We start from the raw sequence: 143,650 nt of genomic DNA, 5'->3' as shown, positions 1-143,650 counted from the left end.
GAAAAACAGTATTCCATGCTAATGGAGCTTCGAAAGGAAGCAGGAGTAGTTATTTTTTTTATACCTACGAAGTTTGCAGATTTCAAGCGAAAATTAACCAGAAGAGACAAAGAAGGCCACTGCATACTGGTAAAGGAACAAGCCAATAGGAACATATAATGATAGTAATCACCTTTGCCCCTAATATCAGTTCACCTAATTACATAAGAAATAATTCTTGACATTAAATTTCAGATAGTGTCCAATACAATAATAATGTGTGATTCTCAATATACTCTTATCATCAATAGACAGGTAATACAAATATAAAAACAATCAAAATATTTATGACCTACATAATATTAAGTATTGAAATAATATTAAGTAATGAAATTGAAAGTGTCATTAAAAGCCTTGCAACAAAGACAAGCCCAGGACCAGATAGATTCTCAGCTGAGTTCTACCAGACTTTAAAGAACTAACGACAGTCTTGTTCAAATGATTCCATGAAATTGAAAGGGAAGGAACACTCCCAAATATATTCGATGAAGCCAGGATAATCGTGATACCAAAACCAAACAGAGGCATATCAAGGAACAAAAACTACAGACCAAAATCCCTGATTAATATATAAGCAAAACTTCTTAATGAAATATTAGCAAACTGCATTAAGAATACATCAAGGATTCAATGCACCACGACCAAGAGGATTTCATGCTAGGCATGCAAGGAGGCTTCAGCATATGCAAATCAATATATGTAATTCACCACTTAAATAGAATCAAGGACAAGAATCATATGATCAGCTCCATGAGATGCAGACAAGGCCTTTGGTAAAATCCAGTACCTATTCATGAAATAACACTGGAGAAACAGGAGGAGAAGGCACTTACCTCCACATTATAAAAGCTATATATAACAAACCGAAATTCAAAATCATAGTGAATGGAGTTAATTGGAAAGAATTGCTTCTTTAATAAGACACGTTAAGTTCAAGAAATAAAATCAACAATCAATAAGAAGGACATGGTCAAATTAAAAAGTTTATGCACAGCAAAGGAAATGATTCAGAGCAGGAAGAAAGAACAAACAGAATAGGAGAAAATCTTTCTCAGTTCCAACTCTGGCAAGGGACTAATATGCAGAATATATAAAGAACACAAAAAGCTTGACACCAAAAAACCAAAAAATCCAATCAATAAATGGGCAAAAACTAATTAGACACCTCTCAAAAGAAGAAATGCAAATGGGCAAAAATATATGGAAAAAGGTTCAATGTCTTTAACAAGCAGGAAATGCAAATCAAAACAGCACTAAGATTTCATCTCACTCCAGTCAGAATGGCAGTAATCAAGAACACAAAACATAATAAATGCTGGCAAGGATGTGGGGAAAAAGGTACACTCACTCATTGGTGAGACTGAAAATAGGTACAACTACCCTGGAAAGCAGTGTGGATATTCCTCAGACCCTAGGAATGAAACCGCACTGTATGACCCAGCTATTCCACTGCTTGGTATTTATCCAAAGACAAAATCAGCATGCTATCATAGAGCCACGTCACTGTTTGTAGCAGCATAAGTCACAATAACCAAGCTATAGAACCAGCCTAGGTGCCCTTCAACAGATGAATGGATTAAGAAAATGTGATTTATAAACTGGAGTTTTATAACCATAAAGAAGAATGAAATCATTGCATTTGTGGGTAAGTAGATAGAAATGATAATATCATTTCAAGTGAAATAAGATAGACTCAGAAAATCAAGGGTTGAATGTTTTATATGTGGAAGCCACAACAAAATAAGAGCAAAAAGGCAGGGGGACAGATATCATAAAAATATAGGGAAGATCAGAGAGAAAAGAGACTGGGAGAGAGGGAGGAAACGCAGAATGAATCAACCAAAATCATGCCACGTGTGTGTGTAAGGAGACTACAGGGAATTCCAGTTTTGTGTATATTTAGAAATCACGAATCAAAAATAAATAAACAGTAAAAGGAGGTTCAGAAGAGTATAGGAAGGAGAATGGGGGAGGGAAAAAGAACAAATTAAAATACATCTGATTATTGCAAAATAAACCCAATTATTATATGAAACTATAACACACTAATAAAACCACAAGAAGGAAGAAAAAGGAAAAGTCTTTGATATAATGAAAGCAATAGGTGTCCTGGACATGTTAACAGGAGGCCTGGAGGCCAGAGCTCGGCCTTGGAGTTTGAGAGAGTTAGACCATGAGGAATTAGACTGGCACTCAGGTCAGTATTCTCCAGAGACGGGAGGACACTCACTGACCCTTAGGCACTGATGGGAAAGCTCTGATCTGAAACGGTCAAGAGCCCTGATGAGCTAGAGGGCGCTTCTTTCTCCATATGACTTTTTGCCTTGTCTATTCTACATCCTAGGGGAGCAAATTCCTAGAGTCTGTGAAGAAGAGCTGCGTGCTTAGGTCAGTCGTCCAGGTAGTGCTGGAAGGACTCCGCAGGCCTGTGGGATCCGTTGGTGGAAGCGCTGAGGGAAGGTCACTGGGACAGCCTGGGTCTTTGAGAACCTGGGGCTTTGGAGGCTGGGTGACTGTCTGAGTCAGGTGACCCACTTGAGGGGAGTCACTGCAGGGCAGTGGCACATGCATGACTGCAGAGGAGACTGCCCGACCCCACAGCCTGAGCCCAGGTGAGGCCTCCCTCCTGCACAGGGGTAAGAGCTGCCCCCATTGCGAGTCAGGCCAGAGGACTCACTCTGTCCACCCTGGGGTCACTGCTGAGGTGCCAGGTGTGAAGGTGGCAGTAGGGGCCTTGGCCCTGTGGCCTCCCCAGAAGAGAAGGCCCTGGCCCTCAGGCTCAGTCAGATGGAGTGGACATGGGGGGAGCCCCTCTTTTCCCTCTCTGGGGTCTGGGCTCTGCTGTGGGTTACTAGTCTGTGACGTCTGGGGCAGCCTAACGTTTTAGTGACGACCCACCATGACTGGATTGGAAATGCTGTCCTTCTCTCTGCCATCTGTAGTCTCTCCGACTCTCTAGACCTTTCTAGAAATTCTCACAGTGACCAGAGCAGTGAGCATAACCTGCCCTATTCTTTTTCCAACATGTGCTGTGGCTCCTCAGGTGGTAGTGCAGATCCTGGAGTGGACAGGAGGTATCTGTGTGTGAGTGTGGAAGCCTCCGAAAGTGTTTGTGGCCACATCCTGATGGTCTTTTGAGACACATGCTGAAGAAGGGGCCCAGGATGCCTGGGTGACTGTGGGAGGAACAGAGGTTAGAGAGATGGAAGAGTCACAATCTGCCTCATCAAGATGTTAGACTGGCCCCTCAGAGAACCAAATTTAGGTGTCACCCTACAGGACCTCATGGAAGGCAGTCTGGCTGAGGACAGGTGCAAAGCCAGCATGGTGTGGATGGGGGTGGGCAGCATGGCACGGAGAGCAATGGGGGAGCTGTGGCTCCTGGGCCAGACAGGGAGGTCTACAGAAGACCATTGCTGTCTTCCTCGCCTCAGACCCTTCTCCTGCCTGCCCCCAATGGGCATGAAGTTGTGGGCCCCAGAGCCCAGCAGTCTGCAGCCTGGAGGGGCTATTTGTGGCCTGGACAAGAAATGACTGTGTATCTCCACTGTTGCTTGCAACCCCTCAGGGCCCTGTGTTACAGGCAGGGCTGGATCTCAGTAGACTGTATGCAACTAAGAGAGTGTGAGCTCAGAGTGCAGGTGAGGAGGTGTCCATGCGTGCTGGGGGTGAAGCCCACTGAGTCCGGTCAGAGCCCAGGTGTTTCTGGGCAGGCTTTCAGAGGTGGTAACGTGCATGTGATATCTGGGCTTCCTCTGCTTTCTGTTGTACTCCTGACCTCTTTGGAAGCAACCCTTCCCCTTTCATGTTGTTTTGCTGGAGCTGATGCAACCCACTGGCCTCAGGGACCACTGTTTACCTGGACCCACTCGATCAATCTCCAGGACACTGTTAGTGACATGGTGGCCTTCCTGACAGGTAAGCAGGCTGTGACCTAGGAACATCTGTGATGTGGGCAAGGGGTTTGCAGTGCCTCTGGTCGGAATGGAGGAGGAGCTGAGAGGCAGGGAGGAGGCCAGAGGGGTCAGCACCATGTGTCAATTCTCATGAGGTGGCATGTGATGCTGTGTTCCTGCCTGAAGCCCCAGTGCTGGGAGCCAGGCTTTGGTTTAGAAGAATTTCCTTCAGATTCTGGATCTTGAACAGCGGAGTTCAGCCTGAGACACGGGACAACCATGGAGAGGCACAGACACAGAGAAGACGCTCTGAGGAATTTATTTGAGATAAGACAGAAAGTCGAGGACATTGGATGGTGCTGACGGATCCCTGTAGGTCTCAAAGGCAACGGAGATCAAGTTTTTCTTGGCTCATTAGGCTGGGCAGCAGCACAATGCATAAACTTTAGAACCCCGTCTGCAGTTCCCAGATTTGCGTTCGGTAAAGTTACAGCCTGTGGTGGTTGAACAGCGACATTTCTCCACGGCCCGTGCCCCTGGGGATGAGAGAGAGCATCATGAATGGCATGCTGGGGTGAGACCCCCTTGAAGGTCCTGGAGGAGGCCCGTGCTGGGGTGAGGGTCCCCCCTGTGGGGGCCACTGTGCCAGCATGGGGAGCAGCCCTGTGCACAGCAACTGGAATGCACAGCAGTGTGGGTCCCTCGGGGCTTGGAGACCCATTGTCACCTGTCTTGGCTTCTGTGTGCTCTGACCCACCACAGGGACATCTGAACACACTCAGACCGGACTGCTGTTCCTAAATCTCCTCCAATAGAGCAAAGTATCTCTCCATAACCGTTTATCCCAAATGAACTAGTCCACAAGTTTAACCACGTTTTCAGCCTAGGCAATCACAGACATTATGCTGGAATGTGAAATCGTTGAAGGAAGCCTGGTCTTACAGTCGTTTTCCCCTCTGTCTTTGATTTAGGAGAGAGTGGAGTTTGAGAGAGGTTGGATGCAATCCTGGAGGTGACGTGGACACTGAGGATCCTTCCCCACCTGCCTGCAGTCCTCCCTCTGGGCCCTCCATCCCTGTGCCATGCTGGGGTCTCTCACCTGCTTCCTGAAGAGCAGAGGCTGCCGGGCCTGCAAAGGAGATTTCCACGTCCTGGTTCTCTTCCGCTGACTGCTCCTGGTCTGGGGCCTCCTCATTTCTTTCTGAGAGAGGCTGAGCCTGGGCCTGGAGGGCCAGCAGAAGAAGGGCAGCAAGGAGGGCGAGGGTCCTCATGGCTGGAGTCACCTGGAGAGGAGGCAGGAGGCTGAGTGTGTGGAGTGAGGAGTCGCTGCATTTATAGGAGTGTGAGGACAGGCTGGGAGCCTGAGGCTGCAGGTGACATTGGTGGGGTGGCAGGCGTGCCTCGTGGGTCCCTTTGAAGTCCTTCTGTCCTGGTGGCCTCCTGCGTACAGTGTTTGCATTCTGTGGTGTGTGAGCCTGGTAGAAGCAGATGGTGCAGAGGACAGTGCCCCCCTTCCTGTGGAGCCTCTGCTGTGGTGTTTACTCTCTAGGGTTCAGAAGAAAACCGCCTGGGAGCATCTCTTCCTCTTCTGGAGTGCCCATAGCAGGAACAGAATTGTTATCAATGATTAAATATTTTGTAGAATTCAGCAGTGCGGCCAGGAGGTCCTGGGCTCTCCTTTGATGGCAGAGTTTTAATTATGGGTTCTATTTTCTCTCTCTTTCACGGTCTCCTCTGAGTGTCTATTTCTTCATGACTCAGGCTTGGTAGGCAGTTTCCACCTTGGAATGTATCCATTTCTTGTAGTATTTCAAAGCTTTTGGCATATACTTTTACATAGCAATTTTTTTAAGGTTCGTTGCATTTCTGAAATATATGCTGCTGCATCTTGATCTCCGATTCATTTATTTTAATGTTTTCTTGTCACTTTGTATTGTCCTGGCTCAACTTATGTCCGTTTTCCTCTTGCTTTTTATACCCGGCTCTCTGTTCTCCTGCCTGTGTGTATTAAGGCGATAGCTCATTGCCTCCTGTTCTGAGCCTTGTTACCCTCCCTGCCCCAGCTGGGGTTCCCCTGGTGTTTGGTTTGAGATGAGGAGGGGCACTTCCAAGGCCTGCTTGATGCTCCCCGTTGCTGAAGCAGGGTCAGTGCTGTCTGCCTCCCTGGGAGGGTCCAGCGCTGGGGCCTCTGAGTGCTGTCATTTTCCTTTCCACTTCCGTTCCTCTCAGGAAGTTTCCCAGTTTCTCATTATCCTTCTCATCTTTCCACGGTTCATTCAAGAGCAGGTTGTTTAATTTCCATGCCTAGCTGTGGTTGAGGTTCCCTGAGTCTCTGGTTTTCTGCTGACCTGTAGTTCCGTTTCATTGAGTTCCGAGCAGACGCTCCCTCTGCTCACAGTTCTTCCAACTCATTGAGCCTTGTCTGGGGCCTGCAGAAGATGTAATGAGCAGTTCCAGGTGCGTTCAGGAGAATGTGCTCCCTTCCCTTGGCTGGGAGGTGCTCTGCATGTCAGTTCAGACCCTTTGGTCTTCAGAGCAGTTTAAATGTCAGGTTCCTGTGTTGGTTTTCTGCGCAGGGGTTGTGTCCCTTTCTGAAAGTGGGGTTTGACGCTCCCTGCTGCTGGTCCCCATGGCCTCTCTGTCTTTGGTCCCTGATGTGTGACTGTGTACCTGGATCTGTGGAGCAGGGTGCACTAGAGTGTGCATGTTGCTCCCTCTGCCTGGGTCATTTCTCAAGGCCATTCCTTCCTCCTCTCTGGGTGTTGGTTGAGAGTCCCTGTGTGTGCTGGATCTGAGTTGCTGCTTGTCTCCTTGGTTTCACTTTCCTGGCAGCTCCTGTACCCTCTGTGTGTCCTTGCATGTGAGGTGAGACTCTCCTGGGCGGTGTCTAGTCACGCCTAAGGGGAAAATGGTGCATTCATCCATCTGTGTCTTTCTTGAAGGGCTTGATTTGTTTGCCTTTGTGGTTTTCATTGATGGTGAAGAACCTACTCTGCCATTTTGTAGGAGTTTTCTGGGAGGTTTGCATCAAAGTTTTCTCTCTGTTCTTCCTTGTGCTTCCTTGATGGTTTTGTGGTCTTAGAAGAGATATGTGTTGATTTCTTCTTTCTAAAATCTTGTGTGTTGTCTGTTCTTTTTCCTTTTATGTACCATATTGTTTATGTACGAATGTTGACAAAACAGTGCTTTGGGCTGATAACAATTCATCTTTCATTGTACATAAATACTCTTTTTAGAGACTCCATGTCATATCATCCTGCTGGCAGGATATATTGAGAACACACAGATCTATGGAAACAAAGAGTAAGTCAGTTTACCCTTGGGTGAGGAGATGGGATCAGAGGGTGAAAGTCACGTGCTTCTTTTTAGTTGATGAATGTTCTGTTATTGGTGGAGGCTACTGTGTTCCTGACTGTGAACACAATATAACCAGAACATTTCACTCTTTAAGTGTGTGAATTGATGGTCGTGTATAGTTTGTTAAGTCAGTGAAGTAAATAGAATGAAACTAAGAAGCAAACACTTGCAATTTTTCTTAGTGTTTCTCTCGAACTTTAGGCATTTTTAACATCTCTTAATGAAAACTGGTTTCTTTTTGGTAAAAGCTAAAATTTACATGTTAATAATACAAGATATTTTAATTTCTGAATTTGATGTTACAGTTGAATATGATCGTTAATTTTAAGATGCTTTTTCATTTTCACATTTTGAAATAGTAGAAGACATATTATTACAGAATATTTCATAAGTTGAAAATATAAAATATTGTGTACTTGTCTGGAGCTGGGACATGTAAGTAAGGGTTCTGGAGCTTTATAGATAAGACAGAGGACTTTATGTTTAGCTGGGGTTTCCCTGTCTTTGGGATTTTTCTCAGCATGAATGTAGAACAGTTGAAGGTCGCTGTGGGCTTGGCCTTTGCTCTTGACCTGGTGTAGGAGAGAGGAGGCCTGAGGAACCCTGCTCACCCGAGGAGGAGATTGGCCATGGAGCCTCCGGCAGGCTCGGGTGGGAAGAATGAAAGCACAGACGTGGAGACTCTGCTGGGCCTAGTGGAGAGCAGAGAGGAGAGAGGCCATGATGGTGAGGGACAGGGAGCGTGGCTGGGGCTCCTGAGGGCAGGTGGGGGCAGAGGGGCCTGCTGGGTCCTAGGTCTGAGTCACCCAGAGGAGAGAAGAGGAGGTGTGACCATGGTGCTGAAGACAGGGACGGGGAGGCAGGAGGGTCCTGGGACTGAGGGGCTGAGGACAGAGTGCTGTCCCTGCTGGCTCCGAGTGGGCGTGTGGCAGTGTGCCACTTCTGGTCGCAGAGCAGGCTGGTCCTGGTGTCAGAAGCATCTGCAGCCCCAGGGAGCACACTGGAAATGCCAAGGGCTGGGTTCCCTCCCAGGCGCTCAGCAGACATTCTGTGGAGGGATCCCAGGTACTGTGTCCTGATGACTCTGCTCTGGGCTGGAGGCCACCTGAGACCTGGGCCAGAAGGACCGAGGACAGGGCTCCGTCTCCAGTTCTTCAGAGCCATGGACTAAAAGCTGGCCCTCAAGCACCACTGCCTGAGTCCATATAGAGTGAAGGGATTCTCAAAATCTATGGCTTTCTGCAGAGAAATTCCTTCACACTGTAGGGCTGTCAATGTACAAAGGCACTTGTTTCACGAGTTTCTCAGTTTGACCCTGAACCATGGGTATGAAGTGTTCTTGAGCCCCTTCTGGGTCTGTAATTAAACTTTCTGCTTCTATGCCAAATTTGAATGTTCCTTAAGAATATCAGCTGACCACGCTTCTTTGCAGTGACGCAGGGGAAGAGGACAAGCACAACACAACCAGGACTCAGGTACCCTGACTCAGGTTACCTGACCAATCCTAGAGAGTCACAGGCTTCCAATACTATACCAGTGTTCTCCGAAAGGAAAAGGTGGAATTACGTGGTCTACCATGGACATTAAGTGGCTCCTAGTGTCTTCCATATGGAATAGATTACATCACAGAGCAATGCATAAGGTCATTGGTAAGTGTCTACACAAATGGAAACCAGAAAGCTGATCAGATTAATATCTTAGCTCATGAAGCCTCACAGGCACCAAGCAAATAGAGGACAACGTGGTTCAGGATGGTGTTAGTGCAGGAGAGCATCAAAGAGCTTGGAGACAACACAGGACCTTGATGTGGGTTCCTCCTGGCCTCTTCCCATCTCTCATGCCAGGAGCTATCTATATGCAGACACTGATGTCCTACCCAGAGTTCAAAGGGCCCAGTTCTTGAGATCGAGCTTTCACTGGTCAATTACCACCATGGAACAAGCAGTGTTTCCCCTTTCATGTTTCACGAGGCTGCTGTAGGACCTTTAGATGTGAGCACCACTAGCAAGACCTTCAGGCATGAAGACCTTGTCTCTGTCCCCTCTCTTCCTAAGTTTGACAACCCCAGTGCCCCTTCTGAGCTCAGCAATGACTCAATCCCTGTGCGATAGCACTGGAATGCCATCCGCAGGGACCTAGGCCTGTCTCCTGTTCTTCTCCTGCCTAGCGTCAGTGTGTCCACAGGCAACATCCAGAGCCCTCAGAATGAGCCAAGCCCACACTGAATGCCAAGGCAGTTGGGAGCTGCCCCTCCAGGAAATGGGCAGATGGCCCTGCAGTAGCACCTCATGGGCAGCAGGTGGCACTGGTGACCTAAAGACTCCAGCCTGTTTTCCCCAGGTCTGCAGAGGGGAGGGGCCAGTGCCCAGTGCTGCTGGCATCAATTCTGGTTGCTCAAGGCCAAGTGCCCACATTGCACCCCTAATTCCCAGGCAGCTGACCAAGGAAAGAAAGTTGATTCCATGGAGGAGGCTTGAACTCAAGAGGTCCTGGAGGTGTATGAGCTCCATGGGTCTCTGAGCTCCCCAACAGAAGTTCCCACCCTCCAATCCCTTCAGGATGACAGGGTCACAGCCTGGGGTTGATCAGATGTGACACTTTGGGTAGAGGCATGCCCTCCCTAAGCATGTGGGTTCCTGCAGCTTGAAAGAGGGCAGCAAAACGTGCATGCTGTTGTTTGACTCCTGGGCATGTTGATCCCTGAAGGCATAGGTGTAGCCTGAGTCATGAACAGCTCTGGACTCCTTGCCTCTGACCTCCACCCACCAGTGAGGGACTGACTTTGGGCAGTGCAGTCATCCAGTGCAGAACCATGCAAGAATATTTTCTAGAAGGTTCTAGATTTATTGGTTGTGGCACATCCTTGTTCAAAAGCATATGTCAGGAGAAGGCCTAAGGAGCACAGGAAATATTATGGCAAGAGAGAAAGGCTGAGCTTGTCCTTCAAGATTGAGAAAATGGGGCCAGGTCAAGGGGGCAGCAGCCTGGGTGCTGTTTGGCCAGAGGCAGGGTGGGTGTCTGTGCCTCTGTGAGCCAAGGGAATGGAAGGCCTGAACCAAACTCATTTCCTGGTGGGAATTTTTTTCTGTTTCCCCATCATGATACTTGTAGGTCTACGAGCATTCTCTGTGAGTTGATTTTGAAACTGTGGTGGGTGGACGGCACCAAGCCAGGTCTCAGGGTTTCCTGGTTGAAGATCAGTATCATTGTAAGGAAGGAGGAACACAGATATCTTCAGGAACTGAGCTGACCTGAGCACAGAACTGGCAGAGAGTTTCCAGAGGCAGGAGATCCCAGGTATGATGTCTCCTCACATTGCTATTTTTCTTGCTTTTCTTAGGAGGTCAGAAGGGAACATGATTGTGGGAGGGGAGACTGTGTTTGTACTTCAGTTGATCCAATAGCCCTAGTTAGGTCGGTAGCCACTGGGCTAGAGTCGTGACTGTGTGGTAGAAGGCGAGACTAGCATGTGTTTGATTCTCACAAGAACACATAACTTAGTAAAATAAAGGTCATGGTGAAGGAAAAAATATTAAAGGAGAAAGAAGTAGTAGGCCTGTAGATGGCATTGATGGCGATATAGAAAGTGCAGATGTATCTGGCAGGTCCACAAATGTCATTGGAATCTGGAACCGTGAGATCTGACCTGATCAAATGACTCAGGAGACCAGTTTGAGAGTGTCACTGGCACTTACCGGATTCCATAGTGGTCCAGAGCCTTGTGGGGCTCATTCCGGAAGCCTCAACAGTGATTGTGGCCACCACCATAAGGCAATGTGGGGGACTTGCTGAAGAAGGGTCCAAGACACTGTGGGTTTGTGGGGAAAGAAATATTTCAGCAGTCAGAGAGTCTTGTCCCACACAATAAGAGATGGGTCCTTGGAAAAACTAACGTTGGGCAGACATAATGTGACCACTAGAAGGCAGTGAATCTCAGGAGTGCTGCAAAGCCAGCCTGGTGTGATGCTGGTGGGCAGCCCTGCCCATGGAGCATCAGGGGAGCGGTGGCTGCCAGGGCAGACACTGCTGGTCACACAGTGGGCCACTGCTGTCTTCTCCTCTGGCCTGTTTCCCTGCTCCCCTTGACATGCACGATGCTGGGTCTAGAGCCTAGCAGCCTACAACTCCCTGGGGGGTCCTGGATTCCTGGAGAAGGCCTTAGGTCTGCTCACGTTTCCTTGGTGCTGCTTAGAACTGTGCTTTGCAGGCAATGTAGGGTTTCAGCAGTTTTGGGGCAGCGAGATGTGAGCTGCACAGTGCTCAGGAGGACTCTTCCCTGTCTTTGGTTTCATGAGCACCCACTGTGTCTTCAGCAAATCCACCTTTGCTGCAGGTTGGTTGCATACAGTGACCAGGCATCCATCATAATGATGGGCAGCTCTTCTTTCTGTGCTAGTCAATGTCCTTTTAACAATCCATTCCTTCTTCATGTTGTTGGTGCAACCCCAGTGCTTAAGAGAGAAGTTTTACCTGGTGAGGTGGCATTGGCCTGCCACGCACCTACCCAGGGGGCCTAGACAAGGGGAGGCCAATTTTGAGAATAACCTCTGCACTCAGTGGGAATCTTTCTCAACATCAAAGGTGAGAAGGGCTGAGGATGCAGCTCTGTGGAGGAGCACTGTTGGGTTCCAACCTAGTAGCCTGCACACACCCATAGGTCCCATGTTTCCTCTGGATGTGCTCAGTACAGCTCCAGCACCTGGGGAAGAGGATGGTGCCTTTCTGGAAAGGACATAAGTGTTGAGTGAGCAAGTGAACCAACTTGGGAAGGTCTTGGAGGGTGCATGCAGTGTAACTGAAGGCAGAGCTCAGAGCCAGGAGGGCAGGTGGAGGCCTGAGCAGCGTCATCTGAGCTTTCTCACTTTCTGTTGAAATTTCCAGAACTCAGAGGCAGGATTTTGTCCCTATTGTTTCATTTCAGACTCTGGTCCCTGAGTTCTGAAGAGTGCTGACTGAGATCCGTGACAGTCACCACAGACACAGGGAAAGTGCTGCAAAGAACTTATTTTCCATAGACACAGAAATCTGAGGACAGTTCCAGGGGATGCTATTCCCTTGCAAGGCTCGGAGTCAGTGGTGGTCTTCATTTTCTTCGTTCACTTTCTTCTTTGGCAGCATAATGTGTGGGGTCTACTGTTCGGTAAACAGGATCCAAAGGCATTCTCAAAAGGAGAGCAGCCCCCTCTTCTGCATCGGCAGGAAGGGGTCCTTGGTAGACCTGGGGACCCAGAGAGCGGATCATGCATTGGGTACTGGGGTCAGACACCTAGGTGAAGGTCCTGCAGGAGGTCCATGCTGGGGTGAGGGTCTGCCCTGTGGGGACACTCACCAGCAATGGGAGCAAGCCCTGTGCCAGTGTTGTGAATGCACAGCAACCTGTGTCACTAGGGGATTGGAGGATGCTCTCATGGGGGAAATACCATGTAAGCATAAAGTCCTCTAAGTTACCTATCAAGTTCTAAAACACTTACTTTGCTGTCCCACCTTCAGAAAGAGAATAAAATATCCTATATTCTAAATTTAGAGAAACTCCAAAATAATGTATCTTTTAGTTATTCAAAAATGGGAAATGGGAAAGTTTTTGTTTTTTAATTAATGATCATATTTAACTATAAAAATAGATTCAGTGATTATAATAGTATCATGCCAAACAAATATTTAAAAATTTTGGTTTCATAAATATAAAAATGTTTTGAATTACAGATGTGAAAAATGCCTGAAATTAACAAAAAACAGTAAGCATAATTCCACATTTGCTTCTCAGTTTCTTCATATTTAGCTTATGACTTAACTTACTATATGTGACCATTCAATTCACACACATAAAGAGTGAAATTTTCTGCTATTATTGTGTTCACAGACAGGCACAGCAGTAACCCCTGCCAATAACAGGTATTCATCAACTAAAAATGAGACAGTGCCTTTCACATCTGGCCCTCTGACCCATCTGCACACCCAAGTGCACACTGACCTCCTTTTCTCCATAGATCTGTGTCTTTTCAATATATCCAGCCTGCAGGATGACATGAATGGAGTCTCTAAAAAGAGTATTTATAGATGATGAAAGATAAATACTTACCACCCCAAAGAGTCATTGTTTTATCAAAGCTTCTACATAAACAATATGGTACATAAAAGGAAAAAGAACAGACAACACACAAGATTTTAGAAAGAAGAAATCAACACATATCTCTTCTAAGACCACAAAACCATCAAGGAAGCACAAGGAAGAACAGAGAGAAAACTTTGATGCAAACCTCCCAGAAAACTCCTACACAATGGCAGAGTAGGTTCTTCACCATCAATGAAAACCACAAAGGCAAACAAATCAAGCCCTTCAAGAAAGACACAGATGGATGAATGCACCATTTTCCCCTTAGGCGTGACTAGACACCGCCCAGGAGAGTCTCACCTCACATGCAAGGACACACAGAGGGTACAGGAGCTGCCAGGAAAGTGAAACCAAGGAGACAAGGAGCAACTCAAATCCAGCACACACAGGGACTCTCAACCAACACCCAGAGAGGAGGAAGGAATGGCCTTGAGAAATGACCCAGGCAGAGGGAGCAACATGCACACTCTGGTGCACCCTGCTCCACAGATCCAGGTACACAGTCACACATCAGGGACCAAAGACAGAGAGGCCATGGGGACCAGCAGCAGGGAGCGTCAAACCCCACTTTCAGAAAGGGACACAACCCCTGCGCAGAAAACCAACACAGGAACCTGACATTTAAACTGCTCTGAAGACCAAGGGTTCTGAACTGACATGCAGAGCACCTCCCAGCCAAGGGAAGGGAGCACATTCTCCTGAACGCACCTGGAACTGCTCATTACATCTTCTTTTTTTTTTTTAACTCTTTATTTTATTTTATTTTATTTTATTTTTTATTGTAAAGAAATGGGATACATGTTGTTTCTATGTTTGTACATGGCATAAAGGCATAACATTTGTGTAATCATAAATTTACATAGAGTAATGTAGTTTGATTCATTCTGTTATTTTTTCCCTTCCCCCCACCCCTCCCACCCCTCTTTACCCTCTATACAGTACTTCCTTCCTCCATACTTGCCCCCCCTCCCTAACCCTAACTCTAAACCTAACACTAACCCTTCCCTCCTCCCCATTATGCGTCATCCTCCACTTATTAGTGATATCATTCGTCCTTTGGCTTTTTGAGATTGGCTTATCTCACTTAGCATGATATTCTCCAATTTCATCCATTTGCCTGCAAATGCCATAATTTTATCATTCTTTATGGCTGAGTAATATTCCATTGTATATATATATCACAGTTTCTTTATCCACTCATCAATTGAAGGGCATCTAGGTTGGTTCCACAGTCTGGCTATTGTGAATTGAGCAGCTATGAACATTGATGTGGCTGTATCTCTGTAGTATGCTGATTTTAAGTCCTTTGGGTATAGGCCAAGGAGTGGGATAGCTGGGTTCAAATGGAGGGTCCATTCCAAGTTTTCTAAGAATCTCCACACTGCTTTCCATAGTGGCTGCACTAATTTGCAGCCCCACCAGCAGTGTATGAGTGTACCTTTCTCCCCACATCCTCGCCAACCACCTGTTGTTGCTCGTATTCTTGATAATCGCCATTCTAATTGGGGTGAGATGGAATCTTAGGGTGGTTTTGATTTGCATTTCTCTCATTACTAGAGATGTTGAACATTTTTCCATATGTTTGTTGATTGCTTGTAGATCTTCTTCTGTGAAGTGTCTATTCATTTCCTTAGCCCATTTGTCGACTGGATTATTTGAATTCTTGAAGTAGAGTTTTTTGAGTTCTTTATAGATTCTGGAGATTAGTGCTCTATCTGAAGTATGATTGGCAAAGATATTTTCCCACTCTGTAGGCTCTTTCTTCGCATTGCTGATAGTTTCCTTTTCTGAGAGAAAGCTTTTTAGTTTGAATCTATCCCAGTGGTTGATTCTAGCTTTTATTTCTTGTGCTATGGGAGTCCTGTTAAGGAAGTCTGATCCTAAGCCAACAAGTTGATTTGGACCTACTTTTTCTTCTATAAGATGTAGGGTCTCTGGTCTGATTCCGAGGTCCTTAATCCATTTTGAGTTTAGTTTCATGCATGGTGAGAGATATGGGTTTAGTTTCATTCTGTTGCATATGGATTTCCAATTCTCCCAGCACCATTTGTTGAAGAGGCTATCTTTTCTCCATTGCATATTTTTGGCCCCCTTGTCTAGTATGAGAAAATTGTATTTATTTGGGTTTGTGTCCGTGTCCTCTATTCTGTACCATTGATCTACCTTTCTATTTTGGTACCAATACCATGCCGTTTTTTGTTACTATTGCTTTGTAGTAGAGTTGAAGATCTGGTATTGCAATACCCCCTGTTTCACTCTTCCTATTAAGGATTGCTTTAGCTATTCTGGGTTTTATTCTTCCAGATGAATTTCATAATTGCTTGCTCTATTTCTGTAAGGTACGTCATTGGGATTTTAATTGGAATTGCATTGAATTTGTATAGCACTTTAGGTAGTATGGCCATTTTGACAATATTAATTCTTCCTATCCAAGAACATGGAAGATCTTTCCATCTTCTAAGGTGTTCTTTAATTTCTTTCTTTAGTGTTGTATAGTTCTCATTGTAGAGGTCTTTCACCTCTTTTGTGAGATTGATTCCCAAGTATTTATTTTTTTCGAGGCTATTGTGAATGGGATCGTTTTCCTAATTTCTCTTTCTGAAGATTCATCACTTATGTATAAAAATGCGTTGGATTTATGGGCATTGATCTTGTAACCTGCTACTTTACTGAATTCATTTATGAGTTCTAAGAGTTTTCTGGTGGAATTTCCAGGTTCCACTAAATATATAATCATGTCATCAGCGAACAGGGATAGTTTGAGTTCTTCTTTTCCAATTTGTATCCCTTTAATTTCTTTGGTTTGTCTAATTGCTCTGGCCAGAGTCTCAAGAACGATGTTGAATAGAAGTGGTGAAAGAGGGCATCCCTGCCTTGTTCCAGTTTTTAGGGGGAATGCTTTCAGTTTTTCACCATTTAGAATGATATTAGCCATGGGTTTAGCATAAATGGCCTTTACAATGTTAAGGAATGTTCCCACTATCCCTATTTTTTCTAGTGTTTTGAGCATGAAGGGGTGCTGTATTTTATCAAATGCTTTTTCTGCATCTATTGAAATAATCATGTGATTCTTGACTTTATAATATGGTGAATTACGTTTATTGATTTCCTGATGTTGAACCAACCTTGCATCCCTGGGATGACACCCACTTGATCATGGTGTACTATCTTTTTAATATGTTTTTGTATGCGATTTGCTAAAATTTTGTTGAGAATTTTTGCGTCGATGTTCATTAAGGATATTGGTCTGAAATTTTCTTTCCTTGATGAGTCTCTGTCTGGTTTAGGTATCAGTGTGATATTGGCTTCATAGAATGAGTTTGGGAGGGTTCCCTCCTCTTCAATTTTATGGAATACTTTGAGAAGTATTGGAATGAGCTCTTCTTTAAAGGTTTTGTAGAACTCGGCTGAGAACCCATCTGGTCCCGGACTTTTCTTTTTGGTAGGCTTTTGATGACTTCTTCTATTTCAGTACTTGAAATTGGTCTATTTAAATTGTTTATGTCCTCCTCATTCAGTTTAGGCAATTCATATGTCTCTAGAAACCTGTTGATGTCTTCGAAATTTTCTATTTTGTTGGAGTATAGATTTTCAAAATAGCTTCTAATTATGTTTTGTATTTCAATCCTGTCCGTTGTGATATTTCCTTGTTCATTCCGAATTTTAGTGATTTGGGTTTTCTCTCGTCTTCTCTTTGTTAGTGTGGCTAAAGGTTTATCAATTTTGTTTATTTTTTCGAAGAACCAACTATTTATTTTGTCAATTTTTTGTATTGTTTCTTTTGTTTCAATTTCATTGATTTCAGCTCTGAGTTTAACTATTTCCTGTCTTCTACTACTTTTGGTGCTGTTCTGTTCTTCTTTTTCTAGGGCTTTGAGCTGTAGTGTTAGGTTGTTTATTTGTTGAGTTTTACTTCTTTTATTAAATGCGCTCCATGAAATAAATTTCCCTCTAAGTACTGCTTTCATAGTGTCCCAGAGATTTTGATATGATGTTTCTTTGTTCTCATTTACCTCTAAGAATTTTTTAATTTCCTTCCTAATATCTTCTGTTATCCATTCATCATATAATAGCATATTGTTTAATCTCCAGATGTTGGAATAGTTTCTGTGTTTTACTCTTTCATTTATTTCTAACTTCAATCCATTATGATCTGATAGAATACATGGTAGTGTCTCTATCTTCTTGTATTTGCTAACATGGTCTATTTTAGAGAAGGATCCATGTGCTGCTGAGAAGAAAGTGTATTCACTCTTGGTTGGATGGTATATTCTATAAATGTCCGTTAAGTCTAAATTATTGATTGTGTTATTGAGATCTATGGTTTCTTTGTTCAATTTTTGTCTGGAAGATCTGTCCAGTGGTGAGAGAGGCGTGTTAAAATCACCTAGTATTATTGTGTTATGGTCTATTTGGTTTCTGAAATTGAGAAGGATTTATTTGACATACATGGAGGAGCCACTGTTTGGGGCATAGATGTTTATGATTGTTATATCTTGCTGATTTATGCTTCCCTTAAGCAGTATGAAATGACCTTCTTTATCCCTTCTGACTAACTTTGGCTTGAAGTCCACATTATCGGAAATGAGGATGGATACTCCAGCTTTTGTGCTGAGTCCATGTGCATGGTATGTTTTTCCCCATCCTTTCACCTTTAGTCTATGGGTATCTTTTTCTATGAGGTGAGTCTCTTGCAGGCAACATATTGTTGGATCTTTCTTTTTAATCCAATCTGCCAGTCTATGTCTTTTGATTGATGAATTCAGGCCAGTAACATTCAGGGTTATTATAGAGATATGATTTGGTTTCCCGGTCATTTGGTTCATTTTTTAAATTTTATTTATTTATTTGTTTGACACAACTTGTTTCCTCCTTTATTTGACAATTCCTTTAGGATAATTCCTCCCTTTGCTGATTTGCTTCTTTTTTTTTCATCTCTTCCTCATGGAATATTTTGCTGAGAATGTTCTGTAATGCTGGCTTTCTTTTTGTAAATTCTTTTAGCTTTTGTTTATCATGGAAGGATTTTATTTCATCGTCAAATTTGAAGGTAAGTTTTGCTGGGTATAAGATTCTTGGTTGGCATCCATTTCCTTTCAGGGCTTGAAAAATGTTGCTCCAGGCCCTTCTAGCTTTTAGGGTCTGGATTGAAAAATCTGCTGATATCCGTATTGGTTTCCCCCTGAATGTAATTTGGTTCTTTTCTCTCACAGCCTTTAAAATTCTGTCTTTATTTTGTATGTTCGGTATTTTCATTATAATGTGCCTTGGTGTGGGTCTGTTGTAATTTTGTGTGTTTGGAGTCCTATAAGCCTCTTGAACTTGATTTTCCATTTCATTCTTCAGATTTGGGAAATTTTCTGATATTATTTCATTGAATAAATTGTTCATTCCTTTGGCTTGTTTCTCTAGGCCTTCCTCAATCCCAATAATTCTTAAATTTGGCCTTTTCATGATATCCCATAGTTGTTGTAGATTCTGTTCATGATTTCTTACCATCTTCTCTGTTTGTTCAACTTTGTTTTCAAGGATAAATATTTTGTCTTCAATGTCTGAGGTTCTGTCTTCCAGGTATTCTATCCTATTGGATATGCTTTCTATGGAGTTCTTAATTTGGTTTATTGTTTCCTTCATGTCAAGAATTTCTGTTTGGTTTTTTTTTCAATATCTCTAACTCTTTATTGAAATGATCTTTTGCTTCCTGTATTTGCCCTTTTAATTGTCGATTGGTGCGATCATTCAATGCTTGCATTTGCTCTTTCATCTCATCATTCAGTGCATGCATTTGCTCTTTCATCTCATCGTTTGCTTCTCTGATCATTTTAATTATGTACATTCTGAACTCCTTTTCTGTCATTTCTTCTGCCATGCTGTCATTGGGTTTTATTGATGTAACATCTAGATTTGTTTGCAGCATTTTCTTTCCTTGTTTTCTGATATTGTTCAGGTATCAGTGGACCGCTGAGATATTGCAGATTTCCTCTATTGACTTACAATGTCCCTGAAGATTTCTATATATATCCCCCCTTAGCCTTCAGTAGGCTGAAGTCTTGGAGGAAGTTGAAATGCGGTGCTCCACAAGGAAGCTGCCTCTCTAGGAGTGGTGGCCTTCAGGTGGGGTATAATCCATGGTAGTGGGCAGAGGTGCCTCTACTTGTTGACCAATGGTCATCCAAAGGGGACCTAGGCTGCGGGCTGAGGCAAGGCCTGTTTGGGCCTGAGTCTCTGGTTTTATCGTCCTTGTGGGGAGACCTCACCTGGCAGGGAAGACTCACCAGGTGGGGAGGTCTCGCTGGTCAGTTCCCTCCTAGAGGTTCCCCTCAATTTACAGCTACCGCCTGGGCTGGGCTGCCTTCCTCTGCAAAGTTCCCAGGGGCCCGGTCCTACCTCCTGGGCCTGGGAGCCTCACCCTTCGCAGATGAATCTCCTTAGGCTGCCCCTCCTCAGAGAATCTGCCCACAGGCCTGGAACCTTCGCTCCGCCCTAAGCCTGTCTCTGTGCGGCTCTTCCACCAAGAAGTCTCCTAGATCCTGGGACCCTGCTCTGCACCTAATCGCCTGGCTATGTGGCCCCTCCTCTGAGCAGCCACCTGGGGCCCCGTACAATCGCTCTGAGTCCCAGAGACCCGCCACACGCCTTTTCCTCCAGACAGCCGCTCAGTATTCCGGTGCGGTCACTAGGAGTCCAAGAAACTCACTGCGTGCCTCCACCTCCCACCAACCACCTGTAGCCCTGGGCAATCAATCACTCCGAGTCGAAGTGACCCTCCCCGTTACTCCTCCTTCTCCAGATAACCCCCCGAGTGTTCAGGAGTGGTCACTCTCAGTGGCTCTGAATCAACGTGACCCACTGCACAGGTCCTCTGGGCAACCGCCCGGAGCTCTGGTGCGGCCACTCAAGACCAAGCGACACACCACGCTTCTCCTCCAGGCAGCCCCCCTGTCTTCAGGCGCTGTCACTTTAAGTCCAAACAACTCACCACTCGCCTTCTCCTCTGAGCAGCCGCCTGGAGCGCTAATGCAGTCACTGCGAGTCCAAACGACCCGCCACACTCCTCCTCCTCCTCCTACTCCTCCGGGCAGGCCCCGGTGTTCAGAAGTGGTCTGAGTCCAAACAGCTCGCCACGCAGCCCCTCCTCTGGCAACCGCCTGTAGCTCTGGTGTAGTCACTCCGAATCCAAGTGGCCGCGCTCCTCTTCCTCCTCCTCGTCCTCAGGGCAGGCCCGTGTGTTCAGAATTGGTCTGAGTCCAAACAGCTCGCCACCCAGCTCCTCCTCAGGCAACCTCCTGTAGCTCTGGTGTAGTCACTCCGAATCCAAGCGGCCACGCTCCTCCTCCTCCTCCTCAGGGCAGGCCCCGATGTTCTGAGTCCACACAGCCCTCCTTGCTGCTCCTCCCCTGGGCAGCCGCCGGAGCCCCAGTGGTTGCTCCAAGTCCCAGCGCTGTGCTGAGCGGCCTCCTTTACGGTGCTCCCAGTTGTCCGAGTTCACTGCTCCAGCAGGGGGAGGGGCGTCTCGCCGGCAGCTCTACTTCGCAAAGTTCCCTGTGTTCCGGGAGCACCATCCCATCCGGGACGCCTTCTCAACGGGTGAGAGTCACCTGGCTGCTTTGAGTTGGTCCCAAGTGTCTCAATATCTCCTCTTTTGAATCCTGAGTCCTGGAGCAACATGAAATGCCGCCACCCTCTAGGCCGCCATCTTGAACCCTCCACAACTGCAGTTTTTTTTTTTTTTTTTTTTTTTTCTCATTACATCTTCTGCAGGCCCCAGACAAGGCTCAATGAGTTGGAAGAACTGTGAGCAGAGGGAGCGTCTGCTCGGAACTCAATGAAACAGAGCTACAGGTCAGCAGAAAACCAGAGACTCAGGGAACCTCAACCACAGCTAAGCATGGAAATTAAACAACCTGCTCTTGAATGAACCGTGGAAAGATGAGAAGGATAATGAGAAACTGGGAAACTACCTGAGAGGACCAGAAGTGGAAAGGAAAATGACAGCACTCAGAGGCCCCAGCGCTGGACCCTCCCAGGGAGGCAGACAGCACTGACCCTGCTTCAGCAACGGGGAGCATCAAGCAGGCCTTGGAAGTGCCCCTCCTCATCTCAAACCAAACACCAGGGGAACCCCAGCTGGGGCAGGGAGGGTAACAAGGCTCAGAACAGGAGGCAATGAGCTATCGCCTTAATACACACAGGCAGGAGAACAGAGAGCCGGGTATAAAAAGCAAGAGGAAAACTGACATAAGTTGAGCCAGGACAATACAAAGTGACAAGAAAACATTAAAATAAATGAATCGGAGATCAAGATGCAGCAGCATATATTTCAGAAATGCAACGAACCTTAAAAAAATTGCTATGTAAAAGTATATGCCAAAAGCTTTGAAATACTACAAGAAATGGATACATTCCAAGGTGGAAACTGCCTACCAAGCCTGAGTCATGAAGAAATAGACACTCAGAGGAGACCGTGAAAGAGAGAGAAAATAGAACCCATAATTAAAACTCTGCCATCAAAGGAGAGCCCAGGACCTCCTGGCCGCACTGCTGAATTCTACAAAATATTTAATCATTGATAACAATTCTGTTCCTGCTATGGGCACTCCAGAAGAGGAAGAGATGCTCCCAGGCGGTTTTCTTCTGAACCCTAGAGAGTAAACACCACAGCAGAGGCTCCACAGGAAGGGGGGCACTGTCCTCTGCACCATCTGCTTCTACCAGGCTCACACACCACAGAATGCAAACACTGTACGCAGGAGGCCACCAGAACAGAAGGACTTCAAAGGGACCCACGAGGCACGCCTGCCTCCCCACCAATGTCACCTGCAGCCTCAGGCTCCCAGCCTGTCCTCACACTCCTATAAATGCAGCGACTCCTCACTCCACACACTCAGCCTCCTGCCTCCTCTCCAGGTGACTCCAGCCATGAGGACCCTCGCCCTCCTTGCTGCCCTTCTCCTGCTGGCCCTCCAGGCCCAGGCTCAGCCTCTCTCAGAAAGAAATGAGGAGGCCCCAGACCAGGAGCAGTCAGCGGAAGAGAACCAGGACGTGGAAATCTCCTTTGCAGGCCCGGCAGCCTCTGCTCTTCAGGAAGCAGGTGAGAGACCCCAGCATGGCACAGGATGGAGGGCCCAGAGGGAGGACTGCAGGCAGGTGGGGAAGGATCCTCAGTGTCCACGTCAACTCCAGGATTGCATCCAACCTCTCTCAAACTCCACTCTCTCCTAAATCAAAGACAGAGGGGAAAACGACAGTAAGACCAGGCTTCCTTCAACGATTTCACATTCCAGCATAATGTCTGTGATTGCCGAGGCTGAAAACGTGGTTAAACTTGTGGACTAGTTCATTTGGGATAAACGGTTATGGAGAGATACTTTGCTCTATTGGAGGAGATTTAGGAACAGCAGTCCGGTCTGAGTGTGTTCAGATGTCCCTGTGGTGGGTCAGAGCACACAGAAGCCAAGACAGGTGACAATGGGTCTCCAAGCCCCGAGGGACCCACACTGCTGTGCATTCCAGTTGCTGTGCACAGGGCTGCTCCCCATACTGGCACAGTGGCCCCCACAGGGGGGACCCTCACCCCAGCACGGGCCTCCTCCAGGACCTTCAAGGGGGTCTCACCCCAGCACGCCATTCATGATGCTCTCTCTCATCCCCAGGGGCACGGGCCGTGGAGAAATGTCGCTGTTCAACCACCACAGGCTGTAACTTTACCGAACGCAAATCTGGGAACTGCAGACGGGGTTCTAAAGTTTATGCATTGTGCTGCTGCCCAGCCTAATGAGCCAAGAAAAACTTGATCTCCGTTGCCTTTGAGACCTACAGGGATCCGTCAGCACCATCCAATGTCCTCGACTTTCTGTCTTATCTCAAATAAATTCCTCAGAGCGTCTTCTCTGTGTCTGTGCCTCTCCATGGTTGTCGCGTGTCTCAGGCTGAACTCCGCCATTCAAGAACCAGAATCTGAAGGAAATTCTTCTAAACCAAAGCCTGGCTCCCAGCACTGGGGCTTCAGGCAGGAACACAGCACCACATGCCACCTCATGAGAAGTGACACATGGTGCTGACCCCTCTGGCCTCCTCCCTGCCTCTCAGCTCCTCCTCCATTCCGACCAGAGGCACTGCAAACCCTTTGCCCACATCACAGATGTTCCTAGGTCACAGCCTGCTTACCTGTCAGGAAGGCCACCATGTCACTAACAGTGTCCTGGAGATTGATCGAGTGGGTCCAGGTGAACAGTGGTCCCTGAGGCCAGTGGGTTGCATCGGCTCCAGCAAAACAACATGAAAGGGGAAGGGTTGCTTCCAAAGAGGTCAGGAGTACAACAGAAAGCAGAGGAAGCCCAGATATCACATGCACGTTACCACCTCTGAAAGCCTGCCCAGAAACACCTGGGCTCTGGCCGTACTCAGTGGGCTTCACCCCCAGCACGCATGGACACCTCCTCACCTGCACTCTGAGCTCACACTCTCTTAGTTGCATACAGTCTACTGAGATCCAGCCCTGCCTGTAACACAGGGCCCTGAGGGGTTGCAAGCAACAGTGGAGACACACAGCCATTTGTTGTCCAGGCCACAAATAGCCCCTCCAGGCTGCAGACTGCTGGGCTCTGGGGCCCACAACTTCATGCCCATTGGGGGCAGGCAGGAAAAGGGTCTGAGGCGAGGAAGACAGCAGTGGTCTTCTGTAGACCTCCCTGTCTGGCCCAGGAGCCACAGCTCCCCCATTGCTCTCCGTGCCATGCTGCCCACGCCCATCCACACCATGCTGGCTTTGCACCTGTCCTCAGCCACACTGCCTTCCATGAGGTCCTGTAGGGTGACACCTAAATTTGGTTCTCTGAGGGGCCAGTCTAACATCTTGATGAGGCAGAATATGACTCTTCTACCTCACTAACCTTTGTTCCTCCCCCAGTCACCCAGGCATCCTGGGCCCCTTCTTCAGCATGTGTCTCAAAAGACCATCAGGATGTGGCCACAAACACTTTCGGAGGCTTCCACACTCACACACAGATACCTCCTGTCCACTCCGGGATCTGCACTACCACCTGAGGAGCCACAGCACATGTTGGAAAAAGAATAGGGCAGGTTATGCTCACTGCTCTGGTCACTGTTGGAATTTCTAGAAAGGTCTAGAGAGTCAGAGCGACTACAGATGGCAGAGAGAAGGACAGCATTTCCAATCCAGTCATGGTGGATCTTCACTAAAACAGTAGGCTGGACCCAGACGTCACAGACTAGTAACCCACAGCAGAGCCCAGACCCCAGAGAGGGAAAAGAGGGGTTTCTCCCATGTCCACTCCATCTGACTGAGCCTGAGGGCCAGGGCCTGCTCTTCTGGGGAGGCCACAGGGCCCAGGCCCCTACTGCCACCTTCACACCTGGCACCTCAGCAGTGACCCCAGCGTGGACAGAGTGAGTCCTCTGGCCTGACTCGCAATGGGGGCAGCTCTTACCCCTGTGCAGGACGGAGGCCTCACCTGGGCTCAGGCTGTGGGGTCGGGCAGCCTCCTCTGGAGTCCTGCATGTGCCACTGCCCTGCAGTGACTCCCCTCACGTGGGTCACCTGACTCAGACAGTCACCCAGCCTCCAAAGCCCCAGGTTCTCAAAGACCCAGGCTGTCCCAGTGACCTTCCCTCAGCGCTTCCACCAACGGATCCCACAGGCCTGCTGAGTCCTTCCAGCACTACCTGGACGACTGACCTAAGCACGCAGCTCTTCTTCATAGACTCTAGGAATGTGCTCCCCTAGGATGTAGAATAGACAAGGCAAAAAGTCATATGGAGAAAGAAGCGCCCTCTAGCTCATCAGGGCTCTTGACCGTTTCAGATCAGAGCTTTCCCATCAGTGCCTAAGGGTCAGTGAGTGTCCTCCCGTCTCTGGAGAATACTGACATGAGAGCCAGTCTAATTCCTCATGGTCTAACTCTCTCAACCTCCAAGGCCGAGCTCTGGCCTCCAGGCCTCCTGTTAACATGTCCAGGACACCTATTGCTTTCATTATATCAAAGACTTTTCCTTTTTCTTCCTTCTTGTGGTTTTATTAGTGTGTTATAGTTTCATATAATAATTGGGTTTATTTTGCAATAATCAGATGTATTTTAATTTGTTCTTTTTCCCTCCCCCATTCTCCTTCCTATACTCTTCTGAACCTCCTTTTACTGTTTATTTATTTTTGATTCGTGATTTCTAAATATACACAAAACTGGAATTCCCTGTAGTCTCCTTACACACACACGTGGCATGATTTTGGTTGATTCATTCTGCGTTTCCTCCCTCTCTCCCAGTCTCTTTTCTCTCTGATCTTCCCTATATTTTTATGATATCTCACCCCCTGCCTTTTTGCTCTTATTTTGTTGTGGCTTCCACATATAAAACATTCAACCCTTGATTTTCTGAGTCTATCTTATTTCACTTGAAATGGTATTCTCATTTCAATCTACTTACCCACAAATGCAATGATTTCATTCTTCTTTATGGTTATAAAACTCCAGTTTATAAATCACATTTTCTTAATCCATTCATCTGTTGAAGGGCACCTAGGCTGGTTCTATAGCTTGGTTATTGTGACTTATGCTGCTATAAACACTGACTTGGCTCCATGATAGCATGCTGATTTTGTCTTTGGATAAATACCAAGCAGTGGAGTAGCTGGATCATACAGTGTGGTTTCATTCCTAGGTTCTGAGGAATATCCACACTGCTTTCCAGGGTAGTTGTACCTATTTTCAGTCTCACCAATGAGTGAGTGTACCTTTTTCCCCACATCCTTGCCAGCATTTATTATGTTTTGTGTTCATGATTACTGCATTCTGACTGGAGGGAGATGAAATCTTAGTGCTCTTTTCATTTGCATTTCCTGCTTGTTAAAGACATTGAACCTTTTTCCATATATTTTTGCCCATTTGCATTTCTTCTTTTGAGAGGGGTCTAATTAGTTCTTTTGCCCATTTATTGATTGGATTTTTTGGTTTTTTGGTGTCAAGCTGTTTGTGTTCTTTATATATTCTGCATATTAGTCCCTTGCCAGAGTTGGAACTGAGAAAGATTTTCTCCTATTCTGTTTGTTCTTTCTTCCTGCTCTGAATCATTTCCTTTGCTGTGCATAAACTTTTTAATTTGACCATGTCCTTCTTACTGATTCTTGGTTTTATTTCTTGAACTTAACGTGTCTTATTAAAGAAGCAATTCTTTCCAATTGTCTCCATTCACTATGATTTTGAATTTCGGTTTGTTATATATAGCTTTTATAATGTGGAGGTAAGTGCCTTCTCCTCCTGTTTCTCCGGTGTTATTTCATGAATAGGTACTGGATTTTACCAAAGGCCTTGTCTGCATCTCATTGAGCTGATCATATGATTCTTGTCCTTGATTCTATTTAAGTGCTGAATTACATATATTGATTTGCATATGCTGAAGCCTCCTTGCATACCTAGCATGAAGTCCTCTTGGTCGTGGTGCATTGAATCCTTGATGTATTCTTAATGCAGTTTGCTAATATTTCATTAAGAAGTTTTGCTTATATATTAATCAGGGATTTTGGTCTGTAGTTTTTGTTCCTTGATATGCCTCTGTTTGGTTTTGGTATCACGATTATCCTGGCTTCATCGAATATATTTGGGAGTGTTCCTTCCCTTTCAATTTCATGGAATCATTTGAACAAGACTGTCGTTAGTTCTTTAAAGTCTGGTAGAACTCAGCTGAGAATCCATCTGGTCCTGGGCTTGTCTTTGTTGCAAGGCTTTTAATGACACTTTCAATTTCATTACTTAATATTATTTCGATAGTTAATATTATGTAGGTCATAAATATTTTGATTGTTTTTATATTTGTATTACCTGTCTATTGATGATAAGAGTATATTGAGAATCACACATTATTATTGTATTGGATACTATCTGAAATTTAATGTCAAGAATTATTTCTTATGTAATTAGGTGAACTGATATTAGGGGCATAGGTGATTACTATCATCATATGTTCCTATTGGCTTGTTCCCTTTACCAGTATGCAGTGGCCTTCTTTGTCTCTTCTGGTTAATTTTCGCTTGAAATCTGCAAACTTCGTAGGTATAAAAAAAATAACTACTCCTGCTTCCTTTCGAAGCTCCATTAGCATGGAATACTGTTTTTCGTTTTGTTACTTCCAGCCTATGTGTGTCTTTGCCTATGAGATGAGTCTCTTGCAAACAGGATGCAGTTGAATCTTGTTTTCTAATACATTCTGTTAATCTATGTCTTTTATGGTGGAGGTGAGACTATTGATATTCAGCAGAATAATGGATAGGAGTTTGTGGATTCCTGTCATTGTGGTTTGTTTGCTATATTTAATTCTGTCTTGATATTCACTTATTTGGATCCTCTACTTTAGTCATCTTCATCTATTTTAGAGATTTGATGTTTGTTTTGGGGTCCCTTTGTTGATACTATATCTTCAAGTATTCCTTTTGGTACCAACTGAGTGTACAAGAATTATTTTAGTTTCTCCTTCTCATGGAAAGTTTCTGTTCCTCCTCTGATTTTGTAAGATATCTTTGCTGAAGACAGCAATCATGACTTGCAATTATCGTTAGAGCTTGGCATATCTCATTTCAGGTCGACCTAGATTTGGGGGTCTGCATTGAGAAGTCAGAGGTGAACCTTATTGGTTTACCTCTAAATATGAACTGACGCTTTCCTCCTGCAGCTTCTAATATTCTTTCATTATTTTCTATGTTTGACTGTTGTGTCTTGGACAGGTTCTGTTTTCATCTTTTTACATGGGGTACTATATGCTTCCTGGATGTGAATGGTTCTCCATTCATAATATGGGAAACGTTCCCCTTACTCTGTCATTGAAAATGTCCTTGATGCCTTTAGTGGGTATCTCCAGATTTTATTCTACCCAATGACCTTGAGGTTTCTTCTTAATGCTGTCCCAGAGTTCTCGTGCACTCTGATCACAGCCTTCCCCCCAACACCTCTTTATTGCATACTAGTGTTCAAGGTCATATGCCCTGTCTTTAAGGACTGAACTTCTACTTTCTACTCAAGCTAATCTGTTGCTGATGTTTTCAAGTGAATTTTTCATTTCATCCCTATCTACTTCATTTCCAGGACTTCTGTTTTCTTTTCAACATCTCTATTTCTTTATTAAAATGCTCCTTCATCTCCTGTATTGTTCTCCTGACTTGTTCTATGATCTTATTTTAGTTCACTGAGGATTTTAGTACTCAATATTCTATAATATTTCTCTGGAATTTCATGCACTTCCATATTTGTGATTTCCTTTGTTGGGGGATTTTAGAGACAGATTTGTTCTCTTGTTTCTTCATGTTTTATGTCTTAGACTTGCACATCCACCAAGATAAATTCCCCTTCATCTTTTAAAATTTTTTTTATTTTTCATTTGTTCTAATTAGTAATACTTGACAATAGAATGCACTTTGATACATCATATATATATAGAGTATACTTTCTCATTCTTCTGTTGGTAGATGAGCTAAACTTCAACCAGTCGTGCAGTTATATATGTACCTAGGGTAATAAGGTCCGTTTCACTCTACTGTCCTTCCCATCCCTATACCCCTTCCACCCCCTTCACTCCCCTCGCCTAAGGGATCTTTAGTCTTTCCTGCCCTCATCCCACTGTAGTGAATTAGCATCTGCATATCAGAGAAAACATTCTGCCTCTGGTTTGGGGGTATTGGCTTATTGCATTTAGCATGATATTCTCCAGCTCCATCCATTACCTGCAAATTCCATAATCTCATTCTTCTTTCAGCCAGAGTAATTGATCATCATATATATGTACATACATACCATATTGTCTTTACTCATTCATCTCCGGAGGGGCACCTAGGGTTGGTTCTATAGTTAGTTATTGTGAGTTGAGCTGCTATAAACATGGCTGGGCTGTGTCAATGTAGTATGCTGATTTTAAATCCTTTGGGTATAAACAGAGGAGTGGGATAGCTGCGTCAAATGGTGGTTCCTTGCTAAGATTTCACAGGAATCTCCATACTGCTTTCCATAATGGTTGCACCAATTTGGATTCCCACTACCAGTGTGTGAGTGTGCCTTTCCCCCACATCCTTCTCGACTTCTATTGTTGTTTCTATTCTTGGTATTTGCCATTCTGACTGGGATGACATGTAACCTTTTGATCTGCATTTCTCTAATTGTTAAAGACGTGGAATATTTTTCATGTATTTGTTGATCGATTGTATTTTTTGCATGAAACTCAACTCAAAAGGAATCAAAGACTTGGGCACTAGAAGAAAAAGGAGGCCCAAACTGCACCATGTCAGCCTGGGCTCTGACTTCCTGAACAAGACTCCTAAAGCACAAGAAGAAATAACAAGAAGCAATAAATGGGATGGATTCAAACTTAAACGCTTCTTCTCAGCAAAGGAAACAATCAATAATGTGAAGAGAGCCTACAGATTGGGAGGAAATCTTTACCCCTTCCTCCTTTATATGTGTGTCCTTTTGTGTGTGGTTACCGTCTTTGTTTTAGGACTTTGTTTTATATGATTGTGTAGATGCCCAGGAGTGACCTGAGGTCCCCCAGTGGGTGTTCCTACTTAGGGTCTGATTGCTGCTTTGGGGTTGTTGTCTCGTTGGTTCTCTGTGTTGAAGTATCATCGAGTCTCAAATGGGACTAGTTGTGGTTAGAATGAGGTTTGAGGTAAATGGCCAAGTTGGGAGTTTTGCTAGGCAGCAAGATCTCTTCTCTGTGAACTTGAAGTGTCACCATCTTTTCAGTCCTTCTTAGAGTAAGAAGGGAGCCGGGAATAGCACTAATGTTAGCAACAGATGTACAGCCTATGTAAATGTCCAGTGTTACTCTGACATCCATAACACCAGTGACCACCTGTACAGGAATGATGGGGTCAGCATTTAACATCAGCACCAGCAGTGCACAAGTGTGCACTAGATCAGGCACTAAACAGCAGGTGTCCACCATGCTGTCCGTTGTATTAATAATCACAGCAAGATTGGTATAGGGCTTTCCAGCCTCGGCCTCGGACCCTAAAGCTTCCGCAATGCTAATGCCAGAAAAGAATTGGATTGTCATTTATGACCTCCTTTTTAAGGAGGGAGTAATGGTAGCCAAGAAGGATGTCCACATGCCCAAGCCCCCCGAGCTGGCAGATAAGAATATACCCAACCTTCATTTCATGAAGGCCATGCAGTCTCTCAGGTCTCGAGGCTATGTGAAGGGACAGTTTGCATGGAGACATTTCTACTGGTACCTGACCAACGAGGGCATCCAGTATGTCCGTGATTACCTCCACCTGCCACCTGACATGGTGCCTGCCACTCTACACCGTAGCCGACCAGAAATGGGCAGGCCTCGGCCCAAAGGTCTGGAGGGAGAGCGACCTGCAAGGCTCACAAGAGGGGAAGCTGACAGAGATACCTACCCACGGAGTGCTGTGCCCCCTGGTGCTGACAAGAAAGCCAAGGCTGGGGATGGGTCAGCAACCGAATTCCAGTTTAGAGGAGGATTTGGTCATGGATGTGGTCAGCCACCTAGTGAGGTTGGACAGGATTATTTTGTTGTGAATAAACTTATAGCCAGGAAAAAAAAAAAAAAGATAGGTATAGGAAATACATAAACTCTATGATTCTAACAGCGAAAATATAGTAGGATAGGAAGGCAAAAGAAAGCTTGAAATATTCACAAACTAAACAGAGGAGGCCAGGTGCACACGCATAATCCCAGCAGCTCAGGAGGATGAGGCAGGAGGATTGCAAGTTCAAAGCCAGGCTCAGCAAATTAGTGAGGGACTAGAGCAACTCAGTGAAACCTTGTCCCTAATAAATATAAAATGGGCTGGGACCGGGGCTCACTGCTTAAGCACCACTGTATTCAATCCTGGATACCAAGAAAATAAAAGTGAACAGAGGAGAGGCAGGAGATATGCGGCATATGATAACTCTACAAAAATATGAGTAAAAATTTTTTTAAATAATCAAATAATGAGAAAGAGGAAGCAGGAAGAGTAACTTACAGCTGTTAGTGGAGGAATAGACCCGAGAAGGGGAAATAAAAGGAAAAAAAAAAAAAACAGGAAATGACCACAAACAAAGGCAAGATCAAAACAACTCAAACACTCTCATGGTATTAACTCACCTCAGTCAAACCAAGGCTAAATAATAAACAGTGGAGAAGAAGCATATGCAGCAGCATATGAATATATTTTTGAACCTATCCCCAGGACAAGAAACACACACACCAGCACACACACACACACATACACCAATACACACAACACACACACCACACATACACATACACCAATAAGCACACCCAAACACAAACATACACACACACACACAACACACACACATACACCAATAAACACAGCAAAACACACACACACATGCACACAGACACCAACACAATACACATACGCACACACACACCAACACAAAAAACGTAAAATGGGAAAAAAACAAAAGAGAAGGATGAAATGAAATTTGAAAAATATTTTAAAAATCAAATCTTTTAAAAGTAAAAAATTAGGGGAGAAATACTGAACACAGAAATAAAAGGTTTGTTTCCACTCAGTGGTTGAACTCTTGGCAGGGATGTTTTCCATCCTTGGTGCTCTCGGCCCTGAGTGGAGAGCCGGGTTTGTGAAGCCCATGTCTTCTGCTCCCACCTAGCTGCCCGTCACAGTGGCTGGGACTCAAGACCGTAGCTCTCAGCTTCCCTCCCCAGCCTGGGGGATGCACAGGTGACCGCAGGCAAGCCTCCCACTTGGGGCAGCAGAGTCTCCATTGTAGGTGCAGTAGTTGGGGTTTCATCCCTGGGCTTTGGAACTCTGATGAGAGTGTTAGAGATCGGATCCAGGCCCCTGGCTGCTGGAGACCTGCTCACCATCCGGGTCCTAGGGCCTACTCTAAATCCCACTGTAACCGTGCAGTCTCCATTTCCACAGTGACGCTGTCACTGCTTCGGGTAGGAACTACCCAGGTGAACCCTGGAGTGAAGGTGCTTCTGTCTGCCATGATAGGCACCCGCTCAGCAGCTGCTGTGGGGTGCCGGCAGCTAATGGACCTCATCTCCTCGAGAGCTGACCTGGGTGACCAGGCACAATCCCCTCTGCACCTGTCCCAGGCACATGGGCTAGGCACCCTCTGGGGTCACAGCAGGCAACTTGTGGGTTAGCTGGCAACTTTCTTTATGTGTTCCCAAACTCTGACACCAAATCTCCCTGACGGCACTCCCACGGGTCAAGCGAGACTCCCGAATTCCACTCAGCAGCTTCCCAGGCACTCCAGGCCCATCAGAACAGCCTCCTTCTCTGCTCCACAGCTGCTGCACACAGGGCACATTTCCAGGGCGCTCTCCTCTCTGCCTGTGCTCGCCTCCCCTCAGCAGAGAAGCAGGCACATCTCTAACACATTATTTCCTAAACAACGTTCAAACTTTCTATCTTTGAGCCTCTGTTTTCTTGTAGTGTGCACTATTGAATATCTAGGTAATCTGTGAAAACAGTGCTCTCTGCTCAGTTCTTAGAAGGACATCAGTGTCCTCTGGGAGGAAGCTAATTTTCAAAAAAGGAAATCTGAAACATGGCTGTTACTGCAAATCCAGGGACCTAGGCCTGTCTCCTGTTCTTCTCCTGCCTAGCTTCAGTGTGTCCACAGGCCACATCCAGAGCCCTCAGATTGAGCCAAGCCCACACTGAATGCCAAGGCAGGTGGGAGCTGCCCCTCCAGGAAATGGGCAGATGGCCCTGCAGTAGCACCTCATGGGCAGCAGGGGGCACTGGTGACCTAAAAACTCCAGGCTGTTTTTTCCAGGTCTGTAGAGGGGAGAGGACAGTGCCCAGTGCTGCTGGCATCAATTCTGGTTGCTCAAGGCCAAGTGCCCACATTGCACCCCTAATTCCCAGGCAGCTGACACAAGGAAAGAAAGTTGACTCCATGGAGGAGGCTTGAACTCAAGAGGTCCTGAAGGTGTATGAGCTCCACGGGTCTCTGAGCTCCCCAACAGAAGTTCCCACCCTCCAATCCCTTCAGGATGACAGGGTCACAGGCTGTGGTTGATCAGATGTGACACTTTGGGTAGCGGCATGCCCTCCCTAAGCATGTGGGTTCCTGCAGCTTGAAAGAGGTCAGCAAAACATGCATGCTCTTGTTTGACTCCTGGGCATGTTGATCCCTGAAGGTGTAGGTGTAGCCTGAGTCATGAACAGCTCTGGACTCCTTGCCTCTGACCTCCACCCACCAGTGAGGGAATGACTTTGGGCAGTGCAGTCACCTAGTGCAGAACCATGCAAGAATATTTTCTAGAAGATTCTAGATTTATTGGTTGTGGCACATCCTTGTTCAGAAGCATGTGTCAGGAGATGGCCCAAGGAGTACAGGAAATATTATGGCAAGAGAGAAAGGCCGAGCTTGTCCTTCAAGGTTGAGAAAATGGAGCCAGGTCAACGGGGCAGCAGCCTGGGTGCTGCTTGGCCAGAGGCAGGGTGGGTGTCTGTGCCTCTGTGAGCCAAGGGAATGGAAGGCCCGAACCAAGTCAGTTTCCTGGGGGGAATGATCTTTTATCCCCCATAATGATGCCTGTGGTTCTGAGAGCTTTCTCTGTACCTGGCTTTGCAGTGCTGGTGGGGGAACAGTAACAAGCATAGTCACAGAATTCCCTGATTGAAAATTAGCATTGTCAGGGAGAAGGAACACGTGTGACCTCCAGGATCTGACTGGAGCATGGATCTTGGAGAGATTTTCAAGAGCCATGCGTAGCCCAGGTACAAATCTTTCTTCTTACTGCTTGTTTTCCTTGCTTTTCTTATGGAGGCCAAGAGGGAACATGATTGTGGGAAGGGGGCTGTGTACTTCCTTCAGTTCATTAAATGGCACTAGTAGAACTAGCAGGCCTGCAGGTTCCATTCCTGGGAATCCAGTAAATGGAGATGTATCTGGAAGGTCCCCAGAAGCTCAATGTGAACTTCTGGCACTGTGAGTTCCAACCCGATCAATGACTCACAAGATCAGCTTAAGACAGTCACTGCTGGGCAGTGGTACTTACAGGACTCCAGAGTGGACATGAGCCACCCAGGGCTCATTCTCGAAGTCTCACAGAGATTGGGACATCACCTGAGGGACATGTGGGGCACTTGCTGGACAAGCATCCAAGACACTTTGGGTATGTGGGGAAGGAAACCGAGGTCGGAAGTGAGAAGTGTATTTTCCCACCCGATGTGAGGTGCACCCTTGGGACAACTAACATTGGGCAAACCCCAAACTCACCTGCGGGAAGGCAGTGAATCTCAGGAGTGCTGCAAAGCCAGCCTGGTGTGATGCTGGTGGGCAGCCCTGCCCATGGAGCATCAGGGGAGTGGTGGCTGCCAGGGCAGACACTGCTGGTCACACAGTGGGCCACTGCTGTCTTCTCCTCTGGCCTATTTCCCTGCTCCCCCCGACATGCACCATGCTGGCTGTAGAGCCTAGCAGCCTGCAACTACCAGCTCCCCCATTGCTCTCTGTACCATGCTGCCCACCCCCATCCACACCATGCTGGCTTTGCACCTGTCCTGAGCCAGACTGCCTTCCATGAGGTCCTGTAGGGTGACACCAAATTTGGTTCTCTGAAGGGCCCGTCTAACATCTCGATGAAGCGGGATGTGACTCTTCCATCTTTCCAGAACTCTTCTGACGACATGAAATAAAAGTAGATTTCAACTGAAGATCAAGGGGAAACTACACATATGTGTGGAACTTAGACAGCGGGCTCTCCAATGGAAACCATCAGGACAAATAGATTCAAAAGAAAACCTCAAAACTTCCTGAGGCAGAGGGAGGTGGAAATGGACATTACAAAACTCAGGGCCTCAGCACTGGATCCTCTCTGGGACACACACAGCACTGAAGTCTGCTTCAGAAAAGGAGGAGTGCCAAGCAGGCCACAGAAGCGCACCGCCTCATCTCATGCCAACACCAGGGAAGACCAAAGCAGGGGAAGGAGGGATCATGGGACTCGGAACAGGAATAAAGGACATACCGGCTTAATAGACACACGGGTCAGAAAACAAAGAGCTGGATATTTAAATCATAAAGAAAATAGACAAACTTTTAGCCAGCATAACTAAGAAGAAAAGAGAAAAACTCAAATAAATGAATCAGAAATGACAAAGAAGTAGAACTGATATTGCAGAAACGCAAATGACCATATCAAATTGCTATACACGGCTATAGGCCAAAAGTTTTGAAGCCCTATAAGAATCAGAAAAATTCTAAGATAGAAACAGCCTATCAAGATTGAGCCATGAAGAAATAGAACTCAGAAGAGGCACTGAAAGAGAGGAATGGAACCCCTAACGAAACACCACCATGGACACAGAGCCCCAGGTCCTCCAGGCCTCACTACTGAATTCTACAGATTATTTAAAATTGACACTGATTCTTTTCAAACTATTTCACAGTATAAGGAGGAGGGATTGCTCAGGATACTCTCTTTGAAATATAAGTAGGCAAAACTGAGCAATGATGGGCACTTTTGCTGTTTGGGGTTCCACTTGGTTGAAGCCATATGTATGATACCCAGGGTGTGGTGTGACAGGGCAGGAGGTGAAAGACAGGGTAAGATTGCTTCTGTTTCTTGGTTTGTTTGTGCGGTGATGGGGGGGACAAAAATTAAAATGTTTATTGCCCCAATCATGTCAAAAGACTATTAATCAAATGCTTTTCTGCTGTTCTAAGAGGACTCAATATAAATAAATGACATTATAAACAGTTACCCTCTTCCACCATTCTAGACGAAGTAAGTAGTTGGTTTTATCCCTTCTTGTATTACATCAAAGAATCAACTTATTTTCTTTAAATTCTCAGCTGAATTCTACCAAACCTTTAAAGATGTAATGCTAATAGTCCTCAAATAATTCCATTAAGTGGAAAGTGATGGAACACTTCCAAATTCATTCTATAAAGGCAGTATCACACCCATACCAAAACCAGATAAGGACACATCAAGGAAAGAAATCTAAAGACCAATAATCCTGATAATCTTGGATGCAAAAATACTTAATAAAATATTAGCAAATCTTGTTCGACAGCATATTAAGAAGATTGTACACCATGACCAAGTTGGTTTTCTTACAGAGATGCAAGAATGGTTTCATATACCCAAATCAACAAAAGTAAGTCATCACATTAACAGAATTAAGACACTGACCACTGAGTCATCTCAATAGATGCAGAGAAGACCTTCAAAAATTAAGCCTCCTTTCATGATTAAAAGAATCTGAAGAAACTAGAGATAGAAGGAACCTACCTCAATATCATAAAGGATGCATTCGAGAAACCCAAAGCCAACCTCATAGTAAATGGGGAAAAACTGGAATCATTTCCTTTAAAATCTGGGACAACTATGTCCACTTTCCCCACTCCTGTTGAGTATAATGCTAGAAATTCTAGCCAGAGCATTTAGGCAAGAGAAGAAAATAAAAGGGATAAAATGGAAGAGGAAGAAGTCAAATGATCACTGTTTGCAGATGATATGATCCTATACTTAGAAGATCCAAAAAATTCACAGAAAAGACTGCTAGAGCCAATTAATGAATTTGGCAAAGTAGCAGGTTACAACATCAGCACAGAAAAATCAATAGCTTTCCCATATAGCTACAATGGATCTGCTGAGAAAGGAATCAGGAAAGCAATTCCATTCACAATGGTCTCAAAAAAATACCTAGGAATAAATCTAACCAAGGATGTGAAAGACCTCTACAATGAAAACTATAGAGCAGTGAAGAGAGAAATTGAATAATACCTCAGAAGATGGAAAGACTGAACTAATAACATCAAAATGGTCATACTACCAAGAGCAATATACAGATTCAATACAATCCCTGTCAAAATATCAATGATTTTCTTCAGGGAACTATAAAAAATAGCCTTAAAATTCATTTGGAAAAATAAAAGATCCAGAAGATCCAAAGCAATTGTAAGTCAATAAAAGCAATATTGGAAGCCTCCCAACCTGACTTCAAATTATTATACAGTTATAGTAACAAAAACTGCTGGTACTGGCATAGACACACAGACCCATGGTATACAATAGAAGACCCAGAGACAAACCCAGACATCTACAGTCATCTGATCCTGGACAGAGGTGCCAACAGCATACACTGGAGAAACACAGCCTCTTTAACAAATGGTGCTGGGACAACTGGTTATCCACATGTAGAGGAGTGAACCTAGACCCTTAACTCTCACCCTGCACAAAAATCAACTCAATAAATAAATCTAATCAGAATTAGACCAGAAACTATGCAACTCTTAGAAGAAAATGTAGGGTCAACACTTCAGTATGTAGGTACAGGCAATAGTTGGTTGTTGCATAGTCATACATGCACACAGTTGGTTGTTGCATAGTCATACATGCACACAGTATGGCAATATGATTTGGTCAATATCACTCCCCAGCATTCCCCTCTGCCTCCCTACCTCCTACCTCTTGGTGCCTTTTCTTAAAATGATGCCTCATCAATAGGACTCCTGAGGCTCAGGAAATAATGCCAAGAGTTAATAAATGGGGTGGCATCGAATTTTAAGAGCTTCTACACAGCAAAGGGAACATTTAAGAATATGAAAAGGGAGCACAGAGAATGCTAGAAAATCTTTACTCTTCCGACAGAGGATTATTATCAATAAACAATAAAGAGCTCAAAATATTCATCAAAAAACCAAATAACCCAATTCATAAATGGGCAAATGAACAACACAGACACTTCTCAAATAAAGGAATACAAATGGCCAACAAATGCATGAAAAAATGTTCAGCATCATTAGCAATTAGGGAATTCAAATCAAAATTAAGCTCAGATTTCGTCTCGCACCAGTGAGAAAGGCAGTCATCAAGAATACAAATAATAAATGCTGGAGAGGATGTGGAGAAAAGGGCACTTGTACCCTGTTGGTGGGACAGTGAATCAGGACAACCACTAAGGAAATCAGAATGCAGGCTCCTCAAAAGACGAGGCATGGAAGCGCCATATCACCCAGTGATACCACTTCTCGGTATTTACCCTGCTGAATTAAAGTCATCCTACTACGGCGACACATGCATACCCACGTTTATAGCAGCACAATTCACAATACCCAAACCAGACCAGGTGTCCATCAATGAATGACTGGATGAAGAAAATGTGGTATCTACACATAATGGAGTTTTCATTCATCTGTACAGAAAAACAAAATTTGGATACTTGCAGGAAAATGGATGGAACTAGAGACCATCATTTTAAGCAAAGTAAGTGAGTCAAGCTTGGAAGCTGAAGGACCATGTGTTTTCCCTCATATGCAGAAGCTAGAGAGGAGAAAAGAACACACAGACAACAATCAAAGAGAGATCAGGAAAGAAAAGGCACCAAGAGGTAGGAGGTAGGGAGGCAGAGGGGAATGCTGGGGAGTGATATTGACCAAATCATATTGCCATACTATGTGCATGTATGACTATGCAACAACCAATCCCATCAATATGCACAATTAAAATGCATCAATAAAGAATGTGTAAAAATCTGTAAGTGAAGCTTGGTATAGCCATACTGATTTGAGTCAGGTTACATTTTACCTATAAAATGCTAAATATGTCCTTGCCAAGCCACCCACTGGGAACTTGAAGCATTTGGTTCACTCCAAAGGCCTTCTTGGAGAAGTATAATATTTGTTTTCCTTTCTTATTTAGTCAATTTGGTCACATTTACATTTAAAAAGAAAACTGAGAACCAACCTTATTTGTCCGTTGATATACCTGATTACTTTGATTTCTTTTCATTGCTTACCAGGTCTCTATAAGTAAGCTTGCAAATGTATTTTGTGTTCATTTTATCTGAGATAAAAAAAAAAAAATGAAAATTCTAAAGAGAAAATGTTTTCATAGATAGCGCATTGTAGAATAAAGACTCAAATGCATTTACAAAACAATCTTCTGAGTCCTAGAAGGTAAACACCACATCAGATGTTCAGCAGGAAAACGTGGCAGTGTCCTCATCCCCACCCCTGCCTTCTACCAGGCTCGGACACCACAGAGAGCAAACAACCCTCTGCGGGAAGCCACCAGAACAGAAGGACTTCAAAGGGACCTCCAGAGCACGCCTGCCTCCCCACCAATGTCACCTGCAGCCTCAGGCTCCCAGCCTGTCCTCACACTCCTATAAATGCAGCGACTTCTCACTCCACACACTCAGCCTCCTGCCTCCTCTCCAGGTGACTCCAGCCATGAAGACCCTCGCCCTCCTCGCTGCCCTTCTCCTGCTGGCCCTCCAGGCCCAGGCTCAGTCTCCTGAAGAAAAAAATGAGGAGGCCCCAGACCAGGAGCAGCCAGGGGAAGAGGACCAGGAAGTGGACATCTCCTTTGCAGGGCCTCCAGCCTCTGCTCTTCAGAAAGCGGGTGAGAATCCCCAGCACAGAGGGCAGAGAGGAAGGACTGCAGGCAGGCTGGGCAGTCGGGTCCTCAGGGGTCTACAACACTGATAGGACTGTCTCCTATCTCTCTTGTCCTTGACTCCATCAGCCAAATTAAGATGGATGAAATGAATGTAAGAATCTCTCTCTCCAAAGACTTTGGATTCCACCAGAATGTCTCAAAGTTACTAGGCTTAAAATATGGACCAACTTGCAGACTATTTCATTCTGGATCAACCTGGAAGACTTGGTTAGAAAGACACTGTGCTTTACTAGAGGAGTTTTAGAAACAGCAGTCAGGTCTAAGACTATGATCAATTATGCCTGTGGTGGGTCAGAGCACACAGAAGCCTAGACAGGTGACAACATCTCCAAGCCCCCGAAGGACCCACACTGCTGTGCATCCCCATTGCTATGCACAGGGCTGCCTCCCATGCTGGTGCAGTGGTCCCCACAGGGCAGACCCTCACCCCAGCATGGACCTCCTCCAGGACGCTTCATTCAGGTGCTGGGCTCTGAGAAACACGCATGTTCCTCTCTGTGTCCCCAGGTCAACTGAAGAACTTAAAATGTCATTGTACGAGGAGAAGCTGTACTTCCCCACACCGCAACTCTGGGTCCTGCTTTTGGAAAAGTAAAGTCTACACACTGTGCTGCCGCCGAAGATGGTGAAGTGAAACAGATCAAGATTTCCATTTCCGTTGAGACCTACAGGGATCCGTCAGCACCATCCAATGTCCTCGACTTTCTGTCTTATCTCAAATAAATTCCTCAGAGCGTCTTCTCTGTGTCTGTGCCTCTCCATGGTTGTCCCGTGTCTCAGGCTGAACTCCGCCATTCAAGAACCAGAATCTGAAGGAAATTCTTCTAAACCAAAGCCTGGCTCCAGCACTGGGGCTTCACGCAGGAACACAGCACCACATGCCACCTCATGAGAAGTGACACATGGTGCTGACCCCTCTGGCCTCCTCCCTGCCTCTCAGCTCCTCCTCCATTCCGACCAGAGGCACTGCAAACCCCTTGCCCACATCACAGATGTTCTAGGTCACAGCCTGCTTACCTGTCTGGAAGGCCACCATGTCACTAACAGTGTCCTGGAGATTGATCGAGTGGGTCCAGGTGAACAGTGGTCCCTGAGGCCAGTGGGTTGCATCGGCTCCAGCAAAACAACATGAAAGGGGAAGGGTTGCTTCCAAAGAGGTCAGGAGTACAACAGAAAGCAGAGGAAGCCCAGATATCACATGCACGTTACCACCTCTGAAAGCCTGCCCAGAAACACCTGGGCTCTGGCCGTACTCAGTGGGCTTCACCCCCAGCACGCATGGACACCTCCTCACCTGCACTCTGAGCTCACACTCTCTTAGTTGCATACAGTCTACTGAGATCCAGCCCTGCCTGTAACACAGGGCCCTGAGGGGTTGCAAGCAACAGTGGAGACACACAGCCATTTGTTGTCCAGGCCACAAATAGCCCCTCCAGGCTGCAGACTGCTGGGCTCTGGGGCCCACAACTTCATGCCCATTGGGGGCAGGCAGGAAAAGGGTCTGAGGCGAGGAAGACAGCAATGGTCTTCTGTAGACCTCCCTGTCTGGCCCGGGAGCCACAGCTCCCCCATTACTCTCCGTGCCATGCTGCCCACGCCCATCCACACCAGGCTGGCTTTGCACCTGTCCTCAGCCAGACTGCCTTCCATGAGGTCCTGTAGGGTGACACCTAAATTTGGTTCTCTGAGGGGCCAGTTTAACATCTTGATGAGGCAGAATATGACTCTTCTACCTCACTAACCTTTGTTCCTCCCCCAGTCACCCAGGCATCCTGGGCCCCTTCTTCAGCATGTGTCTCAAAAGACCATCAGGATGTGGCCACAAACACTTTCGGAGGCTTCCACACTCACACACAGATACCTCCTGTCCACTCCGGGATCTGCACTACCACCTGAGGAGCCACAGCACATGTTGGAAAAAGAATAGGGCAGGTTATGCTCACTGCTCTGGTCACTGTGAGAATTTCTAGAAAGGTCTAGAGAGTCAGAGAGACTACAGATGGCAGAGAGAAGGACAGCTTTTCCAATCCAGTCATGGTGGATCTTCACTAAAACAGTAGGCTGGACCCAGACGTCACAGACTAGTAACCCACAGCAGAGCCCAGACCCCAGAGAGGGAAAAGAGGGGCTCCCCCCATGTCCACTCCATCTGACTGAGCCTGAGGGCCAGGGCCTGCTTTTCTTGGGAGGCCACAGGGCCCAGGCCCCTACTGCCACCTTCACACCTGGCACCTCAGCAGTGACCCCAGCGTGGACAGAGTGAGTCCTCTGGCCTGACTTGCAATGGGGGCAGCTCTTACCCCTGTGCAGGAGGGTGGCCTCACCTGGGCTCAGGCTGTGGGGTCGGGCAGTCTCCTCTGGAGTCCCGCATGTGCCACTGCCCTGCAGTGACTCCCCTCACGTGGGTCACCTGACTCAGACAGTCACCCAGCCTCCAAAGCCCCAGGTTCTCAAAGACCCAGGCTGTCCCAGTGACCTTCCCTCAGCGCTTCCACCAACGGATCCCACAGGCCTGCTGAGTCCTTTCAGCACTACCTGGACGACTGACCTAAGCACGCAGCTCTTCTTCACAGACTCTAGGAATTTGCTCCCCTAGGATGTAGAATAGACAAGGCAAAAAGTCATATGGAGAAAGAAGCGCCCTCTAGCTCATCAGGGCTCTTGACCGTTTCAGATCAGAGCTTTCCCATCAGTGCCTAAGGGTCAGTGAGTGTCCTCTTGTCTCTGGAGAATACTGACATGAGAGCCAGTCTAATTCCTCATGGTCTAACTCTCTCAACCTCCAAGGCCGAGCTCTGGCCTCCAGGCCTCCTGTTAACATGTCCAGGACACCTATTGCTTTCATTATATCAAAGACTTTTCCTTTTTCTTCCTTCTTGTGATTTTATTAGTGTGTTATAGTTTCATATAATAATTGGGTTTATTTTGCAATAAGCAGATGCATTTTAATTTGTTCTTTTTCCCTCCCCCATTCTCCTTCCTATACTCTTCTGAACCTCTTTCTTATTTCAAGCTGCTTTCTTGACATAAAACCCACATCCAGCTGGGTGCATGCCTGTAATCACAGCAACTCAGTAGGCTAAAGTAGGAGTATCTCCAGATCAAAGCCAGCCTCAGCAACTTAGTGAGGTCCTAAGCAACCCAGAGAGACCCTGTCTCTAAATAAAATACAAAAAAGGGCTGGGGTTATGGCTCAGAGGTTAAGGGCCCCTGAATTCAAGCCCCAGTTTTAAAAAAAAAAAAAAAAAAAAAAAAAATCCCCTAATCAGCACATTTAAAATGTAGATTTTAGTGGTTTTAGCATGATCACAGATATGCTCAGCAGCAGCACAGCGCCTTCATTTTTTCTCCTGTGGTGGTCCACGTGTCCCCAAGTTTTCCGTGGAAAAGCTTTTGCTTTTTCCCACCAAGTAGGATTGGGACACTTGCAGAATGTCAGTTGACCTAAGACGGATCTTTCTCTTTCTTCACCGTTCTGTTGACGCCACGTGTCTCCCTTGGGCTATTGCCACACTCTCAGATCACTCTTGCATTCTACTAAGCTTTGAATTGAATCCTGTGGCAAACAGCCTTGGCACATCTGAAAAATCATTTACAGCATAGAGGCTGGAGCCACTCTCCACAGCTCAGACACACACCCAGATGTTCAGGAGAATACAGCTTTTAAAATGCAAAAAACATCATCAAACTACTGCAAGAAATAGGGGGGGAAATATGTAAGAACTTAAGTTGGGGGGACCCTGGAAATCACAAAAGAAATAAAATACTGATAACGGATGGCCTATGTATCTCGAGTTTCCACCATAGAAAAACAACCACAGCAGTAACCACAATGTGTAAAGAGGTCAGAGACAAGTGACAGAGTGTGCAGATTATTTGCAATCCAGAAGACAGACACACCACTCCCCACTCTGAAAAGGGCTCCTCCAAACCGATTAAAAACTCGCAGAGCAGCGACATCACAAAAGGAAAGAAAAAGGACGTGGACCATTCAAAAAGGAAAACACAGGATTTTTAAAAACGTGAACCATAGGCAAGTCTCTCATTACAAGAGGAAGACCAAACTAAAGCACCCTTGGAGGCCAATGTTTTCCCAGACAGAAAGACCAGGAAGTTCCAACATGCTAGTCCCAGTGTCAGGCAGGAGCCAGCCCTGCCCCGAGGTCCAGGCGCTCTTCACCTTACTCCAGGTTCGCACCACTTTCAAAGGGACTGAGAAAGCAAAGGGTGGTAGTGTACGTGCAGAAAATAAACATGAGCAAACGGGCTAATGGGCAGACACGTCGAGAGAGAAGGTTCACGGGACGACTCTGTCCGGGTCCACTGAGGCTGGGGTGAAGCTGGGAATCACAGCTATGGGAATCACCTGCCTGGGAAGGAAGAGTCCCTTAGTAGCACTGAGATAAGTTACTCCTGACTGGCTACTGACCCCAGTGCCAGATTAACATGGGAATGGCTTGTAGACGAAGCCCCCCTGAACAGGAGAGCCACCACCACAGTGCCAGAGTGGACCCGACTAAGGTCAAAACCTCCACCGCCTAAAATGAAGGAGGAGTTGAACACCTGAGTGGAAAAGAGCACAGAAGGTGTGCGGGAACGCCTGGCAACCCAACCAGCGCTTGACAAGGATCCACTGGGGGAATGATGTTTGCAAGGACTCATCGTCCCGGGAGATGCCAGATGCTTGCCTCCGGGCTCTGGTCCTTTTTCTGCATTATGTTTCTAATATTATATTACTCATACTATTCCTTGCTAGTAATCACTGAGGGTGAAGGGAATACTACGGAATTTCCCAAGAATATTAATAAAACATTAGGGACTATAACTCCTTCTCAGCCACAAGTAGTAAAAAATCTTTTACCATTGTGTGATGTGTCTTCTTCCTGGGGTGCTTGTTATGAACATGTAATGCAGTACATAAATTTGGCCATGGAACCGTCTCTCTTTCCAACCATGAGTATGCAAAAAGCACCTCCCACAGTAGCTACTAGATATGGACTAGCTTATTTTCTTAATGGCAAGCCCTGCTACCCCCCTACAGGCAAGCCCTGAGAGAAGGTAGATATAGGCCTCCCCCTGTCTCTTACAGGGTGGTTTAATCCAGATGATGGTTTTGTTTATGTGTGGTGGTAAGGTAAAAGAATAAGGTTTCACAACATTCCTACCAAAAATAGGTCACTCCTATAATAAACATTGGTACACAATGTCCTGTTCTGAGAAAAAGAGCTACATAAGACAATGTAATCTATTTGGTATAAAAACTTAGCCATGGGAACAATTGGGACTGTTGCCCTCCTGTAACTTAGCAATTTAGATATTAATCAGATGGACCTAGTAGAAATGGTCATGTGAGATTATTTGTCTATCGTTTTAACCGCAAGAATAATAATAGTCTTAGGTCACATAGAGTTTAGATATTAAGGAAATAAACATTGTATTAGCTCATTGACTTAGTTAAATATTCTTAAAATAATGGTAATATGTACGGTTACTGATTTCTCACGATCTTTCGGTAAAAACAATTTCTGCCTATGCCTTGGAAACTTCTTTGATTTTATTAATCATAAGCCTGACATCATAGCCTGAAGAAAAGTGTATATAAATCCAGACTTCCCCAGAATAAAGTGGGATTGATTGCATCAGAACTAGAGTCTGTGTCTTTCATTCTCCATCCATCACCGACGCTGTCTCCCCATGCCCCGTTTGCCAGTGTGGAACCCATCGACTCCTGCTAGGGCTGGACCCTGGCAAAGGTGATCTCCAGTTTTCCTGGTAAACATCAAACAGTAATAAACGAGGAGACAGCATCGTCTCCTGTGTTGTTCTCTGCAGGGAGCCGATGCTCTCTGGAGAGTGCTCTCTGCTGGAGCCCCATCTTGCTTTTACTTTACTTTCACCTCACTCACATTTATAATAATCTTCTCCTGCATGGCTTTTGCTGTCTGACTTGAGATTTTCTTTCATTGGAACACAAGAATGAAGGTTTGGAATTTCCGCTCCCTGCTTTCCTGTGACATCAGGTTATATTCAACTGCAACAAAGTGCAACTTAAATATCTAAGGTTTTTTTCCAATTCAAAATCAATCCAAATGTGAATGGTGCTGACCAAGGGTGGGGTGCAGGTGCAAAGTCTCAAGCAGGGTTCTGAGGACCCCAGTGGCACTTCTTCATCTCCCTGAGTTGGTCCCAGTGACCTCAAGATGGCTGCTGCCTCAGCTGCCTTCTGCGTATGTGCAAACTCTGCCCTCCAAAGGGGCTCAGTGTCTTTGGCAGACCACTGCTTTGTGGTCCACTCACAGCTGGACCTTTAAGAGTTTTAGGTGACATATTACTGCCTTGAACACAGAGAAGAAGGAAACAAGGCAGAAACAGGACAATTGACAATAACACTAACACTATCTTCTCTCTTATCTGGATAAACCGTTCTTTATCTTTATTGCCATCATTACCATGTGTAGCAACACTGTTATTATGGTAAGAACACGCAACACAACGCTCCTTCTCACACCAGCACAATGCTAAGCAAAGGCACCGTGTTGTACAGCCAACCACTGCAACTCTTTCCTGTTGTGTAACTGAGACTTCCTACCCCATTGACCAAAAGAAACAATTGATGGAGTAAAAAGGCACCCAAAGGAATAGGAGAAAGTAGATGCAAGATGTATGTGGTAGGAGTTAGCGTCCAGAAGGTGTAAGGGTCCTGCACCTCAACAGCCAAAACAAACAAAGAAAACTCATAGTCCAACTTTAAAATGGGTAAAGTTCATTTCTCCAAAGACCAATGGCCGTCCAGGATGTGAAAACAGGGTTCATGTCACCATCATTGGAAAGTGTTAGTCAAATCACAGTGAGATGAAGATAATGACGCCTTCTAAACCCTCTGTGAGGAGTAGGAGGACAGCTCACACGTTTTTTTTAGAAACACATGGCCGTAGAGTGCACTCTGACATTTCACACACACATGGAGTACAACCTATTCCAATTAGGATCCCATTCTTGTGGTTGTACGTGATGTGGAGTTAAACTGGTCGTTGTTCACATATGAACATAGGAAAGTCGTGTCTGATTTCTTCCATTTTCTTTCCTATTCCCGTCCCCTCCCTTCCCTTCATTCCCCTGTGTCTAATCCACTGAACGGCTTAGACGTTACTGTCAGTGCCGTCGGCAGGACATTTCAAGGAAATTCTGCAGTATTTGTCAAAACGCACAAGACACTCCACTGAATGTAGAAACACAGCTTCCATGTTCTATCCTTCAGATCTGACCGTTGATGTCATACATATATGAACAGCATCTGCATGAGGATATCTGCTGAAGTTTTGATCCTAATTTTAGAACTTAGGGGAATGTAAATTGCATAAATCCATCAATAGTTAATGGATAAAAACAGGTACACAGGTAAGGCATGGGTGGGTACTGGATTCTATGACAACTTTCTATATACCATCACAAAGATGTCTCTCAGATGCACCATCAGACGGAAAGACCAAAATACATAAGAACATGCACATTGCTTACGTTGGTGGATTCTTGGAAGAGGCATCCAAGCCCAGCAAGAGGACTCAGGAGATAGCTTCTCACGTGAGAATATTATATCAGACGACATAACATAAAAATTTGAATTAAAAATAGTAAACAACCCGTCACGATGGTGCACACCTGTAATCCCAGTGGCTCGGGAGGCTGAGGCAAGAGAATGACAAGTTCAAATCCAGCCTCAGCAACTTAGCAAAGCCCTAAGCAACCCAAGGAGACCTTGTCTCTAAATAAAAAATACAGAACAGGGCTAGGGATGTGGTTCAGTGATCAAGTGCCCCTGAGGTCAGTCCCTAGTACCCTCCCTGCAAAAAAAAATAATAATAATAATAAACATCTCAGATGGAAGTGTGGACAAGTCAGGACTTTTGACAATCAAGACAGAGAGAGGTAGATGGCACATTCCACTTGACATGTCCAATAGAGACCCTAATGGCAGCTTCAAAGACTCTTACATCTTGAAACAAGTACATTCAGGTACGTTTTTAATTGGTCGACTTTGTTTGTTCTTCTTGCTATAGCGTGGCATTTTGGACATTCCCCTCTCTGCAGATGCACGCTGTGAAAACCTTTTCTGCCAGTCCCTGACTGGCTTCCTCGCTCTGCCGTCTGCCTCCCTCCTGGGAGGAAACCTTGCAGTCAGAGCCAAGTCACCTGCCCATTTTTTGCTATCTCTGCCTATGCCTTTGGTGTCACAGCCAAGAAATCACTGCCCAGACCAACGTCAAATGTTCTATGTGTTCTTATGCCAGTTTTATGGTTCTAGGTCTTACGCTCAAGTGTTTAATCCCTCTTGAGAGGATTTTGTAGATGGTGTAGGTTACAGCCCCATCACATATCAGCATGTTGTGCATTTTAGGTATACACAGTTTTAAATTGTCACTCATAGTTGAAAAAAGATAGAAAAATCAACAGGCTTCAGCTTAGACAGCTCTCTACCTCGGATCGCTCTGAGCTCTCTTACCTACAGCCTGCGATGTCACTGTGAGCTCTGCTCTTGCTCCAGCAGGAGCCTGCTCACCCCATGACCCCCAAGCCCCCTTCAGAAGGGTGGTAACACCCCTGAGCCCTGTCAAGAGCTACCACTCTGCTCCGGTGGGCTCCAGGTCTGACTTCAGAACCTACATCCCCAGTGAGCACAGGACAATAATCAGAAAACAAGAGGCCTTTGTTCCCTGAGCTTATTGAATAAAGTTCTGTTTCTTTTGTTTGTTAAATGTTAAAGGTAAATGTTCAAGTAGATGGCACACAGGAAAGACAGCAGGGTCCTTGACACGGACACCAGCTTGCACCCAGGACAGAAGCTGAACATACAGAGCAGAGCCGACAGAAGCTGTGAAAGCAGCACAACGTCAAGGAGAGCTGAGGCCAAGGCAGCCTCCTCCTCCCATCCAACGCACCTTCGCTGACACAGCCTTGGCTCCCAGCCTGTCCTCACACACCAATAAATGCAGCCGACTCCTCACTCCACACGCTCAGGCTCCTGCCTCCTCTCCAGGTGACTCCAGCCATGAGGACCCTCGCCCTCCTCGCTGCCCTTCTCCTGCTGGCCCTCCAGGCTCAGGCTGAGCCTATCCGAGGAAATGCTGAGGAGGCCAAAGACAAGGACCAGACAGGGGATGAGGACCAGGAAATGTCCATCTCCTTTGGAGCGGGCCCGGACATGGCTCTTCAGCAAGCAGGTGAGATCTGCTGACATGCAGAGTATTGAGGTAGAGAGGGAACCAGGTACCTGCAGGTTCGGTCCCGGCACTTGGCTCTGCCTCTTTGGGGGATCACATCCCTGGGCCTCATATTCCTCACCTGTAAATTGAGAGAAGATAATCAGATAGCCACAGGACATTCCTTCTCCGCAGTTTTTCCATGTTGCGAAAAGTCTGTGAAATTTGCCAACACAGGGTGTAGAAACGTATTGAGGATCTGTTCTGCATCAGAGAGAGAGCTTCATTTTAAAGAAGACAGTTTACCCTGTTAGAAAAGCTCTTAGAAATTGGAGACAGGCCTAAGGGTATATTCCCATGCATGCATAATGGGGCAGGAGCAGAAAAACATGGAGTCTCATGAGACTGGCTCTCAAATCTTGCGGCTCGCCTGCATGTTTGTTCTCACGGGTGGCAGCTGATCCTGCCACACTGTGATACACCGCCCTGACACACTCCCTCCATACAGCATGCAGGATTATGTTTCCACCACCACTGACCTCAGCGCTCTGTGCCTGATGTTCTTTCTGTGTCCCCAGTCCTAAGGAAGAACGCGGTCTGCCGCTGCAAAAAGGGGTCCTGTGGTAGAGGGGAACACCACCAAGGGGCCTGCCTCCGCCCCGGGAAGCGCCACATTCTCTGCTGCCACTGAGCACCGAGAACAGAGGGATGCAAGTTCCTAATTTGCTGAGAGACCTAGGAGGAAACTGTAATGCCCAGCCTCCTCCTCTGTTTCCTTTACTTGCCCCAAATAAAGTCCTCATGACAAGTGCCCTGTGTGTGCGCCTCTCTGTTGTCCATGTGACCTTCCTCCAGACACAAACAACAAAAAGCCAAGTCTTCTCTCAAAACACTGAATCCAAGTACAATGTGACTGCACTCTGCGCCATCTCACCCTCTTGGCATTAGTGGGCTGGCATAGTTCTCTCCAATACTGGGCCCTCTGAAGCAACCAGCCTTTTTTGGTGAAATTGCATCAAAGTTCCAAAAACCATCATCAAATGAGTAAGACCTGGGTTCCTCCCTAAAGCAATCAGTTTGGCCATAGGCTCAAAGCATCCTGTTTAATGAAACACAATCATTTTATCACGGGTGGCTGAATCAGACCCCAAGACTTGGAATGGGAATGGGCAGCCCTCTGCCGAATGTGTTCACAACTGACGGGCATCATCTTTACTTGGCTCTGATGAGTAACACAGAAAGCACAGATGTGCATCATGTTGTAGTAGGAGAACTGGGCTCAGCCACAGACCCCCAAAGCTGAACCTACTGCTACCTTAATGACTCATTAACCCTTAAGTAGCCCTATAAGGACCCCATCTCCGATTCGGTCATGTAGGGCTTTCATGAATGGATTTAGGTGCACAGCTCAATCTGTTGCATTGCCTCGGGTAGTCAGGGAGGTTGCCAGGAAAATCAAACCAGATGGACATCTCCAAACACCCAGCCCACTCTGCTGACCAGGGAGGTCTGACTAAGCAAAGGAGTACCACGCACGAGAATGAGGGGTGGCACCAGCTGGTCTAGCAGAGAAAGGAGCCAAGCAGCACGGGAACTGGAGTTCACCAAGCGCCCCATCTCCACCAGGCCTCCAGACCCCGCACAGCCTCCTCAGGGCCCCTTCCCCGCTGCTGCTCCTCACGGCTTCCCCCACCCCTCACCTCCGAGACCTTACAGGGACACTCGTCTCAGCCTTGTTAACAGGTGACACATCAAGTGTGCTCGCCCTAGCCCGTGCCGGCGACCACGCCCGTTAAATATTTCTTCAGCTCTGTCGCCCCACTCCCAAGTGTTGGGCGGTAACTCGGTTCAGAGGCATGCACACTTCCTGGAACCCTCCATATATACAACATTGATCCAAGAGGACTCCCGATTTTTATTTGATTCTGGTTCTTCTGGGGGTTTTACTTGGTTTTCTCCTGGCACAATGTTCACATCACCATTCAGAGGTGGGGAAGCTGGGGGTTTAATCTGAAGTGCCATTAGATATGGAAGTGAAGACGCACAGAGGACCACTAAATACACACTCTGGAACCTGGAAGGGGCCTGGCTGCAGGTGTGATGGGCACCATCCGGGTAGTGGCTGCGTTTAAGGCCAGAAGGCCAGATGAGCTCACCACAGAGCGGTTGTGGGCAGGGAAGAGCAAGCTGATTTCAGTTCTTTTGGATAAACACAGAGCAATGGATAACTGAGTCCCATGTGGCTCCATTCCTAGTCTTTTGAGAAATCACCACGCTGATTTCCATAGTAGTTGTACTAATTTGCAAATATTAGGGGAAATTGTTCATGTGTATATGTGAATATGTCACAATGAACCCCATTATTGTGTGTAATTATAATGCACTGATAGTTTTTAAAGATATGTATAGATATTTCTCAAAAGAAGAAATACAAATTGCAAACAAACTTATGAAAAAATTCTCAATATCATTAGCAGTTAAAATGCAAATCAAAACCACAATGAGTATTCACTGCACCCCAGTTGAAATAGTGCTTATCAAAAAGAAAAAACAACAAATGCTGGAGAAGATGTGGAGAAAAGGGAGCTCTTCCACAGTGCTGTGGGAGTATAAATTAGCACTGCCTCTGGGGAACAGGATAGAGGTTCTTCAAAAAGGCAAAAATAGATCTACATTTGATCCAACTATCCTTCTTCTGGGTATATATTCAAAGGAAATGAACTCAGCATACCAAAGAGACACTCGCAAGCTGCACCAGGCATACACAATAGCCAGGTGCCCGCCCATGGGGGAGTGGAGAACAGACACATGGGATACTATTCAGACCCAAGGAAGAACCATATCTTATCATTTTCAGCAAAAGGGATGGAACTGGAGAAATTATGGGAAGTGAAATAGATGCAGAAAGACAACGACCACATGTTCTCACTCATGTGGATACTAAAAACTGTCATTCTGAATGTGAATTAGTGAGTCTTAGACACTAGGGAAGGGGAAGAGGAGGCCTGGAGGGAGATTGTGTTACCAGAGTCCAAGGGCAAAGGCCCGGCTCTGATGTTTCCAACCAACGAAGCTCCGCCACCCATCCCAATATGCCAATCAAAGAGACTAGCAGAGGCAAGGGTAGGAAAGGAATTTCAGTCAGCATGGCCTCGTGGAAGAGAGATCTGTCCTCAGGGGGCTGGCAGAACCGTTGAGTATTCCAGAAAAGGGGAGCAAAGGCAGGAGCTGGGTTTGCAGGTCTGCTGGGCTTTCAGGGCTGCAGGGCCTGCACAGCTGGCAAGCAGGTCATGCTGGCCAGGCCTCGTTCTGTCTGATGGTTGTCTCAGGACCCTGACGCCCTGGGCAGGCCCCGGTGGCTCAAAGGGGGGATCTGGTTTCCATCCCGAGATCATGGCTGCCCTTGGGCGTGCAGCAATTGCTCACTCCTGCTTGCGATGGTGATCTCCTCATGAGCTGGTCTGATCTGCAAGGCTTCTGTTACTTAGGGATATTTTTGGTCCTTGTCATGAAGATACTTATCAACCAAGCCTGGTTCCTGGAATCCAAGGTGACCGCAAAAGAAAGTGACTCAGAAGAAAAGAAAACATTTAAAGAGGTGAGTGGAGTCAGAGACAGGCAGGGTGGCATTGGTTAGGTCGGTGACTGGACCCTCTTGAGCTGGATAAAGGGCACCAAAGCTCAGATAGGAGAAGTGAATGTTGGAGAGCCCAGTGGAGTGGTCACAGTTCGTGACGGCCTGTTGTGTACTTTATAGATAACAAGACAGAGGCTTGTGGGCTCCAAACACAAAGTGACCATAAAGAGATGGAGACAGCGGTTATCCTGGCCCGATCTACTGTCCACACATACTGAACCAGCACACTCTCCTCATGGCCATGTACACTTTTTACAGCTTGATCAACAGTTTTAAGAGTGAATCAGAAACGTTAATGACCCTGATTTAATCATAACACTGTGTGCGCATCACGCCAGGTTATCCCGCTGTGCCCTATAAACCTGTAGAATCAAGGTGGCAGTGGCAGTTGGTAAAGTGCACCGTGAACGTGGTTCCTTTAGTGCCTTGGTTTTGCCTGGCAGGATGCCCGTGGCAATGGAGCTCTCATCAGGAAGACTGGTGTCTTTGCTTCAGCCTCCCTTGCTGGGGATGGCAGCAGAAGGACCCAGCTGGGGTCATTTCCCTGCCCACCTGGAGCTTTGCGAAGACAGGTCCCAGGTGGAGCCAGGTGCTGCGGGAAGGCAGGTGTAGCGCTCAGCCACAGCCTCATCCTGGAACCAGGAGGCAGAGAGGGGTGCCCGTCTCTGTGCCTGCCGGCCTGGATCAGGAAGCTACAGGCTGCGGATGCCCGGCTGTACCAGCTCACCGAGACGAAGGTCACAGTGCTCTCTGAGCCCCGCCCCGCGTCTTCTCCTGGAACCCCGACCTTGAATTCCTCCCATCTGCTCTCTATTTCTGTGTGGCCAGACCCTGGCAGTCAGAAACTGGGGAGAGTTCCTTCCAACCCTAACCCATGATGTCAGCAGGGGGTCGCCATCTGGAAAGCTCCGCCCTGCCTCTCATCTCCTTCCTGACACACAGCCTCGAGAGGCGACCATTCCACTTCACAAACGGGGCTCCTGCGGGCAAGGAGCTCGGAGCGGGAGCCATCTGGCATCAAGCTCCACTTCAGGCCCAGGAGGATGGAGCCCCGGGTGGGCTGACATTTCAGAGGGGACTTCTCAGTCCGGGAACTACGGGAAACCCATCCTTGGAGAAAAGGGTAGTGTCACTTTGGAAGCCTGTTGGCAGAGAACACCCAACCCTGAAAAACACCTTGTAACGGTTAAGTGTCAGGGTGGCTGCACCACGATGCCCAGAGAGCTGATCTTCTCTGGTGTTTCTGTGAGGGTGTTTCTGGATAAAATTAACATTTAAATCAGTGGAGTTTGAGCCAAGCCAATTGTACTACCCAATGTGGGTGGGCCTCATCCAATCAGTTGAAGGTCTGGGTAGAAAAAAGATGGACCTTTTCAGAACAAGAGGGAGTTTTGCAGAAGATGACTTTTGGACTTGAACTGCGACTCCTCCCTGGGTCTGCAGTCTGGCAGCCTCTGCCAGCAGAGTTAGGACTTCTCATGCTGTCACCATCACATAAGCCGATTCCCTAAAATAAAGGAATTGAGTCTCTTTTTCTGGAGAACCCAAAGCTGAGCAAATGATAGGGAGGAGACAGTGAGAGGGCTCCAGACAGGCCCACAGAAGTGGGCTGCAGCTGTATGAGCTTGGCAGGAGTCCCAGACCTTTTGAACTAGCCCCATGTGAGGCAGTCCTGGAAACTCTCCAAGCCCCTTCCCCGATTAGGGCCGCAGGTTCCTGCTGAGGGCGGGGCATGCAAAGCAGACCACAGGCCTCGAAGGCCTGCCCGTAGCTGCCCGTAGCTGCCTAACCAGGCACACACAGAGACAGAAGCACGGCGAGACCAAGGCCGAAGTCCACAAAGCCCCAGCTAGCTGGAGGGGAAGGAGCTGGTCCTCACCCCACCATGTTGAAGATTAAATGCCCTAGACACCTGAAGCAAGCAGGGAGAGCAAGTTTTATTTAAAAGGGACAGAGATAGCAGACTTCTCCAGAGAAGGGGACCCAGGGCTGGGTGCCCAGGGGAGCAGTGTGTCTGCTCTTTTACAGGCCCCAGAATCTTCCAGCTTCTCTCTCTTGCCCACGTATGTGCCTAAGGGCAGGAAGGAGGGGCACAGGGTAATCGCTCCTACTGGGAAGTGGATCCCTGGGGGTGTTAGCACCCAGTGATAACCAGCCCTCATCCTCTCTCCACCCCCACCATTCATCTGCACAGCTCTGATGCCTGACCTTTGTCTCTGCCTCAGTTTGCTGAGGAATGTGACATTTCCTGTCCCCTTGGGCCAGGCAGGGCTGCAGGCAAATTGCTTTTTGGCAAAGAAAGGATGTGGGGAGTCAGCACAGTGGACTCACTTTATAGAATTATCCTCTTAACCTCACGTTTCCACGATCCTCGTCTGTTTGTCCCCTTACAGAAGTAGGGGGTGGCAGTGGGAGAAGAGACTGAAGGAATGCTCATGAGACCACGACTAGCAGCATTCACAGGGTAACTCAGGGGAGAGCCCCAGACACCACTTCTGTGGACACCACAGGATAAGGCAGTGAATGGCGGACCCCTGCAGCCTGGCTGGACCTCAGCTGCTCAGAGGAGACACCCTCTTCCCTCAGAATATCCCTCCTGGCAAAGGTGGGTGGGGGAGATCCAGGGATGATGAACGCCACTTGCTGGGAGCTGGGTCTGCCCTGGCTGGTGGGGCCTGGCCTCTCTTCTTAAGGAGACTAGATGAGTCAAGGAGAAGAAACAGAGCGAGCAACTGCAGGGGTGGGCGCAGTGGAAGAATCCCCAGGGCAGACTGTCACACATGGCTGAGGCCACCATCCTGGGCAGCAGGAAAGCGATGGCTAGCAACCAGCCAGCTGTGCGCCCTCCACAGGCACCCCAGGGCTGAGCGTGACTACTCACAAAACCTCGCTCAGGGTTACAGTGTGTTGGACAAATGACATGGGGAGGGGGCTCCTGTCTGTGTTTTACATCTTCTAGAGAAGCTGGGCCAAATCTTCACTGACAAAGTTCTGCCTCAAAGTCAATGAATGCAAAGCAGGCACCCCTGAGAATCTCTGGGTGGCGGGGGACAGAAGTGTGGGGTTGGGGGTTGTTCAAAAGGGATGTGAGAGTTTTAAGGCTGGAGAACTAGGGGAGAGGAAGGAGACCCCAGCGGGAAGGTGGAAGGGCCCTGCTCTCCAGTAGAGGGGACAGAAACCCCAGTGACGTGCCTCCACGTGCTCCCAGGTCCCCTGGGCAGCGAGGGCTTGCAGAAATGGCCTTTCTCTGCACCTACAGGTTCCGTTTGCTTCTGACAGTCCTCACTGAAAACATTTCCAGAAAAAACGGCAGGATCCACGAACCTCGCGGCACCTGCCCGTCCCTCCTGCTAAGTACCCGGCTTCCGCCCGCACCTCCACTCTGCAGTGGAAGCCCAGAGCCAGGCTGGTGCGGCAGCCTGCAGGGACCCTTGTCTGGCTCCTTGGCTTTCTCTGTTTTTCTTTTCTTTTCTCTCCCTCCCCCCTCTTTTTCTTTTTGTTTGCTAGACTATCGACGTTTTAAAGTCAGATAAATATCTAACCCTATTTTTACTGTCACATGCAGCAAACATGAATTACACTTCAGTAAATATAGTCAGAAGAAACTTAATACAGAGAAATGGAAGATAATCTTTGTTCATGTTGTGCATGGTGTTCTTTAAAAATGTGCTGACATGCGCTAAGCCGAGTCCGTCACTACCCTGTTTGTAACTTGCTGTCCCCGTCAGGATTGACTAGACTGTCCTGTTCAGAAAACACATGACATTTATGACAAATAACCCAGAGCAGTTATTTTACTATCTGTAAATTGGATCTAAAATAAGCAGCACAAATTTTACTTCCCTGATTTAAATGATGTTAAACTGTAAGTTTAAAAAGACGTTTGATAAATGTTAAATGGATTATAAAATTAGACAGTTATTCAAAAAGTAAATGTGTACATTACAAACTTTTGGGTTACATGAAGCTGACCTTAATGTCATCCTCCTCCCTCTGACTTGCAAACAGCTCATGTAACCCTAAAACTGGTGGTGCTGGGCTGGCCTCATCAAGGACTGGCCTCATCACGGGCTGTGGAGGAAGATTTGCAAACCACCCTGAGGTGTGCCGTGCCCAGAGGGCTGGTGTGGGCAAGGCTGCCGGAGGCAGCAGGTGGGACCCCACTCAGTTGCCTTCTCATTCAGCTTGGGTTCTGGATTCCTCGGTTGGGGCTGCTGTCACAGTGGGTGTCTAAACAGGATTCATTCCTCACATTGATGGAGGTTGCAAGCCCAGGTCAAGGTGCCGGCTGGTTCTATTCTCCGTGAGACTTACAGATGGCACCTTCCTGCTGTGTCCTCACCGGGTGGAGAGAGAGAGAGGGAGCCACCATCTCTTCTTATAAGAACCCCCAACCCATCATGGGGTTCCACCCTCAGGACCTCAAACACCCTAATCACCTCCCAAAGGGAATGTGACACTCCCAAATTGGTCATGGCAACCTTATATAGGTGTGGCTTGGCCAGGAAGGGGCTTGACCCACCGGGGTGAGGACTTCAAACAAGGGCCTTTGGAGGAGACAGTTCAGTCCACAGCAGAAGCCCTCAGGGTCCTTCCCCAGATCCTAGAGTAACTGGGAATGAAATAGAATCCGGATTCTGGGTGTCGAATCCGGAGGTGAGACAGCGATACTGCTCCCCACCTCCAGAAGCCCTAGTCCCACCTGGAGCAGGACCCTCCCGGCAGGAAGGGTTCAACCCAGGCCGAGTGAAGCTCCCCAGTCCAGTTCTTTGGCCTCTGGAGACTCCTGGGCTGTCCAGGTCCTGGTCTGTCCTCTTTCCCCCTGAGGCAAAGTAATTACGAACCACAATCACCATTTTGTTTCTCTGTCATCCTGAGCAAACGCCTTCCGGCACTTTCTTTGGGCTGAGCAAAGGCTTGTGAACCTGCTCCTGTTCATTTGCTGAGAAGTATGCCTGGTGAGCGAGTCCCCCACCTCCTGGGCACAGCACAGAAAATCCTGCCCAGAAAATCCAGAGAAGCCTCAGCGCGAGGGCTGTGTTCCAAAAGTGCCCTTGGACTTGTCTCACCAGGCATGGTCAGACACATGACAGAGACACCGCTCTCGCGAAGGAAGAGCAGCATTTTTCCTCCCAGATCCCTAGAAATAGAGGCAGGGAAAGCCGCAAGGCAGCGGGTCCCCCGGGTCAGAGGCTTTGCTGGGCTTCCTGTGGGAAGGAATAGGCAAAGCAGGCTTAGGCTTAGGCTTGGATAGTTTGAATAGGCCAGCAGGCCCTGGGCGCTAGGGGTGGCCCCTCATTGTCTGACGCTAGCTTGGGGGTGGTGTAGGGCCGGGGAGCACCGGCCGATAGGTGAGTTTGGTGGAGGAGGCGTGTGGGTTTGCCCTGGGTAGGTCGGTCTGTATAGCAGGGTGTGCTCGCAGGGCAGTTGCTTGCCATCTCTGGGAATTAGCTATCCATGGGAGGGCAGTCCCTCCAGGATCGAGGGCCAAATACCAGACATGCCACACAGAAGGTAAGAAACCAGTCAATGCAGTCTAAGAAGGATCTCTCCCTCTGCCGGAGAGCTTCCTGTGGGAGCCATTGAAGACAGCTTTCACCCTTCCATCCTGTGATTTTGTGAACATTGAGGCATAAAAGAGTCATCTCAGGCTTCACTAATCAATTCATTTTTTTCCTCATTGTTTACCATCGACATCAGACAATGGACCCCGTGCCTGGAGTGCAGGAAGATGTTCTGTGTTCTCAGTGAAATACTGAGGCAAACAGAAGGGACGTGAGTTTGTGAGAGTTTGCCATTCTCTTAACAAAGTTAGGCCTTAAGGAGGCACCTACCCCAATAGATGGCCTTCTCCTCCAGTCAGTCAAGGCCAGTGGTCTCCTCCTCAAGTCACTGTAGGTGTTAGCACAAACAAAAAGACCAGGCAGGACACGAACCGCCCGCTTTCCCTCAGCTCTTTATTCAGAGGATGAACGGCGCCCTGGACCCACTCTCCTGGTGGAAATGAGCCACTGAACAAAGAAAGGGGCTGGGTTTATACAGGCTATTGTGAAGGGTGGTCTAGTGAGCAGGCGTCAGTTTGTGTGGACAGTCAGGAATGTGGGCCTCTCTGGTCAAGGTCTGTGGACAGCGCCTGAAGAGGACTCACTCTGGAGGAGATGAGCCTCCTAGAGGCCGTGTCCTTTAAGGGTGACAAAACTCCTCCTCCCGCCCGCAGCTGACCAGCACCTGGAGAACACGTGTCCCGTGTCCCGGGAGATGCGGGCTGCCAGTGCAGGGCCTTCATGTTTACTTCTTTTCCTCAGGCCTCATTATTCTGGGAATTTCTTACTCTCCATATCCATTAGTAGGGTCGCTTTCCACACAAAGGGAAGCTAACTTGTGTGATTTCACATCTCTGAGCCTCAGTTTTTCCCGGGACAGGAGAGCTCTATAGTTCTAAGGTCTGGTCTCTGCCTCAAAGAGCTGCCAGTCCCTGGGGGGAAGTGAAGTGCATTCATCCCAAGCAATGGCAAAATAGTGCAAGACAGTAAGTCACCAAGGGCAAAGCTCTAGTCTGACAACAGGTAGGAAGTGGTTTAAGATGCAAAACAGCTTAAAGAAGAAATGTGTATAGGGAGAGAGATTTTTTTTCATAGCTACAATGCACTAATAAAAACATTATTTAAAAAACCAAACAGATAAAAATTGAAAGGTCATAGTGAAACCCTGGAAGATGGGTCCAATGTGGTGAGGCAGAGGAAGAGAGGGAAGAATTTAAAAGCATGCCCCTAGCTTCTCACAGGGCAAGGCTTTGCTCAGTAAATAAATGCGCTCACTGAACAAATATTTCCTGAGCACGTCCTCTGTGCCAGACTCTTCTCAGAGCTGGTGACATAGCAATCGACAGATAAAACTCCTCGAATGCATCAGGCTCACATTGACTGAATCAATAAGCAGATAAGCAATGAAGAGATACGTCTGCCCAGGCAGCCAGCCGCATCCGGGTCCCAGAAACAGCGCTGCCAGGCAGCCTGGAGCGCTGCGGGCCCTGCCTCCACTCAAGCTGCTTCGTGCCTCTCATCTTATGTTAGTGGCTCCCCTTCTTCACTTAGGATTTCTAATGACCCTCCTTAGGTATTGACCCCAGAAGAAGGGAATCCAGACTCGCCGCTACAAGGAGGTGAAAACCGGCTGAGTAGGGGCCATGTGTTGGCTTTCCAGCACTGTGACAAAACACGTGAGGAAGTCAACTAATAAGAAAAAAAGATTCGCTTTGGTCCATGGTTTCAGAGATTTCCGTCCATGGTCTTGCTGCCTTTGGACCTGTGGTGAAGCAGAGCATCATGGCAGGAGCACAGGATGGAAAAGGCCATTCGCCTTGGGATTGCCAGGACTAAAAGAGACAGGAAGAGGCCAGTATTCCCCTCAAGGCACACCCAGCCACCTAACGCACCTCCACCCCACCCTACATCCTAAAGGTCCCACCACATCCCAGTAGCACTGGGCTGGTGACCAAGCCTTTAGCACGTGGGGTGTGATGGACATTCAGGATCCCCCATCACAGCCGACACTTCGTAATCAGAACCTGCCTGCAAAGCCAACACTGATCCCCCTTCCTTGGCATGTGCTGTGGCCTTTGATCCCTCTTAACTAAACACAGGTGACTTCCTGTGGAGAAACTCAAAGCCTCCACGACCTGCCGAGTCAGCAGGGTGACCACGGCTGTGGCAGCCACTCTGGCTGCCCGTCCTGGACAGTCACCTCCAGGCAGCCGGCCTTATGCAGGCAACCTTCCTGCCGCTCTCCTGGATGTGTGCCCGGGCTTTTCAGCTTGGCGGTGGTTCTCCCACTCAGCTTCCCTCCTGTTCAGCAGACGTTCCAGGTTAGATCACCGGCACAGGTGAAGGGGCCGCCAGGTGTGTGGGCAGCCCCGAGGACAGCTCCTGCCACAGCACACCCTGCTCCCGGGGCCTTCCGGTCATCCCTTCTCTATTTAACCATGAGAGAAGGATGACCCCTAACACTTAGCAACTGCTCCTCGGAGGCAGTTTTCAGGGTGTGCATTATTCTTATTACCCCATTCTGTCCTTAGGACAGGTCTACTTGTATTATTTCATTCTATAAAGAGGGGAAAAAAATCCTGACTGTAGAAGAGTTATGTGAATTGTCTCCACTCACATCTTGCAAGTGGCAGGGCTGTTTGAAATGAAACCTATCTGCTTCCAAGGCCTTGTTTGGGTTGAATGCAGCTTTGTCAGGATGCAACCTGCTTAAAACCCATGGACTTCAAGGATTCCCAGAGCTGAATGAAGGTCGAAGCCCCTTTCCCAGATACACTTCCTTCCCCAAACAACAAACATACAAAATCAACCTTCCTTAGGAGTAACATTTTCATACCAATCAGTGGCCCTTGACGAGCTGGTTAGGGAGGGTTCTGAGCGACTCCATCTGTCTTTGAGTTCAGCAACCCTCTGCTTCCTGTCTGTGTCAGCCAACCATAAGGCCCAGGAGAGGGCGTCCTTCTCGAGTCACAGGAAACAGGAACTCCGAGAAGATATTTGACCATCAATTTGATGGTCACCAGAGGGGACTCATGTCCCCACCTCTAAAACCAGGATTTGAAATATTGACTCATTCTCTGCTCACCACGCATCTGTTTTCTGGGTTCTAGGGATAAAACTGTGAACTAAATAGGCCTTTTTAAAAACCTGTAATAGCCTATAGTGTTAGTACAGCTGCCTGACTTGTCTCTTTATATCTCTCCGGCCCTGCTTCTCCAACCATTTTCCAGCTAAGACTGTGGTTTTTATTTTTTTTATTTGTTTTAGATGTTGATGGACCTTTATTTCATTCATTTACTTATATGCGGTGCTGAGAATTGAACCCAGTGCCTCACACATGCTAGGCAAGTGCTCTACCTCTGCTGCAACCCCAGCCCAAGAAAGTGGTTTTTAAACTGTTCCACAGAGTCTTTCCGATGGGAAGAAGTGAAGCAGATACTTTCCAAAAGATTATATTTAAACTCAGGTTTCTGCAGCTATAATAGATAGATAATAAACTCTTTGAAAACCAACCATCTTCTGAAATAGTACTGAGACGTGCACATATTATAGTATCACAACACTGCTGATAGATTGTAGGCATCATAATGTTTTTTTCTTGATCTGTTTGCTTCTCAGATTTTCATTCAGTTTTTTAACTTGAAAAAGACTTTAGAGGTTTTTGCTGCCCAGGTTTGTGAGTGCCCAAAGAGGTTGCCTGGACCTAGCCAGAGGCAGACGCAGGAGCCAATCTAACGGGCCTTGGGGTGGCTGTGTGTGTCCACCTCCTGATGACAGTGTGGACAGCATGGGTCCGAATCCCACAGCGTCCAGTAGAGAACACGGTAACTAGGAGTTCTCAGTGAGAACGAGTGAAGAATTCCAATAGGGTGGCTTTCGGCAGAAACCGCAGGGACGAGGCGGCTCGGGCAGAGCAGGCGTGGTTTCACAGCTGGAGGAAATCTGACCCAGGCACCGGTTACAGGCTCGAGTCCCAAGTGTACACACAGCGCCTGGAACCCACTCTACTTGACATGCAGGCCCGGGATCCTGTGCCACGACGGGCCTGAGCCTGGCCCAAGGGAAGGAGACCTCAGGCGTGGCCGGGCCTTGGCTCCCTGGTCTGTGGAGCAGCACCCTGGTGAGGCGGGCTCCCTCGTTCACCAGGAGGAGCCAGAGGCACGGGACGGTTCCTGGACCCTCCTGTTCTCCTCCACAGGGCCCTGCACGCGACCCTTGGGCTGAAGTCCACCAAGAGCTGTAAGCTCCTGTCAGGAAGGGCGGAGGAACCTCGCGACTGTGTGAATGTCAGCCAGTGTCCAGCAGGGGCCAGCACAGCTGGAGGACACGCAGGACGCCGTCCTTGGAGCCAAGCCTTGGCCCCGTGCCTTAGCCTGCGCTGGTCCTTGGCTGCCGCTGTGGCTGCATGGGGCAGGGTGTGCTGGGCCAGAAGAACCGTGGGCTCCGCCTGGCCCACCTCTCCTCTTCCCTTGGGCCTGTGCAGCCACCGACTCCTTCCTTAACCCTTGCCTCACCTCAGGATGTGTCCTCTGAGTCCATCTGCAGCAGCTGGCCCAGGTCTTGTCCCCTCCCTCCTGCGGGCTCCCCTCCTGGGCTCCTCACTAGGTCCCCCTGGTGAGGATGGGCCTGGGCCAGGCTGAGGCCGGATCTGTGTGCGCTCGCCCCGAGGTGTCTTCACATGTGCGTGAGCGCCGTGCCTCCAGCTGACCTTCACGCTCTGTGCAGCCCTCCAGAGCCCCTCCCCAGACGCCCACCGACCACCCGCCCTCCTCTCCCACGCCTCCGCCCTCCTGTGCGGCCTCCTCTTCCCGCACACTTTCCCTGCCGTCACCCTATTTCACACACGCTCGCACAAGGGTTTGTGGGTTCATCGTCCTCCATCTCCCTCTCTGTTCATCTCATCCGGTAAAACAGAGGCTCCGGAGGGAAGGGCGCTGCTCATCCCGTGACTGATCCTCAGTCCCCATGAGTGGAAGCCCTGGGACTGCGGCCCTGCCTCCCAGAGGCCGCCCCACTCGGGCCCTGCAGCCTGCATGGTGGAGGTCAAGGCCACAGGGAGGCTGAGAAACCTCCTCTGACTTCACTAACACATCCTCACCTCTCAAGAGTCTCCCACGTTGTCAGACTCTGGGCACACACCAGAAAGGAGTCAGGAGGCGTTGGGGACCTCATCTCCTGCTGAGCCAGGAGCCAGGAGGCAGGAGGGGCTGTCAATCGGTGCCTCTGAATGAATGGGCAAATGAACAAGGAACCATGTATATTTAAACTGGGTAAAATGATCTATAAATTCTAAAGAAGATGTTTTTTAACAACGATCACTTTGGCTACTTAAGAGATAAGCTATGGGGCACGTCTGTGATCCCAGCAACTTAGGAGGCTGAGGCAGGAGGATCACAAGTTTGAGGCCAGCCTCGGCAACTTGGCAAGACTCTGCCTCAAAATAAGACTTTCAAATGGGCTGGGAGTGCACAGCGCGTGTTTGTGCAAACACGAGGGCACTGCTACAAATCAGTTTGCTGTTTCCCAGCAGCACAGCCCACGTAAGTACACGTGAGTTGTCACCCATCTTATTTGTGAAACTTGGTTGTTGTGCTTGGCTTCTGAAGGAGGGCAGGAACTCTGTGCACGGAACCTCCACCTGCTCTTGTCTCCCTCTGTGGTGGGCAGGCCCTAGCTCACCCTTAGGGCCATCTGTAGGTGTGGGCCGCTCACGGGCAGGGCTGGACCTTTCATCTCTGTCCATCTCCGAAACCCACAAGCACAGCCTGACACAGGGCAGAGGCTCAGTAGCTGTTTGCCAAGTGAGTAAAAGGAAACAGATCTGTGCAGCCGGCTCCATCATTAACCATTTTGATAAGATCAAGCCTATGAGAAATCCCATTGTTCTCCCCAGTGACACACTGGAGGACATTCTGCCAGAACCCAGGCACAGGTGGCAGCTATGCAGTCCTAACACCCACTGGAATGGATAACGAGGCATCAGGCCAAAATGTTCAACCTGCCCTCTCTCCCAGGGTTCCTCAGCCTCAGCCCTACCGACACTTTAGGCAGAGAATTCTTGGTCCCGGGAGGCTGCCTGTGTCCAAGCATGTCCATCAGCATCCCTGAGCTCCACCCAGCAGAGGCCAGTGTACCTCCCCACCAGTAAGGCAGCCAACTCTCCAGATGTTGCCAGGTGTCCCCTTGGGAGGCAGCATGGACCCCAGCTAACAGCGCTGTTCTGGCAGTGCAAGAAGCTGGGGTTGAGGGGCTGGGAGGGGAGAGTCTGGTCAGAGGTACGATATTTGAATTATGGGGAGTGGGTTCGGGAGATCTGTGGTGCAGTGTGGTGACTAGAGTTACTAAATGCTTTGTGTGCTTGAAAATTGCTTAGAGTAGATTTCAAGTGCTCTTACCACAAGATGATGACAAGTATCTAAGTAAATGCACCTGTCAGTCAGCTTGAGTTAGCCACTCCACCAGGTAAACCTATTTCAAAAGATCATGCTCTCATCGTAAGCATAAAAATTATTACTTGTAAATTTAAGAATTTTTTTTTTTTTAAAAATCAGGTAGGGTAAATCTGTTAAAAAAGAGGATTTTTAAATGCCCACTAATCAGGAAATATTTGATAGCAACTTTCCTTTTCCCAGAGCATGATCATAGTCCCTTTGGTTGAGTGCTTGGTGCACCAGGCACCATCTGAGGGCTTTTCCTGCGTGAATTCCTTACTCTGCCCACCACCACATAACATGGGCCCTGTCACTGCTTCTTGCCTTCAGAGTGAAGAGCCTGAGGACAAATGGTCCCTGGGAAGTGGACCAGAAAGCAAGGAGTGAGGCTCACCCCACATGGCCAGCTCCCGCGTCCTCTCTCCTGGCCTCCAGGTGTGTCACTGGCTCTACAGTCAGGATGTCGGTGCAGCAAGAGCAGAACTCGAGTCCAGACCCAAATCGATGGACACACATAGCCTGCGCTCGCTCCTCTGAGAGCTGAGGTCTTCCCTCAGGCACAGGCAGATTTCCCTTCTCCTGAAGAGCCCATCTTCTCTGCGGACTGTAACAGTTGTACTACCTGCTCTGATCAGAACTGAAGTCGATCTTTACCTTCTGGAGCTGCGTCCTATGCCCCAGCTTGATGACTGCCCACGCCCCCGGCCACCCAGTGCCTTGAGCACTGCCTTAGATGAGACACGCAGGTTAAGTGGACATAATTCAGTGCTTTACACGGACGACCAACTTAGGGTCTATTGATCAATTGGAGGTGTACGTGTATATTTTTAGAATGGACAGGTGTGTACTTTGGAGCCAGAAGCCTCGGCTTTGCCGGGAGCTTCGTGTGGGCCACACTACCTGCAGGTGGGAGGAATCCAAAGTCAACTCAGATGAAGCCCACCCTCGAGGAGCACGAAGGGCCGGACAGGGGCTGCACGACCCGCCAGCAGCAGTGTCCTGGTCTTTAACAACGTCCAAGCCTCACAGTCCAACCCCGCAGGTACTTTAGTCGCCTCCACTTCACAAATGGGGAGACTGAGTCCCGGGAGCTGAGGGACTTGCCCAAAGACACCGAGCACCTCAGGGAGAGTAACCTGGGCTTCATCCCCCCAAGTCTGGAGGCCCACTCTGCCAAACGGAGCAGCCACACCCCATAACCCAAATCAGGACGGGTAGAGGTGCCACAGTGCTGAGACTGTCCTGGATCCTAGGTGCAAACATACACAGGTATAAGCCTCAGAAATTACTTGGTGCAAACTCATCACTTGATAAATGAGCCCAGGAAAGGACTTGGTGAGTGCTCTGCCTAGGCCCTTGTTAGAGGTTTGAGCTTGGCCTCTAGCATGGACGGAAGTGCCCAGCAGCACATGCCACTTGCAGAGGCAGCACGGGTGGTCACCGTCACTAGAAAGCCTGGCTCAGAGCCACGCGTAAGCTGCAGCTGTCAAAGCCTCTGCAAGCTCCCAGGGACCCTGAACCAGCACCCAGCGTGGCCTGCTGTAGGCCAACGAGGAGGCAGCTGTGCATGGGGGTGGGGCTGGCTCAAGGAAGTGCACATGACCTGGGGGAGACGTGCACCCAATTTTTCCTGCTACAACAGCTATTTCGTTACCATTCTGAAATACTCCACTTTCAATATTTAAAAAATGAGCCCATTTTGATTATGAACACTTACAATGGAAGTCGTGAGTCTAAGGCTCTCCCCATGCTTTCCTGATATAGAACTTTCTCCTTGAGGGGCCAATACCAGTTCCTTTTTTCCACCTGGACATGTAGCCTCAGGATTTTCCAATGGTGACTCTCCAGAGCATGAACATCCAGCTTGAACCCTGAGACCTATAATTTTCAAGTCTGAAGGTGGCGAATGGACAGAATTCTGGGCAGATTTGGGGCAAGACCTGGACCCTGCCAACTAGAGGTGCTCAGCTCGGAGGACCTGTCCTGGCCAGGGCCTGGCTGCAGCAGCATGAGGCCAGCATGCAGCCTTCAGGTCAGCAGCCCAGCTGAGCTTCAGGAACAGCATTTCAGACACAAAGGCCGCTGCGTCCCCCAGCTGGGGTCACTCTTCCCGCCCCCGCCCCTTCCCACTGCTTCCTCCTTCGCTGCTGCAGACACTGTGAGGCACCAGGCAAATCAGTTCGCACTGCGGAACCCTTTCCTTGCCTGCCAATGGAGAAGCAGGGTGCGGATCACCTCACAGTGGCCACACGAGAGCTCACAGGCCGTGCAAGCTGGTAGCCACCACAGACGGCGTTAGAGGGACTACAGAAGAGCGGGGCGGCGACTTGTGGTGGTGTTTCTGAGCTGCAGTCAGCGGAGCATCTTGCTCACTGCTGGAGCTCCGTGCCTCCCAGGACACCTGGCACAGACCCCCCCAAACCAGCTACTCATCCGATAAGTGCCTGAGTGAGACCGGGACCTGCTAAGGACAGGTGCCTTTGAAGTCACAAGTAGCAGCCAAGCTTTGGTTATGGGCCACCTATCGTCACAGCTTCAGTTTGTATGAAATCCAAAGCACAACTCACCTTCGCGTTCCAGTACAAAGATGGTAAAGAAACAAGGGGCTATAATTCAAAGCAGAAGAGAAGTTGAAAATACAATAAAGATTCAGAAGGAGGAAAGTGTCACGTCAGAGGGGAGTCAGAAAAGGTTCACAGACCTTGACAGAGTTCTGCCAGTGACAGGACGTTCAGGCCCGGGGGTGGGCTGCCCAGAGGTGGCAAGACGGGAAGGTGGCAGTGGGACTCTGCACAGGTGAGAGTGGGGGGGTGCAGCAAGGCAGGGGGAGCCAGGCCAGGAGCCCCTGATCCCATCCCAGGGGCCGTGCCTCCAAAGCCAGTCGAGGGTTTGAGGTTTACTCCAGAGCGGCAGAGACTTTTCCAGGCTCTGTTCTGTTCCACCAATGGCTTTTCCAGGAAGAGCATGTCATAATTTATGGTTCGGATTCATAATTCCCTGCCAAACACAGCTTACTGCTGCCTGGTACAAACACTCTCACTGGGGCCAGTCTCTCACCTCTACCACCAAGGTGTCTTCTGGCATTCAGTGGGATCAACAGTACCCAGCTCATGGTGTCGTTTTGGGAAGTGACCATGACAATCGTTGTTCAGGTGTTTGGCTTGGAGAAATGTCTTTTTACCTGAGATGACAACAGTCTTCTCCAGGAGGAACGTTTCCTGCAATACAGACACACCTGCATTGAGGAAGTACATTCCAGAATTATCTAGCTGAATATGACTCTGTGTCACAGTTTAGGAATCCCAGGGTGAGAAGCAAGCAGTGATGCAGAGCTATAGGGCCTGCCACTCGGGGCTGAGGCAAGAGCCCAGGTCTCCTGACCCCAGGACCCTCTCTCCTGCCCCTGACTTCTCTGACACCAGATGGTGACTAAACGTATCTGAAATAGACATTTCTTCTCTGCGGCAGAAGTGTTGGCCCTTCTTGCTAAGTCCCAATGTTACTGGGGTCCTAGGCCAGAGGACTGACTCTGGGGTTCCCAACAAATCAGAGTTGGCCAGTCACCCCAAACAACAAGTAGAAAAGTAATGGAAAGTTCAGGAAAGGAATTTCAATTGAGAAAGACATATTGGGAAGGCAGAGTGAAATCAAGCATCTCAGTTATGTCTCTGGGGTGTTGACATGAGCTTTAGGTTTCCATTGAAGAATTGGGACTCAGGGCAAGAGATATCTGTCACCAAACTATCTTGGTCAGATCGTGGTCTGTCGACCACTATCGCCTTTTGGGTTCTGCCAGGCGCCCCTGAGGATGTCCTCATTGCTAGAGGGGTAATCTCTGTTTGCTGCTCAGGATGTTTATCTGTCACACCTGTGAGATCCTGGAAGAGGGCAATTGGCTCCCATGGGAAGATGCTACTGCCGAAGGAGCCATCTATTCCTGGGGCAATCTGCTGCTTTTGTGGGGAGTCTCATCACGGGTTGATCTGCCTGCAGGGCTCTGCTATTCCCTGAAGGAAGAAGGGTAACGGCTAGAGACTTCTAGGTGCCACTTTAGGATCTGGAGCAGAACTTTATAATAGCTGGTGTTAGGCATCCCTGCAAATCATGAGAATATCTTAGTTCCTCTTATCTTGGTGATCTCAGTCTTGAAAGAGGATGAAATAGGTTAGGAAGATTTAGGGCTAATAAAGCTTGTATTACCAGTTTTCACATGAACACTCTTTAAGTGGCTGACACGCCTATGTGCCGAGTTAGCAAGAATCTGAAGACAGATTCAAGATGAAGGCAGAGATGGCAAACTTTATCCTGCCTTCAGTGACCCACCAGACATCCGCAGGACCAGTGCTTTCAGAGCAGACAGCCTCTCTGCGTCCTGTGACAGCAGAGTCCCCCATCCTTCAGAGTTCTGGGCACAAATGTTGAAGGTGATGGCAGCCAAGTCCTCAAGCTCCATGCTGCTGAATCGCCATGGAAAGGGAGAACGCGGGCACCGCTGCAGGGTGGGAAAGTCACCTTGTAGGGGCAGGACCTTGCCAGGTCTCTGTCAGCACACTGCAACCCCCACCCCCATAAACGCACTAGTGTGAGCTGTCAGGTGTCATCTGAGCATCTATGCATCAATCTGGAGGTTAGGAAATAAAGACTCAGAGAAGCTGGACAGCTGGACCAAGAGCATGTAGGGGTGACCTCCAGTCTCGGGGTCTGCGGTTCCTCAGTCCACCCTCCTGGGACATCCCACACTCCGTACTCCCTGGAGTAAGCTCTGGGGGGCTGATGTCCATGAGCGCTCGCTCTATCCCCATCCCGCTGACCACTTTCTTGCCAATGTGCTTTTCCCCACTCGGCTTTCACAGCAGCACACTGCTGTTTGGGCCCTCCCTGGTGTCACCACGCTGACTCTCGAACATGGCAGCTGCTCAGGGGTGATCCTTGGCCCTCTGGCTTTTCACTGTGTACACTGGCTCTGGGGAACTTCCCGCACCCCTTGAGCCTCAGTCACCTCCTTGGGGCTGGCAACTTTCCCCTCTAGGCCTCGGCTTAGCCCTGAGCTCTGGGTTTGCCCACCCCTGCCCAGGTGGCCAGTACACTTCTCAGGCTCCACCAGCCAAGGTTCCACACAGTCACTGGGAAAGGGCAGCCCAGTCCCCTTGGAAGGTCCTTGCTCACTCCTCTCTCTCCATCACTGTCTGCACCAGAGGCAACTGGTTAATTCCTCCTACGGAGCTGTGCAAGCTGCCACCTCCCCCGTCCTCACCTCCAAGGGGCCTCTTAGGCTAGCCACAGGCAGTAGCCCTCTACCTGGGCTCCCCACTTCTACCGCATCTCTTCCAAATCAGTCTCCACAGTGCAAGCAGGGATCTTTTCAAAACATGAGTGGGACCACGTTACTCGTTCTTAAACCCTTGCAATAATTGTCCAAGTGGATGACCGGATTAGCCAAATGTGGTGTGTATGGTGAGTGGAATACGATTCAACCTGCTACAATCTGTTGCACAGATGAACCTTCTAGATGGTAAGCCAAGAAGCCAGTCAGAATCAGACAAGTACCGTACAATTCCATCCACAGGCAGCCCTCGGAGCAGTCAAGTTCATAGAAACAGGAAGCAGACTGGAGGTCTCCAGGGCTGGGGCGGAGGAAAGGGCAGCTGGTGCTCACTGGGCCAAGAGCTTCAGCCGGGAAGATGAAAGGTCGAGGCTGGAGAGCAGAGGCGTTTCCACAGTAATGTGCATTATTTACTTAAAGCCATTGAGCAGTGCCGGGATATGGTTAAAATGGTGGATTGTGTGCTGTTAGGAGGAAAATCCTTTCAGCGATTTCCTGTTGTCCCTGGAGGAAAGTCCCAAATCCTAGACAGGGTTTTGGAGGACCCACCTGTTGCCAGCCCTCCCCAGCAGCTCCTTTCCTTCCAGCTCTCACCAGGACGCCCTGCTCTGCTCCTGCGGTCCAGTCACTGGGGCTCTGCCCACTGCCCACTGCAGCCTCTCTCCCTGCACCTCTCTGTGGCCTGCACTGCTTCTGCGCACCCTTCAGACCTCAGCTTCAGAACCCCAACCCTGAGGAAACTCGTCTCACCCAAGGGAGGTTGGTGCCTCTTGCCTGGTACAGATGCTATGTGTTCATCCTCCAAAGGATTGCACTGTGCTACCCATAGAGCTGTGTCTGCTCTGCCATGTATAGGATCAGCCATGACACTGACAAATGTCCCCAGCATGTTTGCTGGACAAATACAGTGGCGGCCTGGGCTTGCATCCCAGAGCCCAAGCTTGCCTTCCGCAAGACATGGACCCTCAGATGGTGACATGTACTTGGGATATAGAGAAGAGCAGGCAGAGGGAAGGAGGGCAGGGTGGATCCACCCTGAGTTCTACCGAATTCCAAAGAGGCTCAGACATCACCCTGTGCTCGCTTTTAGCCAACATCATCTTACCTCACTCCCAAAGTCGCCTTCCATTCTCCACAGGAGGAAGGAGACACAAGAGGCTCAGCACACGTGTGGACACACACTCACCCTCCACAGCTCCCTCCGAACACTGCTGCCTCCACAAAACTTTTCCCACCCCCATACCTCATCCCTGCTCCTCCACGGCTCCCAGAGAGCTTCTAGAACAGTGTTTGGTCCAGCCATGATCATGGCTAGCTGCTCCTTTCTACCATGCCCCCATGAACCTATGAACTCCTGAGAATGGGGACCAGGTCACTTGTCACTTATTTCAAGGGGAGGAGAGTGGGGAGCGAGAATGGCACATCAGCCATTTACAAAGCGATCGTGAGACTCACCAGACTTGGAAATGCTAACATTGAAAAAGGGCATCTTCAATCTCAGACACGCATGAAGGCATGTGAAAGCACAAGGCAGGGCCATCGCCCGCCCGTTGTGGTCCCTGGAGGAACTGCTGGAGGAACTGCCAGAGGATGGGTGCAGGACCCCTGCTGGGGGCAATTCTGGCCCAAGGGCTGTTTTGTGCAGGTGCACCAGGGGGCTCTGACAGGCTGCCTGGTGTGGAGACCAGCCCCAAAAGAGAAGTAAGATTCCCCTTCTTATAAGAGAAAAGACACGGTGGGTGTCATGTGGCCCACAGCTTGCCCATCCTTGGCTCCGTTCTATCCATGCCCCCAGGGTTGGCCTCCCTCTTCACCCAGGGGCTTCCCACCAGACCCCACACTCCACTGGGGCTCCCGCTCAGGCCCTCCCCAGCATGATGACTGAGTTCCAGCCTTCTCGCGTCCCTGGCTTTTCTCATTTCTGGAAAGTCAGAGAACAAACCATGGGCAGGAAAGAGCTGGTTACAGCAGGAAATGGTGGGGTTCTGGTGGAGCCAATGGCACATACGATGCCAGCTTCGCGGCCCGGAGGGTTCACAGCCCTTCTGCTTCCCACCCAGATTAAACCGGATGAGTTTATCCCTTGAGCTTCTGAAATGCTTCCAATTGCCCCTGGTTTCAACACGTCACCATTAAGAAACACCCAGAGGGCTGGGGGAGTAGCTTTCTGGTAGAGTGTGTGCTTGGCATGCACCAGGCATCCCCAGCATCCAAACAAATGGAGGACAGACATGTAGATAGGCAGATAGCTAGATACATAGATAATCTCCCCCAGAGAAGTTCCCTGGAAGGCACTAAGCAAAGGGTAACCACAGTTTAATGTGATTTAAAAAGATGTGGATCCCCATAAACCAAAGGCCATGAAGAACCCTATGCATGCTCAGGTTCTGAGGTCCTGACAAACCAAGGCCCAGCTCAACGGTGAAGAGTGGCTTAAGGATTCTCTGGGCAGTGCCATCCAACATGGCCTGGGTGGAGTGACCCTCTCCCAATGTCAGGACAGGTGAGTCATAGCTTGTTTACCTGGGAGCTCAGTGAAACCTCCCCTTGTCCCCTTTTAAGTTCATGTTGTAACTTTAAAGAGATCTCCTTTTCTCCCTGCAGTTACTTTCTGTGCCTGTAAAATATCTGATTATGTGGATGTGGGGGCTCATTTTGCTTTTCCTTTGTCACACAGAAGCAGCTTATTCAGGCGGTCTCACATACGGATGAATGTGTGTGCAGCTCTACAGGCAGAAGCGAGGTCAGGCCCTGTGGGCTGGTGCTTGACAGAACTCCTGAATCCCCACAGAGAGCAGAAACTCCAGGCAGCCCTGGTGAAATCCCTTCCAGCTCAGCTACTATGAGACTGTGTCTCTGACGGGCAGTGAGTGGTGATTCTGGACATAACCAACCATACAGAGTGGACATCCACACTCGAAGGGCCAGTTCCCAGCAGGGCTCTCTCCTCCATCCCCAGTCAGAGCACAGTTTACAGCTCCCTGCAGAGAATGGACAGGTTATGTTGTGTAAATGTTACACTTTAGCAGGTGTGTTTACATGCAAGTGAGGGTCACTGCATATAAACTGAAAAAGAAACTGGGAACTGTGACACACACCAGGAGGGTACCTGGGAGCAGAGGTGCACACTAAGAGCACCATCTCCCTCTGTGCCATCTCTGAGGCTTGCCCTGCCAGCGGAGGAAGAGGATGTGTATAGAAAAGAGAGTGGGCCACTACTCATAGCTTTTCTGAATTGTAGGCTCACTACCAACCTTGAGTTGCTTCAAGGTACATTGCACGCTTATGCTATTTGCTTCCGTGAATCAGTCTGAATGAACTATAGTGACAATATTTTATTTTTCTTCTGCTTTTATATTTCAGAAAGAAAATGAAATAGACTATTCAATGTCTCTAAAGGGGATTTGTTTCTCAGGAAATCTTCGATGGCATCTGAAAGCACCAGGATTCTGGAGAGTCCCATCGTGAACCTGAACTACCTGCATCACATCTGTGAGACACACGGTTAGCACACACTTCTGTGTTCTAAATATGACCCCAAACTGACCATAAATGCCAGGATCCCATCGCTGGCTTGTTCTGCATCCTTCTTTCTGAGTATGACATCCCTTGGGCCACATGCCCATCCCGGGATCCACCATTTGTGACTGGGGGAGGGAGGGCCAAGACTGACCCAGCTGTGGCTGCCCTGGGAAATCACCCTTCCCAGGGAGGTGGGCCTTGTGATGCCTGAGGCCCACATTAGACTCTCGGTTGCAGACTAGCTTGAGTGTGGCGGTGAGGGAGGGGACAGAAGGGAGCATGGCACCAGACCAAAGGTGACTGCCCTCCACACTCTGGACACAAAGCTCCTGGAGGCAGGAGCAGCCTCTGCCTCATTCACAGCTTCCTCCTCCAGTCTTGCCTCCGTATCCAGCACACAGGACTCTCGTAAATATTTGCTAATAGAGAAATCTTCTCAGTAAGTCATTGTTGTGGTGGTCATTTTAGAAATGAGAAAACTGAGTCTGAGAGCAGTTTGCCTAAGGTCACCCAACCAACTAGGGACAGAACCGGGAGCCAAGGACAGACCCAGACGTTTCTGTGCCCAACGTACCACGGGCACTCTGGAACAGCTGCCACTCCTTGCCAGTGGTGGAAAGAGCACTGCACCAGAGAGCGGGCTTCCCTGGGCTCCTGGGCATTGGAGCATGCTGGCAAGTGACAGTGACAACACGTCCCTTCCTGAAGAATACCATAGCTTTTTAACCAATGCAAGAGACAAGGTCCTATTCCAATATCCTATTGTTTCTGTTCATCATAAAAGTAACGTGTGTTCACTAGAACAAAACCCAACTGCATACAGAGCAGAAACTGAGTCTTTCCACGAGCCAACCTGAGAAATCATTCATACGTATATTTTAACATGAGTGGGTGTGAACAATGCATGTTAATTTGTAATCTGGTTTTGTGCTTTGTGTAGAGACCCACCTGGTGGCAGAATTGGAGTTATATTCTTTGTGCTCACACATTTCTTTAGCTCTTGAAGATGTAACAGAATCCAAAAAGCAGAAAGGAATGGACTTTGATTTTGCCCTGAGAAATGGGTCAAAGCCCCTCAGGACCCACGCTTTCCATCTTTGGCCCTGAGCATGGGGAGCAGAGCAGCAGGCTTTTCCTGGTGTGTCTATACCTTAGGTCTAGGTACTGGGACAGCCCGCGGCATGCGGGCTAATTCACAGCTGCCTTCTCAGTGACCGAAGGCTTCTCCTAGCCCTGATTTATTACCAGGTAGGTTTTCTCAGCCCTTAGTACCTGACTATCTCAGCTGATGCATGAAGTGGACAAAGAGGAGAGTGGGGAGACGCAGGAGGAGATCTGGAGGGACAGGAGCTTGCACCTGACCAGGAGTGCTGCTCAGAGACCATCCTCGGTGAGGGACTCCTTAAGAATCTGGATACAGAGACAGTGGGAAGACCCCAGGGTGAGCAGAACCAAAATGGGTTCAGTCCTTGGAAGCCAGGGTAGACCCACGGCCCAACTACAAGGACCACAGAACTTGGTCAGATCTGCAACAGTGACTTTGGTACTCCTCAGGGTTGAACCACCTAGTCTTTCTAGTGAACAAATTGCAGAAAATAACTCAGCATGTAAGATGTTAAAGCTCAGGGTCCCTGGGAGGCTCAACCTCAGACCTCACTCTTTAGTGAGAAAGGAGGGACTCACTCAAGGTCCCAGAATTACATCATAAAGTCGAGATGAAGCTGCAGGGATTCAACCTTTGGCTGAATGCTCACTCTCAAGTGTCAGAAGTCAGTCAGGCAATGGCGCTCTGAACCTTAGATCTCCTCCCCAGCTGCCTGCGCAGGGTATTTGTCCTACATTGTAGAAAATGGTTTTTCACACTGTAAAGGGAAGACAGAATATGAACAGTCCTAAGACACTAAAGAGAAAGTTCAAGGAGAAGGTTCAAAAGCAAGTTCAAGATGAAACGATGACTGTCAAGTCTGAGCCCTGGGCAGCAGAGGGCAGTGGTTCCTGAGGGATGGGAATCTGAGAAGCAAAGCCCCGTGACTGCCCCAGCTCACTGCCTCGGAGAGCACCCGTCCCGCAGCGCAGGGAGGGGCTCCAGCCAGGCCTGCAGAGCTCCCTGAGAATCCAGAGAGACCAGGAGGGCCAGAGAGCTCAAGGCCGAGGCCGTGGAGAGGAAGCCACTCAAATCCGCTGTCTGGACAGCACAGGGATGTTAGGGATCAAGCCAGGACTGAAAACCACCCAGAAGGAGCACAGAAGTGCCACACCCAACAAGGAAAATTCCTAATATTCGGTCTCTCATCTAAAACTGGCGTATAAGAAGAAAAAATATGACCCGTGATAAGGAGAATCATCGACCAATTAAAAATAACCCTAAATAGACACAGATTTAAAAAAGAAACATTAATGTATAAGTGATAGGGAATAATGGGTGGAAGAAGTCTCTCTACATATTAAAAGGAAATCAGAAGGCACAAAAGAAGAGATGGAAGTATTTCTAGTACATTAGGCAATTCTGCCAGGTAGATCAAACAAACACAAACTACAAACCCGGTCAAAGAGAACCAGGAGGAAACCTCAGCACACAGACAGAGAGGCTCTGAGTTCAGAGAACAAGAACTCGTACAAAACCATGAGCACAACCTCACGGAAGAATCGCTGAAGAGTGTGTAAGAGCACAGGAGACGGCAGAGAATCAGTGAGCCCTCTCGACCTGGGTCCCTGACCCCGCCCTGCTCCACCCTTCCCAGGATGCCACCTGCTACCGTGGCCACAGGACCAAGTGCGGGGAACCTTCCCTCCCCAGGGAGTGTGTGATCATGACAATATTGCCTGCTGTTGGAACACATCCATCCTCAAGGCCCAAGCTCCACGTTCAATTCATGTTCTGACCTAGTGATCAAAACTGTGAGTACCCGTCCCAGACTCCAGAAGATGCAGAGCATGATCATTGGGGTGACTGGTCATGGGCAATCTAGGATTTGAACATGGGGATGTCTGACTGTAAGGACTTTGCTTTACCCATTTCCAGGGTTTCTTAACCTCAGCATGAAGGACATTTCTGACCAGCATTAATGGCAATATGGAGAAACAAATCCAAATCTGTATTTATTTATTTATTTTTTTCTTCATGTGACTATAAATTAGTACAACCTTTCGAAGGACAAGTTGGCAGAATTTATTAGAATTTTAGATGTAGAGCCCCTTTAACCATTCAGCTAACAAATCTAGCCTGGGAGTTTATGTCATAAACTCAGTATCAGCTCTGCATAAAAAGCTTCTTGGGAGCTGGCCCAGTCAAGATAGTCACACTCACACTAGTAGGTACTTTCTCTTCATGATATTTATCACCATTATAGTCAAATAGGCTTACCAGCTCTCCTCATTAAGAGCAGGAAAGAAACCAGATTTTTAATATTTGTTGTATAAGTAAATACAGTCTTATAATAGCAATATATATCATGCTGATTATTTTACCACTATCACAATAGACGAAAAAAATTGAACATCCATTAGTAGGAATATAGTTTAATAAAAGTACTCTCCTGGTCATCTGTCAATCTTCTTTGGAAAAATGTCTTTTTTGCCAACTTCTGAATCAGGTTTCTGCTGTGCTTGAATTTTAGGAACTTTTTTGTGGGGGGAGGAAGGTACCAGGGATTGAATTCAGGGGCACTTGACCACCAAGCCACATTCCCAGCCCTATTTTGTATTTTATTCAGAGACAGCATCTCAATGAGTTGCTTAGTGCCTCACTTTTGCTGAGGCTGGCTTTGAACTCAAGAACCTCCTGCCTCAGCCTCCTGAGTCACTGGTATTACAGGCATGCGCCACAGCTCCCGGCAGGAATTCTTTATACATTCTGGACACTAATCCCTGAGATGCGTGACCTGAAAATAACTCCTCCCACTCTGTGCACTGCATTTTTTCTCTGTCATTAATGACAGTTGATGTGCAAAAGAGAGTTTTTTAAAAATTTTTGATGAAGTTAGATTTGGCTACTTTTCTTTTGCTGCCTGTTCCTTTGGTATTGTATCCAAGAAATCTTTTGGACCCAGGCTGTAACCTGGATGAACCTCGATTGCAATCCTACTCCAGTCACAAAAAGACAAGTACTGGACAATTCCTTGCACACAAGGAACTTCTAACAAGAATCAAGTGCTCGAGATAGAAAGTGAAATAGTGCTTGCCAGAAGCTGGAGAGAGACAGAGTAAGGAATTTTTTTTTAATAGGCACCGAGTTTTAGCTTGGGAAGGTAGAGAAGTCTGTGGTGGATGGTGGTGGTGAGGGACAGCTCTGGAGTGGACTGAACGCGGGGGCATTTCACACCTAAAATGGGCAAAACGGAAACTCATCATGTGTCCTATACATCCTATCACAATTCTAAATTTATGTTTTAATTGACGCACAGTAATTGTACATGTTTCTGGCTTACAGTGTGACATTTCAATACATGTGTACACTTTTAAAATTGATCAATTCACAAAGAGATGCAAGCATCTTTTTCAAATTGCATCAGTCATCACCAGACTAAAACTAGAAGAGGGCAAAGCGGTCAGCACGTAGGTTCTGACCAGAGATGCATTGGAAGAAGGGAACTTTTGTTTGACTTGTACCCTTCTTTGGAGTCTTTTTATTAAAAAAAAAAAAAAAAAACAAAAAAAAAACAAAAAAAACCTGTGTATGTATTGGCTTTATAAAAAATAATAGTATTTTAAAGTAAACTAACCATAATAGTCCACTTGATTGAGGACAATTGGCATATACCTCACCTCAAACTTGTAGCATTTCTTTGTGTTTTAACATTCAAAATCTTCCCTGCTAGACATTTTCAAACACAAAATGAATCGTTGACCAAAGTTACCCTACTGTGCTACAAAACATTGGAATTTATTCCTCTTATCCAGGGACTTCATACCCATTTAAATAAATATTAAGTAAATTCTAAATGTATATAAATATTTCAAAATATTAAGTGGACATTTAAAATCTACTAATTTTAATTTAAATACTTTAAAGTATTCTACTATAGATTGTATCCATATATGTCTCCCAAGTAAATGGCATACTGTGGTACTGTAAATGCATTGTTAAAATGAAGTTGACCTAATTATATTAAAAGATGGTGGGAGGAAGCTGCAGAGCAGGGTCCCAGTGTGTCCCCTTCAGAATGTGTATGCACAGAGGCATACGACAATACGTACCTCCACGTGTGTGGAGGAACGTGTCAAGGGCTCAGGGAGACCAATCTGTTAGCCACCTGTATATGGGAGGAAGTCATATTTAAGGTAACTTTCATTTTCTGTTGATACATGTCAGTATCATTTTAACTTTTCACAGTGCGTGCATTCTTTTTATGACTAAAAACCAATAAAACTAACAGCAGGGAAGACTTCCAAGACCTGTACCTCCGCCCAGGGGCTTCTGCCTGTGTGAAAATCTCCCTGGGGGCCGTTCAAGCCTCTCTTTGCCTGAGTTCCCGGCCTCGACACCTCAGTGATGAGCAGCTTCATTTCTGCACCTGTTCATTAGCTGCTTCCTCTCTGCCCATCCGAGAGCACAATCCTGGGAACTGGTGTAATGGTGACTCACACCATGAAGGAGAATAGAAGTCAGCGTTGCAAGAGCTAGCCCTTGTTAACACACCTCATCTGCTGAGTGCCTGCTTCTACCTGGAGGCACAGTTGTGTCTGTTCTGTCCAGTCTGGGATGGCCCGACTCCCTCAGACATCTGTGTGTAGAGGTGTTAATAATAGTTTCTCTTCGCTGGTTTTTAAAGAAAAATGCATACAAATATGAGAAGCATTCCAAGAAATATCTGCGTTTTGCAAAAGATTTAAATAGAGAAATGTAGAAACCATGGAACATTTCACCATCTTGCACTTCCAAGCAGCCTCTTCCCAGCATGTGGGCGTGTGTGTGTGTGTGTATGTGTGTGAGTGTGTGTGAGCGCATGTGTGTGTGTGTGTGTGTGTGAGTGTGTGTGCCTGTGTGTCCCTCAGACATGGCCTGTCCTGGTGCTAAGGACAAGACACATTTGTGGCAGTATTGTACCTGACCCGGGGAGTTGCTAGGTCAGGTTAAGCCCTTCGTTTTTCTTCCTTCCAGCACCGAGAAGCCAATTCCAAAATAAGGAGCTTAGACTGACTCTCTGAAGAGCACCTGAGCTGGGACAGACGCCGCTCAACCCCACAAGGAAGGCACTGTGTCCTGTTTGATTTTTAACAGGCAGGGCCCCAAGGCAGCTGCTGCCCTGCGCAGCCCCTCCTTCGCCCAGCCTTCCCTCCCCTCTGCACACTCAGGTCTCATGTGCCACAAGTGTGACATACACCTGACACCTATAGTCCTGCTGCAGGCAGCGCTGGCAGTGTGGCCTGTGGACTTGTCCTACAGACCAGCAACCAAGGACATGACCACCAAGGCGGCTGTGGGTGGGAGATCAGGGAACTTGGGCTCTGTACGGTCGCAAAACAAAACAAGACATCCACAGTTTAAAAATCTGGGTTTCCTCCCTGAAAAAAGATCAGTGCGCATGTTTGACCACAGTAGTGATGCAGTCCTCCAGGGATCAATGGGGAGTGTGGGGGAGTGTCGGCTAGACGTCCCCAAACTGGAACTACGAGACCTGTAATCCGTTTATGCACGTGGAGGAGCGAGATTTGATGTTGATTGTAAAATTCTGGAGAGGGGCATCTGACGGGGCACAGGAAGGAGCAGGTGGAGGGACAGGAGGAGCTGCTGGGAAGGCCAACCAGAAGCACAGAAGGCACGTGTATTAGTCTGCCACTGCTCCTGTAACAAACGCCACAGGTCGAGAGCTTAGACAGAGCTTTAGTCCACAGTTCTGGAGGCTGCGAGTTCAAGGTCAAGGCTGAGGCGACTGGGTTCCTGCAAGAGCCTTTGTCTGAGCACGGTCACGCTGGGGACAAGGGCTTGACACAGGACGGGAGGGTGCACTCGGTCCACAGCAACACTCTTCCATGCTTTCATTTCTCCCCAAACTGGACCAAGCCCAGGGTCCACGCCTCGGCTGGCCCCCTGGACTGAGCAGAGCACACGCCTCCCGGCCCTGGGCTCTCCGTGCCCTGTCCTAGGGAAGTTCAGGCTTCCCTCTGCCCTCTAGCTGGGCCCACCTCTCTTCTCTTACAGTTAGCAAGTGGCCTCGTCTCACATTTGAGGAGAAATGGGTGATCCAGAGAGGAACCTCAACTCTTTGCCTCTCAGCCACATCTCCCCACTGCCCAGCATTGTCGAGGCCCTGCCCCTCACATTCAAAGCTCACCCCTCCATCTCGGCCCTTCCTGTGAGTGCCCTGCCAGGCCTCTAGCCCCAGTCTCACCCCGGGGTCCTTGCCTCCCACTGAAGCAAAGGCTGAGTTCAGCATGCATGTGGCTCCTTGGGCACAGTGCTGGGTGGCCTTCTATCCATTTGCCTTGCCCCAGACACATCAGCCATCAGGGATGGCTGAGCACCTCAGTCTTCTCCAGGGTCCAGGGAAGAACCTCAGCTCCCCCATGTCTACCGTTGAGGGATTGGGGTCATGCTCCCACTCTGGAGTTCAGGTTACCTGCTGAGAGTCAACAGCAAATTAGTCGCAGCATGGTTGACATTCTGTAGACATAGCCTAAAAAATGCCTCCACGTTCACAGCAGAAACGTCAATCCTGAAAATCAGGTTCATATTTCCTGCATACAGAATCCTTTCACTCCCTGAATACTTAGACAAACCCTGAGCACATGCTGTGACCACCAGTCCCATCCTAAGCGGATTTTATGCTTCATTATCTAGTTTACTCCACAATATTACTGCCTGATAGGTAATCTTTGTCCCCACGTTGCAGGAGAAGAACATTAGGGTGCAGAAATTGAAATCAGTAGCCCAAAGCCAACAGCTAGTAAATGGAACACCTGGGGCCATACCTGGAGCGCCTAGTTCTCTAAGCTCAGCGCCACTGCCCCCCTGGGTGCTGCAGTATCAACAAGAGCAAAGACAAGGAAGGAAGGGAGGGAGGGAGGGCCCATAATAAGGGTCTCCTCACTACTCCAAGCTGAGACTCACTCAGCCTCCCCCAGCCTTTTGCTTCAGGAACCTGGTGTTCCTCAGGCAGCTCCTTACCTTCCTGCCTTCACCCCACGGACTCCTCTGAACTGATGGTCAGGACCCCACACACAGCCAGGTGCAATCCAAGGCTATGGGGCCAGAGCCCTCCTTACCTCCTGGTAGTAAGTCGCCTCCCACCACCTGCCAGGAGGCTCCCTGGGTGCCACCAGAGCCCCTGCCCAGGTCTTCCCAGCTCCCTCTGCTCACCTGCCTCCCAGTCAGACTCCCCAGGGAACCACAGGCAGCTGATCTCCCTGCACCAGGAGGGTCAAGTCTGTGGCATAGAACAGACATGGGTCTTGGAGGTGGGCCTCAAGCTGAGCTCCCCAGACTTAGCAATGACCCTCTGAGCTGGTCAGTGGCCTCTTAATAGGCTCCTCTCTTGCTTAACCAGCCAGAACCTGCTCTGCTACCTGCAAATCAGACCCCTGATGAGGCACCAGGAAAGCTGCTCCCCAAATCAGAATTAGACCAAGGGTAGATAAACTGTCTCTGAGAACGTCACACCACTGAGCAGTAGGCCCGAGGCTGGACGTGCCACACCCCAGCTGCCAGGCCCAGCTCCCGACATCCACCCACCGCCCTCTGGGGCCAAGATGGGGGCCCACACGAGAAGAGCCCCCACTGCACTATCTTGGGAACACAAGTCCCAGTGGAAAGTCCCAGCGGGTGTTGGCCCCTCAAGGAGACAATTCTAAATCAAAAGAGAGATGAGAAGCAACATCAGGCTGAGGAGAGATTTTTATTCTCGTAACCAACTCATCTGCTATACTGAGAGGGTGAAGTCAGAAGCCACCCTGTAGGGACATGGTAAAACCCAAGGGACCAACACCAGCTTGGAGCCCAGAGCCACCAGCTTGGGCTTCAGGTCTCTTCTCAGGGGCTCCCTGAGCCTTTGCACTCCCCCTTGGGAGTGGGAGCTGTGTTGCTGAGGACCCTCAGTACCCTACCTGGAGAGCAAACAGGCTGGCAGCCAGCCCTGACTCTAGGTCTCAAGGCTGAGAGCAAAATCCAGCCACAGGTGGACAGAGAAAATGTGCCCACAAGACTTGCAGACTACTCAGGGCAAATGACAGGAGGGTTAGTTATTAGGACTTCACTCTGGACTGCTACTCCTCCCTCAGCTTGTCTGTGGGGTTGTGCAATCCTGAAGCCGTATAAATACAGCCCAAATCCGGCCATTGGCGCCTCTCGCTCAGCCTCTGAGGAGTCTTCAGTCCTTGCTGCACACCGGCCCAGCCTGCCTGACACCATGAGGGTTCTCTACATTTTGGTGCTGATTTTGTCTTTCTTCTTCTCACAGATCAACCCAGGTAAGCCATGGAATCTTCTGGAAGACCTTGCCAGGGAATGGGGAGCATAGGATTCACAAGAACTGAAGGCAGCTGTTCCCATGTCATGAAGCAGGCAAGAGAACACCCAGGTTGAGAGTCTGCAGTGGGCAGTGGCCAGGCCCTGCAGCTGTGCCTGGGCAGCAGGGGAAGGAGCCCTAGGGTCTCAGGGCCACTCAGGCACGAGTCCCTGCCTCTCCCAGCCCCATCTTTGTCCCGGACATCGAGGGCATGGCCTGGGTGGCAGGGATTTCTGTTTCCCCTGCAGCAAGCCTCCTCACACTGAGAGGCCAGCTTCCTACCCAGAGAGAGGTTCCTGCCATGCTTACTTCAGGTCACTGGGTGGGGCTGCCCCAGTGCCCTGCTGCAGGCAAGGTGCCACCACCCCTCCCACCAGGAACCTCAGCTAGTGCCTGTGACTCATCTACTGTGCAGACAGTCAGGGAATGCAGACCATCTTCCTCCTTCCCTGAGATATCATCCACCTTCCCCAGCTGTATCTCCTGGGTGAAGAGAGGTGGCTTCCAGTCAGCCAGAAGTTGCCAGCTTCTCTGGGACAAAGCACACTGTCCCTGATGTGAGAGAGGAGACCCTCGGGAGGAATCAAGGACACAGGATTATCCCTGCCCTGTCACTCACAGTGTTTTGAGCAAGCCACCTACTTCTGAGGTTAGTTTCAGTACTTGCACAATGGAGTCCTAGGGCAGAGAAAACTGCTTGGAATTCTCTATGAGCCCCTATCATGTAGGCTATGCCTTTATTCCAGATATAAATCTAATCAGGGCCAGGTAGGCCTTCATTTCCCCAACTGAAACGGCGTCAAAGCATTCTAAATGCAGTTTTTCATGCTGCCAGTGGAGACCCTCAGAGAGATACAGAAATCAATTTAAAGAGTGGAAACATGTTTTCCTATAAAGACTAGAAAATACCAGAATATACCAGGTCCCAGGAGCACATGCTGGTTGATTCTTCTACTTCAGAGTGTGGGGGTGAAGGTGGTTTACTGATTTACAAGGAGACATTCTTTCTTACATTCCAAACTCAAAACAGCATGGAAGCAGTTTTCCCAACAAAAAGATTTATATTCATCTGAACAGGATCTGAGCACCCCATTCAAAGCACAGGGCTGAGCAGGCACAGGGGCCAGGCCTGACCTGCTGGGGGGATGGAGCCAGCTGCAGGGCACACACAGAGGACCCTCAGGGACTCCCCCGCAGGCCCCTCTGCTCTGTGCCTGGACCACAGGACTCCTGTGCACAGCCTGTCAGGAAGGAGTTCACCAGCTCAGCTTCTAGAAGGAGCAGAGAGCAGGGCCACCACCTCCAGGGGAAGCCAGGGAGGACCTGAGGCCCTGGGACACCAGCAGGCCAAGCACTGCCTCTCAGGAGCCCCTGCTGTCCCCGAATGTCCCACTTGACCACGAGAAGGACACTGCTTAGGGCTCTGCGCTGTGTCCTCTGGAGGGGGAGGAGACCCGCTCCCCTGTCTCCTCTGCACAGAACCACGCAGGTGCCCCTCCTGTGCCCCTGGGTCACTCTGCAGGATGGGCTTGCACAGGCTCTGATTCCATTTTAGGAAAGAGTTTGGATTGTTCTGGACTTTTTAAATCTTGAATTAAGGTATGGAGGACAGATAAAACTCTAACCGTCTCTGGTGCAGGACATAAAGTTTTGGTAAACCCAGACACTGGCAGGTGAGATGGAGCCAGTCCACAAGTCCAGCACCGCACACTCTCATGCTCATGCTCTCAGTGCTGTGGTCCCTGCTCCCCGCCCACTTCCCCAGGCCCGTGAGGCCTGCCCAGCTTGGAGCGTGGTGCAGGGGCTTGGGTGCTCCCCACCAAGGTGTGGATGCCCTGTCTCAAGCCATGGCCCTGCTGAGCCCGCACAGTGGACCCGTGACGTCCTTTTCCTGGAACAGCCCTCAGAGCTAAGTGGTCCACCAGGAGCGTTTCACACTGGGGAAATCAAGGCCCATTGACCCCACAGGTGCAGGCACCCACTTCAACTCTGCTCCTCTCCATCAGAGATAGACAGCCTCGCCCACTTTCATCTCTGGCCGTTGGTCTCTCTGACCACAGCACGAGGTCAGGACGTCAAGACTCTCAGCCAGGGTGTTGGGAATCAAGAGAGCCTGAGGCTTCCTGCGCAGACTGAGCTGAGGCAGCTGAAAGGTCCATATGCAGGCATTGCCCTGGGCGTGGGGAGGAGCCAGGAAGACACAGGCCCTCGAGGTCGGCACCTTCCATTCCAGAAGCAGAGCTCAACATGAAAACCAATCCGATGTTCAGTTGTCCTAGTATGAATGCACTTTAAAGACTGCCGAACACAGTGGCCAGAAGGCACAGGACCAGGAGCCCAGCTGCTCTCCTGGTATGGGCAGAGGCTTGTTTGAGGGGCCCAGGTGTGGAGGAGAAGTCGAAGCTATTTTGCTGAGCGTGCTGTTTAAAAGTTTAACTCCTTTTCAACCTTAGGAACCAAGACAGGTGACAGAAACTTTAGACTGCTATCTACCCTCCATACACAAAGCTGGGCCAGGATTCTTCCTGGCGACAGTGAGCTGCCACTGAACAGGGGCTGCAGTCCAGACAGCACCCCCAGGTCCCCCCAGGCCCCGCCTTGCTCTGTCACCTTCCCTGCCTACCTGACACCAGTGATCAGCCTGGCTGCTGTGGACACAGGAATTTGCAGCCCTGGGGAAGGTCAGAGGGCAGGTGGACGGAAAGAGCAGGTGCAAAAGTCCCAGAAAAGCCACCATCAACTTATGCATGGGGGTTGGCTGAGCCCTCCAGGGTTTCAACCAGGGAGAGGGCAAGTTATAAATGGCATTTTAAGGGACTGGTTGTCTGGGGCTGATTGGTGATCTGGAGGGCCTAGGGGCCAATGGAGGGACGCTGGAGTCAGGACAGGCCAGACGAAGGACCTCCTCTTGTCACTGAGGCTGGTTCCCTTGCAACTGCTTCAAGGCCACAGCTGTGCCCTTCCTCAGCCCCCTCCTGCTTCTGCCTGCGGGCTCCACGCTCATGCCTTCCATGTGTTCCCTACCTTTACAATGAGGCAAATAACCCCAGGCCTCAGCATCCCGTGGCTCCATCTCCACCCTTCCCCGCCTGCACTTGAGAGTCTCATCCCGGAACCTCCGCTCGCCCTAATCCTTCTACCTCTCCCATTGCTGGCAACAGTCCCAGGGATGCTCCTGCTAAGGCCTAGGGATTCCATCTGGAAAACACATACCACGTGGCCTCCCACAGTGGCCCTGTGTCCCCAGGACAGGCCCAGATCAGGACACCTGCCTAACAGGGCCTGTGAAGCCACAGGCACCCCCAAAATTGCTAGTCAGGACAGGGCCATGGGTGGCACTTCATATCTGAAGAAAGCTCCGAAGGTCATCTCCCCAGTGTCCCAGCTCCCCCACACACAGGGCCTGCCCTCATGCCCGTTCCTTAGATCTTTGCACGCCGACTCTCAGAGAGGTGCACTTTCCAGTACCCAGCCAGCAGAGGACCTGGCTCAAACCCAGCTGGACTCCCAATCCTGCATTTTCTGCACAGTTTCCTGAAGACCTCTGTGTGCGTCACCCACACACAGACCTCTCTCGAGAGCAGTCTAGATGGGAAGGGACGGAGTCAGGTGCTGCTGATGGTGACAGAGCCTCGGTTCTTGTTCCAGGGTCTTCCCTGCTACCCGAGTTCAGAAGTGGTCTGTCTTTGGAATTTTGTGAGTTGTTTTGTTGGCGTGTTAGATGAATTTATCCCCCAGATAGCCTAAAATCTTTCCTAGAAACGAACTCCAATCCTCTTGGGCCCCCACTGACCACAAGCCCCATGTTACCTCAACCTTCATTTAATACCCCAGTGGGAGGAGACCACTGGCTCCCAGGCCCTTCCCAAGTACACTTCATCCTGACTGGGAAGTGCTTGGGCTAGCTCACAAGCCAGGGCTTCTGAGAAGCTAATTCCAGCCCATGCCTGGTTGAGTTTCTGGACCACTGCCAAAACCACATATTCGTCACCAGAGGTGTGAAATCTGTGGCCACTGTTGGGAGAATCTAGCCTGAATACCCACATCAGGGACTGCACTTCCCACATCCCAAATTGGTCACTCCCCTGTGCCCCTCAGTCCCGACTGCTCAGCAGGTGGAGCTTCACTGGCTGGTCTGCAGCAGTCCCAGGTAAGACAGGGTGGGGTTTGTGCTTCCCCTTCCCCAAACACCTGGGGAACTGCAGTTCATTCCACCCCAGCTGGATGGTCTTTCAGCACGAGAAATCTGTGCCTCTGTCAATGATCCTCACTCTCTCTAACATTTCCCACGTGCTCACCTTGAGCTGTGAGTGCATGATACAAAGACAGTCTTAGTCAGTACCCCTCACAAGGGACCTCGGGTGGGTGTAAAACAGACACCCAGGACCAGAAGTCCCATCACCCAGCGCTTGAGCAGCACGCTTCCATTCTCACCTCCTCTCTCTCGCCGTCTCTCAATCTCCAAAAGCCAGCAAACTGTACTTAAGAAACTGTACTTCCTGGCTCTTGGACACTAAGACCCCAGATCCCCGCTGTTTCGACAGATCTCCTCACGGCCGCCTCCAGCAGTCTTCCTCGCCCACCAGCATGGGCCCCATTAGGACACGTTGGTCTCAGGGCCACAGAGGCCTCACGCAGTCCTCCTTATGCAGATTTGCTTCTGCTGACGCCGTGGCAAGCCAGCCCACCCAGGGCTCAGGGCCACAATCCCTTCTCCCCTCCTCTCCTGCTCCCCACATGACCCACTGGCGCGTTTCCCGCCCCACTTCCTCTAGTAACCTCGCTGCTCTTCGCTCAACCAGAGCCGCTCCTGGGCAGTGCTGCTGGCTCTCCAGGGCAGCTGCCTGCCGCGTGTGCTGGAAGGACTCCCTCTCAGCACAGCTGGAACCGGACGGGCCTGTCCCTCTGCACCCTCCACCCACACTCCCTTCCTCCTCCTCCTTCCTGCTCACCAGGGAGTTTTCTCCTGTCTTTGCTTCTGTGGCTCAGGCAGCCCAGAGGGGACCCGAGAACACATCAGCATGTCCAGCTTGGTGGGCACCAGGAAAAGAAGAGCCCCCCCGCTCAGAGGGGCTGTTACCCTCGCTGGGGAAAGTGAGAGGCACGAAGGGACTGTGAGGTATCCCAAGTGCTCACGTGGCCTCTGGACAGGAGTGTGCCCATGGGTGAGGACAGAGAACACCGGGCCTCTTGGCCCCCGAGGTCCCCAGCTCGGGGACATGGGAATGACCTCTTCAGATCACCTCCTCCACTTGGTTCTTTTTAAAGTGTGAAACAGAATGTGCATCCAGAAAGTACAGGAGCCGGGGTGGACAGCATAATGAATACCACACAGCAGGCTGCCCTAACCACAGGCCGGTGCAGAGGTAGGACAGTGCTGCTCCGTGAGAGGCCCTCCTCCCCAGGGCCACCGTGAATGGACTTTGTGGTAGTAACTCCCTTGTACTGTGCTTTCATCCCATGAGTATTTATGCTGAAAACAGCTTGGAATGTGCCTGTCTTCCTAGTGGACCAGCGAGGCCTGGATCTCTGTTTCTATGTGCTAGAAGGTGGCATAGTGCCCAACTCATTCCTAAAACTTTCCACACTGATTTACATTCCCAAGATTCATGAACGGGAATTCCTGTTACTCCATATTGTTGTTGCACTGGATAATGTTCATTCAAATTTTAACCTCTGGTGAATTTAATACCATGACTTCATTTTGCTGATGAACAGTAAATCAGAACTTTGCATGTAGTTAGTGGTCCTTGGGCATCTTTTTGGAACTGCTGTTTGCCTTTTGCCCGTAATTCCTATCAGATTGTCTGTCTTTGCGTATTGATTTCTAGTAACTCTTTATATATTCTACATACACTTTGTCAGTTACGTGCGTTAGAAATTTCCTCATGCCTTCTCCCTTGCTTATTGATTCTCTTCATAAATGTTTTTCTTAAGAGGTTTTTAACTGGTATTTCAATGTGGTTAGAAGTTCCGATCTTTTACTTTGGGGCATGTGCCCTTTGTTTCTTGTGGAAGCAATCTTGAAACATGAAGATAGTTTCCAGTATTGTCTTTTAAAGCTCACGATCTATCTGGCAATGTATACACACACACACACACACACACACACACACATATATAGATGTTGACAGGCCTTTATTTTTATTCATTTATTTATACACAGTGCTGAGAATCAAACCCAGTGCCTCACACATGCTAGGCAAGTGCTCTACCACTAAGCCAAACCCCAGTCCCTCTGGCAAGGGTTTTCAGAGTGTGTCGGTGTGTGTGCATGTGTCTGAGACGGGTGTCTGTGTATGTCTGTGTTGTGTGGGTGACTCTGTGTCTGCGTGTGAGTCTCTGTGTGCATCTCTCAGGGTGTGTGTGTCCATGTCCGTGTGTGTCTCGCTCTCTCTGTGGGGGATCGGGAAGGTCAAGCTGCCTTCCAGCATGGACACCATTTCCAGAGTTGAGAACTCTCTTCCCCGTGCTCTGCTGGGTCACCATTGCTCCACGTGCACTCTCCTTGCTTGAACGGACCTCTTTCCACCCCTCATTCTGTTCCGCGTCTCCATTTACCTGTCCCTTCTCAAAAGCACCCTCTCTTAATTACAGCAGCTCCATAATTAGTTCAAATCCAGTAAGGCCAGTCCTGCCACCTCCTCCTCCAGCCTGGTCTTGGCCATTCCTGGACCTTTGAGTTTCTGAATAGATTTTTTCAATCCCCTGACAGGACCTCTTGGGATTCTGGGGTCCTGGGTTCAAGCTGAAGATTAACTGGTAGAGAAATAACGATTTTTTAAGTATTCTGCAAATGCTTGACAATGGAATTTCCATTTTTTAGGTGTTCTTTAGTTGGTCTCGAGTTGTCTTCTGTATTTTGGGACGAAGTGTTGCCTGTGTTTCTTAGATTCGTAACTGAGCGCTGGATGTGCTACTCCATCTGGTGCATTTCTTCAAGGCTCATTTTTGTTGTGGGTTGCTAATAAGATTTAAATTCACTGCTTCTCCTTTCCTGCATATTGAGCTTGCCACTCTGCTTTACTCAATTCCTTTTGGGCGGCATATCATCGCAGTATCTGTCAACGGTTACAACTTTATTTCTTCCTTCCCAACCCTTATACCTTTGGTATTTTTAGTGCCTTTTCTTAACTTCCTCCCCTGTCTAGCACCTCAAAAATATTGCCAAACGGCAAAGCTGGGTGTTTTTATCCTCATCTTATTGTGCCTAATTTCTGATTCTGAAGAGTACAATTTGTGTAGGTGTATATACATATTCTTTATTGGATAAAGAAAGTTCCCTTGAGTTCCTAAATTTGCTAAAAGGTTGTATCATATATCAGTGTTGAATTTCTTCAAGTGTTTTCTTGGCATATATTAAAATATGATTTTCTCCTTCATCACTAAGAGCATTGGCAAATTTTTAATACTTAATGAATTCTTAGGTTTTTTTAAAATGCACTGAAATTGGTTTTGTTGTGTATGCCCTTACTTTATTTAGAATATTTGCCTCTCTGTTGATCAAGGAGTTCTGGCTATAATTCTTTATGCCTTTTTATTTTATATACTGATCTTGTTAGATACAGTTTTTACGACAGTGTTGACATCAAAACATGAGTTGTGAGCATTCTCTCTTACGCTGTTCTGATAAACAGCCTCTGTCATTTGGACACTCCTATTGCTTCAAAGAATTTGCTGATTTTGGAGGGAGAGGGGTTAATGGGGATTGAACCCAGGGGTGCTTTACCCCTGAGCTACATTCCCAGTCCTTTCTATTTATTTTCAATCTTGGGACAGTCTCACTAAGTTGCTTAGGACCTCACTAAGTTGCTGAGGCTGGCCTCTAACTTGCAATCCTCCTGCCTCCACCTGCCAAGTCACTTGGGATTACAGGTGTGCACCACTGTACCCGGAAAATTTACTGATTGTGATGACTTGGATATGAGGTGTCGCCCATCCTGTGTTCGTGCAGTTAGGCTCAGAGGGGGCTTGATTGGACGGTGAGAGCTGTACCCTATCAGTCCAGGTCCGGTGGTAACTGTAGGCTGGGGCCTGGCTGGAGGAGTGGTCTCTGGGGGCGTGCCCCGGAAGGGCGCATCTTCTGTGGGCTCTTCCCCTCGGCACTCTCCGCGTCCTGGCTGCTAGGAATGGAGCAGAGCTCCTGCACCACACCTTCCTCCGTGCGGGACGGAGCCTCTGGAACTGAGAGCCAAAATAACTTTCCCTTTTCAGTAGGTCTTGTCCACGATTATGGACACAGGGACCAAAACGTGACTAACGCAGGCATGAAGGTAACATGACTAGGGTTTTATTCATGGACTCAACATCTTTGATAGTCATTACCTTGTGTTTATTTCAGTAAGTTGCGTTTTTCTAAGTGCTGTCTTATTTCAAATAAGTTTCCAAGTTTATCGCCAAAAGTTCATAGTAGTCTTTTTTAGACATATGTAGGGTGTGATATCCCTGCTTCCACTGCTGTCTTGCCACACACCTTGGCCTAGGAAGTCCTCAGTTGTCTAGCACAACAAGGAGCAGGTGCCCTGGCCTGTGTACAGGTGTCCTGAAGCCTCAGCTGTCCCTGTGCTCTTACTGGAAGCCCAAGGCCTTCAGAAGCACGTCAGTGCTGTGAAGCCCGGCAGGCCCTGGCCCCGGGCAAGCCTGGTGTCTTCTCTAGGGAAGCATGGCGTCTGCGGGGGGCGCAGCCTGTGATGTCAGACCTAGCACAGGGCATGTCAGGGGAAGAGCCAGTCAGCGTTAGGTGCCGTTCATGCAGCGGGGAACCTCAATGTTCTAGAAGAAAGCTTTTCCAAGTGTGGATTCTAAACCAGCAGCTTCAGTATTACCAGGCAGCTTGCTGGAAATGCGACTTCTCAGCCCCAACCCAGAGCCTTGGCTTCAGACGTAGGGCAGAGGGAGGGGAAGTTGTGCTTAACAAAACTTCCAGGAGATTTGTATCCACGACAAAACTTGAAATCCAGTGACCCAGCAGTTCTCAATTCCTCTCTGCACATTAGAAGATTTATGTTGATATAAATACATGGCACCCATCCCAGAAATTTTTTTTAAAAAACTTATAGTTGTAGATGGACACAGTATCTTTATTTATTTTTATGTGGTGCTAAGAATCAAACCCAGTGCCTCACACCAGCAAGGCAAGCGCTCTACCACTGAGCTACAGCTCCAGCCCCCCAGAACACATTTTTAAGAGCCTCTCAACTGATTCTGATGTGTACACAGCGTAGAGAGCCACTGCCCTGCACCAGGATCTCTGCATCTTGGTGCGACTGACATCGCGGCACTGACAATTCTGCTTGGGGGCTGTCAGGTGTGGTGGGATGTCAGCAGCATCCCTGGTCTCTACCGACCAGCTGGAACAGCCCTGCACAACTGTGACCACCCGCCAATACTCATGTACTCCAGCCACGTCCCTGGGGACAGGCGAGTCCCCCAGGGGCTGCATGCTGCACAGCACAGCTCACAGGGACCAGAACAGAGGAACCCAGAAGCCTCTTGGCTCTTGGTGGCTGGGACGCAGCCCACGCAGGCCTGTGCTTATTCCAGGCCTGGAATTCGGGAAGTCTGCTGAGGCTCCTGAGCACAGGCAGAGGACAATGAACGGGACTAAGAGGGCCCGAAAGAGGCACTGAGGAACATGGGACAGAGCGAGGGAGAGAAGGACTGACGACGGGGTTGCCCTCGGAGGCGGGGACTAGACTTACCTGCAAAGGCAGGACAAGAGCCCTGGAGGGAAGGTCCTGAGCACGGTTTCCAGCAGCACGGAACCTCTTCCAGCAGCGCCACCTGCCTCTGGAGCACACTGTCCCCCAGGTGCCGACGGCCTGTGCCTCTGTCTGCTAGGCCGCCCTCACACAGGCCGCACTCTGGGCCCTGAAGCTACAGAAGGGGTCTGCTCACACTTCTGGGGCTGGCAGTCCAGACCAGGTGGCAGGTGGGCTTGCCCCGAGCTCTCCCCCTGGCTCAGAGGTGGCACCTGCTGCCTGTCCTCAGCCCGCTTTCCTCCTGTGTGTCTGCACCTAACCTCTTCTGATGAGCCTGCCAGTCATACTGGACCCTGGCCCATCCTAACGACCTCATTTAACCTTGATCCCCAAGTCTAAATACAGTCACTTTCTGAGGTTTCAGGATTAGGGAAACATCACGAGAATTTTGAGATGACAAGAGTCGGCCCAGAACACCCACTAGAGGAGGCTGGCCAGACACTGGCCCAGGGTGGTGCCCGAGGGCAGCACTGAGCAACTTCCTTCTCTCCTGGCAACAGTAGGGCTCTAGGTCAGGGTTCCTTCCAGTGAGGAGAGTCTGAGACAGCAGCTGTAGGGCGGAATAAACTCCACCTGGGATACCTGGGAAGTCTTTACGGAGTAACCGTATTTTCATCCTTACAATAAAGGATCCTCATTTTCCACAGAAATGGTCTTTGTAAGGTGGAGAACAGGGATTCCAGTCAACGTAATCAGTGTAACTGAAGTCACAGGGATGTCCTCATAGCGTGGCAATGACAGGCATTTGACAGTTGAGGATGTGATCATGGTACAGAGACTACAGTACTCAGTATGTGGAGGAACTGGCATTACTGGTGTTAAGTGCAAGTTTCTTGTATCAGAATACTGTCATGGGATTTGCAGAGTGACCTGTCCTCCTCTGTCCAACATTCTGCAGTCATGTGCTCACGAGCCCAAGTCTAAGTGTGTCTGTTCCCTCTTTGCAGGTGCTGGCCTCCTCACAGGTCTTGGCCACAGATCAGACCACTACATGTGCGTCAAGAATGGAGGGTTCTGTCTCTATTCTTCTTGCCCTGTGAATTCCAAAATCACTGGCACCTGTTACAAAGGACGGGCAAAGTGCTGTAGATGAGCTGAGAGTGACTTGGAGAAAGATCACAGAAGCCAAGTGAAGGATTGCTAATCATTGTTTTAATAAAGAAAAATTTACCTGGACACACACCTTCATCAGACCAAAATTAGTCTTACTGCTCAATGAAAGAGTTTAAGAAAATGTGGGGTTAGGCTGTCAACCTGGGAACGAGAGACATGCCAGTCCAGAAAGACCACCTCTTCCAGAGGAATGAAGGCCAGGTCTTGACAATGTTACTTTCAGCTGATCATGTCACCAACCCACAGCTGAGGGATGCAGAGAGTCCATGAGAGGCCAGCCATACATGTGGCAAGGAGAGGCAACTCCAGGACCCTTGGGGCCAGGAGAAATTGACCTCGAATTCCAGTGTCTGGTCAGCAGTTCAAAGAGATGGACCGTCTCTGAAGCCAGGCTGCGGCCTCTGCTGTCCACACCCGGCAGCAGCGTGATCGACCTTAGCAGTGACAACCTCCTCTGTGACCACTAAAGCAGTCATTGAGTTTTATACTCAAGGGCTAACATCTGTGTCTTGAGGACTCAACACACGTGCCTTTCAGGCCAGCCTCACCCTTGGGCCTTAGATACCCGCAGGGGAATGACAGCAGTCCACCTTCCTTACTCCATCAACTCCTAAATGCTCTTGATGGTGTACACGATGCTGCTGTCTCCTTAAACTACCACAACAAGTTCACCTTCCACTTGATGAATAATGGGAACAATGAAAACCACCCATGATAAAAAGCATTTGCTCCCCACCTCCCCAGCAATAGTCTTCTATGGAACACCCCTCTTCTGCAAGGGAAAGCCTCAGAAAGGAACATGCAGACTTCAGGGAGGACAATGACTAGGCTGAGGCACTCTTGGTGACAAACACAAGAGGTGTTAATGAAACCCAGAAACAATCCAGGAACACCGTTCTCTGACCTCAGATCTCAGGTGGCAGGAGTAGGCACCACAGCATTTAGGCCAGGTCCCCCGGGACTTCTGGTGGCCTTCAGTGCCAGCTCAGGCCCACCACATCCACACTGCTGCCCCTGGGGATGAACAGCCCTTGGCAAGTCCAGCTTCATGGCCTGGGGGTTCAGGTAGCAGCCAGTTCATGAGAGGCAGTTGAGGCCACATGGGAACATGGCAAGCCATGGTCCAGGGAGAAAGAAGAGCAGTGTAAATTTTCAGTGGTGTCCTGGGGTCCTTCCTCAGGCAGAATAACCTCCCCTTCACTCAAGAGATTCTGGATCTGAAATGCAGCTTCAGTCAAGTCATTGAAAGAGGGACCACAGTCTTCTTTTTTTTTTTAATTTTTTTATTAAAATATTTTTTTTACAGTCTTCTGTTTAAATGATTCAACTCAGACTTTTGTTCATTTGATTAGAAATTTTCTTCTATTCAAGTGTCAACATAAATAAACACACACACACACACACACACACACACACACAGAGTCCCACTAAGAGCACTACAATGGCAAGGTACATGCCAGAGCACACTGTGGGCATATTCAAGGTGGAAGAGGCCAGGGAATGTTTCTTAAGACAAAAAATGAGAGGACTACATCAGACACATGGAACCTGTAATCCTTGGTCACAATGATTTAGAACAAGAGTAGCATCCATCCAAGGTTGAGCAGATAGCACCTGGGCAGATGTCCTAGTAGAAATGCCTTTTGCAGCAGTCATAGTGGTCTCTGTGCCTCTTCTGGTTATGGAAAAGACTTTTTTAACAAATGCAAGCTAGAAAAGCTTTAGAAAGTTGTCAGCAGAGCTTAATGAGAGATTCTAGTAGGAGCTCAAAAGACCAGAATGTCAATAGGACTATGGACAGTAAAGACTGGGATCATAGGTTTTCAGAAGAGAAGGAGGAAATTGGACCAGAGGTCATTCATGTTATATTCTGGAAAAAAAAAAAAAATCTACATTTTCCCCATGTCCTGAGACTTCCTGTGAGGCTGAATTTAATGAACTAATGAATCTGACAGGGGAAATTTTGAATCAGCACAGCAATCAGGCAGTGGCATGTATATTATTAGTTGTGTTTAGCCAACTTTATTATGATAATCAGGAACAGAAAGCAGAGCAAAAAGACTTTAAAAACTTGCAGTTTGGCCAGAAAAATGGAAGTAAAACTGGGGCTAAAGAAGTTGTGATTGTTAAAGATATACAGCCACTAAAAAGATGCTAAATACTTTACCCAGAAACAATAGGAAAAAATGGCTTGAGGGTATCTCAGGAATTGGCAAGACCACACCATGCTTGCATGTCAGGGGGAGGAAGCAGAGTACTAGGATGTTTTTTCACAATGTTCAGCCACCCAGGCGCTCGTAGGTTAGGGTTCTAGGAGGCTTGGCTACTGCTCAAGATGGTGGCAGAACTTGGCATCAACCACGTGGTGGTTCTATAGGAATGCTGGATGCATTAGGTGGGTCATGGATACTTTCACTGAAATTTCAAAGGAAAGCCTGTGGGACCAGGTAAATTGTAGCAGGGTTAGAGTCCCTGTGGAATGCCTTTGAGAAGGTGTTACATGAACATGTGAGAAGAAAGCCAAAGCAGCTATGGAGATTCCCCAAGACTAAAAGATGCCAGTAACATGGGATATTAGCCAAGGAAAACTGAACAGAAACAAGCCAAAAGAGAGGTCACATAGGCTGCAACCAACAAGGCCATAGAGTCAGAGTAACATGAGCCCTTTGGAGAGAACAGCACAATGCTATGTGCTCGAGATGCTGGAAGTGGATCTACAAGACTTGTTTGCCCAGCTGTATTTCAGTCTTGCTTTGATCCCATTCCTTCTTTCCAAGCTTCTATTTTTCCCTTGTGGAATGTAATTGTTTACTCTGTATCATTAAATATTGGATATATGTAACTTGATTTTGATTTTTATTCACACCTCACAGTATGTCTTGAGTCTCAGATGAGATTTTGAACTTGAACTCTGGGGAAATGCTGGAAGTATTAAGACTATAGGGACTCTTGAAAATGGACTAAATGTATTTTGCACTGTGAGATTGACACGAGATTTTTAGGAGCCAGGGATGAACTATTACAGTTTAGATAAGAGGCATCCCCCAAAAGTTTATGTGTGCAACAATGCAAGAATTTTCAAGAGATGAAAGAATTATGTCACAAGAGGTGTAACCCAATCAGTGGGTTAATCCACTGGTATGGATTAACTGGGTGGTAACTCTAGGCAGGTAGGGTGTGACTAGAGGAAGTAGGTCAGTGGGGGTCTGACATTGAGGGTGTATTTTGTCCCTGGTGTCTGTCTGTCTGTCTCTCTCTCTCTCTCTCTCTCTCTCTCTCTCTCTCTCTCTCTCTCTCTCTCCCTCTCTCCCACTCCCTCTCTCCCCTTCCTGGTTGCCATGTCCTGAGCTGAGCTGTTTTCCTCTGCCATATTCTTCCACCATGAAGTTCCTTTTCACCTCATGCCCAGACAATGAAATAGGCCATCTATACATATCTATTCATCTATAGACTAAGACTTTTAAACCATGAGCCAAAATAAAGTTTTCCTCCTCCGTGTAGTTCCCGTCAGGTCTGTAGGTCACAACAACGACAGAAAAGTCAACTAAAGCACTTCCCACCTGTTTCGCTCTTTAGAAGTTCACGATGATCTGCCTCTGTCACCGGTACCCATGAGTAGGACTCTTCTGTCTCCCCAACTGTTCTGGCCAATCACAGTAACCATACACACCTCACCTGCTAACCCAGGGTCCAATTATTCCCACTGCATTTAGGTTCCAGAATTCAGGGGTGAGAGTTCCTATCATAAAGTTCAGAATCAAACAAAAGATATCATGTTGATATAAAGGGTACTGGGGCTTCCTTCACAAATTAATTTCTCAAAGTCATGGTAAGAGGAACGGCCTCTGCGCCCTCCCAGGGAAGTGAGCAGAGTGTACAGAGCAGAGAGGGGTGAGTGAGCTTCAGAGAGACAGACACTTTCCAGGCCAGCCACCCAAAGCACTTGATGGCCTCCCTCACTTAATTATCTCATTTGAATACTAGACACACTGGGAATTCAATTCATATTTGATCCACCCACTCACAAGATGTATTGCCTGGTTTAATTGGCAAAAATCTCAGTCTCTTATCTCCTGTCACATGTGAAATGAACTCTAAATGGGCTGAAGTTTGAAATGTAAAACTTAAAACCATGAGATAGATGGAAGAAAATCTATAGAACACTGATCTTCACAATGATTATCTAGATATGAACTCAAAAGCACAGACAAATATAGAAAAACACACAAATTGGAAAACACCAAACGAACAAACTTGTACACAGCAAAGGAAACACCGAACTAAAGAGAAAACCCAAGATCTAAGGGAAAATATTTGTAAATCATACATCTATGAGGGGTTGGTTGGTAGCCTAAAAGATAAAGGGAACAACAACAATTTAATTGAAACAAATAACCCAATGAAAGTGGGCAAAATACCCAAATAGATGCTCCCAAAAGGAGACACATGAATGGACAATAGGTTCATAATAAAATGTTCAACCTCACTAGCCATGGGAAAGATTCAAATAAAAAATGCAGTGAGATATCACATCGTAGTTGTTAGAATGGCTAAAACCAAAAAAATGAAAGACAATCAGTGTCTGGGGGATGTAGAAAAGTGGAATTCTGTGTACTGTGGTAGGAACACAAATTAGTACAACTATTATGGAAAACCATGAGTTTTATGTAGGTTTTGCATAAAGCCACAGAGCAATACCACAAATGTGCAGAGGTCCCCCTTCTGGTATATCCAAAAGAATTGAAATCAATACACCAATAACATCTCTGCACTCAAATGTTCATTACTACACAAAAGGAGAATATGGTCTTGATCTACATATCCCCAGTGGATGAATGAATAAAGAACACACAGCCAATGCACGATGGAATCACATTAAGCCATGAAAGAGAAGGAAGACCACTATTCACAATGACTTGCATGAACACAGAGGATACCACATAAAGTGAAATAAGCTTGGCACAGAGAAAAACACTGCATGATTTCACTGTTTATATAGAATGTAAAAGGAGCCAAACTCACAGAAACTAATAGGCAGTGACTACAGGCTCAGAAGGAGGGCAGGAATGGGAAGTTGCATGCTGAGAAGACATCATTGCTTGAGTTCGGAGGAGTCACATGTGAGATCTCTGGCCCAGCAGGGTGACGTGAGTGACTAATAAGGTATATTTTAACCTGACTAGTAGTCAATTTGAGAGGTGTCACTGCAATAAAAAGTTAAGAGGTCAGTCGTAATCAACACAGACTGCATCAGAATATCACCCTGTGCCCCAAAAATATACACACAAAGATAAGTTGTGCAAAAGAAATAATACTTACATTTTTAAAAAGGACCCTCAGCCTTCTGGCTGCTGCAGAGAACAACCCCTCTCAGGATAGACACTGGGGCTCTCGGCCACTGAAGCAGCTCAGAGGTTGGAGGGCCAGGCCTGGGCCATCCAGCTGTTTACCATGGTGTCCTGCACATGAGCTGCAGCCTCCTCTCCCACCTCAGCTGACCACAATGCCCCCGGGGTGCCACACATATCACCCACAGCCTTCCTCATTACCTGCCTAATTAGTGCATCCTACGGTCACGTTCTACATGTTTCTACAGCCACATCACACGAGGATTCTCAGTCTTCTTTGCTACTAGAAATGGAGTCTTGAGAGCCTTGAATTAATCGGATGAGTGCCCATGCCACAAACCCCAGCCCAACTCAGAGGACGGACCCTGACCACCCTGATCCTCCACAATCACCCCTCTTTTAATGCCAATATCTGCATCCCTTGCGGTTCTGAGAAAACCAAGGTGTGTGCACAGAAAGACAGAAGCCCTTTCAAGGGAACGCTCCCCAAGGCTTTGAGACTGTGACTGAGCCCTGCAGAGGGTGGGGCCATGGCAGCCTGTGGACCAAGAGGGACTGCAGTCTGAGTCAGAGGGTGGTCAGCGGGCAGAATCCCTCCTCTCCTCAAGGAGGTGAGGGTCCCTCTCTCAAGGTCGTCAGCTCATGGCATGAGGTCCATGCATACGATGCAGGTAATCAGCTCTGCTGAGCATGCACCAGTGACAATGGGTTTTCTACCATGTTCCGTCTTCTACATCAGGTGATTAGACATTGGCAAAGGCAGAACCAGAGCAGGCTTCTGGCTGTGGAGAGAGTGCCCCTCCAGGGCCACCAGAGCTTGGAAGAGCACAAGGCACCTCCAGGAACATGCCTGTGACATGCACCCTGCCTGGCCCACAGACAAGACCCCTCACTGACCACACCCCAGGAGACAGACCCACTCTCCCTTAGTCATGCAGGACCAGGAGACAGGCATCCAGGCCCACCACACAGCAAAAACACAGATATCCAAACCAGCCTGTCCTATAGATGCCACAATGGACAGCCCTCGATGTGAAGCCCAACACAGCCTCTGGCCCACTCCACTGTGGGTGCTGCCTTCTGCCCTGTTGACCCCACTGATTCCCCAGTGGCCAGGTGTGACCTCTGCTGCCTCCTGACTCTGCCACCTCTGGAGATAATGAACCTTGCTCTCCTGAGACTCTCCTGGGCCCTCGTACCACACGTCTGATTGACCTTCACATAAATGATTCCAAAGCAAATGTGACACTCATCCAAAACACACTTCACAGAAACATCCACAGTGATGCATGATAAACATCTGGGCACCATGACCCAGCCAGGTACACAATAAAAGGAGCCATCAGCGTACCTTCAAGGCATCTTACAGGCACATCCTGCTGGCGACTCCACACACAGTACTTTAAACAGAACCTTGCTGATCTACCCCAATGAAAGTTCCCAGTCTCTTTTGCCTGGCAAAGAGAAGCTCATCCAGGAAACAGGTCCTCCAACAGAGCAGCTGAGGAAGCACACCCTGCCTCCTACAGCACAGCTTGATCTTCATCCTGGAAAGTACACACACAACCAGGAACAAGAGGACACCAAGCACAGCAGCTGGGGATGGAGACACCAGTTCACAAAGGCAACCCGGCTCTGGGGTTCTGTGTACACAGGACAGCAATAAAATATCTGTGGAGAGGTCAAGGGGCAGAAAGAAGCCTTTAGCCATTTAAGAGTTATTTGCAAAGTAAATGTTTTAATATAAACCCAGAAAATTGATTTTGTAAAAAGAGGACAATATTAGAAGAAATGAGAAAAAAGGAGACATATGCTGATAAGCACTCAAGAAATTGTTGGCTTCAATAACTTAAAGAAAGAGAGGACAGAGAGATTTGAGGTGAAAACATTATTAAAGAAATAGGAAAGAATTTTTCCCAGAGAGAAAGAGCCTACCCAATGACAAGCAGGTATCTGAATAAAAAACACTGACATCCAGGGACACCTTGACAGACCATCAAAAAACAAAATAAAAAGAGAAGACCCTAACTTTTCAAGAGGGAAAGAAAATATTGGGATTCCTGCATAAACTATGCACATTACTTCTATAAAATAATACGAAGTGAGAAATACAGATTTTGAAAGCACAAGAAGTCTTGATTCAGATCAAAGCCATCTGAAAGTGCAGTGATAGTGTCACTTCTGAGACACAAATCAAGAAAATCATCAATGCTTTTGTCTGAGAGTGACAACCGCCTCCACACTCTCCGGGATAATGCCCTGTTGGTAAGAGTACAGGCTGAAGTTGAAAGGGCAGGAGTGTCACAACGCTCACAACGACCAAGGCCAAAAGAAGCCACAACATGACTACAGCATCTGTCGGGCATACACAGGTGCTCTTTGCATTGGTGTGAGTATAGATCTGAAATATTTCTTTAAAAAGCACAGAAAAACATGATAACTGTGAGCAATAAAATTTTCTCTAAAAGAAAAATTAAAAAGAAATGAAAGATGACATTAAAATCCTGCTGTGAACTGGCATTGTCTACACTGCAGGACTTCCTCTTCTCCTAACCTGTGTGATCCTGAGCCATCGCCCATGAGAAGCTGATGCAGCCCAGTAGCAATGAGCACCCTTGTGCTCAGGCACTGGGGCTAAGCGAGATTTCCCACTGAAAACAGGCAGGATACTTAGGGAGACACAGACCCCGGGTCCAGAGCAGAAGATGAACAAGACCCTGGGGTGTTTCCTTCTGCTAGCCGGAAAGGGAAGCCATCCAAGACTGAAGCGTCACATCCAAAGACCACCAGCTCCACACCAAAGAGGGCCCCACTGGGCAGGGACGGGACACTTTCATCACGGCCAAGATGAATGACCCCACTGAGTGAAACAGGGTGCATGGGAACGCAGGTCCCATCGTGATTCTTAGAAGCCGCACTGTTTGCACCTGCAGTCGGGGAAGACACCGGCCTTGCTTTGGAAATGGGGAAAGGGAGGAAGACTCAACAACACAACACGCTACAGGAACACACGGCTCAAAAGACTGCTTTCCAACCTAAGTTCTGTCACCTGCTTCCCCACTGCTGCTCCACACTTGGTCGTCCACTACTCCTTTCTCCTGAGAAGGGAGCCCAGGCTGCATTGGCTCAGCCACTGATTCCGGCTGTGCTTCCTGTCCCCACAGCGCCCCCATGGCTATATCGCCTCCGTCACCGTCCTCCAACAACAGCAGGCTCCTGCATCCAGCCCAGTCAGCCAGGGGAAGCCTGAAGCGTCCCCCTCTGCCCCCAGCCAGCCCCTCCTGTCCTTGGGGAAAGGAAACACAGAAATCCCTCCGGGGATGCCGAGCACCGGTAAGAGTCCTGGATGGGATTCTGGAACTGCTGGCTGACGCCGCTGCACACAGGCCTGTCGCGCGAGAGACAACCAGGACTGGGATCTTGGTGGGATGGATCCCAAAGGGAAAGCTTTCCATATGGCGCGACCCTGGCTGGGAACACACCCAACCTACCTGCTGGGTTCAGCCCAGCTGCTCTGACCAACAGACAATGGCCAGGCTCTAGGAACCTGGGCCACTAGGCTCAGCAGCAGAGTGCTCTAGACTCTGAAGAGCGCCTTGATCTAGCCGCGGCGAGCAGGCTGATGGCCTCCTCGTCCCAAAGGCAGAGTGCAGACCTTCATGGCCCAGTCTCAGTGAGCACACACCAGCCCTCCCTGACATGGTGGCCTGCCTTCCCCTACCGCAACAGCCGCCATGCAAAACCTCAGCAAGCGTCATCCGGACCCCACACACAGCCAGGTGCAGGCCAAGGCTCTGGGGCCAGAGCCCTCCTGCCATCCTGGCAGCAAGTCGCATCCCACCACTGCCAGGAGGCTCCCTGGGTGCCACCAGAGCCCCTGCCCTGGTCTTCCCAGCTCCCTCTGCTCACCTGCCTCCCAGCCAGACTCCCTGGGGAACCACAGGCAGCTGATCTCCCTGCACCCACATCACTCAAGATCAACAGCACACAATGGGATCAAAATACCTGGGCCTGGATCAGTGAATCAAAGGATGAAGGTGAATTAATAAATGCTGGTCAGTGTTCTTGTCCACCAAGCGTCCTACATCCTCTGATTATTTGGGGACTCCTCTTTGCTCAGCTTTGTGGGAGAACATGCTAACCCCCAGGTGTGGCTTACATGCCCAAGGTTATTTTTTCCCAGACTTCCTTGTACTGACCCTCTAAGCAAGACACTGCCACCAGACACGGCATCCAGACTGGACCTGGACAGGGGGAGAGTGGGGCCCGAGGTCAGGTAGGTGGAAAGGGGACATCTCTCTCTCTCTTAGTCTCTGTCTCCCTTTTTCTTTCTCTTTCTAGATATTGCCTCTGTTTAAGTCTATTTCTGTGGGTATTTTTGTGTCTTTGTCTGCTTTCATCTCTTTCTGTCTCTCTTCGTATCTCTCTCTGGCTCTCTTTCTCCATATCTCTCTATCTCTGTATATCTGTCTCTCCTTAAATGCTTGTCCCATCTGCCTCTCACTGGGTCTGGCCAGGATGCACTCAAGGTGTCTACAAGGAGGTGACTTGGTGCAGGTGGCCTTCTGTGGATTACTGACCACTGCTGTTAAGTCTGTGCTGGTGTGCCATGCTCGGTGGCTGTAGCCAGGAATCCTCCTGGGACCAGGCCTGTGGCAGAGCATGGACACAGCTCCTCAAAGCTGAGATGCAAGTTGAGGTTTCCTACAAACTAATGTTCTCTGGGCTGTTCAGTGGGCTCTCAATAAGTTCGTCTCTTCAAAACTGCTCGGAGCCAGGTTCTTGGCCCGAAAATTGGAGCCAACATGAGACACGAGAAATTGCAGTGGAGACCAATGACAAATGAAGTGTTTTTGAAAGCTTTGGGATCACTGAGCACCTAGGACACATTGAACAGGAATTATCACACCCCAAGTGACCCTAGACATAGCACCTAAGGTTATAGCTCCTGCCTGTGAAACAAGATGGCAGTTCACAACCTGAGAAGCCACAGTCGCCATATCCTGGGCACACAAGTCCAGATGGAAAGGCCAGCTGGTATTTGATCAAAAGGAGACAATTCTGCAATAGGAGGGATGGGAAGAGCCTCAAAATGAAGAGACACTTTCACCCCTGCCTGCTGCTCAGCTTTTGTACTAGGAGATGATGAAACCATGGCCACCCTGTAAGGACACAGGGACACACAAGGAGCCAACCCCACATGGTGCCAGAGCCACCAGGAGACCAGCTGGCTCCTCTCACAGGATCTTTGTGCACTTTCATAACAGGAGGGAACATGGTCAGAGCTGCTTGGCCAGGAACCCTCCATAATCCCTGAACATGGAAGGAAAATGGCTGGCAGGAGCTCAGAACTCCAGGTCTTCAGGGTGAGCAAAACCCAGCCCCAGCCAGACACAGACAAAGTGCCACAGGACATGTGCTCATCCAGGGCACATGCCAGGAAGGCAGGTGGTAGAAGTTCACTCTGGACTGCCACGCCTCCCTCGGCTCCTCTCAGAGGTTGAGTCCTGGAGCCCTATAAATGCTGCCCAGCTCTGGTCAAAGCTACCGCTCTCACTAGCCTGATAGGGAGGGTCTCCCCTTCTCTGCACCCTGGGCCCTGCCTGCCTGACACCATGAGGCCACACTGCATTCTGCTGCTGACTCTCTGCTTCCTCTTCTCCCAGATGATTCACTGCTTCTTCTTCTCCCAGAGAGACCAGGGTAAGCCGTGGGACTTCCTGAAGGACCTGGCCAGGACTTGGGAGGAGGGACAAAAGAAGCTCTCCATGTCCTAAAGGGAAGGACACAAGAGAAAATCTGAGGTTGAGGGTCTGCAGTGGGCAGTGGTCAGGCTCTGTGGCTGTGCCTTGGCAGCAGGGGAAGGAGCCTCTAGGGTCTCAGGGCCACTGAGGCACGAGTCCCTGCCTCTCCCAGCCCTGTCTTTGTCCCGGCATCGAGGGCATGGCCTGGGTGGAGGGGATTTCTGTTTCCCCTGTAGCAAGCCTCCTCACACTGAGGGGCCAGCTTCCTATACAGAGAGAGGGTCCTGCCATGCTCACCTCAGGTCACTGGACAGAGAGGGAAGGGGCTTAGCCCAGCACTGTGCTGCAGGCAAGGTGCCACCACCCCTCCCACCAGGACAGCCCAGCCAGTGGCTGCAACTCACCTACTGTGCAGACAGTCAGGGAACCACAGGTGACCTTCCTCCTTCCCGGAGATATCATCCACCTTCCCCAGCTACATCTCCCCTGGGAACAGACAGGGCTTCTGGAAAGTCAGAATTGCCAGCTTCTCTGGGTCAAAACACAATGTTAGAGAGAGGGACCCTCAGGAGGAATCAACACCACAGTATTTTTCTTGGCATGTACTCACAGTGACTCTGAGCAAGTCATATATTTCTGAGTCTTAATTTCCTCTCTTGCAAAATGGAGACCTATGCAGAGCTCATGTGGATAGTGCGAGGAGGCCCTAAGCCTTTTCTCCAGGCTGTGGCTTCACTTCTGGGAGTTCCTAATGACTTCAGCTGTGACTCCAACTGCCCATCTCGAATTGGGAGCAAGGCGTTGTAATAGAGGGTTTTTAATAGTGTCACTAAGAGAATTTAGAGAGGTAGAGGAATCAACTCCAGAGCAATAACAGCATTTCTTCAAAGACTGGAAAACATCAGAATACACCAGGTCCCAAGAGCACATGCTGGCTGGTACTTCTCCTCCTTGAGTGTGTGGGTGAGGGTGGTATTACTGACTTACTGATTTACATTCCAAACTGGAAACAGTTCACAAGCAGCTTTTTCAACCACAAGAGTTTTTATGCTCATCTTACCATCTAAATAGGATCTGAGCACCCCATTCAAAGCACAGGGCTGAGCAGGCACAGGGGCCAGGCCTGACCTGCTGGGGGGATGGAGCCGGCTGCAGGGCACACACCGAGGACCCTCAGGGACTCCCCCGCAGGCCCCTCTGCTCTGTGCCTGGACCACAGGACTCCTGTGCACAGCCTGTCAGGAAGGAGTTCACCAGCTCAGCTTCTAGAAGGAGCAGAGAGCAGGGCCACCACCTCCAGGGGAAGCCAGGGAGGACCTGAGGGAGCAACAGGCCAAGCACTGCCTCTCAGGAGCCCCTGCTGTCCCCGAATGTCCCACTTGACCACGAGAAGGACACTGCTTAGGGCTCTGCGCTGTGTCCTCTGGAGGGGGACGAGACCCGCTCCCCTGTCTCCTCTGCACAGAACCACGCAGGTTCCCCTCCTGTGCCCCTGGGTCACTCTGCAGGATGGGCTTACAAAGGCTGGGCTCAAGTTTGGGGCACCGGCTTTGGGTTTTTCTGGGGTTTGTTAATGTTAAACAAAGATATGAATGACAAAAATTGTGGCCATTGTGGTGTAGGACATGATGTTTTAGTGAACCCCAACACAGTGACCGTGAAATCAACCCATGCCAAGCCTGCATGGCATCAATAGGAAAGCACACGGTGGAGAGGAAGAATGTAACTCAGATCAGGAGAGGGCACGTCCTGAGGGCAACCTGGGGCCCTGAGGAGAGGGGCTCTCTGGTGCACTGAGGGGGTGGAACCACGCTATCCCTGCATTCCCTCCCATCACCATGCAGCTCAGCCCACAGACCTTGCAGTAGGGCTGGGAAAGCTCTAGAGGGACCTGTCTGCTTCAGCAAGGGCCAGTACATCAGTCCACTGAGCACTGTCAGTGGGGCTCATGGAGTCCAGCCACGTCCCTGGGGACAGGCGAGTCCCCCAGGGGCTGCATGCTGCACAGCACAGCTCACAGGGACCAGAACAGAGGAACCCAGAAGCCTCTTGGCTCTTGGTGGCTGGGACGCAGCCCACGCAGGCCTGTGCTTATTCCAGGCCTGGAATTCGGGAAGTCTGCTGAGGCTCCTGAGCACAGGCAGAGGACAATGAACGGGACTAAGAGGGCCCGAAAGAGGCACTGAGGAACATGGGACAGAGCGAGGGAGAGAAGGACTGACGACGGGGTTGCCCTCGGAGGCCGGGGACTAGACTTACCTGCAAAGGCAGGACAAGAGCCCTGGAGGGAAGGTCCTGAGCACGGTTTCCAGCAGCACGGAACCTCTTCCAGCAGCGCCACCTGCCTCTGGAGCACACTGTCCCCCAGGTGCCGACGGCCTGTGCCTCTGTCTGCTAGGCCGCCCTCACACAGGCCGCACTCTGGGCCCTGAAGCTACAGAAGGGGTCTGCTCACACTTCTGGGGCTGGCAGTCCAGACCAGGTGGCAGGTGGGCTTGCCCCGAGCTCTCCCCCTGGCTCAGAGGTGGCACCTGCTGCCTGTCCTCAGCCCGCTTTCCTCCTGTGTGTCTGCACCTAACCTCTTCTGATGAGCCTGCCAGTCATACTGGACCCTGGCCCATCCTAACGACCTCATTTAACCTTGATCCCCAAGTCTAAATACAGTCACTTTCTGAGGTTTCAGGATTAGGGAAACATCACGAGAATTTTGAGATGACAAGAGTCGGCCCAGAACACCCACTAGAGGAGGCTGGCCAGACACTGGCCCAGGGTGGTGCCCGAGGGCAGCACTGAGCAATTTCCTTCTCTCCTGGCAACAGTAGGGCTCTAGGTCAGGGTTCCTTCCAGTGAGGAGAGTCTGAGACAGCAGCTGTAGGGCGGAATAAACTCCACCTGGGATACCTGGGAAGTCTTTATGGAGTAACCGTATTTTCAGTCTCACAATAAAGGAATAACGATTTCAGTGGAAATGGTTATTTGAAGATGTCAAACAGAGATTCAAATTAGAGGGACAAGTATACCTAAAGTCACAGAGATAAGTATACAGAAAGCCAGAGGGATAAGTATACATACAGTAAGAAGGATGAGTGTTCTAAAGCCAGGAATAAGTACACCTACAGTCAAAGGAATAAGTGTGCTGTCGGCAGAGGGGTGAGTACACCAACAGTCAGAGGGATGAGTATACCTAAAATCAGAGGGAAAAGTATGACTAAAGCCAGAGCAGAGTATACTAAAGCCACTGGGTTGTGTACACCTCAACTCAGAGGAAAGAGTCCCCCTAATGTCAGAGCAGTAAATACCCCTAAAGCCCGAGGGACGGGTACGGCGACTCAGGAAGCAGGAGGACCTCAGGGTCTGTCCCTCGTTCACAACCCACATTTAGAACTTTGAGGAGTGGGTGAGTTCAAGGGCAGCAATACAAGGCTAGACACCATCTATTCCTGGGGTATACATAGGCTGACATGGGCTTTCTCTTGAATCTGGGCACATCTTAACGGTCTCTTGACAGAGGTAATCCCCATTTGGAACAACTTGCTCATCTTTGAAGGAGAAATAGACACCTAGTTATTTCATAGCAGACCAAGGATCAAACTGCTGACCTCATGAAAGACCAAACCATCCCACACGCACCCCACAGTTGATGCTCAAACTTGATCAATGACCAGAAGGCACTGGGTCGAAGGGTTTTTGTTTCATCCTTGCAGGTGGCGGTCACCAAAATGCTTCTTCCCGTTTGGCTGATGAAATACTCTGCACAAAAAAGAAAGGACTCTGTCACCCCAACAGGTGCCCTAATGGAACCAAATTTGTAGCGACCTGTATCAAGGAGCTGAACGTTTGTTGCATTTGAGGCTGAGCAGACTTAGTTGCAGAAAGAACTAGATGAGGGAAGGATTGGTGACCACGCTTTCAATAAAGGAAAACTACTTGAAGAACAGCGTCAGAACCAAGTGAGTCTGGGTCTCTGGTTGAAGGAGGTGAAGACATAGATTGACTTCAAGGAGCCCAGAGACATCGTGCACTGGGAATAAGGCCGTCACAGACAGCCAATTCCCACACGACCTCATTTCCATGAGCACTCCAAGAAAAGTCCAACCCTAGACACAGAGAAAGACAGAGGAACCCAGAGGCTGGGGAAGGATGGAGGCAACTGGGTGGTGGAAGGCACGCATTTCAGGTAGGAAGAGGACATGGGAGCGTGAGGGCAAGCTGGGTGAGGCCAGCAGGTGTCTGAGTGTGTGTGTTTCAAAAGAGCTGAGGCAGCAACATTCCCAGGTCTTACCAAGAAACGTCAAGTCCTTCAGGGGCCAGGAATGGACAACTTGCTTAACCGTTACACACTGACCCTGCACCAGGCCATGGCCCTGGGCCCCATAGATGTACACAAAGGTGAGCTGTGCAAGAGGAATAGGACTCAGACTTTCAAAAAGAACCCTCAGCTCATGGCTGCTGCAGAGAACAACCCCTCTCAGGGCAGACACTGGGGCTCTTGGCCACTGAAGCAGATGGCAGCTGGAAGGGCCAGGCCTGGGCCATCCAGCTCTTTCCCATGGTGTCCTGCACATGAGCTGCAGCCTCCTCTCCCATTGCACCTGACAGCCCAACCGCAATGTCCTGGGTGCCACACACATCACCCACAGTCCTCTTCCTTACCAGTCTGTCGGCCCATCCTGTGGTCACATTCTGCCGGCTCCAGGCCCTCATCACACCAGGGCTCAGTCTTCTTTGCTCCTAGAAATGGAGTCTTGAGAGCCTTGAATTAATCAGATGAGTGCCCATGCCACAAATCCCAGCCCAACTCAGAGGATGGACCCTGACCACCCTGATCCTCCACAATCACCCCTCTTTTAATGCCAATATCTGCATCCCTTGCGGTTCTGAGAAAACCAAGGTGTGTGCACAGAAAGACAGAAGCCCTTTCAAGGGAATGCTCCCCAAGGCTTTGAGGCTGTGACTGAGCCCTGCAGAGGGTGGGGCCATGGCAGCCTGTGGACCAAGAGGGACTGCAGTCTGAGTCAGAGGGTGGTCAGCGGGCAGAATCCCTCCTCTCCTCAAGGAGGTGAGGGTCCCTCTCTCAAGGTCGTCAGCTCATGGCATGAGGTCCATGCATACGATGCAAGTAATCAGCTGTGCTGAGCATGCACCAGTGACAATGGGTTTTCTACCATGTTCCGTCTTCTACATCAGGTGATTAGACATTGGCAAAGGCAGAACCAGAGCAGGCTTCTGGCTGTGGAGAGAGTGCCCCTCCAGGGCCACCAGAGCTTGGAGGAGCACAAGGCACCTCCAGGAACATGCCTGTGACATGCACCCTGCCTGGCCCACAGACAAGGCCCCTCACTGACCACACCCCAGGAGACAGACCCACTCTCCCTTAGTCATGCAGGACCAGGAGACAGGCATCCAGGCCCACCACACAGCAAAAACACACAGATATCCAAACCAGCCTGTGCGTGGATGAAGAGTGCCCTCAGATGTAGGAAGAGGAGGACATGAGACCAGAAAAGCCTGACAATAAACAGGAATACGAAGGGAAAAGTCCCCAGAGCTCAGAATCCTTAGTGTGCTGTGATTCATTTTAAGAAAACAGCCTTCTGTGACAGTCGTTCCACAATGAGGGTCACAGCTATGGCGGCCCCGTTAGATATGGGCCTCTAAAGAGCTGGGACCCCAGGCAGACAGAGTGCAGTCCCCAGCTGGTAAGGGCCCAGACCTGGGGAATTCACAGAACAAGCTAAAGAACGAGGGCGGAGCGGCAGAACTCATTGTGTTTGGTTCTCCCTACTGAGGATTCTTTATCTTTGGACTCAAATGTGAGTCAAAAATATTAGAGAACAAAAAAATAGCATCTTTACTGAACACGTATATATGGAATTTTCTCCTTGTCATTGTCCCCTAAGAAATACAATATAATAACCATTTGCAAAGCTTTCATGCTGTGCTAGGTACTTCAAGTAATGCAGAGATGATCTAAAGCATCTGGGGGTGGTGCGGAATTTTTATGCAAATACTGTGCCATTTCCTACAAAGCACTTGAGCGTCAATGGATTTTGGTGTCTGTGGGGGTCCTGAATTCAAGCTCCTGGGGACACCAAAGAATGACTCTACTTGGGGATGAGAGGAACTCCATGCAATGGGTTGTTATTAAACATCAGGACCAATCTCACAAAATAAAAATGAAATACACAAAAAGGATGTGCAAAAGCCTCTGGAAAGCATCCCAGTGACAATTCTGTGGTGAAAATAAATTTACTCCTTACTTTTTAAGTTTCAAAATAAACCATACCCATGCACAAGTGTTTTTATGGCTACAGATTGGAATATAATTGTTAATGATCTGGCACCTCCAAGCATAACTGACAGCAGGTGGAGGGAGACGGGACAGAGAGATGCAGGCAAGAAGGGGCTTGGCATCTTGTCGTGACAGCTCTGTAATCAAGGGTAATTTCTAAAGCAGTAGCCTAAGAAATAGATGTGAAAGTAAGTCATGTGCCACATCACAACATGCTGGTGGACCACAGACAGCAGGCGTGGGGTGATCCCATAGATTGTATACACAGTGTGCTGTACCCATCTCGGCTGTGTAAGTTCCCTCTGTGACATCTGCAAGTGGAATCCCCCAGTGACGGATTTCTCACACACGTCCCCTTTGTTAAGCAGCACCTGACGCATTTACTTAGAAGTGCAAGTGAAGGCACTAAATAGTTTAAAAGTGACAGTATACCTATCCCATTTGGATGCAGGAGGGAAGGAAGGTCAGGTTGTGTCTTAGTCTGTTTAGGTCACTATAACCAAAAAAAAAAAAAAAAACCAACTGAGACCTTAGCCACAGGTATTGGTGGGCACAGGGGCTCACACCTGTAATCTCAGCAGCTCAGGAGGCTGAGGCAGGAGGATCTCCAATTCAAAGCCAGCCTCAGCAACTTATTGAGGCCCTAAGCAACTCAGTGAGACCCTGTCTCTAAATAAAATACCAAAATGGGCTAGATGTGGCTCAGTGGTTAAGTGCCCCTGGGGTCAATTCCTGCTACCAAAATTAGAAAAAAGTACTACCCCCCTGGAGGCTAGCAGTGCCTCTCCCAGGACATGCTTCCTGATTCACACACAGCAGGCTTCTGTCTGTCCTGATGAGACACAAGTCTTGTTCTTCAAAGACACAAGACAAGGGAGCTCCCTGGGGTCTGTTTCTCAGAGAGCTCCCCCCGCCCACTCCTCCCTCCACACCTGTCACCTCCCAAGGCCCCACCTCTTCCTCCCATCACACCTGACTGTTCCCAGATGAACGTGAGCATCATGAACATTCAGCCCACAGCAGGTAGGATCGACCGATGCTGGTCCTCGGTGTGCCAGCAGACAGCATTTAGAGTGAAGGAGTCACAATCAGAGGTGCAAGAGTGCCCCCGTGTCAACTCTTGTTAACCTTATTATGTCAGCATGTCTTATTCTTTGATATAAAAATAAAACATTTTCTTAAAAAAAAAAAAAAAAAAAGAGGGCTGGGGAGAGCTCAGCTAGTAGAGTGCTTGCCTCACAAGCACAAGGCCCTGAGTTCAATCCCCAGTACCGCAAAAATAAATAAATAAATAAAATAGAAAGGAAGGAAGGAAGGAAGGAAGGAAGGAAGGAAGGAAGGAAGGAAGAAAGAAAGAAAGAAAGAAAGAAAGAAAGAAAGAAAGAAAGAAAGAAAGAAAGAAAGAAAGAAAGAGAGAAAGGGGTCAGCGTGAAAGCAATGGCTGGTGGGGACAAGGGACAACTGCTCTGGTTACACTTTTTAGATTTTCATTTTCATAAACTACACATATTACCTGTGTAAAGTTTTGCAGAGTAAGAGTACGGATTTTAAAAGCACAACACGTCATGACTCAGATCAACGCCGTCTGGATGTAATGTGACAGAGCCCCTTCTCTAAGCAATTTTTTAAAAATGATATCGATGCTTTTGACTGAGGGTGACCACGCCCGTGCAGCTCTCTTGGAGGATGCCCTATTCCCAGGAAAAACAGGTTGAAGTCCTTAGGGCATGTCCAGAGGCTCACGATTTCCTCCCCCACGGATCAAGCAAAGTGAGGTCGCAAAACACATTTTCTAGGCATTTCTGGGTATCTTCTAGACTAGATAGGCAAATATTTGTGTGCATTCTCCCCATTATCTACTCAAATATCACTGTCCAACAAGTCAGTGGTAAGATGCCACCATGCACTCCATCATCCAGGTCTCAAAGAGCTGGCTTTTCTGCTGCTCCAACTCTGGCACAAGTCTGACTCAGGCATGAATCAGAACACCAGGGCAGGCGGGGAATTGTGCCTCTGGGGACTCGGGAGACTTCAGAGTTGAAAGGACAATCACGGTCTGCTCTGGTGTGTGTGCCCCACCAAAACCCATGTTAAAATGTACCATTGCTGGGTGTTAAGAGTGGACATTAATCCAGCCATGGCTTTTGGAGGCAGAGCCTCAGGGAGGTATTAGGTGAAATGGGTCCACAAAGGTGGGGTCTTAATCCAGCGGGGCCAAGGCTTTACAAGAACAGGAGATGCTCTCAAAGTGCAAGGCTCTGTGCTTCCCTGGGACTGTGCAGTTACCCACCAGCAAGAAAGTCATCTCCATATGCAGCCACCAGATCTTGAACTCCCAGCCTTCAGAACCATGAGTCAAATAAACTTATTTTTTATAAATTTCTGAGCTTGTGGTCTTTAGTTTTTGCCACAGAAAATGAACTAAGACAGTTGAAGCCAAAAATGGAAATCCTGGGCCTGAGTCCCCACCCTACCACCCACCTATAGTGGCTTCTTGGACAAGTGCTTACAACTCTCAGGCTTTTAATATTCCTCTCCTAGAGTCATGGCAAACACAGTCATTAAAGCAAGTATTTCTGAGGCTTTCCTCAGCAAACTGGGTCACTGATTAGATTGAAGCAATATATTAGGTCACAACTGGAAGTGGTTTCCTCTTCCAAAAACTGGTCATGGGGTCTCAGTCCCATTCCGTAGGTTTTAGTAACTCTCAGTTGCTAACGAGCCTCCCCTTGGTCCTCAGCTGTGGGACTGTCCATTCATGAACAGCCTTGCTTCCTATTCCCAGTTCCCCACACCCTGTGGGCGAGGCCAGGCTGCAGGCTGCGAGGAGGTAGGGACATCGCCCGCCTCACTCCTTCTTCCTCGACTTGGTCCTCTGGGAAGGGGGTCCTAAAGTTGTCCCATCCAATGGGCCATGTCTGCAGGTCAGCAAGGCTGGGTTCTGATGGGCTGCTGACAACATTGCTCCCGACACCAAAGCCCGTCCAGGTGTCCCCAGCTCCCAGTGAACTGCACTGCTGGCCCCAAGGCCTGCTTTCAGCAGGTGGAGTTGAGGCCGCCGGCTGCTTTCCGTCACTCTGGCATCCAGACCCACCAGTCTTGCGGCAGCGGTCACAGGATCCCACCCGTTAAAGCCACTTCGTGGGACTTCTTAGCACCAAGCATTTATAAAGTGGGTGCAGATAACATTGGCCAGCCGTGTCAGTGGAGGGCTACTAGGAAATGCGCCACAGCCGTGTCTGACACAGCGCCTGGCACTCAGCAGCTCTTGAGGAAGGGCTGCAGCCATTGGAATGCATGAGAGATGGCCATTGACTGAAATAAGTTCAGGTTAGCGTCTGGGTCACAAAGTGAAAAAGTAAAATTCTAAACTTCTCTTAGAGGATCTGGACTTCCGACAATGTATCTGTAAAGTCCCAAGTACCTGTCCCTGCTGAGGGCCACCCAGCGTGCTCTCCCGAGGAGGTGGCCCTCCACGGCACCACAATCCCTGCCTGGGAACTCTGGAAAGAGCTCTCCAGGGACTTGCCAGCCTCCCGCCACCTCCCCTTGCAGGTTCACAAGATCCATGTCTTCTGTGATGGAAACACGCAGTCCAGTCCAGTCCCCCAACACTGCCATTAGATTTTTATTGTATTTTATTTATTTTATTTTATTTTATTTTATTTTATTTATTTGTTTTGGTACTGGGGACTGAACCCAGGAGCTCTTTACCCCTGAGCCACATCCCTGGCCCTTTTTATTTTTTATTTGGAGACGGGTCTCACTAATTTACCTAGGGCCTCACTAGGTTGCTGAGGCTGGCTTTGAACTTGCGATCTTCCTGCCTCAGCTTTCCAAGTTGTTGGGATTACAGGCAGGCTCCATGGCGCCTGGCTGGCCATTAGATTTTTAAAGGTTTCTAAACTCGTGGGTGTCCAGGGACACAGTGGTCACTGTGGTTTTGCATACCAAGGTAGTGCCAGCCATCCTGGCATCCTAGGCATCTGCACCTCTGTTGAAAGTCAATTCATGTCTTTAAATGAAGATATATAGAAAGATAAACATAGAAAGAGATCTCTCTCTTTGAAGTGATTACAGATCATTTTGTAGATTTTTTTAATTGTCATCTGAAAGCTAGCATCTTGTAACTACATGTATAAAAATATTTTCCCCCAGTTTCGAATTGATTTTCATTTCCATGTGATATTTTTTGGATAAAAGAAATTTCTTAACCTTAAGTTAACTTCTCAGTCTTTTTCTCTATGTTTTATACTTACATCTTAAGAAAAACCCTTTCCTACCCTGAGATGCTCAAATCATACCTTGTTTTATTCAGATGGATTAAAAGTTCTGCCTTCACTTCTACACCCTTAATCCATTCAGACTTGATTTTCTGTCACTTTAACTTCCCTTTCCTATGTCTTCCAAATTTTTCTACTATAAAAAGTGGGTTGTTATTGTAATTGACAACGAACAAACAAATTTAAACAGGGTAATTATCCCATGCTACATATGCCTCCTTAGTAGTAAGACAAAATAATGCAAAGTCATTTCAATGGTCTTGAGTTCTGTTTGAGGTCTGAGAAGTGAGACATGCGTCTTGGTCACCTTTCTGTTAGGCAGTTAAGACCTTGCAGGCTTTCCACAAACACGTGAGGGTCCAGCATGTCCCAGGAACTGAGCTGCACTAAGTGTCAAGGACACAGAGTAAACAGTAACAAAAATGAAAATTGCTTTTCTTGGAGAATTCACTGGATGTGAGATACTGAGTAGTAAATGTAATTTCAGGTTGTCACACAGAAGGCAGCTGGCTGGGGACGTGGGCAGGGTTTTCTGCAGGCAGTGGGAGCAGCAACTGCTACAGACCAAGAGACTGGGGGGTTGGAGAAGGCCTTGAGAGCAAAGCAGACAGATAAGGGAGTCTGGGGACCGGCACAGCTCCAGGGGACAGGCACATCAGAATGGTCTGACCTCACTGCATGGAGGGTCAGGTCATGGGAGGGTCCACTGCTGAGTCACGCTGCCTCCGGAGCAAAGCAGCCTGGCACGGTTCGCCAGCAATTCTGCACCCTTCTCAAGAGGCCAGCATGTTGCAGCCTGACCAACGTCCTCCCACCAGGAAAGGAGGGCCAGCGACAGACCCGCTGCCAGCAGCCCACAGAGGGCGCAAACCCACACAGGAAAGCCAGGAACATCTCCTGATGGTCTGCAAACACGTGTCCCCTTTCCACCCTGTGCCATCCTCCTGTGTGTCAAGAGTACTTCTTATGAATCTGGGAGAACAGGTGACACTCTGGGGGGACAGGTTTCCAAAGCCCCAGCAGACAGCTCTGACGCTTTGGAGGGTAGAGAGCCAGAGAGGTGACAAGGCCTGGAAGGATTTCTATGGGGGAGGCAACACGATCAGGCTTGAATCCCACATGGATTATATTATGGGATGGACTGTGCCCCTCAAGAGACATGTTCTAGTCCCAACTCCAGTTCCTCATGTGGAGACAGTCTTCAGAGGCAGAATCCACTTAAAATGAGGTCATTAGAGTGCAATGACATATGCCCTTATAGGAAGGGGAAATTTGGACACAGACAGACACAGGCAGACGCAAGAAGACCACAGAAACCACAATGCAGACTCAGGCCCATAGTCCCTCACTCCCTCTGCAGGCAGGCTGATCCAGTGGCCCCCATGTGTGCAGCAGCCCCTCTTCCTGGAAACTCTTAGTAGCAAAGTGTCTTTTCAATGGCAATCATCTGATCTGTTGGTCATGCCCACCTACTGCATCGATCATGTACTGTATTTTAAATAAGAAATCTAAGTCCACAACGGCATCCCCAGAATCTCACAGTCTTTGGAGACACCTAGAAGACAACTGGGCATCTAGGGACACCAAAGCCTGTCTCACCCAGCCGTGCCATCCTCAAGGAACCAAACATTGAGCAGTCATTTCTAAGGTCACTGAAGTATTCCAAACTCACGGTTCCCTCCAGGTCAAGTGCCTTAAGGAAGACATTTGAGGCTACTGAAGATGATGGATTCCCCCCAACCAAGTCCTAAAGGCTTTGTCCAAAGGCCATAGGAAGCCTATGGGTTTGGTGGGGAGGTCCTGCCAGCCTAGTCTTTCCACTGGAACCCAGTGGAGAGCCCCCAACTCGTGCTGCCCCTGGGAACAGCGTGGGGCTGTTCTGAAGGCAGCTGTCCTGCCTGTCTGGTCAAGATCAGAGGTCATCCTTGGGAAACAATGCACAGAACACCATGAGGACATCTCCCTGAGGCTGGCTGTGCCCAGGAACCTGGCAGAGGGTAAGTGGGAAAGTGGGCCAGTTGTGGGGAAGCAGAAAAGACCCATGGAGTTAGGAGAGCTGCACCCTAGTGCCCATGAAGCTGGACGCCACAGTGCTGCTCTGGGATGGGGCGACTCTAGTTCCCTGCAGGCCATAAATCTTCATGGGCTCTGGAAAGAACACGGAGTCACGTGTCAAGTGATTAAAACTTAATAGCTATAAACCAAACTATCAAACTGCTAAATAAAATGTTGTATCCTCCTACTATGAACAAATACACTTTCAAAACAACTTGCAAGGCCAGGTAAAATTTAGGATCCTTAGACTCCTGAAAGTAGAATAAGCCAATAAGGGGGAGCGGGGGCCTAGGCCTGTTCCTCTTTCTACCCCAAGGCTGTCCCACTGGGGTCTCGTGTGCTCCCACAGGGACTCTTGGCTTGTACCTCTAAACTCCACTCAGCCTCCCACATGCACCCTGGCAACAGGGTCTCTCCTTGAGGGTCAGACCAGGAAAGAACCTTCTGAAGGCCCAGGAAGAAGGGAAGCAATTCTGAAGTCACAGGAACCTAGAGAATAACCTAGAAAGGGAAAAGAGACAGAGGTGTGGCCAGAGAGGAGACCTCTTGAAACCAGGCCCCAGCAGGACCCCTCTCACCCAGGTGTGCAGCTGCTCCAAAAATGGGAAAGCCCAAAGGAGTTTCCAGCTGGCCCCCAAAATTGAATCCAGAAAACTCCCAAGTTAAGAGAGGGAGCTCAGGAAGTGGAGGACCCAGGTGTGGTGGAACCAGAGCCCCGTAAGAAGTGCGAGCATGCCCACCACAGCCCTCCTGCTTATTACCAAACTGCACACTCAGGCGTGTGTGGGTGGGCATGGGTGAATTTGTAGGCGTGTGCATGCATTGGCTGTGCATGCATATACATGTGTGTGAGCATGCATGTGTGGATGTGTGCATGCCCACATGAATACAGTATTGTATGAATGTGTATATGTATAGAGACACGTGTGCACACACTAGCATGCATGAGTGTGGGTGTGTGTACAGGTGTGTGCACATGTACCTGTGCGGGTGTGGAGTATGCATCTACCTGTGTAGCAGTAGGTCAGGAGCCATTTCCCCTCCCAGGAACTTGGTCCCAGATTCCCCTGCTGGGCTGCCTCTCAGCAGCCATCTTTAAAAGCTGAGTTCTGTGGTTCGGTGGGCACCGGGCTGTGATGGAGGCCACTGCAATGCTTCATGCCCACGGTGAACCAGCGCTCCATGTCAGCCTTCTGGCCACTGCCACCTGTGTTCTGTGCAGCAAGCTGAAAGGCTGGCCAGATAGGAGCCGAGGCCAGGCTTCGGGCTCACCCTCCGAAACTGCCCCTGGCCTGGGTTGTGCTGACCCTGCTGCACAGCGGGGCACACACTGCCCTCCTTAACGTGCTCTCCCTTTCTTGCCCAGGCGTGTGTTTTCCTAAGACACTCTTCTTGCCAAGCCGTGCTGCTGTCAACATGCTCTGAAGTTTCAGCCCTAATTTCTGAGATTTCATTACATATGATTTTGGCTAGACATATGATCTTGTTTTTACATTTTGGGAAAAGGGGTATGATTTATCTATAATCGTAGATACAATTAGGTTACATGTATGGCTAATCTAACTCAAGGTCACTAACCTTCTGTTGAACCCACTGTTCCCCATTGCTCACCACGTCCACCAGGGGAGGAGCCACGTGGCAGAAACCTCTGACCATGCTGGCAACTTTGTTGGTTCCCCCTTGTGTGTCTGGGTTCATGGTCACTGTGCTTTGTCACCACATTCACCACCTCAGGCCACTCCAGGAGCTACCGCCAGATTCCTATTAAAGTTAAAGAAGTCATGACAACGGGGCCCACACAGACTTGCTGGTCTGGCAGGTCACCCTATGTGGGTCAGCATGTGGACACCCGAGATGTTTTTAGACAGGTCTCTGGTCTAAAATGGAAGATGGCATCTTTCATTCATCATCATTATTAGAATGGCTCTTCTCTTGGCACATGGTGTGAGCACATGGGTCAGCTTCTTTTGAATGCTCTCATTAAGCAAAATACAATGTTGGCCACCTGCCGTTCCCTCATGCCTCCTGTGGGCCTGAAGTCCCATGGGCCGTGGGTGCCCACCTCCCAGCCTGGGGGAGGCAGGGTAGTGCTGGAGATGCCAACAGGTGGGTGCTGGACTTGCTCAGGTGATCCTCCCTGCTATGGGCTGAATGCTCAAGTTCCCTCAAGCTTGAGCCCTGCTTCCCTGGGGCTGTTGGAATCAGAATGCCTCCCTCTGAAAGTCCTAGTTAGCCGAACCCCAGCCACTCAAGGTATCAGGCCCAACCTGTGGAACCTGCAAAGAGGTCTTTGCAGATGTGGTTATTGTGGGATTTTGAGATGACATTTTCTGGATTGTCCAGGTGGTCCTAAGACTACCAGACATCATAAGGAAGAGTCAGGGGACATTAGACATACACAGAAGAGGTGGAGTCAGAGTCCAACAGGGGTCATAAGTCCAGGTGTGCAGGCAGCCACCTGCACAGGAGTCAGGGAGCTCCCCGGAGCTGTGAAGACAGCATGGTCCTGCCAATGGCTTGATTGGGGCCCAGGGAAACTGGTTTCAAATTCCTGGCCTTCTGAATACTGAGTGGTTAAATTTCTGTTGTTTTAAGTCCCCCAGTTTTTGACCTTTTGTAGCAGCAGCCTCAGGAAACTAAACCTGAATCCAAACACAGAAGTGACTTGGCATTTGCTGCAAAGAGTCCTGCCATGCACACCTCAGAGCAGAAACAAGGAAGGACGTGTTAGTCTCCACCGACCACTTTCACATAACTTGCACTGTTAGTGGCCTGCAGACTCTTAGAGTCCAACAAAGTGTGCATGAGAACTGCACACCAAACTTGAAGCTGAGGACACCTGCCCTGCACATCCAGGATTCCCACGATTTCTAAAGGAAACCTAGGGAGTCCCTGCCTCCCCTTGTCACTTGGCTGACTAGTATGCAAGCAGAGTGTGGCCCCAAGGCCCATTGCCAGCCAGGCCTGCCCCACCATGGCCATGGGCTCAACAGGAGGCAGGAGCATGTGGAGGCCAGCTTCTCCAGCTTGGAGTCCAGCCCTCACGCCCCGCCAGCCAGCACACTTGCAACAGCAAACACCCAAAACTTCAGTTCAGCCAAGATAAAAAGTAAGGGCAGCCACAGGACACTCACCTGAAGGTCAGGCTGCAGGTTCTCTGGACCCAACATGGACAAAAAGTCTCCAAGAATCCAGGCAGTTGTAACCAGTGTCTCTCATTTTCAAACCCACTGCTAAAATCTTGGGATGCATTTTTTTTTATACCTTTACACAGAAAAAGAACATTTCTTTCTGCAACAATTGCACAAACATACCAAACTTCACGTCAATGGAAGCCCCCTTGCCTGTGGTGACCATTTTGGCCAAGGGAATGTCCTATCTTGTCTGCTTGGGACTAGATTCCTTCTTGTGCAAGCTGGGACCAGGTGTGTGGGATGCTCCATCCCTGGAGCTGGATATGAAGCCTTTCCCCCTTAGAATGTGCAGCAGACTTACTGGCAGTGGGTGGGGGTGGAGCTGCTCAGCTGGAAAGCACCCTGGCTCGGGTTCCTTCTTCATAATTGGTATCACAAGGGACAATCTTACCTGCTGAGCAAGTGGCCAGGAGCTGTACAAACAGAGGGGCTTCCTGCCAGCCTCAGTGTGTCTGTCACAGCTCACTACTCCCTTCCTGCCCAGGATCCATGCAGCCCTGCACCGAGGACTCCCTAGTGTCTGCTCCTGCTCAGCTTCATTCTTCATGCTCAGGTCACCCCAGGTAAGACCTGAAGCCCAGAACACAGCTGGGCATGAGTGTCTCCTGCCCAGGGAATGGTGACGGAGCTGTTCGGGCAGTGGCTCAGCATCCAGAAATCCATAACAAACCTGACCATGCAGGAGGATCAGCCACAGAATAGCAGAGGAATTCTTTTTATTTTTTAACTTACTGAATCCCTCTTCCCCAGAAACTCCTTGGGCTAAGAATGAAGCTTATCTCCTGCACCAGGCGTGGAGCATGAATGTGCCAGGTGTTCAGGAAAGCAGGTGTGTCCAGCAAGGAGACAGGTCTTGCAGAGAACTACAGGCAGGTGACCTGCCCGGGGCCACTTCCCAGGGGATATCTTTCCTGGGTACAGCACAGGGTACAGAAGAGGGCTGGACTTGGGGATCAGAGCTCGCGTGTGTCATCGTCACACTGTCACTTGTACTATACAAGTACTATACAAGTAGCTCAGTTGTCCTAAATCTCCCTCCTGTCCGCTGTGAAACGGCAACAGAGGCCAGAGTGGCAGCGAGCACGTCGCAGACGGCAAAGGAGGCTCTGCCAGGAAGGCCTCCTGGCGCTGCGCACAGCGGAGCTCGGAGCTTGGTGCGCCTTGTCCTATTTGGTCTTCTCTGGCTTCTCGCCTTGGGGACATGGTCTCTCCACCCAGGTCCCCACTCAGTTCCAGGCTGTGGAGCCAGCCCAGTGGCCTCTGAGACCAGCCTGCTCTTTCTTCCCAGTTTCTCTCTGTCTTTTGGGTCCAGAGTGGTTTTTACCAGACTTATTTAGGGTGCAGAGGTTCCAATCATGACCCCGCCCTCCCAACCTCTTCCGCAGGGACAGGGAGCTGGGTTAAGGGTGGAGAGCCAAGAACCAGTGCCTGGGAAGACATGACGGCACCCGACACTTCCAGAGTAGAGCGCTCCTGCAGCAAGAACCAGTAAGGCACTGGCCTTATCAGAAGGGGACACGGGAACAGGATTAGAAGGGAGGCAGTCATCTGCAGAGAAAGTGCCACAGCATGGTCTGCAACTCAGCAAATACCACGCTCAACCAAGTAACTGAAATGTATTTTCTTCTCCACAGGTTATGACCACTCTATTCTGCAAAATGGCAGTCAACATAAATTTTCCCGTGCAATCCACCAGATAACCTTCAGCTGCCGTCACAGTGGAAGAAATTCTGCAGTGGGTTGAAGGACACAGGAGGACAAGGAGCCTGGAGAACGAGATCCAACGCTGAACTTCCACTCTAAGAATGCGTCTGGATTATCTCCTGAAAAGAAACAGTGGAAAGGTGCTGAAAAGGAACGACAGTTACTTTGTGTAAACACGTTTGGGAGAGATGGGTGTCTAGAGGCTGAGAGAAAGTAACAGGAGTGCATGACCACGCCCACAGGTGCAGAGGCTGGGTGTGCCTGAAGCGTGAGATGCCTGTGCACAGAAACGCTGAGGCCTTAGTCACAAACAAGCCTACGTATGTGAAAAGAGGAGCTTCCACGTGCACAACTGTGGGGGAAGGTAGTTTTCTGTGTTTTACCTCTGTAGGCGAATGTGCATGTGGGGCTGGCAGAGAGTATTAAATTATGAATTTGCCTCACTTGGTTTTCTCCATAGTGCTGAACTATTTCCTGGACCCTTCAAAATTTCTCAGTTGACTAGGTAAGAAACCACTTTCAATTCTTAGCTTAAAACATCCCCACCAGTCAGGTGTGGTGGTGCATGCCTCTAATCCCAGCAACATGGGAGGCTGAGGCAGGATCACAAGTTCAAAACCAGCCTCAGCAGATTGGCAAGGCACTTAGCAACTCAGTGAGACCCTGTCTCTAAATAAAATATAAAAAAGGGCTGGAGATGTGGCTCAGTGATTAAAAACCATCTTTTTTGGCGTGTGATCCATAGTTTGGCAGGTTGAGCCGAGCTCGGATGAATGGTTCCTCTGGTCTGGTCTGGTGCGTGAACCTGCTAGGGCTGCCATGGCGACGCACCACAGGCTGGGCAGCTCAAACAGCACACATTCACTTGCTCTCCATCCTAGAAGCTGGAAGTCTGACATCAAGGCACCGGCAGGGTTGATTTGGCCTCAGAAGGCCATCTTTTCCCTGTGTCTTCACATGTCTCCCCTGTGTGTGTGCTTGTGTTCAAATCTCCTTTTCATATAGGGATACCAGCCATATTGGATCAGGGTCCACTTTAAAGGCTTCATTTTACCTTAATTACCTCTGTAAAGACCCTATCTAAACATGGGTACGCTCTGAGGTACTGGGGGTCACGACCTCAGCATACAAATCTAGGGCTCACAATTCAGCCCAAAACACCTGGCTTGCTTCCGATCTGTGGCAGCGTGCACAGGGGCTGGGTGCTGGCCAGAGTCACAGGCCTGTCATCCTGGGCTCACCAGGCTTGCTCTCACAGTAGCTTCCAGAGTCCCAACGGAACAAGCAGCAGCATGCTCGGTGTCTGGAGGGCCAAGGTAGCAGTGGCACCTTCTGCTGCCTCTAATTGATCAAAGTGAGTCTACAGGCCAACTTAGATTCTGGAATGGGAGAAACAGATGCCACCTATAGACGGAGACACTGCAAAGTCACGATGCAGGAGTGTACGGTGGTACACTCTGTGGGTACTCTTTGTGGCCCATATTGCAAATGACCACAAAGAGTACCAAGGGTCCTTCTACCCTGGGTGTGGCTTGGTTGTGTGAGGACCTTAACTTAGCGCCTTTGAAGACCCCTTAGAGGCAGAGGATTCTCTGGCCAAAAATCCATCCCAGTCAAGGCTGCTCTCTGGTAGAAGTTCCTGTTGAAAAATAAAATGCATGATGAATTATCAAGGGCAAGATCAGAATTTTCTGGACTTCTTTTTACTTCACCATTTATGTTGTATTGGCTATTATTTAGAGCGGAGGAGATCTAAAATATTTTCTCTGGAAAGGGCCCCCGAAGGTCCCAATGTGGATCTTCCCCTTTGCTACTGACCTGTGTACTGCCCCAGGTGCCAAGCCTCCCTACACGGGGTAGCGAGGCCAATGAGGGCGAGGAGGGCATTGCCACCCCCGTGACCTCCTCCTCACGGCCACCCAAATAAGGAGATCACACTAAAAACAGAGCTGGCAGAACAAGCACAACCTCGAAACCATTCCCCAACCCGCCAACCCCACCGCTGTCTAAATGCTTCCTCAGGCCATCTCAGAACCACCCGCCTTTACCCACACCTGCCATCTGAACCCTCTAAATGTCCCCACCTGGCTTTCCTGCTGCATCTTCCATCTGCCTCCACATCCCTGGCACCCTCCCCACGACACGCAGGGCATCTCGTTGCCTTAACCCCGCTGACGGGGAAGGGCCTTCCCCCGTCACCTGACTTGGAGCTAGCCCCTTCCCCTAACGGGGGCTTTCTCTGTGCTCCTGGACTATTCGCTGCAGCAGTCATTCAGTTCGAACTGGCAGAGCCCGGAGAGGAGAGAGCTGTCTCACGGCTTCTGCCCAGGGGCGGGATTTCTGCACTAACCATCCCACATCCATGAGCCACCGCTGCCTTCACCCCACAAGACACACTCGGGGCTTCCTCTGGGCCAGAGGAAACAAAGCAAAGGGTGCTTGCCAGTTAGCGGAGGAAGACTGATTATGAAAACAATAAACAAGTTAGATGACACGAAGCAAAAGGAGGCAGATGAGAGCAGTCTGGAGGCACAGGAGGAGGGGGCTGCACCGCCGCCACTGCCCCGAAACCCTCAGGCGGGATCAGAAAGTCCCAGGCCACATCTTCTAGGAGCCCTCTCCCTACCCCACGTACACAACCTGCAGGACTTGGGGGAAGTCGCCCTGATGCTGGGCACAGGGGGTCACTTTTACTAATGACCACTCTCGACAGAGAAAGTGCCCTCTGCCCTGGCTTTGTGCCTGGTGTGTGCCCAGCCCCAGGAGGCAGGAGGAGGAAGGGGAGGAAGGAAGATGATTCCTGCCACATCACTGTCTAAAGACTTTCTTGTTCACCCCACGACACTGAGAGGTATTGGTTACGAAACGCCACAGTTTGCTGGAGATGCTTGGCTGCACGACTGGTCTGCGTCTGCTGGCCGAGCAAACGCCTCTCGGAATCTCAGTGAGCATATAACAGGCAGGGCCTGTGGAGACAGTATTTCCTAAGCATTTGGAAGTTACCCAAGATGCTCAAGTACTAAGGATTATTTTAATGAGATTAAAATACATTTACCTGGGCATAGTGGCACACACCTGTAACCCCAACAACTGTAATCCCAACGAGGCTGAAGCAGGAGGATCACAAGTTCAAGGCCAGTCAGAGCAACCTAGCAAGACCCTAGCTCAAAACAAAATTTAAAATATCTGAGGACATAGTTCAGTGATGGTGCGCCCGTGAGTTCAACCCCAGTACAAAAAATAAAACGCATTTCTTTCCACATTGATTTGTTTTACAAGTATGTTTTGAAGACAGGTTTTCCCAGCTTCTCCCTTCAGACTGGCTCAGATGGACTGAAATGCGTGGTGCAATAGTGCCACCTACTGGAACTCTGCATGTACTGCGGGACTCCTGTGTGCACCCCCCCAAGGTTTGCTGTGAATGTTCCTACGGTGGTGGGTGTGCTGTGGGCCACGCTATATGGGCAATGGCCAAACAGACTCCATTTCCCCCTGAGACTCAATGTCACATAGTTCCCGTGGGGACTCCCTGCCTCTGTACCCATCAACAGTTGCCTAGCATAGCATGTTTGGCAACACAAAATGGCAATTCATTTACAACGTAAGATTGTTCTCCCCCTGGGTTCCATTTTTCTTGGGCAGTGTACCCTAACAATTGTTTAAATGTTAGTAACCATTCTCTGATTGTCATAGCAACAGCCACTTGTGATCAATGTACTGACATGCTTTACTTATGTATAAAAGGTGTACTCTAACCCCTGGAGGGGGCTGAAGGGTACAGACTTGCAGCCTGCCCCTCCTTCCCACCAGCTAGTGAATCCAGACCACCAGCCGGTGAATAAAGATGGTTCCCTCTCCTGCTTTAAGATTGACTCAGCAATCTCACCATAAAAGGTGCACCCTGTTTATACATAATATCTGCAACTGCAAACAGTGGTTCTGGTGTTAAGGGGCTCAGAAGGCAACGAGGGAGGATTCCTTCCAGGGCTTGGGGTGGGAACAGGAGAAGTCCTGGCAGATAGCACGGACTCCCTCCCTAGCACCAGCAGAGAGACTAAAGCCTAGTGGTGCAGAATGGTTCCTTCACGAGTCATTCCAGGGTCATTCCAAGGTTAGCGACAGCAATATGGAAAACACTATGGTCTTCTTGTCCAAGTCCAGGCCCTCAAAGGACTGCTACAAACTACCAAGGGCTGCAGGATTCTTTACACTCTTAGCAAAGAGTGTAAGATCTAATAACCTACACCTGGAAATTAGTCTTTCAATAAACTGTCCAACAGAAGGGCCAGGGGAGAGCTACATCCAAAAACTGGTTATTGTAGTGCTACTGACACTACAAAAATAAAAACCAAGTACATGTTCAGCTACAGGGTAAAGAATCAGAGCAGGCCGGGCTGGGGTGTGGCTCGGTGGTAGAGCACTGGCCTAGCTTCCACCAGGCAGTGGGTTCTGTCCCCAGCACCACGCAGACACAGAAAAATCCCTGCCCCCCAACACTGCTGAATACAAAGCATATGCCAATAAAAATCAGAACCAACTATGTGACCATGAGCCCAACTAAGTGGAAAAGCAGAATACTAACTTCAAGGCACATTTCATTCCAATAATGTAAAAAGAAAAGCATGATCAAAGACTCGAAGGTGTATATCTGAAGTTAAAATAACAATTACCTTAATTCTGAAGCACTGTCTCACTTTGACCAGACCACAGGACTTTTCCTCGGGATGGATCTGGACTCCTGAAGAGGGGCCGCCCCTTGCTCTGGACGCACACCGGAGTACCGTGCCACTTCATACTGTTGACCTAACTAAAAAGGCAATGTGATTACATTGCACTTTGTATTCCTCTAAATACTAATGGATTTGAGTACGACTTGAATTCTCTCTGATTTTGGGTTGTTTTCTATAGTAAATTGGGCCTTTTCAGGTTTTTCTTTTCTGTAAATTTCCTCTTCCCACTTTCCAATAAATTGCTTAGTAGAATTTTTATCAGGGTTAGTACCACATTCTACTGGTGAAAGCAAACCCAAGACCAGCAAGATTCAGGAGTTAGGAAGCAGTTCCACTGCGTCGGATGTGCAGAGGAAGAGGGGAGAAGCAAAGTGGGGCGGGGTGGGTATGTACACCCTAGAAACAACCTCCCCAGCTTCCAAGAGATTTCCACGAGACACTACCACCTACTCTCTTCCCGCTTGCTTAACCTCATGGCTGCGATTTGGGGTGGGAGTCACTGTTACTGGAGTCCTTGGCTGAAGGCCCTGGCCCCAGGGGGCCCAATAGACCTGCTCAGCCACCAGCCCCAATATGCCAATCAAAGAGACAGAAAAGCAATGGTGAGGGGCAGGAAAGGAAGAACAGGGACAGTGACCAAAGACCTATCTACAAGGGGCCGGAGGTGGCAAGAAGGGGAACAGAGGCAAGGGCAGGGGCTTGCAGGGAGGGGGCTTGCAGGGCGGGGGCTTGCAGGGAGGGGGCTTGGCAGGGAGGGGGCTTGCAGGGTGGGGGCTTGCAGGGTGGGGGTTTGCAGGGAGGGGGCTTGCAGGGCTGGTGGAGGAGGTCTTCCCAGGCAGGACTTGGTCTGGCTGATCCTTATCTGGGACTGGCTCTGTGAAGCTCTGGGCAGGTCATGGTGGCTTGAGGAGGACATTTGAGAAGGCAGGCTCTAGGGGCAGGAGACAACCTTGGCTCCCTCATGGGGAAAGGGCTCCCGCTTAGGGAGCAATTGCTTGGCAGTAGTTTTGGTCCATTGTTATAAAGGTGCTCGTGAACCAGGATTGTTGGAATAGTCACCTTGGATTACGGAATGATTACAGGAGTAATCCAAGGTGACTGCAGAAGACAGTGGCTCAGGGAAAAGAGCTGAGGCGGCAGATGGAGGCGGAGAGGGACAGAATGGAGTTGGTGCGGGGACTGGACCCTCCTCCCGCGGTATTCGGAGCAGAGGCTGTTCTCCAGGACCACTTTCTCCATGACTTTTTTCTGCTTCTTCCAAAACCCTTCCATTAGCTTCAAGTTCAAAGACATTGATCCTAGCTCTCATCTGAACTGCTGCTATCCCAAGACAGAGCCCCACCGTCCAGCTTTTAAATCATTGGCTTTTTAACCTATGAACTCAGAGAATACCTAGGGTGTGCAGCGGACGATTTTCTAAAACTTGAAATGCTGACAGAGGTGCAGAACACCACCCTGATCTCTTACCAGCCAAGAAGAGCCTTTATTTTTTGCCCAAATTTCCACATATGATTTCAACTTCATCTTCTGATTCTAGAACATGATAGCACTGCTTCCGATATGCATGCTGGCCACGTGACCGGTTTGATAGGAAACCCTGAAGAGGGGCTGCAGGTAAACACAAGGTGGGGAGGGGGTGGGCAAGAACAGGGCAATGAGGTCGGGAGAGAGGTGAAACGGAAAGACTGAAAGGCAGGCCTCAGGACGGGTCTGGTCCAGAGCAAGGAGCACCACAAGGTTTACAGGAGATTCTGATCACCTGTGCTTTAGAATCGAGTCTCTGAAATGAGGAGAGGCCTAGAAGATTAGAATTAAAATCTGAAGTGAGTTGAAATGGAATAGAAAACTGGAGAAGGGGGACCTTCAGGATAAAGAGACATTATCTCCAATGAAATAAAGGAATTTATGATGCACTCTGTAACTCTAAAGAGTCAAAGATGTCTGACTGCATAATTTTGTTTTAGTAAATGAGCAACCCATCCTAAGAGGTGGATAGGTTTCCTTGCTTTGTAGGTCCACATGGGACCCCCAACTCTTTTTCAAGATGTATATTCTTCAGTGTAGATTTTTTTCTCTGTCCGGCTTTTGCAGGGAAGGAGGGAATGCATGCCATCTAATGAACGAATAGAGATGGAGGAACAAAGACTCAGCCTAGGCTCAAGGAGAACCTCTGGAAACCCCTCCCCCAACACAGAGGAAGAATAGTCAGCTAATAACTGGTTCTGGAATTAAAGACCTCCACACCCATCGGCACCATGCCTAAATGCCTTTTCCTCCTTGAAAGAAAATGACAGAGATGCTGGTACTAACAGAAGTATGCACAGTGTGTGACCCTCTCTCCTTGACCCAACTATAGTCTGGCTCCTCTGAGCTCTCAGTTCAAATCTGGGCTTCAACTCTCTGCCCCTCTAGAATCTAATTTTAGCAAGAATCCTGCTGTATCAGTTTAATCAGAATCCCTCCAGTTGAATGTCTGGTTGTTAGGGGACAGACAGATGAGGATGGTGGGAACATCATTAAGACTGATTCTGTAAAATGGGCCCACAGTGCTGACCCCCACATGCTCTTTCCCAAGAAGCCATTTACCTGCAGCCCTACCTGGCCTATGTGAACAGGCTCTGTCACATTCCTCAGCAAACCACCTGTTAACTGCAGGAGAAATGCAAGCCCAAGAAAATGCTGATGGGAGGAACCCAGATTTTTGTGACTAGATTCTGAAACTCTGGAAGATAATGACAGTTTCCCCTAACCATAAGATCTATAAGCACATATGGTTAAAAATCCAATTAGAATTGGCCAGGGGCTGGGGTTGTGGCTCAGTGATGGAGCACTTGTCTAGCATATGTGAGACCCTGGGTTCAATTCTCAGCACCACATATAAATAAATGAATAAAATAAATGTCCATCGACAACTAAAACAAAATTAAAAAAAAAAAAAAAAGAATTGGTCAGCATGGGCCCAAGGTGACCTAGAGTTGCCATGACAGTGGGGACTTGAAAATTCCATATCACCCTCCTCTCAATCAAAAGTCAAGAGTCGGACCTGGTGGGACTCTCTGGAAACTTCTCTGAGATCCCCAATAAAACTGGAGTGCAGGAGAGGCACACAGTCCCTCTCCTCTGAGAGGACCTACCCTCTCCCTTGAGTGTCCCCTTCTCCTTTCCTATCCCTTCAGTAAACCCATTCCTGTTACTCTGAGCAACATGTCCGAAATCTCTGACTTGATCACAAAAATCAATCAGGGTTCAAATGGGGATTCTCCCAGCTGGCTTAGTAACAGCCAGCTCCATAATATGATCACCCCCAAATGGGACCAAATTCCTCACTTCCCACCTGCCCAGGTGACCTCCGGCCAACTAGGCCTGCCTTGAGCAAGAGTCCTGCTGTATCAGGGGAGGCAGAGTCCTCAAGCCTGAGGTCTCCTCTTTTTAGACCCCACCCCAACCCCACCCTGATGCTTGCCTATAAATCCCTACCTTCCCCTGTTGCACTGGGGTTTAAGACCGGTTCTCTTCCCACCAGAAACTCCACTGCAGTTATGCTCTGGACACAAGGGTCCCCACATTTATGGCCGCGGTCTTGGATAAAGTTGGCCTCACAATGTTAGCAAACGTCAGAATGACTTCTCTCCTGACCCGAGCTTTCCAGAGCTCAGGTTTGCAGCAGAGATTCTGCTTAACCTTCAAAGACATCAGGGGAAAGCTTCTGTGCAGATGGAGACTGGGAGGGACTTCGAGGTTAGGTGCCATTGAAGTGCACTGCGTTTTTCCGGCACATAATTGTAAGATTTCAAAGGCCCAATTAACGATTCTAATGCAGTTCCTTCTTCCCCGCCCGCCTCTCTCCTGGACCTGCTTTCTGCTGCACTCCAGGAGGTACAGAGAAAAGCGCGCTTCTTCTTCGATCCACTTCAGGGGCCAGAACAAAGCGGGACTTCCCCACTCAGAACCTGTCCTTCCTCCCTCCCTTGCTAGCAACTTGGCATAAACCAGACCCCGCCGCGCGTCCAACTGCTCTGGCCGAAATGCCTCCCGCAGTCGGGCCTCAGGCCGGAAACCTCCCCGACTAGGGGCGGCTGGCAAGGGAAGGGGCGGGCGCAGGCGGCGGGACGGCGGGGCGGCGGGGCAGCGGGGCGGCGTGGAGGATGCACGCGGGGCTCCTGGGGCTCTCCGCCCTGCTGCAGGCGGCGGAGCAGAGCGCGCGTGAGTGCTGCGCAGCCCACGGCTGGCGCCGGCTAGTGCTCACCCCTCCAACCCACACCCCTCCCCAAGGCCGGCGGGGGGGGCACACCCCATTCCTGCCCCCTTGGGCAGCCGGCGGAGCGCCACGCACTGTGCTTGCATGGTGGCTCCCCTCCCTGCTTGCCAAGCATGCCCACCAGTCCTTCGTGGGCGCCCACGGTTGAAGATCCCTTGCGGATGCGTAAACCCCTGCCGATGCATGACAACCCTCATGGATGCAGGATCCCCGGGCGGTTGCATGACTTTCTGCCCCTTCCCCCACCCATGCATGGCACCTTCCGCGGATGCACGGTTCTTGCACGGATGGGGGGTTCCCCCCGTGGAAAAGGTGGACGGGCATCCCGCCCCTCCCTCCAGAAAGACTCCGGTAGATCCCGCACACGCTTTGCCGAGTGCTGCGGGCTCAAGGTGTGCCCCGCCTCTCCCCATTGGCCCCGCCGGAGCCGAGGGTTTAGGGGACCGAGGACCCGAAGGACAGTGGCTCCCCACTGGGGTTTGGGAAATGCGGCAGACGGGACCTGCTAAGGAGACCATCGTCACGCAGAGAAACCCAACAACCGAGTGCAGGCGAATCAAAATGGCCATAGCTTTCGCGCCCTTCGCGTTCGAACTTGTAACTCCTACGGAGCGGGAGGGCAGTGCCCCGCCCACTTCCGCCACGCCCCCTGCTCCCCGTCTTCCGGGGCCGGGTCTCTGGGGAGTGACGGTGGGGCCTTAGGGAGGCCCAGCCTCAAGACTCCCAGGGCTCGGCGCCCGCTCCCAACGCACACCCGTCGGGACCCACCGAGCGCTGACTCGCAATGTTCCCTCGGGTGTGCACCGCGGTTCCTGCCAGTCCCCGCGCGCACCCGCTGCGCCTTCTCAGAGTGGCGCTGGAGGAGCCGGGGTGGCGTTCTACCTGAGCGCTCTCAATTCTTGCGCTGCAGCAGGGGAGGCCCAGACGGGACCGGGAGCCGCTGGTTGGCCGAGTGTGTGGCGGGACGTGCAGGGCGGTGAGACCGCTGGACAGAGTCTGGGATGAGGGAGTGGCTCCCGGGGGCCCAAACTCCTCTGCCCAGAGCTGCACGATTCCAAGCTGTTCCTCAGGGCAGTGCATTTGCCACTGACCTGTCATGACCTGTCATGACCTGTCATGACCTGTGCCCGGTAAACTTTAATACTGTAAAATTCAAGTAACACTAATATAAAAGAACTACTAGGTATTCCCGTGGCTACCAGAGCTGCCGCCTCCGTTGCCAACCTCGTACGATCCTCAGCAGTGAGTAGCGCCACGGTAGGGTGGTTGCTGACCCTTGTACAGCAGTGAGAGCCCCTCTGGAGAAGCAGGAGGCTACAGAGGGCCCGGGAGGAAGCACCACGGTCAGGAGGCAGAAGACTGCAGCTGGGATAGAGAAGGCCAGGTTGGGGACTCCTAGACAAGGACTGAGCACAACAGGGGGCAGTTTAGGACAGGCTAGTGTGGAAAGTTGTGTGGGACTCAGACTCTGTGGTGGCCCCTGGATGCCTGGCTCCTGGCACTGAGAGGACTAAGGCAGAGCAGTCCTGTCTCCTGGGTGTGGGACAGAGACAGGAGAAAGGCTCTGGACTGGGCAGTGTGCCTGTCACAGGCAAGCTCCTGGAGGCGCCCGTGCCACCTCTAGGAGAAGCAGTCTCTTCCCACCCAGGAGATTTTGTAAGATTTCAGAACACGGTAACACACTTAAAATATTTACCATACAGTTACCCAGTCCAGACCCTCTGGTCTTTTCTCTTCCCTCCAGGCCTCTACACTATGGTGTACTACTTCACCACAGGACAGCTCTTCTGGGGGTGGCTGGCCTCTTCTGTCCTCCTGCCTGGCTGCTTGGTCCAGGGCCTGAGTTATCTGTGGTTCCGAGCAGACGGGCATCCAGGCTGTGGCCTGCTGGTGGTGCTGCACCTCCTGCAGCTGGGCGTCTGGAAGCGGTAAGAATAGCCAGCCTCCTTCCGCCTCCAGAGGAAGGGGCAAGAGGAGGCTCCTCTGTCCTCTCTCCATATATGTTCTGTCCATAAGGTCATGGAAGTTCAGGATCACACCCCTGCTTGATGTTGATGTCCCCTCATCCAGCATCTCTAACAATAGGACCCCTCCTGGGTGCATCTGTGACCTTTGGAAAGCTTTTTCTTGTCTTCAGCCAAATTCTGTCCTTATGTGTTCCCATCCTTTCGTCAACCCTTGGAGCCAAATAAGGCAGCTCTGTTGGAACACCTATTACCTTAGGCCAGGAAGGTGAGGTAGGTTAAGTGAGCCTCAGGCTAGACAGTGAGCACCCCACACCCTCACACCCCACAGTAGCATCTGTTCAAGCTTTTGTGAAAGGAAGAAGTGAGCTGGGAGCTAGGACCGTTGTTTTGCCGCAGAAAGACTGCCAGGGCTAGGGGCTTGCTGGCTGTCCACAGCCTCCTCTGCAGGCAAGGTATCATGTCTCCCTGGAGCATCTGGATGCGGGAGTGTTCAGGAGAGGTGTGGCACTGAGCTCACACACATGGCGCACTCCAGCTCTCAGCAGCCTCCATGAGCCCACAGGGTTGAAGGGACTTTTGAGCAGAGTTGAGGGACCAGGTCAGGAAAGCCTGTAGCTGAGTGTTCATCATAGGCTACGAGAGTTCAAGGGTCCAGGTGTATTTAAGGAGCCCTTGCCAAGCGCTGCTCTGTTCTGGGGGTTTGTGCTGTCATTGTCACTGTCCCTAGGAATTTCTCCAAAGGCCCTGCAACAAATGTGTGGTGGGGTCTAAGGTAGGAGCCCCGTGTCCAGAGAGAACGTGTGCGAGGACCTCAGGCTGAAGTGGAAAGTGCTTCTGAGAAAGCCGTGGGGCAGCCACCGCAGCGTCCCAGGCCCCAGAGTCGGGCCCTCTGTGTCAACAGGCACCAGGGACACATCCGCAGCGTCTGAGAGGTTCTCAGGCTGGGCCTGCATGTGCCGGCCGCCCGGGGAGGACTGGACTCTCAGGAGCGGGAGGCAGCAGAGAAGCTTGTGCTTGGGCGTGGGGCCTGCAGCCTCTTCTGAGCACTACCCAGCGTCTTCATAGCCTCCCTAATCAGCCTCGTAATAAGACAGAGGGCTGTGGGTCTCTTCCTCACCTTGGCATCGTAGCCATCAAGTGTGAGGTCTCGGGGGCAAATGACCCTCAAAAGACTGAACCAGCCTTCCCATAAGTGAACGCTTGATGACCTAAAGGAGGGTTGTTGATCATGTGGTCGCTCAGGAGAAGCCTTCCAAGTCATCGTCAGGTGGATGTGCCTTCTGAGGCTCTGTGGGGAAACTCAGGCCCACCGCATCCAGCACCTTCTTCAGCGATGGGGATGCAAGAGACCTGTGGCGTGTCCTGATTCATGGTGCTGGCATTTGACAGTGGACTCCACCCTCTTGTCTTCTCCTGGCTCTCAGAATCTCCATTAGGGCACTGCTGTTCTGATATATACTGAAAATTAGCATGAGTAAGTGAAGGGAGACATGAGAATTAGGGACTGGGAAAGAACTCGTCACGTGTGTCTGGTCGTTATAAAGAAGTGAAGGTAACCAAAGAAATGTACACATGACTTAAAAGAACAAACAAATGAGAAAGGGGTGGTGGGAAGAAACAAGAAGATCCAGGTAAAGGGGCCAAATATTAGAACACAGGATAAAGCCAGAGTGCACTCTTTTTAGACAGGAGATGCAAATTAGGTTCTAACTTTATGACAACAGAAGCATCAGAAACTACCCAGTTGACAAGGTTTCTGAGATTTCAAATTAGCCAAAATACAGAAATCTGCTTCCTCAGCAGGGGGACTTGAAAGTCAGAATAGAAAGAGGAATTCTTATTCTGAAGCTAGCACTTCGAGTGCTCACAAAGCAAATGTGGTTCAAGGAGTCTTGTAAAGCAAATCATTTTTAAAAATCACAGTTTGGTAAAAGCACCAGTAGGCGGCGCCAAAACAGTGGTAATTTTGCACAATCCCAAGTTGGATCAAAGTGGACCTTAAAAGGAAAGATGAGGCACACTTTAAGGGTATGTAAGACAAGCTCAGTATAGATGGGTGGAAATTTAATACTTAAAAGTACACAAAACACAACCATAGTCAAAACCTTGAGCTGTTGACTGACAGCGCTAATATCCCCCAGAATGTCACATTGGAGAGAAAAATCACTTATTCTCCTACTGGGCCTATGAGAGACTATTAAAGTTGTAGTGGACCCATTTTCCTATTTATTTGTTAGTTAGGAAAGACTAGCTTACTGAGAAACTTATTTCCAAAGACGTAAGTTAGGTTGATGGGTTGTGTTTCCAGACTTCGGTTTGTGGCCTGTGTTCTTAATGCAACCGGGAATCCTGGACCATCATCCACACAGCTCAGTCTGCTCAGAGTTTAGCCGTTCGTATTAGTACCTCGTGTGTGCCTGAGGGACTGCAGACGCATACTTAAGTGCAGTGTCTGAGGCTGAATTGGGAACAGAGCTGAAAGTGTTATTACCAGCACAGAGAGGGGTATCGGAAATGCCCAAGAGTCAGAGGATCTGCCCTCTGCCGGAAGCAGGAGCACCATCCCTGCACCGGCTGGGGTCTGGCCCTGGTGCCTCCACGGGTTCTCACCGTTGTGGGAGGGGAGGCCGCTCTGACCCAGGAAGCTGCCAGAAGAGGCGAAGTCTGTTGTCGGATAGATCAGAGTTCTCTAGAGTGAGGAGTGTGCAAGGAACCCTTGGTCGTGGTTTGAGGAGACTGGGAGAGCTGAGCAAAGGAGCACTGTGCTGGGGGGCCCCGGAGAGAGGCCCTAGCCACAGACCGAGGCAGCCAGAGCCCAGGCCAGAGCAGGTGGGGCCTGGGGTGGTCTGTGGCCAGGACAGCTAGGGTTGGGTCTCAGGACCAGGTGGCCAAGCCTCTGCCCGTTCTGTATCACCCCAGCTTTCCCCGGGGCTCCCCAGTGACCTACGTTTGCAAATCCTGGAAGCTGCCCTCCCACAGCCCCCCACACCCCACAGGGCCGCTGCCTCAGCAACCCCAAGAGCCTGTCACCGCTTGGCTGCAGCCTTGTGTTCTACCAGACTTCCTAGTTCCAGACGTGGACCGTCCCCAGTGCCCCTGCTGCTGTCCCAGGGACCCCACAGGCTCCTGTGGGCTCCTCCACCTCAACTGCCCAACCAGGGCCTTCCCATCCTCCCCCAGGAGGCCCTCCCAGGACCTCTTGAGAGGGTTCCTCCTCCGCCCACATGGCTCCTTCTGGTGTTCCTCCCTCCAGCCTCTCACGTGGGCTCTCTTTCACGACTGAGGCATGAGCTCCTAGCAAGCAGCGTTCATTTCCAGCTTACCTTTGTTCGTTTCATGTTTTTTCTTAACATGGAGTTTGTGTCAGGAATCGGAGCTTCAAAGACTCAGTAAGAGATAAGTTCACTCCAGGGCCTCAGATCATGGAAAAGGAAAATTGTTTTCCCTAAGCAACTTTCCTGGGCCCTCAGCACCGTAAGTAAAACCCTTTCAAAGAGGACCCCCCACCTCCAGCTTGGACTTAGCAGTGCTGGCCAAAGATCAGAGTCTGCCTGTCACCCACGGAGTCTAGGGAGCATCTCTGGGAAGCTTTCCCGGGTGGCCTTCCAGGCGCATGAGCTCTGGCCCAGCAGTTGCTCGACTGAAATCCTGTCCAGTGTTTCTGAACTTGGACAAGACAAGGATGTTCTGCTCCTAAGTGGAGCTATGGGGCACTATGCCCACAGAGCAGGCAAGTGGTCACCCCCAAGGGAAACTCACATCCACAGAACCCCCAAGTGTGACCAGGGAGTGGCATCATTGTCAGATATTCCCTATGTCCCTTTGGCTGTGAGGAGGTGACCCATGCCCCTTGTATGCCCTTTGGCTGTGAGGAGGCGACTCATGCCACTTTGTAGACAGCTTTCAGAAGATTAGAATCGCAGGACAAGGCTTCTGGGTAGACTTATGGGAAACAGTGAGAAAAGAGCATTTCTAAGTCTTTTCCCTGGATGTGGCTCCTTCCCCATAATGGTGGCCCAGGCAGCCTGGGGTCCTACACCACCCAGTGCTACAGACGTGTGAGAGGGCTCTGCCCTTCTGCCGCTTTCTGTGTGCCCCAGGCTGCCTGGCAGCTGTCCATCTCTCTCCACCTGCCTCAGCCTGGTTTCCACACTCCACCTTGAGGACATTCTGTCTCTTTCCAAGCTTGTCCTGATGCTCCTCCCACTGTTTGTGCATGCGTGTGCGTGTGTGTGTTCTCTTTCTCACCCTGGGCCCTGAGCGTGAGCAGCCTGAGGTCCAGGGTTCTGCCCTTGGACCTGTGCTGTCTCCACACTGTCTCCTGCTCCACTTCCTGCCCTCGGCTGGGACCGTGATCTGTGGGGTGAGCCCCACTTCACCTCCGGCAGCCCCAGTCCTCTCCCAGAGACTCTTCCCAGCCAGTCCAACACCTGCAATGGGCTTCCTCCTTTGGTAGCATCCCTGTTCCCTGTGCCGGCTTAAAGCTCAGCCACCTGTGACCCTCCATCACAGGGCACACCATTAGAACTAACATCTTCAGCTTGGAGTCGGCTCGCTGATGAGTCTGGGTGACGTTGGTGAGTTCCTAGGGTGTTCTTTAGAAGGCTGCCTGTCTCTGGATGAAAGGGGGCGTCCTGTTGGGTTCTGCCACAGGGTCACCGTGTCCCTCGCTCTTCTGCAGGCACTGGGACACAGCATCGACTGCTCTGTCAAAGGCAGGGGAGGCTCCCCACTGGGGACAGCTGTGGCTGCAGGAGGCTGACCTGTCAGCCCTCCGACTCCTGGAGGCCCTGCTGCAGACGGGACCCCACCTACTGCTTCAGACGTATGTTTTTCTTGCCTCAGACTTCACGGATGTTGTGCCGGGTGAGTACCCTTCACTGCACAGCTCAGACTTCAACCTCCCAAGGGGACCAGAACACAGGACTCTTTAGCAGAACCCTCCCTTCTGAGACTTCCCCTGCCTGGGAGAATCAGGGCGTCCTGTGCTCACCAGCCCATAGGGCACTACAGTTGGCCTTTGCTTGGGGCAATGCTAGGGGTTAGGCTGTAAGGTCAGAGCAGAAATTGTGCAGTTAAGATGACCCCGAAAATACCCTGGGAAAACTGCTTCTCAGCGACATCAATGCATCCATCTTCCCTGTGTCTTCAGTCACCAGAACAACTCCTAATGCAGCCAGAGCTGACCCCAGAGGCTTGCGGAAGCCAGGACTCAGACCCCAGCAGATGCGCGTTTCCACCCCCCATGTTCCACATTCTCTCCCTGCTTTCTCCCTCCCTCTCAGTTGCTCCTTGTGTCCCTCCTGTCCTCACCCACGTCCTCCCTTCGCCTTCGTCTCTCTCCCCTTCCCTCTCACTGAGTGTGTACACTGCACATGCGTAAACTAAACGCTCAGAAGACAGGATTCTTCCAAGCACCTTCTCTGAAGGGCCTGACGCCATTCATGTTCTGGTTAGTTCTTTTGTTGAGCCTCCTTCACGTGATCGAATGACCAGACAGCAAAGCACACCTGGGAAGGAACCACATTCCGAACCCTTCAGGATCTGCTTTGTTCTAAACAGAACTTAGACCAGAGGGTTTGGAGCAGGGTCAGGGAAGTTCTTCCGAAAGGGCTTACAGAGGAAGAGCCCAGGCCTTGGGCAGTGGAAGTGCTTCCTGTGTCCTCATGTGTTCCTGGTACAGACTTGTGCCTTTGTGCACACGTTACGTTACCACCGTGGAGGGGCTGGACCAGTGGTACCCTCTGTAAAGCTGGGTTTTAATAAGAGGTTATATGTCCCATGAAAGAAGTGAAGCCCCTGCTCGTGGCTGTTGGGAGCTTGCGGGGAATGCTCTGTCTGTCTGCTTCCCTTTCAGGAGTCAGCGCCCTGCTCTCCTGGTCCTCACTATCCTGGGCCCTCGTGTCCTATACCCGTTTCCTGGGTGTCGTGAAGCCAGGCCACCATGTCATGCCATGGGCTGCCCTCCTCTGCCAGCAGCTCTGGAGAATGGGCATGCTGGGGACCCGCGTCCTGAGCCTGGCTCTGTTCTGCAAAGCGTACCGCGTTTGGGTTTTGGTGGTTGGAGGTAAGCAGAACTTATGCTCTGGTCACCTACTGCTGCGTGACACCATGCCACAGAACTGCGTGCCCTAGAAATAACTGTTGATGATCATGAGCCCCAGGTCTGAGGCTGGGTGACGCTGCCGGTGGTTCCTGCTTGGGTACTTCCTGTGGTTGCAGCAGGAGAGCAGGTGTCTGGATTCACCGGGGAGACTGAAGCAGGCTGCGTGCACACACCTGGCCTCTCTCTTCCACAAAGTAGCCTGGACTCATCCCTGGCAGCTGAGAATTCCAAGAGAGGAAGTGGAACCTGCCATTCCTCTTAAAAGCTAGGCCTAGAACAAGCTCAGTATTGCTTCCGCTGGGCTCTGCTGGTCAGAGCAGCCACGGGCAGCCCAGATCCATGACTGTGGAGGCGCAGGCTCCAGCTCTTAGAGAGCCCTGGAGTGGGAAGGAGGGTACAAGGCTTCCTCTGGAGAGACACCGCCATAGCTTACAGATCCCAGCCTTAGAAGTCCTAGGGCTCCCTGGAGCATAGCACTCCGCAGAACACCATGCTACATTTCCAAGGACATCTTCCTTAGAAAAGCTGCCGTTCCAACAGGAGGGAAGGCTGGGGTCCCATTGCCCTGACCCAGTACAAAAATATACAGGTTATACGATGCTGCTTAGAGTCTGAAAGTGCTCCATTTCCTTTGAACCCTGAATCTTGGACATTGTCTCTATCTGAAATGAGACAGCTCTTCAGAGCCCCAGCCCTTCCCCACCCCTCAGTCCAGGGGCACACAGATGAACAGTGATGACAGGGAGTCTGTCTGGCCCTGCAGACTCCTGAATGGGATCTGTGTGTCTCTGCCAAGGACAGCAGTCTCCTCTGGTCATCAGTGAATACACTCCGCGAGAAAGAACAGTGTACTCTTGTTTTAAGAGAACTGGAGGCATTGAGAAATATTTGGCCCTTGGGCCCAGAACAAACATTTAATACAGTTATTGGCAAAAAAGATCATTTTTTAAAAATGCACTCCAAAAGAGAAATTAACTATGTTTTATTCATCCATTTTAAAATTCAGCTTTAACTCTAGAAGGATATTACTCATCTTAAAATATAGGCATAAAAATCATAGCTGAACCACATGGAATTCTTCCCTTTGGGTATGGAGGGTTTTGGCTTATGTAGGAACAATTTAAAAATAGTATAGTCGATTTTCTGACCGCCTCCTTAAAAACTTTCTGGAACCAAAAAAGCACAGTACATAATATCTGATACGTGCCATGGAAGGCAGCTACTTTTTGTTTCCGAGTTTCCAAACTAGGCCAAATGCCCTTCAAGAGGCTCCAGTGAGGTGATAGGTGCAGAGACAGAATGACTGGCTGCACCTGCTCCTCCACTCTCTTCTGGGTTCCGATGTCTCTTCTCAGATGCTGGGTCAGGTGCCGCCCAAGCAGACAGGAATGTTTCCAGGCCTGGCTTCTATATTCTTGCCCCTCCCCGACCTCCAGCTGAACCCTGACCACCACGGCCCGCCTCTCCCCAGGTGCACACTGGCTGGTGATGACGTTCTGGCTCGTAGCCCAGCAGAGTGACATCGTGGACAGCACCTGCCACTGGAGGCTGTTCAACCTGCTGGTGGGGGCCGTGTACATCCTCTGCTACCTCAACTTCTGGGACAGCCCTTCCAGAAACAGGATGGCCAGCTTCTACTTGGCAAGTGCAATGGCGTCTGTCTTGAATCCTAGCTCTCCCAGAATGCGAGTAGCCGGCGGTGTGGGTGAACCTGCATACACAGGAACATGCGTGTGCACATGCCTATTTAAAAACGACTAGTGTGATGCGCGGGGAAGTTCTAAAAGGAGTTAGTCTTGAATGGAGATGACGGGCTATGAAAACAGTAAGCTGACATCCAGGTACCACCACAGAACTCCTGTGGCACAACAGGGCATACTTGGTGTGTTCTCTGCCATCAGCTGAGGGTCACTGCTGTTCCTCTTCACCTAAAACGGTCATGTACGTCACCTCGGTCTTTACCAGGTGTTTATTGCTGAGTTCCAGGCATGGACCTACCTAGGGTGACAATCTCAAAGGTGGCCTAATGTCTGTCTTCAGGTCACTTCTAGTCCAGCAGAAATTTCTACCCATTTTTTAAAAAATCTATATTGGTAAGTTTGTACCTCAGTAACCAAATAATAAGCAGAATGTGGGCAAGTCAGGAAAGAAAAAACTGGAGGACCAGAGACACTTTGGGCCAGAAGGCAGAGGTCAAGTTGCATTGGGAAGAGCAGAGGAGAGAAAACAGCCCAGAGGTGCAGGGCACAGACTTTGAAGGCTGAGGAGGTGAGAAAACACCTAAGTAGCCTTGTGGGTTACTACCCAGAACTCACGACCTCTGAGACTGTTCTCATCTGCACATTAGGAGTAGGTCACCTGCCCTTCAGTGTTCCTGTGACAAATAAGAACCATCTCCTTTTCAAGGGCCCTGTGAAGATCAAACAAAAGATATGCATAGATAGCCTGGCATACAGTAGCCTTTGAATGGCAGCCACTGTCAGGCAGGCATGAAGGGAAAGCGGAGCATGGCCTCCTGCTCTTCTCAGGGCCTGTTTGGCTAGTGACCCCAGGAGCTACAAGGCCGGGGAGAATGCCAGGACACAGATGCCACCAGGCCTCAGCGTCCACATCTGGAAACCTATAGAGTAGTCGCTGGCAGCTGATGTGGGAGAGCAGGGGAAGCACATGCTCACGTGCAACTCAGCAGGGAGAACACCGCCAAGAGGCGAGACCCCATCAGAGCCAGGAACAATTATAAGGAAAATATAGATGATAATGACCCTCCCGGCTTCCCCAGGGGGGCCCAACTGGGCCTCAGACCTCCAGGAGCCCTGGTGTGGTCCAGCAGCCATGTTAAAGAGCTGGGACCTTCCAAGAAACTGAACCAGCATGAAGGACCCCCCTCTCCAAACCCCAATTCTCATGACCACGTCAAAGATTTCAGACACGTCACTCAAAGTAACAGGAATGAGTTTATTGAAGGGATAGGAAGGGAAAGGGGACCCTCTCAGAGAAGAGAAGGACAATGTGCCTCTCCTGCACTCCAGTTTTATTGAGGATCTCAAGAAGTTTTCAGAGAGTCCCACCTCTTGACTTTGGACTGGCAGCAGGGTGACATCAGACTTTCAAGTCCCTGCTGTCCTAGCAACTCTATGTCACCTTGGCCCATGCTGACCAGTTCTAATCCAATTCTTAACCATACATTCTTTCAGATTTTGTGGTCAGGGGGAGCTATCATTATCTCCCAGAATTTCAGGATCTGGTCACAAAACTCTCCTGGGTTCCTCCCGTCAACATTATCTTGGGCCCGCATCTCTCCGGCAGTGAACAGGTAGTTTGCTGAGCACTGTGGCATGTCCTGTCCACTGAGGCCAGGCAGAGCTGAGAGTAAATTGCTTCTTGGAAAAGAGAGCTGTGGGGGTCGGGCCTGTGGGCCCATGTAACAGAACCATTCTCGTAACCTCATGTTCCCACAGTCCTCACCTGTCTGTCCCCTAACCGCTGTGAGGACCCCAGGGGCCCTATCTGCAGGGCCTTCAAGGCCCTGGCTCCCAGAAGGCCTCAGCGTTGGTGCCTGTGCACTGCCACATTTACTTCTCAGTGACTCAGCTGTCCCCGGGGCAAGGACAGTGGTGGCTCCACTCCTGGAAGCCCATGTTCCACCCCTAAGCATCTGAGGGGAAGGCCCAGGCCAGGCCCAGGCCAGGCCCCGATGCTGCAAGGAGGAAATAGACGGGAGCAGAGCGCCGCGGGCAGGCAAGCCCAGACTTGTCCGTCTTCAAATGGACAGACTCACAGCCTCCCACCAGGTGGCTTGAAACCCATGAGCGCAGAGGAGCCCCGCCCAGAGGCACAGGACCATCAGGTCAGACACTGACCGGGACATACCCAAGGCCAGCACAGGCCCTCTCCCCAAAGCCCCTTCTCACGGCGCCTGCTGACGCTGTCCTCCTGGTGACCTCTCGTCCCCGGCAGGCACTTCCATCCTGGGTGGAAACCCTGAGCCCTGCCCAGCAGAACGCTACTCTTTTTGGTAAACCATATTTTGTTGCCAAAGAAATAATTAATTGCACTTAGTTTTCTTTTCAATCCTAAGGAGGCAGGACTAGTGGCTTGCAGTAGCTCTGATTTCTATGGCTTCGCTCATAGTGGAAACACGCCCCCGTCAAACGAG

General features: G+C 49.3%; 3 protein-coding genes across 5 annotated transcripts in view; all 3 read left to right on the top strand.

The window, feature by feature from the left end:
• Nucleotides 1-30,393: 30,393 nt before the first annotated feature.
• LOC306662310 (small ribosomal subunit protein eS10-like) lies at nt 30,394-42,543 on the top strand (the record flags this gene model as incomplete). Its single annotated transcript, XM_079141816.1, has 3 exons — nt 30,394-30,922; nt 39,603-39,786; nt 42,518-42,543. Exons 1-3 carry the CDS (start codon nt 30,425-30,427, stop codon nt 42,541-42,543), a joined length of 708 nt encoding a protein of 235 aa, XP_078997942.1. The 5' UTR covers nt 30,394-30,424.
• Nucleotides 42,544-47,346: 4,803 nt separating this feature from the next.
• On the top strand, nt 47,347-93,876 carry DEFB1 (defensin beta 1; the record flags this gene model as incomplete). The annotated part of the gene is made up of 4 exons (XM_079141815.1): nt 47,347-47,424; nt 48,878-49,061; nt 82,713-82,901; nt 93,648-93,876. The coding sequence occupies 4 exons, from the start codon at nt 47,347-47,349 to the stop codon at nt 93,791-93,793; spliced, it is 597 nt and encodes a 198-aa protein (XP_078997941.1). The 3' UTR covers nt 93,794-93,876.
• Nucleotides 93,877-131,271: 37,395 nt separating this feature from the next.
• XKR5 (XK related 5) overlaps nt 131,272-143,650 on the top strand; it is a 23,092-nt gene continuing 10,713 nt past the window's right edge. The window contains exons 1-5 of one of the 3 annotated variants that reach the window (XM_079141820.1): nt 131,272-131,366; nt 133,166-133,349; nt 138,070-138,254; nt 139,246-139,455; nt 140,966-141,135. In XM_079141820.1, coding sequence (XP_078997946.1) covers nt 131,309-131,366; nt 133,166-133,349; nt 138,070-138,254; nt 139,246-139,455; nt 140,966-141,135 — 807 coding nt within the window. In that variant the 5' untranslated portion in view covers nt 131,272-131,308. Of the gene's footprint in view, nt 131,367-131,852; nt 132,664-132,704; nt 132,806-133,165; nt 133,350-138,069; nt 138,255-139,245; nt 139,456-140,965; nt 141,136-143,650 lie in introns of those variants that run through there. The other 2 variants (XM_079141821.1, XM_079141822.1) reach the window with 2 other exon arrangements.

The sequence above is a fragment of the Sciurus vulgaris genome, assembly GCF_902686455.1.
Source record: "Sciurus vulgaris genome assembly, chromosome: 5".
NCBI classification, from domain to species: domain Eukaryota; kingdom Metazoa; phylum Chordata; class Mammalia; order Rodentia; family Sciuridae; genus Sciurus; species Sciurus vulgaris.
Note: the sequence above shows the minus strand (reverse complement) of the source record. Positions and strands in the feature narration are given on the sequence as shown.